General features: G+C 36.8%; 3 protein-coding genes, 1 long non-coding RNA gene and 2 pseudogenes across 8 annotated transcripts; 1 reads left to right on the top strand and 5 right to left on the bottom strand.

The window, feature by feature from the left end:
* Positions 1–20,784: 20,784 nt before the first annotated feature.
* Positions 20,785–24,890, bottom strand: LOC142541001 (uncharacterized). 5 transcript variants are annotated; one of them, XM_075647524.1, is made up of 10 exons: positions 24,685–24,890; positions 24,385–24,483; positions 24,113–24,303; positions 22,935–23,116; positions 22,561–22,845; positions 22,429–22,487; positions 22,297–22,333; positions 22,138–22,209; positions 21,691–22,024; positions 20,785–21,363 (listed from the first exon to the last, which is right to left on the bottom strand). In XM_075647524.1, the coding sequence occupies exons 2-10, from the start codon at positions 24,479–24,481 to the stop codon at positions 20,986–20,988; spliced, it is 1,635 nt and encodes a 544-aa protein (XP_075503639.1). In that variant the 5' UTR covers positions 24,482–24,483; positions 24,685–24,890; the 3' UTR covers positions 20,785–20,985. The 5 variants fall into 5 exon arrangements, with proteins under 5 accessions (XP_075503639.1, XP_075503640.1, XP_075503642.1 ...); XM_075647525.1 differs by having other exon boundaries at positions 24,113–24,297; XM_075647527.1 differs by having other exon boundaries at positions 24,113–24,297; positions 24,563–24,688.
* Positions 24,891–60,096: 35,206 nt separating this feature from the next.
* On the top strand, positions 60,097–60,792 carry LOC142538587 (uncharacterized). Its single transcript, XM_075643895.1, has one exon. The coding sequence runs from the start codon at positions 60,097–60,099 to the stop codon at positions 60,790–60,792; it is 696 nt and encodes a 231-aa protein (XP_075500010.1).
* A 10,565-nt stretch (positions 60,793–71,357) lies between these two features.
* LOC142540999 (3-isopropylmalate dehydrogenase 2, chloroplastic-like) lies at positions 71,358–93,390 on the bottom strand (annotated as a pseudogene).
* LOC142541000 (uncharacterized) lies at positions 83,747–87,486 on the bottom strand. Its single transcript, XR_012819200.1, has 2 exons — positions 84,513–87,486; positions 83,747–84,431 (listed from the first exon to the last, which is right to left on the bottom strand). It is a non-coding gene; the product is annotated as an uncharacterized LOC142541000 (long non-coding RNA).
* A 13,629-nt stretch (positions 93,391–107,019) lies between the features above and the next one.
* On the bottom strand, positions 107,020–122,798 carry LOC142538586 (uncharacterized; annotated as a pseudogene).
* Positions 122,799–142,230: 19,432 nt separating this feature from the next.
* LOC142538585 (uncharacterized) lies at positions 142,231–142,635 on the bottom strand. Its single transcript, XM_075643893.1, has one exon. It carries the CDS (start codon positions 142,633–142,635, stop codon positions 142,231–142,233), a length of 405 nt encoding a protein of 134 aa, XP_075500008.1.
* Between the last annotated feature and the right edge of the window lie 1,544 nt (positions 142,636–144,179).

Below are 144,179 nucleotides of genomic sequence, written 5' to 3'. Positions count from 1 at the left end.
CCACATGTGTCTTGGACATTGATCAGGATCATATTCCTCACTTTGACCAAGACACAATACAGGAAGACAATATTAGAGATCCTCCCATTCCAGACGAACAAACTCAAGCACCTCCAGAACCTATGTCATTAAGGAGATCCACTAGAGAGCGGAGAAATGCATTGCCAGATGATTACATTGTATTTCTTCAAGAACATGAGGCAGACATTGGATTGATGGAGGATGATCCTATTAACTTCCGTCAAGCCATGGAAAGTTCTAACTCTCAAAAGTGGAATGATGCCATGAATGAGGAGATAAAGTCCATGAAGGACAATGACGTATGAGATCTTGTCTCATTGCCTAAAGGTACGAAGCCCATTGGTTGCAAATGGATATTTAAAACCAAGAAGATATAAGTCTCGTCTTGTCGCTAAAGGCTTTACACAGAAAGAAGGCATTGATTATAAAGAGACTTTCTCTCCGGTTTCTTCGAAAGACTCTTTAAGGAAATAATGGATTTGGTGGCGCATTTCGATCTTGAGTTTCATCAGATGGATGTAAAGACTGCATTTCTAAATGGTGACATTGATGAAACGATTTATATGGTGCAGCTAGAAAATTTTGTGTCCAAAGACACAAATAATATGGTTTGCAAATTAAAGAAATCCATCTATGGGCTCAAGCAAGCATCTCGACAATGGTATTTCAAATTTCATCAAGTGATCATCTCGTTTGATTTTGAGATGAATTTGGTCAATGATTGTGTGTACCATAAGTTCAGTGGGAGTAAGCATATTTTTCTGGTTTTATATGTTGATGACATACTGCTCGCTAGCAACGATATAGAGTTGTTGCATGAAACCAAGAGATTTCTAGCTAAGAATTTTGAGATGAAAGATCTTGGTGATGCATCTTTTGTACTGGGTATTCAGATACATCGGGATCGTTCTCGGGGTATTCTTGGATTATCTCAGAAAGGCTATATCGAGAAAGTTCTCAAGAGATACGGGATGCAAGATTGTAAACCAACAAATACCCCTGTGGCTAAGGGAGACAAATTTAGTCTCAAACAATGCCCAAAGAATGATTTTGAGGAAAAATAAATGCAGAAGGTTTCCTATGCATCTGCAATGGGGAGTCTGATGTATGCTCAGGTTTGTACACGTCCAGATATTGCATACTTGACAGGAATGTTGGGATGATATTTAAGTAATCCAGGAGTGGAACATTGAAAAACAGTCAAAAGGGTTTTACGGTACCTACAGAGAACAAAAGATTACATGCTCATATATCGGAGGTTGGATCAGCTTGAGATCATTGGGTATACTGACTCCGATTTTGCTGGATGCCAAGATAGTATGAAATCTACGTCAGGCTACATCTATCTCCTTGCTGGAGGTGCCATTTCCTGGAAGGGTGCTTAACAGTCTCTTATAGCTTCTTCCACCATGGCAGCTGAGTTTGTAGCGTGTTATGAGGCATCCAATCATGGAATATGGCTGCAAAATTTTGTCACAGGACTGCGCATTGTTGATGGCATTGAAAGGCCATTAAGATTACATTGTGATAATAAATCAGCAGTTATGTATTCCAATAATAACAGGAGCTCGACGAAGTCAAAACACATTCACATCAAGTTTCTGGTTGTTAAAGAAAGAATTCAGAGTGGAAAGTTGTCTATTGAGCATATTGGTACAAACTCCATGGTTGCGGATCCGCTTACTAAGGGACTACCACCCAAACAGTTTCATGAGCACACTGCTAGTATGGATGTTATGTCAATTGAGGAAATCCAGTTTTAGTGGGAGTTTGCTATTTTAAATGTTTTTCAGTTGTAGACATTTTCAGTTACAGTTATGTAAATTTATTTTCTGCAGAAATAAATTTCAAGTTAAGTCACACTCTGATTATGATTTAAAGTTTGATCTCAATAAGGTTAAAGAGAGGACCAGTTGGAAATAGGCATGTTATGATCACATTGCATGAAATTTCCATGCTACACATCCACTTCATGATCCATGTCATTCAGTTGTGTTGGCATATATAACCATTGATGGGTCTAGATACCTTGAGTGTAGCGAAGACTGCTTTGATCCTATGTTGATGTGATTGATTGACCGGATTGGTTATAGATACATTTCGGAATGACAACAATTTTGAGCTCATAGGGTTATTTTCACAAACATAATTATAAAGTTGCACATATAGCCAAAGTGGAAGATTGTTAGATCAATTTATTTATATGGACTTATATGTGAATAATTATGTGTTGTGGGTTGTCTATTAAGTTAAGCCCAAAATAAAGTGATCAATTAATGTTTCGGGTTATTGGGCTTTAATGTATCTAATGGGCTGTGGGCCTTTAATGTGTAGAGACATAAGTGTAATTTCTGTTTTTATGATGAGCTAAAACAGAAATATCAGAAGATATTGATAAACATCATCTATAAATATCGGTCATGGTCCCCAGATCTCGCGTTATCACTTTCACTATTCTCTCCCCCATTAAGAAAATAGTTCTGTAGAGAAACTAAAGGATTCTCTCAAAGAAAGAGCGCGTAGATCTGGAAGATCAATATACGTTCTAAAGAATTCAAAATTATGACTTCAGGTACGCTTCCGCTTAAGTTTTCAGTCAAATTCTTGATGATTTAACTTGATGGATTCTACGGTTTATGGGTTTTCCCCAACACTAAGTGCCTCCCGAATGCTCCAAACTTTGGTCATGATCGAATTCAAAGTACCTGGGATACTACCATAGATAGCAGCCACAACAAGCCCTAGAGAATCACGAACTAAACAACCAAAGCCTATACGAGGACAGATTGGAAGATCAATGCTGCAGATTTGTGTTTTGCGTTCCAAACAACATCGTTCTTGACTCACGGGCGGAGCCAAAGTCGTGGTATAGCCCGGGTGTCTCAAATTTTTTTAAAAAAATTTGTATGTAAATTTTTGTATAATTTTGGATTAATTTGATATTAGCCAGGGTATATCAATTTAAAATATTAAATGATTCTAGATTTTAAAATTCTAGTGCGGGCAGAGCCGTAATGCTGGCTTGGTTCTTGTTAAGCCAAATTCACCACAAAAAATGACTGCTGCAAACTCAATATCCACAACAGAACGAGTACTAATCAAACTAATCCACCAATCTCTAAAAGAACTTGTTGTACCAATAAAACTCTCTATGACAAAAAGCAGCAATGAAATTCAACTAGATTTTAATTTTGAGGGAAAAAAAAAAATCGAGCAACAATATATTCATATTTTAAGAAAATATGATGTTCAGTGATTTTTCTTTTATGCTAAAAATAGTTCCCAAAAAGTAAAAACTTAGTATTTTCTTAACCTCTGCTCATTTTTTTTAATAACTGCATGTTTGACTTTACAAAACAATTAATATTAAATAATAAATAATAAATCTGTCTCAATTATATAAGTTTTTCATTTTTTTAGCTTGTCCTAAATATTATTTACTTTTTTATATTTATTTGTATTTTTCTTTGTTTTACAAATATACATATATTTACTACGTATTGGGAAATGTAGAACTATTTTTTGAATGACTTAAATATGAAAAAAAAAAATTTGAAAAATTTGTTTTTCCAATAATTTTGTGGAAAAACAAATAAGAATATATATTTTAGAGGGAAGATGGAGTGAGTTGTCATCCGTTAAAATCTCGACTCTTGGATTTAATTAAATAATAATTAACCGAGTGTACACAATATTCTACCTATTTATGGACATAATCGAGAGTGGAATAGAATAATCAATAATTGAACGTTGAAAAATTAGATTTAATGATTATGAAATATTTTGAGAATTTCGAATTGTTCAATTCCAATGCCAACAATTCATTTGCACGTCCCTTTATTTCATATTTATATTATTATGATATAACAAATGAGAATATAAGATAAATAAATAAATTTAAGTAATTTACCAGTATAGACTCTTATCATATTTTTTTATCGATTAAATATAAATATAAATAAATGAATTGGTGGTGTTTTTGAGCTTATACTTGTAAATACAAATTTTTGTTAGTTTTTTAAAAACATTCAATTTTTGTTAAAAAAATATAGTGTTTGATTACAAAAATAGTTTTTTTACAAAATTTATAGTCGAATGTTGAATCTTTCTACGTTCTTCCATAGGCGGACGACACACACTGACAAAACTTTGCTCGGGTTAATTTTTACTCGAACAAAAGCGTACGATATATTAGAGTTGGTAAAATAATATTGGTCAAATTTCTTTTTAAAACTAAATACTTACTGATTTTTGTTTTTTGTTCTTCTGTTATATTTACAGTTGCCAGTTTTTCATATTTCTGCTTAATATTTGGATGAAGCTTAGTTCTTGAGCTTGTTGTGTAAGATGATTTAATCGGAGAAATAAATCGAGACATGGGGTATTTTATTTTTTAATCTTGGTCAACTATTCAATTATGAAAATAATCTCTTCATGTGTATTTAAAATATATATGAAGAGATCATTTTTTTAACACAAAAACTTATGTGAGACGGTCTCACAGATCAATTTTGTGAGACGGATAGTATATTTGGGTCACCCATGAAAAATATATTATTTTTTATTTTAAAAATGGATAGGGTTGACTCGTCTCACGAATAAAGATTCGTGAAACCGTCTCACAAGAGAGACCTACTCTTTTCTTAATTAAATAATTTTTCAAGATTATTTTATAAAGTTTCCCTCCAAACATCCACCAACTAACTACTAGCCAATTAATAGTAGGTCGTCCGTCACTTTGATTTTTGGTAAGGATTAGTTGCAATTTGCACCTCCAAAGTATATTTAATTGTGAGATTTCTCCAGTTACATATTATATTGACAATGCGTGTCCAAAATTTCTATATATGATTATATGTGATTCCGTGTAACTTTGATGGTTTGGTTTTGTAAGTAATTTTTGTATATATCTTCAATTTCTCCATACTTTATATAAAAGTTCAAATGTTTTTTTTCCTCGCTTATAGTTTATTTTTTAAAATATTTATTTTCCAAATAATTAAATTGTGTGAGTAGTGAAAGTCATGTGCGAGAGTTGATAGTTATAGTACCAAATGGTTATCATTTTATCAAAAACTATAGCTGATGATAACGACACAACTCAAATCTTTTAAACAGTACAACAGTTCAAGTAACACGGTTCGATCATTCTCCTAGCATGGAAAATTATGAATTCAACAATCTTTCTCTTAATAATTATACTCCTTACAATCAATGAGAATCGGACACGTGACATATCACATAATTGCAACACAAAATTTCTCCAACCACCACCATATAATTCATATGGTATAGCTCCCACACCTCAAAAAATTCTATCAGTACATAAATATTTCATCAAAATTGACATATTATAATGTCATTATAATTAGCTGAAAACACACATTTTGTTTTTTTTTCACAAATAATGAAAAGTATAACATAATTGAATTATAAGATAATAATTTGGTTTAATCAAGCAAAAATTTAAAGACCTTAATCGTAATGACCTCGTAAAACATAATATCTACATTTACATTGCTCAAGATATAATCATATTCAATACACAAGTAATTATCTCCCACAAAGTTCGAAATATTAATTAATTCATACGATTTAAATCCAATATATATCGAGATCTCAACTCAACATTCACATTTTGTTCATCATTTTTCGTATAAATATATTTGTATATATAGTTCACAATTTAAAATTTCATAAATTAAAAGTCTCAATAAATAATATTAAAAGTAATTAATTTTTCTATATTTCAAACTAAGATTATTAACTTTTCAACACTGATTCAATCGTCATTTGACTTGAAAAATTCTATAATAATATAAATGTAAAATTTCCCAAAAATAAAAAATGTGTTTTCAAGCATACTTGGTCCTCGCTAATAAAGTAAAATAAAATAAGAATAGACCTGTTGATTCAAGAAAATACACTGACCAAAAGTACATAGATGTGAGCTTCAAACCAATTTGATTTATCAAGATTTACCGTGTACGTAGAAATAAAGGGGGAGATGTAGAATCGAATTAATAATAGTAAATGATAAGAGATTTAATCCGACCATCTCCTTTTGTATACTAGAAACATCGAATTCGAATGAATCAGCTCGTGTGAACCAATAATTCCGACATAAATACTCTTTAGATTGTTGGAAATTTCGGTCAAAAAATAATTTTAGAAAGAAAATATGTAGATCGAGGCATTGGACTAAATAATATTTTTACTTCCTCGTAGGTAATACCTTGATACAACAAGATTATGACTAAATACTCTCCAGAATACAATATTCTCGTCTTGCTCGCGAAGTTGTACGGTTCGGAGTAAGGCTTTTTCACGAGCAACTCTCGTATTATTATGTAACAATAGCAGGGAAATTATTTTTGTGTTGGATGAAAATGTGATCCTCAGTGTTGGATGAAAAATGTGATCTCTTTTTCTCTTCAAGAATACGTATAGTATAGTATACACTGTATAAACTAGCAAATATTTAAGGGCCACCATTAATAATAATAGTTGAGAACATAGATGGAAAAAATGTTACAAAATTCAATGGCAATGAGTAGATATTAATGTGAAAAATTAATATCATTAATATAAATATTAACATCAATAATTTCTTTCTTTGAAATTTAAAAACAAAAACCATTAGGTGTTTTAGCTTATGATGATGGAAATTAATTGAGAGTGGATCTCATGTGAGACCGTCTCACTGATCCTAATATGTGAGACGGGTCAACCCTACTCATATTCACAATAAAAAGTAATACTCTTAGCATAAAAAATAATATTTTTTCATAGATGACCCAAATAAGAGATCCGTCTCATAAATACGACCCGTGAGACCGTCTCACACAAGTTTTTGCCATTAATTGAATGGATTTTATTTCTTGGATTTTTTTAAAAAAATTTGAAGTTTTTCACAATAGAACTCTAGATAAGTTTTTCCCAAGATAATAATATTGACTTTAATAATTGAACATAATTAATTTCAAATACACACTAGATATTTTATTTTCCATTATTTCCTTGATTCGAACGAGTATTATCTACATATGTGTTGTATATTCTACTAAATACAAAATTCTAGAAGTATATTATATATCATATTAATATTTAATTTATAAAATTTACGTAATGAAACTTTAAAATATTAACAAGAACGAAAAATCTTGTTTCAGTCATTAAGATACGATTATATGTATATGCATGAAATATCTTTGTTTATAATTTTTGAAGGGAAATAATATTTTCGAATTTAATTGATAAAATATCTTGATTTAAATTATTTCCTTAACAATATCTTTTCCTTGTTAATTTGATTTCATATAATATCTTGTGAGATTTTGCCTTTATAAGATAATGATATAATTAAGCAAATATATTTTAGATATGCTATTTATGATAATGATTTTAAAGAGATATGGTATTAAGAGTTTATTTCTAATTAACTCTTGCTTGCCTTATGCAATAGGTTTCATTGAAAAATAAAAGTCTACATCTATAAATAAGAGATCAAGAAAATCATTGAAGCTCTCTCTCTCTTCGCTAGGTCTTTTCTCACTCGATCATACATACATATACGCACTTGTGCACGCCGTGAATATCAGAGAAATAAGTCATCAAGGTTCGTGCTGTTCCGAAGAGCGGTGATCGCGTGTTGCATTGAATGTTGGGGACATCTGCAGACAACATCCGTAACGAAGTTGGTTGAAGATCGTTTTCGTGACTCCTCTTTTGACATCACGTTTTTGCTTTCTTAGTTGATGTTTTATTATTGTTGGTCGTTTTAAAAAGCTTTTATTTTCTCAATGTGTTGAGGAAATTAAATTTAGTTTCAATCACTAGTGATAAATTTTTGTTATCGGTTTGATTTTCTAGTGATTAATTTCTGCCATAAGGCACCGCACAAGTATTTATACTTGTGCAAATTTAAGCTTCTCCATCTATTTATTTAAAGTGAATTTGTGTTACAAAATATAATATTCCGCTGCATGTTGTCTTAAATGTTGTAACATTTGACACAACACTTAAATCTGATAAAACACAAATTTACAACTTTACACTACTCTTGATATATTTAATCACATCTGTCGAACAAGATTTCTTACAAGTGGTATCAGAGCCTACTCTTGATATACTAAGTGCTGATTCTGGTTTTTGTTTTGTTTGACAGAAATATTTAAATGGATCCATCACTCGCAAACACAGCACTTCAGCCACCAGTCTTAGATGGAACCAACTACAGTCTATGGAAGGTCAAAATTCGGTTTCATATAAAATCCATAGATGAGAGAGCATGGCAACGAGTTCTAAGCGGTTGGACTCCACCAAGGAGACTGGACGAAGATGGTGATAGTCTAATCAAACCAGAAAGTGACTGGACTATTGATGAAGTGCAGATTTCTAACTACAACTCAAAGGCATTGAATGCAATTTTTTCTTCAGTTGATACGAATATGTTCAGGCTTATTACTAATTGTGTCTCGGCCAAGGATGCATGAGACATTCTCCAAAGACACTGTGAAGGTTCTGAGAGTGTCCGATGAACAAGACCGAGGATGGTTAATTCCAAGTTCGAGATGATGAGGATGGAAGAATCTGAGAACATACTGGAATATGATCGTCGCCTACGGGAAATTGTTAATGAGGCATTCAGTCTTGGAGACCCTTATCTCCAATGAACGATTAGTTAGTAAGCTTCTCCGTTATTTGTCCGAAAGATTCAAAATAAAAATTTGTGCGATAGATGAGGCTAAGGACACAACGCAAATGGCTTTGGAAGACCTTATCAGTTCACTTCGGACTTTTGAGATGAACATAGACATGCAGAAGAAGGATAAAGGGAAAACAATTGCATTCCAAGCTTCAAATGACTCATTCAATGATCTTCTTCAAATATCCCAAGAATTCAATGAATCAGACCTTTGTAGAGACTCTATCTCCTTTATCACAAATAAATTCGGGGATTACCTGAAGAGAATCAGAGATAAGAAGAAGGATGCACAACTCTTGAAATTTCCAAGTCTTCCTGCCCCTGAAAGACCACAAAGGTTTCCTTCCAAGCAACAATTTCAACCAAGGAATGAAGATAAAGGAAAATTTAACTCAAAGAAGTATGATTCAGTGCAGTGTAGAGAGTGCAATGGGTTCGAACACTATACAAATGAATGTGCCAACAGATTGCGAAAGAACAAAGGCTACAATGCATCTCTAAGCGATGAAGAATCTAATGAGGAGAAGAAATCCACTGATGAAGATAATCACACCTCCTTGACTGCATTATTGACAGAAAATCGCAGGCTGCAGGTGAATCCTTTAGGTGTTGCCATAGGTGTTGCCACACCTGGCTGCAACATCTGCAAAAAAATCAGTATGTTTAAAATCCACAACTTCTGAAAATTCGAGTATAGATGATGAATCGGAAGCTGATGATGAAGAGATGACTCTTGAGAGTGTTCAAAAGCTTTATGAAAAATTGTTTGAGGATTGGACCAAAAGAAACAAGCTTAACTCCACTCTTGTAAAGGAAAACACTGATCTAAAAGCCGTGGTTGCCAAACTTGAAGTAATTCTGAGCAAAAAGGACTTAGAACTGGTAAAGACCAAAGAAGAACTTCAAAAGACAACTGAAACCTTGTCCAAGTTTAATTCGAGCACATCTAAGCTTGAATCCATACTTTCGATGGGAAAAGATGACGAGAAGGGTTTAGGGTTCAAAGACAGTGTACATGAAACTGGTGAATCTTCAAAATCCATTGTTTTTGTGAAAGAAAAAACTGAAACATTCACACATCCACAACCTACACCTTCAATCAAAAGCTCTCCACATAAAAGACAATCCACTGCACCTGTTCCTAAGAAACGAAAACGCATGTATGTATGTCATTACTGCTTTAAGCCTGGACATATCCGGCCATATCGTTTCAAACTCAGGAATGACCGCATGAACCAAAAGTCAAGCCGGATGTTGCCTCAAATGTTGCACAACACTTCCCGCAACACCTCCAAGAATCGACCTACAGTAAGACATGTATGGGTACCAAAAGAAAAAATTCACTGTAATGTTGTTTATACTTCATTAAAAACTAACACTGCAGGTTGCTGGTACTTTGATAGTGGAAGCTCGCGCCTTATGACAGGGTCCCGAGAATACCTCATCGATTATGTTGAACAAAAATGTGGCAGAGTAACTTATGGAGGGGGAGCTAAAGGAAAGATTGTTGGAAAAGGAACTTTTAATGTCGAAGGACTACCAAAGCTCCACAATGTGCTCCATGTTGAAGGATTAAACTCAAATTTGATAAGCATAAGTCAATTATGCGATGATAATTTGCATGCCAAGTTTAATAAACATGCGTGTGAAGTTTTTGATGAATCTAACATATGCATCATGACATGTATAAGGTCTTCGGATAATTGCTACCAAATTCGTGAAGAACTTTCATTCAAACATGCACAAATCACTGAACTTGACCTTTGGCATCAGAAACTCGGCCATGTAAATTTCAAAACCTTGAAGAATTTGAGTAAATACGAGGCAGTGCGAGGTACACCTAATCTTTCATCTGGGATACCTTATGTGTGTGGTAAGTGTCAAAAAGGAAAACAGACTCGTGTGTCACACCCGGTGTTGCAAACATCGGGACAACACGCTGTCTGGAGTTACTTCACATGGATCTTATGGGTCCTATGGAAGTACAAAGTTTTGGAGATAAGAAATTATTCATTTGTATGTGTTGATGATTTCTCACGGTTTTCATAGGTTAGTTTTATTAAAGAGAAGTCAGACACCTTCAGTGTGTTTAAACAATTGGTTACAAGAATCACAATCTTCCATAATCTGAAGGTGAGAAGAATCAGGACTGACCATGGTATGGAATTTGAGAATTCTTCATTCACATCATTTTGTGACAGGAAAGGTATTTCACACGAGTTTTCAGCACCAAAAACTCCACAACAGAATGGGATTGCCAAACGCAAGAATAGAACACTTCAAGAAATGGCAAGGGTGATGCTGACCTCAAAGAATATCTCAAAGCGTTTTTGGGCAGAGGCCCTGAATACGGCTTGTCATATCTCAAACAGAGTATATTTGAGAAGTGGCTCAACCATGACATCTTATGAAATAATCATGGGAAAGAAGCCTAATCTCAAATATTTTCATATTTTTGGATGCGTTTGTTACACTTTAAATAACAGGGATCATCTTGCTAAATTCGATTCAAAGAGTGACAAGTCTCTGTTTTTAGGATCTGCCACTAATAGTCGAGCCTATCGTGTGTTTAATCTAAAGAACTAGGACTATTATGGAATCGATTAATGTTGTGTTTGATGATTGTACAGATCTCGAGAAGAAAATTGCTGAAGATGACGTTGAAGATCTTCTGGAAAACCCAATTGAACTGGAAAATGCAGGTGTTGCCCCAGATGTTGCACATCTAGCACAACACGTGACACTGAAGTCACTGAATTTGAGGACGAAGCAAATAGTGATGATGACACAGCAGATGATGGACAGAATATACCTTCTAAGATCCAGAAAAATCATCCATCATCTCAAATAATTGGAAATGTGCAAGGTGAAGTCCAAACTCGAAAGAAAGAGAAAGTCGATTACCGAAAGATGCTGGACTTATATGCATGAGCTCGGCTTACTCACAGGTCAGATTTTCATGCTTTGTATCTCAATGTGAACCTAAAAATGTTGACGAAGCCTTAAAAGATGAGTTTTGGATCAATGTTATGCATGATGAGCTTGATGAATTCATTCGAAATGATGTTTGGGATCTAGTTCCACCTCCTGACCACGTCAATATAATTGGAACAAAGTGGATTTTTAAAAATAAAACTGATGAGTCAGAGAACATCATTCGAAACAAAGCAAGGTTGGTTTCTCAAGGGTACACACAGGTTGAGGGGGTTGATTTTGATGAGACCTTCGCTCCTGTTGCCCGCATTGAGTCATGTGACTATTGCTAGCTATTGCATGCTACATGAAAATCATATTGTTTCAAATGGACGTTAAAATTGCATTCTTGAATGGTACCTTGTGTGAGGAAGCATATGTCAGACAGCCTAAAGGATTTGAATATCCACATAACTTGAATCATGTGTACAAGTTGAAAAAGACTCTCTATGGTTTGGAGCAAGCACCACATGCATGATATGACAGACTAATAGAATATCTTCTTGAAATTGGCTTCAAACGAGGTGAGGTAGACAATACCCTTTTTATTCAGAAATCCAAAGGTGAAATCCTTATTTGTCAAGTTTATGTTAATGATATAAACTTTGGTTCCTCATCTCAAAAGCATGCTGATAATTTTGTTGAGTGCATGTCATGCACATTCGAAATGAGCATGGTTGGTGAGCTAAGTTTCTTTCTTGGTTTGCAAATCAAACATATGCATGATGACATCTTTTTGTGTCAAAGTAACTATGCAAAAAACTTGATAAAGAAATTTGCCAATAAGAACACCAAGCACATGAAGACACCTATGGGCTCAAATGAAAAATTATCCAAAGATGATGCTGCCGAAAATGTTGACAACACCTTATACCGCAGCATCATAGGAAGTCTCCTGTACTTAACTGCTAGCCGCCCTAACTTAATGTTTAGTGTATTCTTGTGTGCTAGATAACAATCTAATCCTAAGATTTCTCATTTAAAAGCCGTAAAATGTATCCTACGATATATAGCCGGAACCATTGACTTAGGATTATGGTATACTCAGGACACCAACTCGAATTTAATAGGGTTTTCAGATGCTGATTGGGCAGGGGATTTGGATGATAGAAAGAGTACCTCTGGAGGCTGCTGTTACCTTGGAAATAACTTGATATCATGGCATAGTAGAAAACAGAACTGTGTTTCACTTTCAACTGCTGAATCCGAATATGTGGCTGCAGGAAGTGGTTGAACTCAACTTTTGTGGATGAATCAAATGATAGAAGACTATGAACTTAAGAGTGAACCCTTAGTTGTGTACTGTGACAATTCTATTGCAATAAACATTTCAAAAAATCCAGTACAACACTGTCGTACTAAACACATTGACATTCGACACCACTTTATTCGAGATCTAGTAGAGAAATGATTGATTCAGATGGAATTTGTTGATACAAATAACCAATTGTCTTACATATTCACAAAAACATTAGACTTTGAGAGATTCTCCAACCTTAGGAAATCTCTCAGCATGTGTTCTTTGCCTGATCATTCATAGATGTTGTCTCAGATGTTACAACATCTCGGACAACACCTATCATGCATGTGCATTTTTAAGCATTATACATTCTGCATTTTCATGCATACTGTGATATGACATGTTGGAATGATGTTGCTTAATCTTCTGTTACACTTACAATTCCCTATTCGATCTTGTTTAACATACTTGGACATGAAAAATACTCTAATTGAGTCACTAAGTAGCGAAGGATAATCATGTATACCATGAGTTTGTCACATATGAAAGGTGATTTGAGTAGACTGAAAATATTTATAAAACATGCTCTGTATCAGAAGAAAAGATTGGAAAAAACTACCTAAAAGAGTCCAAAGAAGACTGTACTTTTAGTGTGGAAGCTACCTCTTTTGAATTTAATATAGAAATCAAAATAGGAGAAAATGAAAAAAGCTACTTAGAGGAGTCCAAAAGAAGACTGTTCTTCTAGTGTGGGAGCTACCACTTTTATGATCAATAGTTGCTAAAGTCACCAAGTGTGGAGAAAAATCAAATTTTTTTTTGAGAATTGTGCGTGTTGTTGGAAGATGTTGTCAACATTTGTGACAACACTTCATCTGTAAACATATCTCATATTTATTTCATGTTTCTATTTCTGTTACATTCTGTAATTAGGCATAACTAGATCATGCATAAACATATAATTGTGAATATTGTCGAAGTCATAAGGACATGAGTATTTCAACAAAAGGAGAATTCGATGAAAATTCAGACTTGGCTAAAATTCGAATTTCAGTGATCTTTCATGTCTAGTGGAGTGTAAATTTGATGTGGGTTTGTCTCTGGAATCTTTGAAATAATATTGTGCGAAAATCATCTCAGAAATTGCTTGTAATGTTTAACGGCTATATTTTTACGGTTCCTTTTTTACCGTTAGACTAAATCAGTTACCAAATGTTTTGTTACCGTTGCACTGTTCTTTCATTCTTATCTTCATGATTTACACCGCCAATTCATCATTTTCCTCTTAATTGTCTCTCGGATTTTCGTATTTTCCTCTCGAAATCTACCTCCGTGTTTATTTTTCTGCACTTTTCGTCTTTCCCACTTTCAGCTTCACACTAAACCACAAATTTAAATGGCAGGGAAAGGCTATGATCGCCATGATATACTAAGTGAAATGGGTCACACGGATGATGTTGCCCCCACAGAGCCAACATCTTTAGCAACACCTCCGGAAGCTTCTCCTATGGAAATCGTCCCTGTTGCTGAACAACCCACGCCATTGGAATTCATTCTCACAGGCGAGCCTGGAAATGCGATTGATCTTGATAATCCGCCAATAATCCAGGTTTTTAATCCTCCACGTTCCCCTGTTCTCCGATCAAAGAGACAGGCTGGGTACAACCCTGATCTTACTCCAGGGAAGAGATTTCGCCACAAGGGCCAGCCCTCCACTCGCCTATCGCTAATTGATCCTGTTGGAACGTCAGGAGATGACTCAAATGATGGTGACTACGAATTTGTGGCTCGCAAGAGGACTGATCCCCCACCTAAGGACAGCAATACATCGTCCAGTGAAGGCACTAAATCTGATGAGAACGCACCCCCTGTTCCTCCACCATATCCCTCACCATATACAGAAGAGGAAATCACGTTGGCCCAATTTATGGCCAACTTGAGAAATCAAAAAGCCGAAACTTCTGCTGTTCCTGTTGATCCTCAAGACTCTGGAAGTTCCACTGACTCTAGCAGTTCTACTGACAAGCCTGTTGAGGAAGATATCGTCTCTCAAGAACATGAGTCCGTTGAACAAGATGTTGTTGAGGATGATGCCAACACTGAAGACAGCACGGACCTCAGTGACTATGACTTGGGCACTACTTTTTCTACCAAATTCTACATTGAGCACGCAGTTGCTCAGTGGCATTTTTATGCAAATCGCGACTTCATTGAGGAAAAGAACGTCGATACTGATGCCTTTGCGAGGCAAAATCTGATTGCTTTCCTGAAAAACTGCTCCTTGCTCTCCACAGTCTCAGCTGTCACATCGTTTAGTCGATGGCCGGTGCTGGAGTTTTACTCAAACCTCTCACCTGGTATAGGTGATGAACGTTCTGCGAAATATGGGAGAGTTTATGTTCGCAACAAAGTCTTTGAGTTTAGTTCTGCAGTCATTAACTCTCATTATCAGACTCCTGCAGAGGATGAGGATGGTCTTGCCCCAGACATTCATCTTATCACTTCCACAATCACTGGGGGCCTTGTTACTCACTTTCCAACTCATCCACAAAAGTTATCAGCCGCGAATTTAACTTCATTTTACTCAGTGCTTCACAAGCTGTCTGTTCGAATCTGGACACCCTCCACCAACACCATTGTTGTCACACGACACCAGGCATTAGTGCTTTACTCCATTGGAACAAATGGGGTCTTCAACTTCGGGAAGCTCGTGTTCAACACAGTGCTTCAATATGCTGATGGTATGAAAGCGTCGAAACTACCTTTTCCCAGTCTGATCTATGGGCTTCTTATCTCACAAGGTTTTGTTCGAGATGTCAGTGAGCAATTATCTGACCTTGGTGAACCATTCAAGATTGCTCCTGCATTCTTTAAGGGAAATAGGAAGGTTGATCTTCCTTGGACTGTGCCCTGTAATGCTTCTGCAGCACCTACTGGACCGCCAAGCCCTTATTCTCCTCCACCGACCACTGATTACATCATGATCTCTGTGCCAGAAGTACACGCCCACATTGATCATGCTATGGCAAAGGTTGAGCAAGCCAAGGCTACTATTGATCATGCTATGAAAATGGTTGAGCAAGCCAAGGCTGATATTGCCTACTATGAAGCTGTGGCTGCAAACTTTCGGCTATTTTTGGAGGTAGCAGTCTTTCCCGGACAAAAAGGGGGAGATGGTAATGATCAAACAGAAGCTGGTCCATCAAAGACCAAGGATAATGAGGATATTGAAGATTCTGATGAAGAGGAAGAGGGGAATTAAGTGTTTTAGCTAACGGTTGATCTGTCCTTTATCTTGTGCCGCTTTAGTGTTTTGCTGATGTTTCTGTTTATATTTTCTCTCTCTCTACGCCTGATGTATTTACTTGTATTTACTTAGTAAACTGTTAATGAAATGGTGCATGTGTTGTCTTCAGTGTTGCCAACAATTCTAACAACACCCATGATAACCTTATTTTATTCAGGGGGAGATGATTTGAGCTAAACAAGGATAAATGAGTTTGATCTCATTTTGTCCAAGAAAAGCAAAAAGGGGAGATTGAATGGAAATAATAGTTTCAAATTTAATTGATAAAATATCTTGATTTAAATTATTTCCCTAACAATATCTTTTCCTTGTTAATTTGAATTCATATAATATCTTGTGAGATTTTGCTTTTATAAGATAATGAGATAATTAAGCAAATATATTTTAGATATGATATTTATGATAATGATTTTAAAGAGATATGGTATTAAGAGTTTATTTCTAATTAAACTCTTACGTTCCTTGTGCAATAGGTTTCCTTGAAGAATAAAGGTCTACATCTATAAATAAGATATCAAGGACATCATGAAGCTCTCTCTCTCTTCGCTAGGTCTTTTCTCACTCGATCATACATACATATACGCACTTGTGCATGCCGTGAATATCAGAGAAATAAGTCATCAAGGTTCGTGCTGTTCTGAAGAGCGGTGATTGCGTGTTGCCTTGAATGTTGAGGACATCTGCAGACAACATCCGTAACGAAGTTGGCTGAAGATCGTTTTCGTGACTCCTCTTTTGGCATTACGTTTTTGCTTTCTTAATTGATGTTTTATTATTGTTGGTTGTTTTAGAAAGCTTTTATTTTCTCAATGTGTTGAGGAAATTAAATTTAATTTCAATCACTAGTGATAAATTTTTGTTATCGGTTTGATTTTCTAGTGATTAATTTTTGTCATAAAGTACCGTACTTATGCAAATTTAAGCTTGTCCATATATTTATGTAAAGTTAATTTGTGTTACAAAATATAATATTCCGCTGCATGTTGTCTTAAATGTTGTAATATTTGACACAACACTTAAATCTGATAAAACACAAATTTACAACTTTACACTACTCTTGATATATTTAATCTAATATGTCGAACAAGATTTCTTACAATTCTAAAAGATATATGCCTAGTCAAATTTTTAGTTTATACTAAACAGAACACAAATATACATATTTATATATATATAATTGGAAAATTTGTTTTTTTATTTGTATTTGATTTTTTTAGATTATGGTCAACAATGTTTCTAAAATCGAGTTTTAGTCTAATATAATTATTTTTTTGACAATTTTGATAGTTTATTTCGTAATTTTAACATGTTGTCCATGATAGTACTTATATTTTATACCCTCAGTATCATGTAAAAGAAAGACTAAAATTATAAAAGAAAAGAAAATAATTGATTAAAACTGAAATCATAATATAAATCGTAAATTGATAAATATGAATGATGAAATTTATAAATTTTCTAAAAGATATGATATTAGCTGCGTTAAAATAAATGCTCAAATTGCATGAAATATTTTACATTCATTCAGTTAAATCTAGCAGCATGGATCGTCATGAAGTAGAAGAAATCGCAACAAAAACGAGAAGAAGAAAATAAAGTTCATAAGTTAATTAAAAGGAAGTGGTGGTGGCAGCGGCTGCTCCTCCTGCACCGCCGGCGAAGTTATGGTTAAGCCATCTGGGTAATTACCAATCAGTGGAGGCGGATACACGATGGCTGGTGCCTGTGGGATTGGAAATGTTGGAGTCTGGACCAACGGAGGATTTGATGTAGGTGGTGGAAAAAATGTGAACGGTAATTCAGGAGCTAGTGGCGGCTCTTCTGGTGGGCTAAAGAACTGGAAAAGGGGTGGTGCGCCAAAAAACGACGGTGGCGGAGGAAACACGAGTTGCGGCTCCGGTGGTGGGAAGAAGATATCCGGCCCTGACGGCGGGGGAGAAAATACTAGAGGTGGATTCTCTGGGCCGGTGAAGGCAGGAGGTGATAGCCATGGAATGAGTGGTTCTTGAACTGACGGCGGCGGTGAGGGGACCAATGGCGGAGGGTAAATTATAGGGATTACTTCAGGTGGTGGAGGGGATGTTGGCTCAGGTGGTGGAGGGGACGGGATTAAAGGAGGTGGTGGTGGTGGAGGTGGTGATGGAGGTGGAGGTGGAGGTGGTGATGGCGGCGGGGACACAGGCGCCGTAGGGGGTGATACAGGAGGAGATGCTGGAGGTGGTGAAGTAACAGTTGGTGGCGGAGATGACGGGACAATTGGTGGCGGAAGAGACACTACTTGAGGGGGAGAAGGTATCAGAGGAGGCGGTAGGGGAATCAGAGGAGCAGAAGGGGTAACTGGAGATATGGGAACCAACGGCGGTGATGGCACGAGTGGTGGCAGCGGCGGAGCACGACGAGGTGACGGTGAGGGTCTTCGTCGGAAGGGATTGGTAGGTGAATCACGGGGGAATGGCCATTGACCGCAATTTCCAAATAGATATAAATACAAAGGGTCACAATTTGATGATCCCCCCGACCCTCTCCCACCTCCGCCGCCTCCTCTTCTACTTCTTCCACCTCCGCCGCCGCCTCTTCTACTTCTTCCATTCCTGCTTCTACTTACTCTCGAGGAGCTTCTTCTTTTCTCTTCATCTTCTTTATTAATATTTCCTTCCGAAAATACTGAAGCAACCAAAAGAAACGCAAAGAGAAGAACCAAAAATGTTGTAAACTTCATTCCCACTTCATCGATGCATCGAAATATCTCACTTTCTTTTATTTACGCCATTCTTCGTGTGAACTAACGTCGCCATTAATGCAAGCAGATTCTTGATAAGCTTCCATGTCGAATTGAAGACAGCTAAGTGGTGCGAATTCCTATACAGAGTGAGTAGATTTTCGATGAAGTTCATTCATTCATGGTGGCGGTCATTCATTACTGTGCAGCAGTTGGCAATGGTGGCGGAGGATGGGTTGACATTGAATCGGCCGCCTTGTTCTGTGTGCCATTTGCAAATCAAGTTTCATTTTCTGTAAATTTACGAAGTCATTTTTTGAATTGGAGTTTTATTTATATCCTGATATTCTCTCAACATAAACAACTTTTTTTTATTTTATATAGTTGCAAAATATCAAAATTTAAATGATATGCAAAAGAAAATGGCAAAAACTTGTGTGAGACGGTCTCACGAATCGTATTTTGTGAGACGGATATCTTATTTGGGTCATCCATGAAAAAGTATTAGTTTTTATGCTAATAGTATTACTTTTTATTGTGAATATCTGTAGGATTGACCCGTCTTACAGATAAAGATTTGTGAAACCGTCTCACAGGAGACCTACTCAAAGAAAATTTAGTGTCGGTACTTAATTTTTCTAATTCTGTTGTGCAAAAATCTAATGATATGTAATGAAATAGCATATATTTTCAAATTAATAATCAAAATAATGACACAAGCAAAATCAAATTATGAATATAGTTTTACTTAAATGTTTTGTTTAAGCGAAGTTTATATGTTACCTACAAAATTCGATATAAAATATAAAATCACATTACAAATTCATAATTAAATATTCTACTATTTATTGTTTAAAATATTTATAGATTTTAAATGAGTAGGTATCTTGTGAGACGGTCTCACGAATTTTTATCTGTGAGACGGGTCAACCCTACCGATATTCACAATAAAAAATAATACTCTTAGCATAAAAAGTAATATTTTTTCATGGATGACCCAAATAAGATATCTGTCTCACAAAATACGACCCTTAAAACCGTTTCACATAAGTTTTTGTCATTTTTTAAATATAATATGTAAGGGTAATGTAAAAGTATAAATTTCGGGGGGTCAATCATATTTGGCGGTTCTTTTCTAATAATAATAGGATAAAAATATAAGTTTAATTATGATTATAAATTTTCGAGTGTAAATACTTATCTTTTTTTTTTCGAATATATATTATTTTTTGCTATTTTAGAGACAGGTGAATGGATTGAAGGAGAGCTAAAATAAAATAGTCAAAAGGGAAAAATCGAAAGAGATTAAAAAACACATTACATAAGAGGAACAATAATACCAGAAAAATGATTTTTTTAGGGAAAAAATTGATTTGAGAGGAACCTATAAAATTTGGAGTATTCTCACATTTTGGAATTTTACATATTTGAAAAATTATATATTACTAGTTTCTTTTGCATGTATTAAGTATTTATATAATTGAAACTAATACTTTCTATTGCATGTGTTGCGTGTTTTATATATTTGAAATATTTTCAAATTAATGATTTTTTTTATTAATAGTAATATATTCATCTAAAAATTAAAAAAAAAATGTAGATAGATATAAGATTGAATTTTAAAATATGCTTAAAAATTTTAAGTTACAGACTACTTTATCGAAATAAAAAAGTTTAACTACTAAATTATATAATGAATGTATTTTAAATAAAACTTTCAACAAATCAATTAAAAGTCAATTATTATAAAGACCTCAATATAAATATATAGTAATACATATATATATATATATATACATATATATAATACATTAACCTGCACAGATATAATGAGCAGTGTTAAATATATCCAAAAAAAATATCAACTGTATACATATAATATTTGGGTTTGGTCAATTTTGTACAAAGGAAAAAACCAACAGAGGCAAACAGAAAGACACTTTCTAGGTTCCAACTCATTTACTCACATAGCATGATGTCAAGTATTGTCTCAAGGTCACATTATACTCTCAAATTTATTACGGCCCTTTGCTTTCCAAGGAATTTGGATCTGATGTAGCATCCACGAGCTTTGTATACTTCCGGTGACGCCTTTCTCTCGCATAAAGCACCCAAAGAATCAATGATAGCATCACTGCTGCCGATACCATTGCTAATCCAATATAAACGAACCGGCTATAACGTTCTAAATCAGGACAATGATCATCATGTATAACACTGAATGTGTCTCGAACAAAAGTGCAGTCGACTAAGTTGGTGAGAAACGGGCCGTAGTGGTACAAACCATAACTCACATTGACTGCGCTGCTCATTTGATTATACAAGGTTGGTGTTAAACGGCCCACGGTGGTGCAAATGTTGTTCTTGGAAACTTGGCACACATAATTCCTCCAAATCTGAAAGCACAGAATTGTGACAAGATGAACTACATTCTAATGCTTAATACCAAAGAAAAGAAATGGCGGGGAAACATGTGAGAACTGCACTTGTTCGGCCAAAGACTAAACTTAAGAAATGACACTTCAGATATGGATTTCAGATGACAAAGATCTCAAGTGAATTCAAAATCCATTATAATAATCGACACAACAGTTTAAATCGAGAAGAGATATATTAGAGATTCACAAAGTCAAATTCATCCAAACATGTTGACTGAATTCAAAACCATGTTTTCCATATCCTTAAATCCAAATATTGCTTAAAGAGTAGTTCAAATGTATCACCTGAGTAACGTTACTCAAATCAGCTTCTCCTGCTGCACATGTTCGATTTGTTTTGTCGATATTGTATGGATTGCAAAGGAGAGGCACAAAAGGGCCAGATTGATTGTAAGATATCAAGGGTGCAACACTAGGAGGTGGTAGATTTTGAGCATTTGTGACGTTAGTGATTATCCCATTTACCAGCCGAACAACTTGGAAGGTCACATCTTTGCTTTGAGACAATGTTTCTTGAGCTGTATCGACATCCACACATGGGATAACTTTATCCAATGCTGTATGAGCTGTTGGGTTCATAACCCAGTCATTCATGGCTACGCATGTATCACTCATCATACTTGGGGACAAAAGAAAAAGATAAATTATTATTTCAAAGAGAGTAGATCAACAAACAAGTACAAATCATCAATGAATTGAATTGTATCTAGATTGGGGATTTTGGAGACGTACTTGTGGAGAACAAGGAAAACACCACATAAGATGAATGTGATAGCCACGAGTATCCAACCAATAAAAACCAATCTGCAAGCATTATCTTTAAGAGTTCAGGAATCATGTAAATGAAACAGAAGATGCTTGCACAAACATATGGCTAGAACATCCACTCACATGTACACGAGAAATTGCAAGCCTGAGATTGATAACACTGCATCCAAATATTACGACTGAGATTACTCAAATTTAAACAATTTGTTTCTCTATAAATTTGAAAAATTAGCGAGAAAGAACCAGTAGCCTTACAGAAACCAAGTAAAGCCAGGGCAAGCATCACGGCCGCTACGACAATGAGAATTAGACCTCTGCATAAATATCCAAAACATAAGATACTAATTATAATTTGGAGAATAACAGGACCGAGATTGAATTACTTACACTACATCCAAATAGTGGGAAATATTATCTTTATTATTGTCTGTTGCCTCTTCGAGTTGGGTGGCAGAAGAGGTAATCAAGTTGTTGACTTTGTCAATATTGTTTTGCACGTCCTGAGGAAGGAAAACTTGATCCACTCCAATTTTCTTAGCGGACGTAAGAAAATTTGACACATCTTTGAGATTGTTAACCGTGGAATCAGCTTGTCCCACGACATAGTCTAGTGTACTTCTTGTACTATCATGAAATTTCCCTTGCCCAGTATAGAGAACAACGGAGCCAACACTGACGTATAAGAAGTAAGAGACATGAGAACCCGATCTTGAATAAATAGAAAACAGTGCAGGTGTGCCAAATATTGAGAAGAGGCTTACATTGCGGAGATTGTAAATAACGACAAAAGGATAAGCGATAGACAATAGGCAAATCCAGAATAGCCATAACGATGCCGCCTGCAGCAGCAAACATACATAGAAACCAGTAACAAGAAGAGTCCGAATCCAACAAACCAGATTGCAGCAACAAGGAAAAGTGTAGACCCAGTATAAAGAACAGACTGCATCAAGACCAATATGTTAAAGAAAGATAAAGAGAGAAACATCAGAAAATAAACAAACGAATAGATAAATAATATCAGTAACAGCAAAAACTCGGGTTATATTCATTACAAACTCCTACAAACGGATGAGTAATAATGATAAACAAATAATAAGGAGAAAAAAGTATATGCCCTCCAAGTTCATAATAAGTCCTCCAATTTTCCAGTGAACATATCTTCATGCTAACCATCAATTTCCCCAGCCGTTTATATATTCTAGATTACGCTTCAGCAAACATTGAGAATTTCCTCCATTATCTACGGCACATATCAAGACGATTCTCACAAGTCCCCACTGTGATTACACATTCAACTTATGCTTCTAGCGAGTTAAAATAAAGGGCCAATGATTCCAGAAACTAAAAGCATGATCTTCACCCAAAAATTTCACAGAGAATCCTGAATTAATGTGACGGAGAGTGAATCATACAATTTTGACTCCAAGACATTACAAATTCAGAGCAAATTGCCCCCCCGGTGGGAAGCACATAGTAAACACAAGTCAACCCAAATCATGATACAACACGTGACAACAGCAAATTACACAAAGAACAAAAACATATCAATCAATCACAAAAATATCTTAACATTACGGCTGCCAATCCACAAAAATGCGAAAAATCCCACAAAATCAGACGCGAGCCTATGTTACATCTATTATCCAACAATTTCATATGTCTCGCATAAAATTCATATGGGACCCAAGTTATATGATCCAACGGTTCAACCAACATGGTACTTGACATAGAATAGATTTAGCCCAAAATCAGATCAAATCCCAAACCTTCTCCAATTTCTGTCATTAGCACCCATGAAATTATAACCTAACAGAGGCACTATTTCGACTATGAGCAAAAAAAATGACAGAGATTAAAACCCATCAACTCAAAAACTTTTCAACTCACTGAAAAAATCAAAATAAAAAACGAAGCAAAAGAACCAAGAAACTCCTACAGCTATGTAATGGTCGTTGCTGATATTCCATCCCCCTGTGTAATAATTGAGATCATCTAGTGGATCCTTCCTCAGCGTTCTCTCTTTAGCCAACACCAAACTGGTAGAATTTAAATTTTCGGCATTATTTCCTTCCAGAAGAGACCTCCGAAAAACCCACGACACGGCATCTTTTCCCTCCGCATCTGCCGCTGGGAACAATAAAGATCCGCTTAAATCGAAGAATGTAGAACGAAAACAGAAACCCACTTCAAAATAACAACGAAACATACCAGCTGACGAGATGAACAACAAAAGAAAAGAAATAAACGTTATCAGCACCAGAGCAGAACACAGCTTATTCTCGGAAAAACCCATTTTTCCTCCCATACCTTCACCAAAAAACGCGAAAAATAAAAATCGTTAGATGGCAAGATTGTTGCATGTGTATATATAAATGTATTCTCTCACTGGTTGGTGAGACTGGTGGCAGACTAAGAGACGAACAGGTGTGGATAGAAACAAAAATAAGTATACAAATGATTGGATTGTAGCTCAAAGATGGAAGAAAGAGTGGGGCTAAGCGGTGATACCGTGTTTTGGATGAGTTGTCGGGAATCTTTCCCAGTCAAACACTATTTTATTCAGCTTGTGGGTGACGAATGGGTTCCTTGCATAAGTGGAACTCTTTGCAGGATTTGACGCTTGGAACTACAGTAAACGGCTAGGCGTGGAGAATTTCAGAGATCCTCTACTGTAACGTTACCAATTGCCAAATGGATTCATTTCCTTCAGCCGTTTTATGTGTAACATAATACGATATTACTTGGGTTAAAAATAATTAATTATAGAAGCTCAATTTAATTATAAGCCCAATTAAATTATGGGTCTGTCAAATGTAGCGGACTAATTCCTATCAAGTCCAACCAACCACAGAGCGCTGAAGATGGAAAAGATCGTGAGAAGACATGAACATATCATGAGAAAGTAGTGAGAAAGATCATGGGCTCATGGGAGAGTGGAAGAATCGCACAGTTGTCAGAAAGAAAAAGAGGACATCGGCAAACAGACAACACACACAACTCAACTCAGCAAAAATCTGCAAATACTCGCTGCTAAATTTTCAATCTTCAAGCACTAGTTTTCAGGCATTCCAGTATAATTTCTAGCATTATCACGTTTTAGATTTCAACAAATTTATATGTTATATTTTTATGTCTTGTAATACGGTTTATTGAAAATATAAACAATGTCAGAAGTTTATTCCTCAAATTCCAATATTTTTCTTCATTTTGGCGTTATAGTTGTTTTAGGAGATTAGAACCGACGGTCAAATTTAGGATTCATGAAAGGATCGGTTAAAAGGTGATAAGTGTTTAGAAGGGGGGTTGAAGTTCAGTTTAGTGACAAACTGACACTCAGTATCTCGTCAGTCGATAACAATCAGTTTAACTGAGAAAATAGTTGCGGAAGTAAACTGACTGAGAGATAGAATAACTGACTGAAAATAATAACTGAAATAAAAAGGCACACTGTTTGTTTCTGGATGTTCGGAGAATAGAATAACTCCTACGTCACCCCTTCTATCACGAAGATAGGATATCCACTAGAAGACTTTGACCAAATACAAAAGTTGTACTGACCCACTTCAGTTTGGACTTAACACTGCCAAAACTGAAACTCTTAGTTCAAAAAAACTTTTACAGTATGTGATTGAATTTAACACAACTGAATGAATCTATCAAGGATTCCAAAGTGTTGATAAGCTCGTAAATGGTGCCTTGATTGCTACTGATATATCTGATAAGAGTGAGCTTTGATATTTGAATACGAGCAGTGATTTTAGCAGCATAACAGCAAGCTTGAATAGAATAGTTGTTCGTTCTTTTTTGTTCGACTGCTCTTCTCGTCTATTTATAGGCTTCTCTTCCAACGGTAACAATAAATATAAATTGAATTTTATATCCGTTGATTGCCACGTCAATATTATCTGACGTTCGTACACTGTAGATTCTGAAACGCGGTGTTCCACTCCGAGTTGCAGTCTGCTTTGTACTATTGTCGGTTGAATGTCCTTTTCAACTGATGACGTGTTCAGCTGAAGAATCAGCTGCTGAGCAGTAGCTGGTAAGGTTTTCGACTGAATATATCGACTGATTGGTTTACGACTGATCAGTCAGTTGACCTGAAAATTCAGTTACGCTGGTATCAGTTGCCTTTAATATTATACACATTAATCTTCAGTTAGGAAACTGATAGTTGATTTGCGAAGCCTGGTTACTTGATCAGTTAATCCAATAAATACGATGCTTAGTTTGTCAAATCACTGAAATTTAGTTTCCAACAATTTCTCCCTTTTTGGTGATTGACAAAACTTGGAACTTAATAAACTGATCAGCAGAAGTAGAGAGAATACTTTGAAACCTTGTAGATAAAATAATTTTTCTAGTGTACATATTCGTACTAAGAAAACAAATATCCTTCAAATAATAACTGACAACAGTTGTCTCTTCAGTTTGAATCTTCAGTTCTGATCCTCTCTTATTCCTTCATCAATCTTGCTGCTTCCCCCTTTTTGTCAAGCACATCGATTTTTCGAGATAAAATTCGAACATCAGCTGCAATATCTTTGACAGCAGACAATACAGTGGTTTGCAGCAAGTCGATTCTATTTGAAACAGATATCTCCATAGATTCAACTCGTTTGATGATTGAGTCTTGAGTTAGGGAGAGACTCTCAGTTAAGCCTCTGTTCTTTTTAAGTTCATCGATCGTAAAGGAGATAGAGGTTACAGCAGCTTGAATTGACTTCAGTTTCTCTGAATTGAATTCACTTGAGGAGTTTAGCTTCAAAGAGTGAGCAAGTTGAGTGTGTTGAATTGCCTTAATTTCTTTCATTATCTGTGACATGTTGTTCTGAATGTCCTGAATCTCTTCAAGGACTAAGTCCATTTCTGAGGTTGAATGAGGAGATGCAGATCCAGATGGTCTTGGTTCTTGTTCGTTGGTAGTTTGATCAAAGACTACCAAAGTTGTCACGCCCCGGGACGGGGGTTGGTTGACACCGGCGTTGCTCTCAAATTTACATTCGAAAACAACAAGCCTCAGAAGTACAAAATTCAGAAACCAGTCTTTTCATTCATAATACGAAATAATTCATTGTCTAATACAAACTCGAATCACTAATATTTTACAGCGGAAATGTAAAACAGACATAACATTGCTTCTACAGATGCAGCGGAAAAACATAATTTAAAACTGAGAATAATAGTCTTCTTCACCATCCCCAAAACTGATTCTGCTCCTTTTTATCTAACCTTTCTTCATCGTTCTTATCTGAGATGTTTTGATGGGTGAGTGATATGGTTGTCACTCAGTAAGCGGGGGCGGGAATAACTCTCAGTTTTCAAAACCATTTTTAAAAGAAACAGTAATACGAATAATATACAGAAATTCTTATTTTCAGAACAGAAATCGGTATTCAATATTCAGTATTCAATAATCAGTATTCAGAAATCAGAAGTTTAACAAGTAAGCACTGAGCACGTTTGTGAATTTCATGGCTAAACTGATATCAGTTCCCTATATGTTCTCTCCTCTAAGGGGTGAGGCCAGTAATCAGTAATCAGTAATGTTCAGAATATATATTCCTACCTTTAGTTCACTAGGTTTCAGTGCTTCAAAATTCAGATATCAAAAATTGATCATACAGAAACTTTGCTTTAAAACATAAATCATCAAACTGGATTCAAGATGTTATACATAAGCCCACTTACAGTAATTTGCTAGAGTTTCAGTTGAAGTCTACTGGAATCTGGTTGCTCTTGCTACTGGATTTTTCTGCTCGAACAAATGTGCTCTCTTAACTCGAATTTTCAAGTGATAACTCAAGATTTTGGTAACAACAATTTCAGAGCTTGAGGGTGCTATTTATAAGCAACAATTCTGACTGTTAGCCTCCCAATTAATGGCTATAATCTGCCATTAACAACCTTTATTCCATGTTAAATGCTTCAGTTACAAGTCATATGCTGAACCAGTAACCGTCTGCTGGATTTTAATCTTCTGCTGCTGGATTTTTATCTGTTGTCTGCTGCTGGATTCTAATCTGCTGGAAAAGTACCAACTTCTGAAATATTATCTTCTGCTGGAAATTTTGCATTTCTACTGAAATGCTGGAAATGCTGGAAATTCGGGTTCTCACATCCCTCCCTCCTTATGAGAAGTTTGGTCCTCGAAACTTGGCTATACATGATCTTCAATGAGATAAGGGTATTGTGCTCGCATCTTTTCTTCCAACTCTCAAGTAGCTTCTCTTTCGGTATGGTTGGACCATTGTACTTTGACAAATGGAATAGTTCGTCGCCTCAGTACTTGGTCTTTGAAATGCACAATTCGAATCGGAATTTCTTCATACTTCAGCTCTTCATTTAGATTGCTCTCAACCAGAAGTGGTCCAGCTTCCAGAATGTGACTTGGATCAGAAATATATCTCCTCAGCTGCGAGACGTGGAATACATTGTGAATTCTTGACATGTCGGGGGGAAGTGCTAATCTATAAGCAAGTGTTCCCACTTTCTCAAGAATTTCAAATGGTCCGACGTATCTGGGATTCAGTTTCCCAGCCTTATTGAATCGGATAACATCCTTCATGGGTGACACTTTTACATATGTCTTTTTGCCAACTACAAATTCCACGGGTCTTTTTTTCAAGTCAGCTCAGCTTTTCTGTCGATCTTGTGCAGTTTTCAATCTCTTCTTAATCACCACAACTTTATCTACTGTTTCTTGGATTAGTTCGGGTCCAACAATGGCTTTTTCCCCTACTTCATCCCAATACAGTGGTGATCGACATTTTCGTCCATACAGAGTTTTGTATGGTGCCATTCCAATACTACTGTGGTAACTATTATTGTAAGCGAACTCGATTAAGGGCAGATGTTCGCTCCAATTACCACTGAAGTCTAGAGCACATGCTCTCATCATATCTTCTAGAGTTTGAATTGTCCTCTCTGTTTGGCCATCGGTCTGAGGGTGATATGCTGTACTAAGAGTAATCTTAGTCCCCATAGCTTGTTGAAAGCTCTTCCAAAATCGAGATGTAAATCTAGGATCTCTATCTGATAGTATGCTAGCTGGAACTCCATGCAATCGTATTATCTCATTCATGTACAATGTGGCTAGCTTGTCCAAATTATAGTTCATGCGGATAGGTAAGAAATGCGCAGATTTCGTGAGTCTATCTACGATTACCCAGATGCCGTCATAACTTTGTCTAGACTTTGGTAACCCGACAGCAAAGTCCATGGAGATATGTTCCCATTTCCATTCTGGAATTTCTAGAGGTTGCAGAAGTCTTCCAGGTCTTTGGTGCTCTGCCTTGACTTGCTGGCACACGTGACACTTGGAAACAAACATTGCCACGTATTTCTTCATTCCACTCCACCAAAAATTTTTCTTCAAATCTCTGTACATCTTGGTACTGCCAGGATGGACTGAAAATTTCGACTTATGTGCCTCATACATTACTTCTTGTCGAAGGTTATCGATGTCTGGTACGCACAATCATCCTTTCATCCACAAGATTCCTTTGTTATCCGTCTCAAAATCTGGTGATTTTCCTTCTTTAACTTGCTCTTTTAGTTTCACCAACGCAGAATCTCTATCCTGACTTATCTTGATTGTCTCTCGAAGACATGGTTGTGCTGAAAGTGATGTCAGGATCACCTTACTCATATTCTTTCGACTTAAAGCATCTGCTACCTTGTTGGATTTGCCTGGATGGTAGCTTATCGTCAAGTTGTAATCCTTCAGGAGTTCAATCCACCGTCTTTGTCTCATATTTAGTTCCTTTTGAGTGAAAAAATATTTGAGACTTTGATGATCGGTGAAAATCTCGCACTTGGCTCCATAAAGATAATATCTCCAAATTTTTAGTGCGAATACCACTGCAGCTAGCTCGAGGTCGTGCGTTGGGTAATTCTGTTCATACTGGCTTCAATTGTCTCGACGCGTATGCTATCACCCTTCCCTCTTGCATGAGTACACATCCTAAACCTTCTTTAGCTGCATCACTGTAGACGGTGTAGTCCTTACCTTCCATAGGTAATACCAGCACTGGTGTGGATGTAAGCTTCTTCTTCAAGGTCTCGAAACTTTGCTCACATTTTTCACTCCATTGAAACTTAGAATTCTTCTGTGTGAGCTTGGTGAGGGGTATGGCTATTGAAGAGAATCCTTCAACAAATTTTTGATAATAGCCTGGTAATCCCAAGAAGCTTCGAATTTCTGTCACATTCTTTGGTCTAGGCCAATATGAGATTGCCTCTATTTTCTTAGGGTCCACAGATACTCCTGCTGCTGATATTATGTGTCCCAAGAATGCGACGCTCTCTAGCCAGAATTCGCATTTCTTGAACTTGGCGTAAAGTTCTTTTTCTCTCAGCGTCTGGAGGATGAGACGAAGATGTTCCTTGTGGTCTTCTTCACTTGACAAATACACTAGAATGTCGTCGATGAATACCACAACAAACTTGTCAAGAAACGGTTTAAACACTCTATTCATGAGATCCATGAATACTGCCGGAGCATTTGTTAATCCGAACGGCATCACCATGAACTCATAATGTCCATACCTTGTTCGGAAGGCTGTCTTCGGAATATCTTCCGTCTTGACCTTGAGTTGGTGGTAGCCTGACCTTAAGTCGAGCTTGGAAAAGACCGTAGCTCCCTTGAGTTGGTCAAACAAGTCATTTATTCTTGGAAGCGGATACTTGTTTTTGATTGTGATCTTATTCAGCTCTCTGTAATCAATACACATCCTCATGCTTCCGTCCTTCTTCTTTACAAATAGGACAGGAGCTCCCCACGGGGATGCGCTTGGTCGGATTTGCTTCTTATCCAACAATTCTTGTAGTTGCTCTTTGAGTTCTTTCAACTCTGTCGGAGCCATTCGGTATGGTGCTTTTGAGATGGGTGTAGCATTGGGCACTAAATTAATATGAAATTCCACTTCGCGGTCGGGAAGTTCGCCAGGGAGTTCTTCAGGAAATACATCCGGAAACTCTTGTACTACCAGAATCTCTTCTAGCGTAAGTGTGGTTTCTTTTTTTACCTCGCTTAACATAGCTAGGTAAACTTCTTCTCCACTTTTCATGGCTTTCCAAGTTTGAGAAGCAGAAAGAAGAGTCTTTCGTTCTTTTGTCTTGCCATGAAATAAAAGTTTCTCTTGGCGTGGAGCTTGGATAGTTACCGTCTTTCCATGACAGTCTACTAAAGCATGATTCTTGGCTAACCAATCCATTCCAAGAATTACGTCGAATTACCCCATGTTTAGTTGAATCAGGTTTTCCTTGAAATTCTGATTATTTATGAGAACATCAATATCCCGATATAGAGTGCTAGTTTCTAAAATTCGATTTGCAGGAGTTGCTACTCTATATGGTTCTTCTAAGTTATTAGGCTTAGCTTCTAAATTCTTGGCAAATCTCTTAGACATGAATGAATGCGTAGCACCACAATCAAATAACACCTAATCAGGTATATTATTGATTAGAATGGTATCAGCTACGACATCATTCGAGTTGTCAGCCTCTTCTTGAGTGATAGCATAGACTCGAGCATTTGGCTTGTTCTCCTTAGGCTTGTTTGGAGTTGTTCCGCCTGTTGGACCATCTCTTGGATCTGGAAAAGGACATTGAGCAATGCGGTGGCCCATCTTTCCACAACGGAAACAAGCTCCAGAATTCTTACGACATTCACCAGTGTGAACGAATCCACAATTTTGACACTTGACTCCTTCTTTGCTTGATGGAGAAGAAGTGGTTCCTTTGACTGGATAACTGGTGAATTGGTTGCTTGAAAACCCAGGCCTCTTGAATTGTTGGCCCTGTTGGTACTAATTTGACTGAGGACGTTTGAGTTTGTTCTCGCCTTCACGCCTCTTAATGTCGTTTTCAGCCCTGATGGCGGCTCCCATCAATTCATCAAAGCTGTTGGGCTCTATAACAGCAAGGGCAGATTGAATGCGGCTGTTCAATCCTTTCTTGAAGCGATGTATATTCAAGGCCTCGTCTCCCATGATGGTTGGGGAGTAAGTTCCCAATGAATGGAACTTGGATGAATACTCCACCACTGTCATGTTTGGTTCTTGAACCAAGCTTTCAAATTCTGACAGCTTCTGCACTCGAACTGCTGTCGGAAAGTACTGCCTCAGGAATGCCTCTCGGAACCTTTGCCAGGTGATAGATCCCGTTCCTCGCATAGCTGGTGAGACTCATTCCCACCATTTGGCTGCTCTATCCACAAGAAAAGGTGTAATCACATCTACCTTGATCGCTTGTGGAACCTCAAGTAGTCGAAGATGATTCTCCACCTCCTTCATCCAATTCTGTCCGACCTCAGGATCGTAGCTTCCATCGAAGTTTGGAACTCTTGCTCTTCGGAGAGACTCGTAGTGCTGCTTGGTCCCATTCTGAGCTGGAGGTGGTGGTGGTGGCTGGTTAGCATTAGGGTTCACTAACCCTTGTAGCGTGGTAGCCACAATCGTGGCTATAGCCATCAAGTCCACTTGACTGAGGCCAACTGCTGGTGGTTACTGTGGGGGTTGTTGTGCATCTTCGTCATTACGGTTGTTGTAACGAGGGTTGCGGTTGTTTCTCACTGATCTTCCATCCATTTCCTACAATTATGAATGTTCTAAGGTTGATGACAGAATAAAGACTAAACAAAGGAAGCAAAATGATTGAGTAATTGCACCAAAAATTAAATATGAAACCAATGGGTAGAAATAAATTTTTATTGATTTCTCAAGATAGTGCAATTACAACGAAACATCGAAATTGAAAACAGAATGCAATTGGAACAAGTGATATTACAAAGAACTACTACTGCTATTCTAATATATCACTTCTCCTAATCCCAAATCCATAGGGTCCTCTTCGATTTCTTCTTCTTCTAGATCCTCTTCGGGTTCAACTTCATGGTTGGCTATCACTGCTTGCAGGTGTTCGATATGACCATGCAGAACTGCATTCTGGTCGCTAAGAACTTCAACAGTGTCCTGCAGCTCTTGAATCTGAGCATTAGTCTGTTCACTATACTGATTATGCTGGTGCACGAGTTAGTGATTTTGATCCTTGAGTATTTGGATCTTCTCAACTAGTGTCTCACGTAACTCGATGAATTCTGCCACAGTCTCTTGGGAGGTTTCAAACTCTTCTTGAGCCTTCCTACTCCTCTCTTCTGCTTCATGCAGATAGTGAGCATAACGTTGAACAGCACCTCTCAAGTGTTCTGTTCGACGCTCTAATTCATCTTTGTCCAGCTCTAGACAGTAGTTATGTTCTTTTAGTTTCTCTAGCTTCCTCTCTAAGCTCTTAATGTAATTAGTCTGGTCAGTCATATCCTACATCCAAAACACGAGAGTGAAGTTTCAGAAATGATATCAAGAATACAAGTCGAACTATAGACAATTACTGGAATGAACAGGATCAGTAAGCCTATAACATTTAGTAGAAAAAAATAGCTCAAAAATTTTTTGATCTCAGAATGGCGTAAAAAATTTACTAAAAATCCTTCACATCAAAAACATGAAGTGTACCAAGTTTGGTGCAAAAATGTTAAGCCGTTTGGAAATGAAAATTCCTCAAAGTTTCGAAAAAATGAAAAATTTTACGGAAATGACGATATCACTATCTTAAAGAAGGATTTTGGGGTTCGTCGGCAATGCTAGAACGATTCAATTGTTCTAAATTAGGTTCTCCTCGTCGAGAGCTTTCCAACGCAAACTTTTAATAGTAAAAATTCCTCCTGGATCAAAAGTTATGGCCGTTTGAAGTTTGCGCGAAAAACACCTCAACTTCCATGCCATTTTACAAGGTCTACTGCATGCGCCTACTGGAATTCGCGGTCTACTGCAATTCTGATGCTACTGCAATCAGTCTGCTGCTTTTCCAGCATTGTCTGCTGCTTTCGAGCACTGTTAGAACCAGTCTGCTGCATTCTGAGTCTACTGACCCAGTCTTTTGCATTCAGACCTATTGGTTTCCATCTACTGGTTCTGGTTTCGGACTACTCGTCTGATACTACTGTTTTCGGTCTACTGGTTTTGGTCTACTGTTTTTTTTTTCTACTCATTTCGAACATGCTGCTTATTTCAGACATGCTGCTGAAACACTCAGAGCTCTACTGTATTCTGATTTGTTTCCCTTATTGATTTTTCCCAACTGTACGCAGTTAGTCTATATTTTCAGTAGTCTATTACAGTAGTTAATTTTCAGAAGTCTATTACAGTAACTTTTAGGACTTATTTTCAGAAGTCTATCACAACTTATTATTTCTAGTTCCTCCTCCCCAGATTATGAAACCTGGTTTGCTCTGATACCACTTCAATGTCACGCCCCGGGACGGGGGTTGGTTGACACCGGCGTTGCTCTCAAATTTACATTCGAAAACAACAAGCCTCAGAAGTACAAAATTCAGAAACCAGTCTTTTCATTCATAATACGAAATAATTCATTGTCTGATACAAACTCGAATCACTAATATTTTACAGCGGAAATGTAAAACAGACATAACATTGCTTCTACAGATGCAGCGGAAAAACATAATTTAAAACTGAGAATAACAGTCTTCTTCTTCACCATCCCCAAAACTGATTCTGCTCCTTTTCTTCTAACCTTTCTTCATCGTTCTTATCTGAGATGTTTTGATGGGTGAGTTATATGGTTGTCACTCAGTAAGCAGGGGCGGGAATAACTCCCAGTTTTCAAAACCATTTTTAAAAGAAACAGTAATACGAATAATATACAGAAATTCTTATTTTCAGAACAGAAATCGGTATTCAATATTCAGTATTCAGTAATCAGTATTCAGAAATCAGAAGTTTAACAAGTAAGCACTGAGCACGTTCGTGAATTTCATGGCTAAACTGATATCAGTCCCCTATATGTTCTCTCCTCTAAGGGGTGAGGCCAGTAATCAGTAATCAGTAATGTTCAGAATATATATTCCTACCATTAGTTCACTAGGTTTCAGTGCTTCAAAATTCAGATATCAAAAATTGATCATACAGAAACTTTGCTTTAAAACATAAATCATCAAACTGGATTCAAGATATTATACATAAGCCCACTTACAGTAATTTGCTAGAGTCTCAGTTGAAGTCTACTGGAATCTGGTTGCTCTTGCTACTGGATTTTTCTGCTCGAACAAAGGTGCTCTCTTAACTCGAATTTTCAAGTGATAACTCAAGATTTTGGTAACAACAATTTCAGAGCTTGGGGGTGCTATTTATAAGCAAAAATTCTGACTGTTAGCCTCCCAATTAATGGCTATAATCTGCTATTAACAACCTTTATTCCATGTTAAATGCTTCAGTTACAAGTCATATGCTGAACCAGTAACCGTCTGCTGGATTTTAATCTTCTGCTGCTGGATTTTTATCTGTTGTCTGCTGCTGGATTCTAATCTGCTGGAAAAGTACCAACTTCTGAAATATTATCTTCTGCTGGAAATTTTGCATTGCTACTGTAATGCTGGAAATGCTGGAAATTCGGGTTCTCACAAAAGTCCTGTCAGAAACTTGCGTTTCAGCATGTATCAGCTCTTGTAGATTCTGGGGAGGAGAAGAGATAGTAGGAGGATCCAATGCAGAAGATGGTTCTTCAGTTGGTTGAACTATTGGTACATCAGTTTGCATATTTTCAGTTGAAACTGAGTTCAGTGGAGCCGCTTCTGTAGAACTAAGAACTGCCTGTTCAGTTACAACCACCGACTGGACTGGTTCAAAAAGTACTTCAGAATTAGCCATTTCGGCTTGTTCTTCAGTGGCTTCAGTTTGAACATCTGCTAGTTTTTCAGTTGATGCAACATCTTCAGCTGTTCTGACTGGTTTAAGCTGAATGTCATTCGTAACTGACTCGATGACCTCATCTAGATTTTCCAATGTCAATTCAGCTTCAGAGTAAAGTTGTGGATTATCAGTAGGAGGTGCAGAAATTGGTGATGTTGGAGCAACTGAAGTTGGAGGAACAGTTGCTTGTTGAGAAGAAGTAGCAACGTCCTGAGGAGACTCTCGAACTGAATCTTCAGTTGAGAAGTCTTGAGTGGCTGCTGGTATGATTAACTCTTGATCCATTTCCCAATGTTTGATTTCCATTTGTAGACGGATAAGATCCATTTCTAGTTGAGCATACACTGCTTTATCATTGAATGCGATTGGACTGGTCGGATCAAAGTTTTTCCGCAGCTTATCAACTATCTTTTGTAGTTTCTGTAATCTCGTAAGATCGAAGAAATACTTCTTCCTTTCAAGAACTTGAGTAATGGTCGATGCCTTTACTGTCTTCATCACCACTTTTTCAAGATCAATAAATCTCCACAGTTTGGATTTCTTTTGAAGTTCTTTGGCAAAGACATGAGTCCTGAATCTGACCCATTCATCAAAAATTTTGAGCTTCTTTGCTGAAAATTCATTAATCTCTTGCCAAACGAGATCAATGTGTCTCTTTATAGCATTTGTAGGTCTGGGCTCTTCTTCCATCTTTTCTTTGCCCTTTGGATCAGTCAGGATATGTGGAATGCTTAATCCTGAAGTAGCTGAATCGATACCTTCTCTGATCACTACACCTTTTGGTCTGACAAAAGGTAAAGAACTATATCCGGAGATTTTTATCAGTGGAGCCGTAACTCCAACAAGCTTCTTCTTGTCACTAGATTCAGTGACTTTCTTCTGTATCAGAATCTTGGATAGAGGTAACTGATCTTCAATTGAGGGTTTAGTTGGGATTGCTTTCAAAAGGACAGCCTGGATGGGCTGTTGAGTTTCTGATACAGTCACCCTATCAGTTGGGATAGTGCCAACTATGGCAGCAGACTTGGTCTTCAAAGTCCTGGTTTTTTGATGATATTTGGAGATGGGGTCTTTTCAGATTCAGATTCAGTTACAATCAACTTGCGTTTGATTGTTTTTTTTGAACAACTTTCTTCTTTTGGATTGATTTGGGAGCTTGTTCAGTCCCAATCTCCTTCTTGATCTTCAAGAATTTTTCAGGAGACATCCCCAACTTTGATTTTGGTGGCTGAACGTTTTTGGCGTTGAAGATTTTCAGTTTTGATGATCTCTCTGAATCATCAGCCACCAGTCCTTTGACTTTCATCAAATAACTCAGCTGCACTGCGAATCCTTTGGACTGCTTGGTTGATTGAAACATATTCCTCAAGATATTGAAGATAAGATGCTTTCAGTTCAGTCTTCCACCAGCCATAATAACAGTAATGGCCTGAAAATTCTCCAAGGTTAGTGCAGCAAATGATCCTGCCTTCGCTAATAGCCCCTTGGCTACAATATCAGCCAGCAACTGAACTTCTGGCTTCAGTTTCTTCTTTGGATCGGAAACTTTGATTTTCCGTCCATCACCAGAAATTAGAGTTTGCATCTCTTCGATATCAGATGCCTTTACGTCAGCAAGGTTTGCTAGCCCATCATAAGGCAGCTGGAATGAGTCGCAGAAGAACTGTTCCTCGATAGTCAGCAACTGCCCATTCACAGTGGTGGTGATATGTCCGTTCTGATCGACAAAGCCATTAGCATAGAAATCTTGAATCTCTTTGGTATAAATTTCTTGGTAAGATAAACCCAGAAATTTCTTCAGTCCGGCCTCTTCTAGTTTAATGAAGATGTTCTTCACTGCGTCATCAGGAACAGTCATAACTGAATCGAAGTCAATAGCCATTGCGTTCATGATGTGACATATTAGAACTGAATGATTTTATGCGAAAAAGAAAGCTTGAATTCGCTTTTGCTCTGAGAATCTTAGGTAAGCGTAAGAAAGAAAAAAAAACTGAAATGGATCGAGCAAAGTACTTATGTACGTGACTGTTCATATTATTGGACACGTGTTAGTCCAGGAAATTTTGAAAAAAAGACGTGTGTACGTGTGGTAAAAGCGTGTGTTGAGAAGACATGGATTATATGGGTCCACGTTTCAACCTACTATTTGTTGAAAGACAGCATTTAATACCTTGATAATCACTCACGTCACGTAATATAGAATATTTTTCGATTTATCAGTTAACGTATCAGAGAAGATCAGTTAAATTAGCTCCTGACTGACCAGTTGAGAACTTAGTCAGTTCAGTTGAAAACCACTGACTATTGTCTTCTCAGTTAACTTTTTAAATCGTCATTCCCCCTCAATAAAAGCATATATAAATTACGAGAAATTAAGCAAGGCGAATTAAAGTAAATCTTATGCTTAATCGTCTGCCGTAATGATTTCATCCTTTCAGCTTCCTTGACCCTGGGCTATAAATAAGAATAACTCGGTTAGTTTCAATCATATTAGCAAATAATTATCCAAAACTTATAATGGCAGGTGCAAGTAGCTCGAAGACTCCTGATATGGCCAAAGCTTTTATGGAATCACCTCTGGAGAAAAGAAAGACTGCTATGGAGGATGAGGTCTTCCACTAGATTCTCCGGTACTGGGAAAAGCTTCAAGAACTCCAGTTCCTCCAGGAGTGTGGAATGGCTACCACCCCCAAACTGGTGGCAAAAATGAAGAAGTATCGGCAGCGCTTGCACGTTGCTGAAGACGTGGACATCTTCGCAGATGACGGTGTCTACCTACTAATGTTCCAGAAAGAAAGGAAGATTCTAGAACAAATTGCTGAGTCAGATAGCTTCCTTAAGAATTCCACCGGAGGTTTAACCGGTTGGTTGGCCAAGTTGAGGTCTGCTGTTGAGGAAGAATATTTCACTGTACTCCGCGCTTATTACTTTTAAATGAATAAAATATTTATCTAGTTTATCTTTGTCTTTTATCTTCCTGCAAGAGTTAATTTCATCAGTTGATAAATAAATCACGAACTGAACATAATAGTTGACAAATAACAAACTGACAAGCTGACATCAGTTAAAAATTAAGAACTGATAGATGACACAAATTAATTGACAACTGATATACTAGCAATAAAAATGATTAAGATAAATCAATTAAACCAAGTATATTGCGAAAGTGAGAAAACTTAGTCTCGGGCAATGGCTTGGTGAAGATGTCAGCTGCTTGTTGTTCAGTTGAGACATATTCCAGTCTTATGTCCTTCTTCAAAGCATGATCTCTGATAAAGTGATGCCTGACATCTATGTGCTTGGTCCTTGAGTGAAGAACCGGGTTGTAGGTAATAGCAATCGTGCTTGTATTGTCACAAAATATGGGCGATTCTTTGGCAATAACTCCATAGTCTTTCAGTTGTTGCTGAATCCAGAGCAGTTGAGCACAGCAACTACCAGCAGCAAGATATTCTGCTTCAGTTGTGGAAGTAGCAATGGATGTCTGCTTCTTGCTGAACCAAGAGATCAGTCTGTCTTCTAGAAACTGATATGATCCACTTGTATTTTTGCGATCAAGCTTACATCCTGCATAATCTGCATCTGAATATCCAACTAGATTGACAGAGGAGTCTTTAGAATACCATAACCCAACATTTTGAGTGCCTTTTAAATATTTTAAAATACGTTTGACAGCTGAAAAATGTGATTGCTTAGGGTTTGCTTGAAATCTGGCACACATACATACATCAAATACAATATCAGGACGACTAGCAGTTAAGTACAATAATGAACCTATTAAACCTCTGTAAAGTGTCGCCTCAACTGATATTCCCCCTTGATCAGTGTCTAGTTTAACTGATGAACTCATGGGAGTACTTGCAGCTGAACATGGTTCCATGCCAAATTTCTTCAGCAACTCATTTGTTATTTAGTCTGACTGATAAAAATGCATGTCTCCAGTTGCTTCACTTGTAGTCCAAGGAAAAATGTCAGTTCACCCATCATGCTCATTTCAAATTTATCCTGCATCAACTTAGCAAATTTCTCGCATAATTTGGGGTTAGTTGACCCAAACATAATGTCATCAACATAAATTTGAATGAGTAAAATGTGATCATTCTTTGAAAATTTGAACAATATCTTATCAACTGATCCAACAGAAAAATCGTGATCAGTTAGAAATTTTGAAAGAGTTTCATACCAAGCTCTTGGAGCTTGTTTAAGACCATATAAGGCTTTGTTCAAATGGTAGACATGATCAGGAAAGAGATGACTGATGAAACCTGGAGGTTGTTCAACGTAGACTTCTTCTTGCAACTGTCCATTTAGGAATGTGCTCTTTACATCCATCTGGTAGACTTTGAAATTCTTGAATGATACATAGGCAAGGAATATTCTGATAGCTTCCAGTCTTGCAACTGGTGCATATGTTTCATCATAATCGATTCCTTCTTATTGCATGTATCCTTGTGCTATCAGTCTCGCCTTATTGCGCACAACTGAATCATCTTCGTTCAGTTTATTCCTGTACACCCATTTTGTACCTATAACAGTTTTTGAAATTGGTCTTGGAACTAGGTTCCAGACATTATTATGGGTAAACTGATTCAGCTTCTCTTGCATTGCATTTGTCCAGTTTGGATCAGCAAGAGCTTCATCAGTTTTCTTCGGTTCCAATTGCGATACGAAGGCTGAATGAATAAATAAATTGAGCATTTGGTTTCTAGTTCTCACCGGATCAGATATGTTACCTATTACCAATTCTGAAGGATGTGATTTCTTCCATCTATATTCAGCATTTTTTGTATCCAAGTCAGCAACTGCTTCAGTTTGCAACTAGGGTATTTTCTTCAGTTTCAGTTGCTGCTGCATCATTTGGTAATTGAATATCCTCAATAGGCTCTGCCAACTGATTATCAGGAACAGCTTCCTGTTCAACTGGTTGATCTAACACTTCTGGTTCAGGTGTTTGGAATTTTCTTGATTGATGTGATTTTCTTCTTCATCATCATCTTCCAAATTGATATCTGTAAATCTATCCACTAGCTCAACTAGATCAGTTGGCTTATCAGTTACTATAGTTTCATCAAAAACAACATGTATAGACTCTTCAACATTTAGTGAGCTCTTGTTAAAAACTCTATAAGCTTTGCTGATTAATGAATATCCCAGAAATATTCCCTCTGCAGATTTAGCATCAAAGGCTTTTAAATAATTTTTGTCATTGTCAAGAATAAAACATCTGCAGCCGAATATTTTGAAGTAAGAAACCACACTTTTTCGTCCATGCAAGATCTCATAAGGTGTTTTCAAATGATTTTTATTAATCATCGATCTGTTCTGAGTATAACATGCAGTGTTTACTGCCTCTGCCCAAAATCTTTGAGAAATGCCAGAATCAGCAAGCATTGTTCTGGCAGCTTCTTTAAGGGTTCTATTTCTCCTTTCAGCTACACTATTTTGCTGAGGAGTTCTAGCTGCTGAGAGCTCATGCTTAATTCCAGCATTTTCTAAAAAATTTGAAAGAATTTGATTGATGAATTCAGTTCCTCGATCGGATCTGATTCTATCAATTCCAACTGATTTCTCATTTAATAGTCTTTTGAAAAACTTGATCAGTTGTGCAGCAGTTTGGTCTTTGGATTTGAGAAAAATAACCCAAGTAAATCTTGAAAAATCATACACAACCACCAAGGTGTATTTCATTCCCCCTAAGCTCATGACTGATATTGGACCAAATAGATCCATATGTAACAGCTCTAAGCATCGGGAAGAAGATTTACAGCCCTTGTTTTTAAAAGAAGATTTTACTTGTTTACCAAACTGACATGCTGAACAAATTTTATCTTTGGTAAAATCCATTTTGGGCAAACCAGTGACAAGATCGTGATTACACAGATATGCAATAGATTTAAAGTTCAGGTGGTTTAATCTCTTATGCCACAACCAGTTTTTAGAAGATTTTGAAGCAATAAAACATACTGGTGCATAAGGTTGATCATTCCAACTGGCTTTGTAAGTGTTTCCACACCGTTTGCCAGTTAGTATGACCTCATCAGTTGAGTCTTTGACTGAACAAGAATGTTTGTCAAACTGAACTGAGAATCCATTATCGCATAACTGACTGATGCTAATCAGATTATACTTGAGATTCTCAAATAATAAGACATCATTGATGATAAAGTTACCATGGATAAGCTTACCCTTACCCACAAGTTTACCTTTGGAATTATCTCCGAAACTGATATTTGGTCCACTGTACTTGATCAGTTGAGATAACAAGTTTGCATTTCTCGTCATGTGTCGTGAGCATCCACTATCCAAGTACCAGATTGATTCCTTGCTTGTACCTGTTACCTGCAATCACACACAAGATATAATTTTGGTACCCTTATTTATTTGGGTCCCACACTGAGTAGTCATTTAGGAATCCAGACATGGATCAGTCTAACTGACTGTCCAATTGCTGTATTCCAGATGGTCTTTCTCGATTTGTGTGTGCTTGGTGTGTAGTGTGCAGATGAGACAACATGTGATTTAGCTTTGTTCAGTCGAGCCTTGACTGTCCTTCTTGGGTTTGGGACAGGCAAGCATATGAGACAACATGTGATTTAGCTTTGTTCAACTGATTGTTCAGCCGATATCTTTTCTGAACTGGCTTGTTGTTATAGTAATTGGAGTAGCCATTTGACTAATTCCTGTTGAATCTTTTTGACGACTAACTGCGTGAGTCAGTTAAAACTTTTGGGCTGTAACCAATACCATATTTCTAGCCTTGTTCGTACTTTTAGTAGGCTGTTCAACCAGTTTACTTAGCTCAGTTTGTTCTTGTACCACAACTGATTTGACAAAGTGAATGTATTTCCCTTTATCCATATTCAGTTTTGGTCGAGTATCATTGGAAGACATTTCATCTTGGTTACTGAACCCTAAACCAGTTTTATCAGTAACTGATTTCTGTGAGTTCTGTATTTCAGTTAATGCATCAGATGATTTGTTCCAAGCCTGAATAAGCTCAGTTTGCTTTGAATTTTCAAGCATCAACTTTTGAATCATTGATTGATTCCTGCTTCTTTCAGCATTGAACTCAGAAATCTCCCTTTTTAAACTCAACACATCAACTGATTCATCAGTTTTAGTTTTATTGTCTATGGGATCAGTTTGCTTTGCTCTGGCCTTTTCAAAAGATTAGGCAAGCTTGTGGTACTCATTAACCATGTCATGAAGAGTTGAAATAAGTTCTTCTCTTGTGAAATCAGTTGAGCTGAAGTCAAATACCTGTTGACTGCTTGATTCTAATTCTGTATCATCAGCCATTAGACACTTCACTTCCTTTTCACTATCATTGGAGCTGCATGAGGTTTCTGGCTCTGACTCCTTGCTGTCAGTTTCTGCCCATTTGAACTTACTTTCTTCAGCTAGGAGCACCTCATGCTTCTTCCTGGAAGATTTCTTATCATCCTTGGGTCTCCTTTTGTGCTCATATGACTTCTTCCTTCTTTCAGTCGAGCCTTGACTGTCCTTCTTGGGTTTGGGACAGTCAGCAATGAAGTGACCGGGTTTGCCATAGTTGTAGCAAGCATTTGATTCCTCTTTAGAATTGTTTCTCTGATAGTGCTTCTGGAAGTTCCCTTGATTTTTCCTCATAAACCTTCCAAACTTTTTGATGAACAATGACATAGCATCATTGCTCAGTTGATCAGCAGACTTCTCGATTGAACCAGTTGGTTCTGTTCTGACAGCAGCTAAGGCAGTTTTGGCTGCTGGAGTAGGAGTAGAGGGTTCTCCTTCTCGAGTTTGCAGCTCAAACTCATAGGCCTTCAGATCAGCGAATAGGTCATGAAGTTCAACCTTGTTTAGATCCTTGGATTCCCTCATTGCCATGGTCTTAACGTCCCACTCCTTGGGAAGACCTCTGATCACTTTTAATACAACTTCTTTGTTGGTATACACTTTTCCAAGTGCATTTAGATAATTGATGATACAATTGACTCTTTCATCATACTCATGCATCGATTCTCCAGCTCTCATCTTAATGTTGTCAAACTTCTGAACAGCAACAGAGTTTATCCTCTTTTGTTTGTACATTTCCTTCACAAAGCTGGATCAATTTTTCCCAAATCTCTTTAGCTATCTTACACATCTTGATTTTTCTGAAAGTTACTTTATCCAGCGTTTTCTACAGTATATCCTTTGCCACATTGTCCAAATTTTCTTTTTTTTTTTATTCTCGGAAGTCCATTCATCTCTGGGCTTTTCAATTCTATGATGTGCCCCATCAGTGATTGCAACTGCTATGTTAGCTTTCAATATTTTCATCGGACCTTCAGTGATGACATACCATATGTCATCATCTTTTGCAGCTAAGTGAGCCTGCATCCTGATTTTCCAATCATCGAAGTCTTCTTTGGAGAACATAGGGATTTTATTGAAAGATGCCACGATAATCAGTTTGGGTAGAAATATTCTGAGACGAGATACAACTGCTCTGATACCACTTGAAAGGATCGGTTAGAAGGTGATAAGTGTTTAAAAGGGGTGGTTGAATAAACACTCACGGATTATGTATTGTTTTCGAATATTGAGTTCAGTTTAGTGACAAACGGACACTCGGTATCTCGTCAGTCGATAACAATCAGTTTAACTGAGAAAATAGTTGTGGAAGTAAACTGACTGAGAGATAGAATAACTGACTGAAAATAATAACTGAAATAAAAAGGCACACGGTTTGTTTCTGGATGTTCGGAGAATAGAATAACTCCTACGTCACCCCTTCTATCACGAAGATAGGATATCCACTAAAAGACTTTGACCGAATACAAAAGTTGTACTGACCCACTTCAGTTTGAACTTAACACTGCCAAAACTGAAACTCTTAGTTCAAAAAAATTTTTACAGTATGTGACTGAATTTAACACAACTAAATGAATCTATCAAGGATTCCAAAGTGTTGATAAACTCGTAAATTGTGCCTTGATTGCTACTGATATATCTGATAAGAGTGAGCTTTGATATTTGAATACGAGCAGTGATTTTAGCAGCATAACAGCAAGCTTGAATAGAATAGTTGTTCGTTCTTTTTTGTTCGACTGCTCTTCTCGTCTATTTATAGGCTTCTCTTCCAACGGTAACAATAAATATAACTTGAATTTTATATCCGTTGATTTCCACGTCAATATTATCTGACGTTCGTACACTGTAGATTCGGAAACGCGGCGTTCCACTCCGAGTTGCAGTCTGCTTTGTACTATTGTCGGTTGAATGTCCTTTCAACTGATGACGTGTTCAGCTGAAGAATCAGCTGCTGAGCAGTAGCTGGTAAGGTTTTCGACTGAATATATCGATTGATTGGTTTACGACTAATCAGTCAGTTGACCTGAAAATTCAGTTACGCATGTATCAGTTGCCTTTAATATTATACACATTAATCTTCAGTTAGGCAACTGATAGTTGATTTGCGAAGCCTGGTTACTTGATCAGTTAGTCCAATAAATACGATGCTTAGTTTTTCAAATCACTGAAATTTAGTTTCTTACAATTCACTTTCGATTGTTTTTTAGAAGTTAGATTTTTATCATTTTCACACAAATCGTTGCATTTTCGCACCGGACACGCCCGCAAAAATCAAATATTGTACGAAAAATTTTTTCCACGCCCGGTGGGATACCACTATGCCGCCAAGGAGAAAAGACAATGTCAATCAGGAGGGTGGGGAGTCTCTGGCTAATCAAGAGGGAACTCGGGTTCCACAGCCAGAGCAACCTATGGTTGAACCACAGGCTGAAGAAGTAGATCTGCAGATTCCTACTACATACGATCAAATTTCTAACAGGGTGATGGAAGAATTGACTGCTATAAAGATTGAAGAAATCTCACTGGCATTATCTAAAGCAATGTCTGACTGTTTGAAGACTCTACTGAGTAAACCGAATCAGTCTACCCGAGGGGAGCAAAATACCACTGTCAAAGAGACTGGTTAGGGAAGCAACAAAGTCCATGAATTCGACCAGGGAGTTGGAAACTCAAGGGCTGGCGATCCTCGCCGCCCGGAATACACTCTCCCGAATCATCCAGAAAGAAGGTATACACCACCTCACAAGAGAGAAGAAACCTTAGGAGGAAGAGCTCAGCCATATTCACGTGCTCATGGAGTGGGGAGCTCCAAACAACCGATTGCTCAAGTCTACAGCGTGACAAATCCTCTGTATCAACCAGGAGCCTATGAGGATATGTCACACATAGATTATCAGGGAATTGATGGAAGTTTCCAAGGATGGAATGCTGGTTACGGTACAGTGGCTCAGACTCGGGGGGCAAACCATTTTCAACATCAGCTCCCCAACAGAAATTAGCAATGATAGACCCTGATGTGGTGAGGGAAACTGTTCAAGAGCTGTATGGGCCGGCTTTGAGACAGATAGGCCGCCCGGAGTTCCACAAACCATATCCAGACTATATAGACGTGAATAACCCATATCCAAGGGGTTATAGAGTTCATGATTTCAGCCTATTCTCTGGAGAGGACGGTCAGTCGAGCATGGAACATATAGCCAGATTCACCATCCAGTGCGGGGAACTAGTCAACTTGGAGAACTTCAACAATTTTAAGTTGCGGCTATTCCCGAATTCTCTCACTGGAACTGCATTTGCTTGGTATGCGTCACTTCCCAGAAATTCAGTGATGAGTTGGCAAGAGATGGAAAGACAATTTCACAATCAATTCTATATAACAGAACCAGAAGTGTGTATTGCCGATTTATCCAGAGTCACCAAAAAGAAAGGAGAATCTGTAGAGTCTTTTATCGACAGGTTCAAAAAGATGAAGAATAGGTGCAAGGTATTCCTACCTGAGACCGAATTCATGAAGATGGCACAAAAGGCGCTGGATTTTGAATTAAGGAAGAAATTCCAAGGTATGGAGTTCTGGGACTTCTTCGAGCTTGCTGCCAAAGTTGCTGAATACGATGAACTGTTGCGGGAAGAGTCATACAAAAAGAGAACTACTATGGGATCTTATTATCAGGAGGTGGAAGATGTGGCTTTGGCATAAATTCGATCAGCTGGCTCTTGCACAGTTCCCCTGCTAAAAAAGAATCCGGCAAAACTTGAATAGAAGAATAGCTCCCAACTCCCCAAAGATATGCAGTATACATTTGATGTGTCAAAGACCGAAGAAGTTTTCGATTTCTTAGTAAAAAAAAATGCATCACCTTTCCACCTGATCAAAGGATGCTACCCACAGAAGAGCTAAAGGGTCGAGAGTATTGCAAGTACCACAACTCTTACAATCACGCTACTAAATCTTGTTGGGTGTTCAAGAACATTTTGCAGGACAGAATTAACAAGGAAGTCGTGAAGTTCTGTAACAAACAAGTGTCTATGGCGGTGGATGATGATCTTTTTCCCACAGTAGCTTTGGTTAATGTGAATGTGACAGATTTGAGGGAACTTCTCAATGACAAAAGAAGCCGATCCTTTGCAGTGAAAGACAGAATAATCAAGAAATGCTGGATCCCAAAGGGTCAATTGTTTGAAGCTCATGGAAGGTATAATGCTGATCAAGTAAGAACAGTGCAGCAGAATTTCCCCAAAAATGTTGGTGAATCCGCGGCCTATCGGCTGAGGAACCAACATTACCTTGAGAGACCAGTGTGTGAGAATCAAGGGTTCATAGGGGAATCATCTCGGGAGCAGTACCAGAGATACTAGGATAGGAGAAACATATGTAGAGCTGAGTCATGAAGGGTGGAAACCAGGAAAGTATCAGCTGATCAAGGCAGAGAGCGGCGTGCATATGAAATCTCAAAAGGAAAAATGATTGAGAGTAGGAGAGAAAATCCCAGGTACGTCCTTCCAGCTAGAGGTGAGTTCAGTGAGTCTTGGAGAGTGGCCCAACACAAAAAGTTCCCCAGGCCATCGACTAGGACTCAGAAGAGACGACTGTTGAGAGAAAGAGCTATTGCAAGGAGGGAAGAGTCAGCTAAGCTGAGAAATGAACCCACAATTGATATTCCATTCACAAAGGATCAAGCGGGGAGTAGGTCTAAGTTTGGAAGATCGGCTACTGAAGATAAGTCAGTGGACGATGATGATGATTTGTTAAGTGAGGAGGACGATCAAGGAAGAAAAACAATCAATTTTTGCGTTGGAGAATTCCACATCACAGTAGCTTGTGTCACATGGGTGGTAATACTACCAGAGAGGTTTAAAATGATAGAAGAAGAGAATGGGGAGTTGATGCCCAGAGAATCAGTAGAAAAGGAAGATCACGCAGATAAACTCCTTGAAGGGAGTTCAAGAGTGATTATCAAGGAGGACCACCCAAATAAGCCTAAACAGGTGATACTTGAGAAGCCTACACCGGCCATGACCAAGCACATAAGGCAATTGTACATCAAGGCCCATGTCAATGGAAAACCAGTGTCTAGGGTCTTGATTGACAATGGCTCATCTGTGAATGTTCTTCCAGTAAGAATGTTAAGAAATCTGGGGAAAACTGAAGAAGATTTGATTCCTACTAAGATTTCTGTTGCTGCGTTTACCGGGGAAACCACCAAGACCATTGGAGTATTCCCCGCTGATGTTACTGTGAGGAGCATGTCGTCTTTGTGTGCATTTTTCGTGGTAAACTCCTCCGCCAACTTCCAAGCGTTTTTAAGCAGGGATTGGATCCATGCAAACCAATGCATACCATCCTCAATGCACCAGCTGTTGTTATTTTAGAAAGGGGACGATGTGGAGGTTGTAGAAGCGGATGGACAGCCCTTTCAAACAAGTGCAAGTGCAGTGGAGGCCAAGTATTACAAGCAATAGCAAGAAAGAAATTCATTGTACATGCAGACACCAACTCCAAGCTCTGTGTCGGAAAGAATCCTCAAGCCTACTTTTATTGTGCCGCCTAGGCCGATAATTCAGCCGCTGACTGAGGAGGTTGTTGATTGATTTGAACCGAAAAGAAAAGGAGGTAGCTGCAACCTCAATATGGAAGGCGCATGTGCAGGAAATACTGAACAAATTAGAGGAAGAGGAAGCATGGGAAACCTATGGAACTGAGGTTGTCCAAGAATAAGAGTACGAAGAGGATGAACTCCAAGTTGATGAATTATTGATGGCGCCATTGTTAGAGTAGGTGCACGTCGAGCCAAGTGTTGGCCGAGTGTTCACAATGAAACTTTATGTATAAACAGTCTTTATTTTAATAATATTTGAAATTATTTTTAGGCACTTCTTTATCTGTATACCCATGCTAGTTGCATAGATAAAGCCCTTAAATATACATATAGTAGAAAGAATATGAGATGCTCATATGATGAGTATCATGAATCTCATATTTGGAATACTGTATATTCTAAACAGTTCCTAGTCGATTCAGCCGCCGCTAAGAAGGATATAGGCCGCTCGAGTTCGAGACTAGTATCTGGGATGTAAGTACCATGTTTCATTGGTAGGGGACATTGTGATGTCCGAGCATGCAGATGGGTGCTCCTTGTAGAGTGCACTGAACAACCCTCCATAAAGGACTTTCCAAGTGGTTCTCACTTATCGAGTGGAAACGTCCTAGTTTATGGTTGTATACCATTAGTCCTTATGACCCAGGACAACATTGAGACTCTATGTGCTAGAATTACACTTTGACTTGTTTACCGACTCTCATGAGGTCATCAGGTGGAAAGGTTGGGTGTTCTGTCGAAACATATAGGAGTCGATGCATTGTAGTCGGGGATTCACCGCTTACCTTCGGGTATGGATATCCTATGTGTTCTCATGTATGTGTAGTATGAAATCTCTGATCAGAGTATGGTGGTAATTATGAAAAGGGTTTCATAGATTACACCATCGATGCAACTACAACATGACACATAGTATCGATTCATTGACAACTCTCGATATACCAATGGTTGTCGAATCGATCGGGATATATGAGTTGAATGGACCGTACTGTACGCTAACCATAATTGAATGGTTCTTGCAGGCAGTATCATTTGATACCTAGGGAATCATGTAAGCGATGCTGCTAGGCGTTTAACATGATTGTTTGGGTACTATCAGACTTGAGTTCTGACATTCTTGTTATCAAGGAGTTGATAAGTAAGAATGGAGCAATTGGGGTATGCTCGTATAAGGACAGGTTTAGTCCGAATCACATGAAGATGTGAACCCACGGCTAGTTGTATCAATGAACCATTGAGGGCCACACAAGTACTAGCTTTCTAGATCCCGTTGAGTAGTTAAAATAGTTCAATGTGTTGAACGGCTTATAAATGAGTTTATAAGCGTAAGGAAAAATAGAAGTATGACTTCTATGAGGGAAATGTAACTTTTAATTTATGGAAGTGTTCTTAAATTAAAAGTTGGCCAAATAAATAATGTATTTGAAAATTGTGATTTTCATAAACATTCTTATGGACTAAATGAAATTAACTCAAGTGTTGAATTAACTTAATACTAGTGGGCCTAGTAGAGTCCAAATAATTAAATTAATTCAAGTGTTGAATTAATTAAATAACATTGGGCCTTGTAGAGCCCAATTGAAAATAATTAATTAACTAGTGGGCTTGAGTAAAATCAAATAAAGTTTAATTGGGCTCAAATATGTTTGAGACAATTAAATTAAAGTCAATGGGCTTTGTAATTGTTACAAGCCCACTCAAATTGCATGCTTGGGAGGTGAAAGGTTGTGGATTACTTTTGATTAAAAAATTGCATGGCATGCTAAAGTTAGTCTCTACTTTTTCAAACACCAAGAAAAGCAATCCCCCCTTCACTCCTTCACACTTTGGCCGAAATATTGGAGTGTTTTCTCCTTCATTTTTCTCTCCATATTTTTCTTCAATTATTGAGGAATTCATATACTTCTCAAAGAAAAATCCTCCTATTTTTCTAGTGCAAAGTATGAGGGGATCTACCTAGTTGATGGTGGGATTGATTTTGAAAGAAGGACAAGGAGAGCTTGTAGATTTGTCTTGCCTTGAAGAGCCAAGTTGTTTACAACTTGGTTGGAGCCATTACATCAATCTTTGAGATTGATAGGTAATTATCTTAACACCCTATGTATGACATAGTTGTGTTTTTGTATATGTTACACACTAGTATATTGAGGTGCTCGAAATTTATGCTAGAAAATATGATTTTGAAAATTTTGTTGCTTCCGTTGCGCAACCGGCACCTTAATCGATCCCCTTTCAAGTGGTATCAGAGCTAAGGGTACTAGTTTTTGTAGCATATATATAATATTATATTGAGGTCGATTTCTAACCGCATGAGATGAAATTTTTGCAACAAAATCAAGGTTTTTTTGGGAAAAATTTCGGGCAGCTCGGGCAGCCCGAGGGGCTTCCCAAAATGGGCAGCAAGGGCAGCCCGAGGGGCTTCACGAACGTCCCACTCAAAAATAAAAAAAAAAATTTGTTGGCCGGAATCCGGCGACGGAGCTCCGGCGACGGCGATGACGACTAGGGTTTTCAAAAGATGTTTTGAATTATCAAAGTGTCATGGGCCTTGAGTTGTTGGGCCATTAGATGGCTAACATATTTGTGAATTTAAATGGGCCAAAATATTTTGATGAAAAATGAATTTTTGGGCCCTTAAGTTTAAATTTACAAAAGTTGCAAATATTTTCTCATAAAATAAATAATTGAAGTTGGACTTTAATTATTTATAGTAAATTGTGATATACAAGAAATTCGGTTATAAATAAATTAATTGGAAAGTAGACAAAGATGTTTGTATACTTTGTTAATTTAGTTTATAATCGTGGCGGTTAGTGATTGGTTTAAGATATATAATATTGGATCAATTAATTATTGTGATAATTAATTGATGGTGTATGATATGTGATATTATGCATGAAGGATGATAAAAAGCCCAAGCCCAATTTGCTAAGTGTATGCTAGGATATTTTCTGTTGAATGATTGTAATAATTATCAATTTATAAAGTGGGCTTGGTTTATGGCCCGTTCCCACCCCATGAGATGTATCCCTATTTGCCATGGATATTTATTTGTAAATATTAGTATAGTGGATGATCAAGATTGGAAGATGGTGGCCATGATGATTATGAAGATTGAAGACATGTAAATATTGGAAGCTAATGTAATAGTTGCATTTGCATCCCATGAATTTCCCTAGGATTGGACCTAGGCCCGTGTTTAGCTCACACGTGCCATTAGTTTTGAGGCAATTGATCATCCTTGTTTTGTTTACTGTTTATAATATATGCATGATATGTTATAAATAATGAGTATGTGCGTTATTATTATGATAATAACAAAGTTGCATGAATCCGGCAAACATACGATCAAACATGGCGAGATTTTTAAATAAAATTAATGATGAGACCTTTCAAAATTAAAAACCCTCATTTTGAATAAGATTCAAAATTAATATCAAGCCCGAAAAAGGGGAATTATAAATTTGTTTATAATTTCCATGTCTTCCATCGACAATGGGTGCATGATGAATGCTACCCGTGCTCGGAGATTGGCTCATATTATTGGGGGAGTCCTGGGTGCCGGAAAGCTGTGACATCTATTGACATGGTGATGTGACCTACGTAGAACTCCCATGATTTCGGCTCATATTATTGAGGGAACTCATGGCGACCGTCCATTAAGGTTCAACATCGATGGGTAAGGCTTGACACGTAAAGATGAACGACGTCATATTATTGGGTCCTAATCAAACGTGAGACAAAAGTTTACGTAGAGGGTTGCATGGTGATGCAATTGGAAACTACCTTTTAGGAATTGTGATTGGCTGATGTTATTCGGGATCATAATTCGCTAATTGGACCTTGCGTACCTACTGAGGAAAGGAGTTTCCCGTTTTCATTAGAGGGTAGTGAAAGATGTCAAAACAGTGGGAGTAAACATTTATAAAGTAAAAGTCCATACTTTATATCTTACTAAATATTTGAAAATAGTCATTAACATTTATCTTTTTACTTTTCAATACTTTTTGACAATGTCTTCGATTCACAATCCGCTATCTGTAATACTCGACAAACACGTATTAACCAGACCTAATTACCTCAATTGGCTAAGAAATCTGAAAATTGTCTTGAATTCGGAAAGGATAGTGTATACACTTACTGAGTCGCCCCCTGTTCAGGCTCCAACTGACTGCACTCCTGAGGAATTGCAGACTTACAAGGAATGGTGTGACCATGACTTGAAAGCCAAGTGTTATATGCAGGCTTCTATGAATGATGAGAATTTGGTTCTTTATGTGGGTTCTTCATCTGGTACGAAGATTGATCCACGTGGGAAGGGAAAGAAGCGTTCTTTCCAACGTCCCAAGAAGAACGTGCCCTTGAAGAGGCTAGCTCCGAGTCCCGTTGTGGCAGCCACACCAGTCAAGGCTGACAAGACTGTTGATATTTGTCCTCACTGCAAGAAGCCTGGACATTGGAGGCGTAACTGCAGAGAATATCTTGCCCAGAAAGGTTCTGGAAATGGTATGTTCTAAATTGGAGTAAACATTTTAATTAACTCTACTTCTTGGGTTTTTGATACCGGCTGTGACTCACATCTCTGTAATGAGTTATAGGTGATGGGAAGAAGTAGAAGTCTTAGGGAAGGTGAGACCTTCTTGAGGATGGGCAATGGAGCAAGAGTTGCTGCCAAGGCCAAAGGAGATGTTTACTTGCTGTTGAACAATGATTTTAAGTTAATTTTAAGAGATGTTCTGTTTGTACCAAATTTGGTGAAAAAACATTGTTTCCATTTCTATGATTGATAAAAATGGATATTCTTGTTTATTTAGCAAAGGTGTTTGCAACATTTACAAGAATGAATGTTTAATTGGTACTGGAGAACTTGAAAACGATCTCTATAACTTAAAATTGAAAGATATTCCACTAAACAATGTCCAAGCAATAACAACAACAAACAAGCGAAAGCAAGATACTCTAAATTCGGCGCAATTATGGCATGCTCGATTAGAACATATTTCCCTAAGAAGGATGAACAAGTTAGTGGGAGTGGGCATGTTTGATATGTCTGATATTAATGCTCTCACGACTTGTGAATCCTGTCTGAAAGGAAAGATGACCAAAATTACTTTTAAGGGCCATGTGGAGCGAGCCAAAGAGTTATTGGATTTGATCCATACCGATGTGTGCGATCCGCTTAGCATCACCACTAAGCATGGACATGCCTACTTCATCACCTTTATCGATGACTTTTCGAGGTATGGGTATGTGTATTTGATGAAATACAAGTCTGAAGCCTTTGAAAGGTTCAAAGAATTCAGAAATGAAGTATAGAAACAGTTGGGACGAAGCATCAAGACACTTCGATCAGATCGAGGTGGTGAGTACTTGAGTGCCGAGTTCCAAGAGTATCTTAGGGAGAATGGGATTCTCTCGCAGTGGACTCCGCCTGCTACACCACAGTTGAATGGTGTTTCGGATCGTCATAACTGGACTTTGATGGACATGGTTCGGTCTATGATGGGGTTCACGGAGTTGCCGCCATCCTTTTGGGGATATGTGCTTGAGACAGCGGCACTGTTGTTGAACAATGTCCATTCAAAAGCAGTTGATAAGACACCATATGAGATATGGATGGGTAAGCCTCCCAAGCATTCTTATCTTAGAATATGGGGGTGCCCTACTTATGTAAAGCATGTAGTGGGTGATAAATTAAATAGTCGATCCATTTTATGTTACTTTGTGGGATATCCAAGGAATTCTGTTAGATATTATTTCTATTATCCCCAAGAAACAAAGGTGTTTTTTTCTAGGAATGCAACCTTTTTGGAAAAAGGGATTTCTATTGGATAGAAAAGGGGAGATGATAGAACTCTAAGAGGTTCGAGAGACACACACAATTATAGAACCCACACCCGAAGAGCCAAGAGAGGAGATACAAGCTCCTAGAAGATCCGAGAGAGTCTCGAGACCACCTATGAGGTATGGTCTGCTTCTTGAAGAGGGCCATGATGAGCCAAACCATGGATGTGATCCAATGACCTTCAAGGAAGCGTTATCTGATGCCGATTCATCCAAGTGGCTTGAAGCAATGGAATCTGAGATGAATTCCATGAATTCGAACCAAGTGTGAAATCTCGTGGATCCACCTGAGGGAATTGTTCCCATAGGGTATAAATGGATTTACAAGAGAAAACTTGGGGCAGATGGGAAGGTATTGACCTTCAAGGCGCGATTGGTGGCAAAGGAATATACTCAAAGACAAGGAGTTGACTTTCAGAAAACCTTTTCTCCAGTTGCAATGTTCAAGTCCATAAGGATATTGCTAGCCATAGCTGCATGGTATGACTATGAGATATGGCAGATGGATGTCAAGACAGCCTTTATTAATGGGGATATTAAGGAAGAGATTTACATGTCTCAACCCGAAGAGTTTACATCTGTCGGAAGTGAGCATATGTTATGAAAACTTCAGAGATCTATTTATGGTCTAAAGCAGGCATCTAGGAGTTGGAACCTTAGATTCGATAGTACAATCAAAGAGTATGGTTTTACTAAGAATCCTGAGGAACCCTGCGTGTATAAGAAGGTCAGTGGGAGAGCTGTGACATTCCTGGTGCTTTATGTTGATGACATTCTACTCATTGGGAATGATGTAGGAATGTTGCAATAAACTAAGATATGGTTAGCGAGTAAGTTCTCGATGCAGGACTTGGGTGAAGCATCTTTTGTATTGGGAATATAGATCTATAGAGATAGATCAAGAAGATTGTTTGGTCTCACCCAGTCCACATACATTGATACCATCATGAAGAGGTTCTCGATGGATGAGTCCAAGAGAGGACATCTACCAATGTGTCATGGCGTGTCCCTATCCAAGTCTATGTCTCCCAAGACTGATGCAGAGATAGAGGCGATGACACGCATTCCATATGCATCTGCGATTGGTAGCATCATGTATGGGATGATATCTACACGTCCTAACATGACTTTCGCACTAAGTGTAGTGAGTAGATACCAATCGAACCCCGGTCTTCCACATTTGAGAAGGACCAATGAATTGTTCTTGGTCTATGGGGGTGGGGAACTGAAATTGGAAGGCTATACCGACTCTAGCTTCCAAAGCGATATCGATGACTCGAAGTCAACCTCTGGGTTCGTATTCATGTTCAATGGTGTTGCTGTCTCTTGGAAGAGTTTCAAGCAAGATGGTACTACGGATTCTACCACTGAGGCCGAATATATTGCTGCATCAGATGCAGCAAAGGAGGCTGTTTGGATAAAGAATTTCGTCCAAGAGTTGGACGTCATTCCTAATAGAGTTGCTTCTGTCCCGGTGTTGAGTGACAATACGGGAGCTATAGCTCAAGCAAAGGAGCCAAGGTCTCATCAGAAGTCCAAACATGTATTGAGAAAGTACCACATCCTCCGAAAGATTGTGGAAAGAGGAGATGTCTCGATTGACAAAGTCGGCTCCGCAGATAATGTTGCTGATCCGCTAACTAAGCCTTTACCTGGACCATTATTCGAGAAGCATCGCGAATCGATGGGTTTGAAGCATATGGGTAGTTGGCTCTAGTGCAAGTGGGAGATTGTTAGAGTAGGTGCACGTCGAGCCAAGTGTTGGCCGAGTGTTCACAATGAAACTCTATGTATAAACAGTCTTTATTTTAATAATATTTGAAATTATTTTTAGGCAATTCTTTATCTGTATACCCATACTAGTGGCATAGATAAAGCCCTTGAATATACAAATAGTAGAAAGAATATGAGATGCTCATATGATGGGTATCATGAAACTCATATTTGGAATACTGTATATTCTAAACAATTCCTAGTCGATTCAGTCGCCGCTAAGAAGGATATAGGCCGCTCGAGTTCGAGACTAGTATCTGCGATGTGAGTACCATGTTTCATTGGTAGGGGACATTGTGATGTCCGAGCATGCAGATAGGTGCTCCTTGTAAAGTGCACTGCACAACCCTCCATAAAGGACTTTCCAAGTGGTTCTCACTTATCGAGTGGAAACGTCCTAGTTTATGGTTGTACACCATTAGTCTTTATGACCCGGGACAACAATGAGACTCTCTGTGCTAGAATTACACTTTGACTTGTTTACCGACTCTCATGGGGTCATCAGGTGGCAAGGTTGGGTGTTCTGTCGAAACATATAGGAGTCGATGCATTGTAGTCGGGGATTCACCGCTTACCTTCGGGTATGGATATCCTATGTGTTCTCATGTATGTGTAGTATGAAATCTCTGATCAGAGTATGGTGGTAATTATGAAAAGGGTTTCATAGATTACACCATCGATGCAACTACAACATGACACATAGTATCGATTCATTGACAACTCTCGATATACCAATGGTTGTCGAATCGGTCGGGATATATGAGTTGAAGGGACCGTACTGTACGCTAACCATAATTGAATGGTTCTTGCAGGCACTATCATTTGATACCTAGAGAATCATGTAAGCGATGCTGCTAGGCGTTTAACATGATTGTTTGGGTACTATCAGACTTGAGTTCTGACATTCTTGTTATCAAGGAGTTGATCAGTAAGAATGGAGCAATTGGGGTATGCTCGTATAAGGACAGGTTTAGTCCGAATCACATGAAGATGTGAACCCACGGCTAGTTGTATCAATGAACCATTGAGGGCCACACAAGTACTAGCTTTCTAGATCCCGTTGAGTAGTTAAAATAGTTCAATGTGTTGAACGGCTTATAAATGAGTTTATAAGCGTAAGGAAAAATAGAAGTATGACTTCTATGAGGGAAATGTAACTTTTAATTTATGGAAGTGTTCTTAAATTAAAAGTTGGCCAAATAAATAATGTATTTGAAAATTGTGATTTTCATAAACATTATTATGGACTAAATGAAATTAATTCAAATGTTGAATTAATTTAACACTAGTGGGCCTAGTAGAGTCCACATAATTAAATTAATTCAAGTGTTGAATTAATTAAATAACATTGGGCCTTGTAGAGCCCAATTGAAAATAATTATTTAACTAGTGGGCTTGAGTAAAATCAAATAAAGTTTAATTGGGCTCAAATATGTTTGAGACAATTAAATTAAAGTCCATGGGCCTTGTAATTGTTACAAGCCCACTCAAATTGCATGCTTGGGAGGTGTAAGGTTGTGGATTACTTTTGATTAAAAGATTGCATGGCATGCTAAAGTTGGTCTCTACTTTTTCAAACACCAATAAAAGCAATCCCCCCTTCACTCCTTCACACTTTGGCCGAAATATTGGGGTGTTTTCTCCTTCATTTTTCTCTCCATATTTTTCTTCAATTGTTGAGGAATTCATATACTTCTCAAAGAAAAATTCTCCTATTTTTCTAGTGCAAAATATAAGGGGATCTACCTAGTTGGTGGTGGGCTTGATTTTGAAGGAAGGGCAAGGAGAGCTTGTAGATTTGTCTTGCCTTGAAGAGCCAAGTTGTTTACAACTTGGTTGGAGCCATTACATCAATCTTTGAGATTGATAGGTAATTATTTTAACACCCTATGTATGACATAGTTGTGTTTTTGTATATGTTACACACTAGTTTATTGAGTTGCTCGAAATTTTATGCTAGAAAATATGATTTTCGAAAATTTTGTTGCTTCCGTTACGCAACCGGCACCTTAATCGATCCCCTTTCAGCCATCTCAAATGGAAGATGGCCAACACGAGGTACAAGACCCATTAGAAGAGATTAACTTGGGGGAGCTTGAGGATCCAAAAGTGGTGTATATGACTAAGCTACTAGAAGATCAATTGAAGCAAAATTTGATCAGTATGTTGAAGGAGTACAAAGATTGTTTTGCATGGAGTTATGATGACATGCCAGGATTGGACAAGAAATTGGTCGAACACCGACTTCCACTCAAAGATGGTTTCAAACCATTTCAACAGCCTTCTCGTCGCATGTCAAACGAAGTCGAGTTGAAAGTAAAAGAGGAAGTCGTGAAACTGTTGAGGGCCAAGTTTATAAATCCAATCAGATATACCGAATGGCTTTCGAACATTGTGCCAGTCATGAAAAAGAATGGCTAGATCAGAATATGCATTGACTTCCGAGACTTGAACTGTTCAACTCCCAAAGATGTGTAGGTAATGCCGATATATGATATGTTGATTGATTCAGTGGCTAGGCATGAATTGTTATCTTTTATGGATGGATGCTCATGTTACAATCAGATCAAAATAGCAGAAACAGATACTCACAAAACAGCATCCAGATGCCCAGGAGCTTTTGGTACGTTTGAGTGTCTTGTCATGACATTTGGGCAAAAAAACGCGGGAGCCACGTATCAAAGAGCTATGAACTCGATCTTTCATGATATGATAGGACATCATATTGAAGTATATATAGATGATATCATTGTGAAGTCTAAACAAGCTGTTGATCACATTGAACACTTGAGGAAGAGCTTCCAAAGAATGAGACAACATGAGTTAAAATTAAATCCATTGAAATGTGCCTTTGGTGTGAAAACGGGAAACTTTTTGGGATTTCTGGTACATCAGAGAGGAGTTGAAGTAGATAAAAATAAAGCCAAAGCTATTATGTAAGCAAATCCACCCAAAAACAAGAAAGAGTTACGACGTTTTCTTGGGCAAGTAAATTACTTGAGGCATTTTATCTCTAACCTTGCAGGGAAGACGAAAAAGTTTTCACAACTGTTGAAGCTCAAAGACAGCAGGGAGTTCAAATGAGAAGATTCGCATCAGAAAGATTTCGATGTGATCAAGAGATATTTATCCAATCCGACTGTTCTTATGCCTCCCAGTTATGGAATGCCCCTTAAACTATATATATCTGCTGCTCATGAGTCGATTGGATGTTTACTAGATCAAAATAATCACGAACGAAATGAGCAAGCTATCTATTATTTGAGTAGATTCCTTACTCCAGTAGAGGTAGAATACTCTGTAATTGAGAAGCTATGCTTAACATTGTATTATGCATGTACTAAGTTAAGACATTATCTGATTCAATCAAGATTATTTGTGGGGGCTAAAACCGATTTGATTAAATATATGCATAGTAGACCTATTCTCTCTGGGCGGATTGGTAAATGGTATTTGGCATTAGCTGAGTTTACATTGGTCTACTATCCCCAAAAGTTAGTAAAAAGCCAAGCTATCGCCGATTTTTTAGCTGATCACCCTTCACCTAATGAGTTCATTGAAGAGCAGGTTGGGTTTCCAGTTTGTGGAGTGGATGTCCGACCATGGGAGTTGAAGTTCGATGGATCAAGTACATAAACAACAGCCGGACATGGTATTGTGGTCCCTCCCCAAGAGGTGTGAAAATCGCTCTATCTTTTAATTTGGATTTTCCATGTACCAACAATCAGGCGGAATACGTAGCACTGGTCATTAGATTGGAAATTCTAAAAGATTTAGGGGCGAAAGAGTTGTTAATATCAGGAGATTCTCAGCTGGTCCTCAAACAACTATCAGGGGAGTTCAAATGCACAAGTTTATCATTGGCTCCATACTTTACCGCGGCATCCCAACTTCTAGATGATTTTGAAGAAGTGTCATTAGTACACGTCCCAAGGCAAGAAAATTGGGAGGCAGATGAGCTGGCACAGATTGCTTCGGGATTGAAGATGTCTCCTGAACTTACACACATGCTAGTGTTGATTCAGAAGAAAAACCACCCTTCAATTCAGAAAAGAGGGATTCAAGTAGACACGCCCAATTTGGATATAAACTTAGCTGGTGACTGGATGGATGATATAAAACAGGGGCTAGAATCAACCGGGAGAGATATTCCACGCGGTTTAAAAATGAGAGCTCTTAATTACGTCTTAGTGGAGGGAGATTTGTATAGGAAATGGTTAGATTGTCTACTCCTCAGATGCATAGGTTTCCCAGAGGCTTTGGAGATCATGAAACAAGTTCATGAGGGAGTGTGTTGAGCACATCAATCTGGAATAAAGATGAGATAGTTGATAAGGAGGTATGACTACTATTGGCCATCCATCCTGAAAGATTGCATCAAATATGCTGAGGGATGCCAGCCATGTCAGAAACACGGGAACATCCAAAGAATTCCGGCGGATGAGCTCCACAGCATTGTTAAACCATGGCCGTTCAAGGGCTGGGCCATGGACTTAGTAGGGAAAATCTACCCAGCATCATCTAAAGGCCACTCGTTCATCCTTGTGGCCACAAATTTTTTCACCAAATAGGTAGAAGCAGTGCATTTGAAGAAAGCAGAACAAGGGGATGTCATTAACTTTGTGAAAGAGAATATTATTCATAGATTTGGAATTCTAGAGTCACTAACCACAGATCATGGAACTATGTTCACAGGCTCAGATATGAGAGAATTTGCAGCAGATTATGGAATCAAATTGATAAACTCGTCCCCTCATTACCCACAATCCAACGGACAAGCCGAAGCATCGAACAAAGTTTTGATAAAGATTCTACAGAAAATGATGGAAGAGAATCCCAGAGATCGGCCACGACTATTATCAGAAATTTTGTGAGCATACGGAACATCCAAGAGGACTGCTACTGGAGTGAGCCCTTTTTCCCTTACCTTTGGCCACGATGCAGTGCTCCCATTGGAGATTATGGTGCCATCAATGCGAGTGGCAAGGAAAAATGAACTTTCCCTTGAACATTATAATGAAGCAATGATCATGGAGTTAGAATAACTGGATGAACTGAGAATCCAAGCGTACAATGCTCTGCTGTTACAGAAACAAAAAGTTGTGAGAATCTACAACAAAAGAGTTAACAAGAACAGCTTCCATGAAGGAAAAATAGTGTGGAAGGCTATACTGCCTTTGGGAACAAAGGATAGGGAGCTGGACAAATGGTCTCCCAATTGGGAGGGACCATTCAAAGTACACAAGGTATTAGACGGAAATTCATATTGGCTATCAAGTTTAGATGGCCATCCACACAAAAGATGCATAAATGGCAAGTATCTCAAGCCGTATTTTCCAAGTATGAGGGAAGAAGTAGAAAAAGCGAGCGGGTGATGCAAACAAAAAGGCTGATATCCAGCGAGGAGTTGACCTTCAGGGCTACTTTTGTATAGATTTAGTTCTTTATTTCAAGATATCATGTGATGTAGGCCTTAGGGCCACTGAGGTAAATATCTGTTGTTTATGATTCAACAATAAGATTAATCAAAGAAAGTGGGATAATAAGCCACTTTCATTATTTTGAAGGTGCTTTGCTTCAGTAGGGCCACTTATTATATATGCATTCGGTCAATATTTCTAATGTTCTTATGGTATGAAAAACCATGGTGAAGTAGACCGTACCGCCAGTATATAAATTGTTTGGATGCATGTGCAGTGACAGACCCATGAAGTAAAAGGCCATTTAGAATATGGCAAGAAAGAAACACATCGAGCGGGGAGTTGAGCTCACCAAGCGGAACAACGAATAATAAAGGGAGAACAGAAGAGAACAAGGGCACTATGCGTAACCCCAAGAGGACCCAGAAGTTGACTTTGGAAGAAAAATAGGCTAACCAGCCATTTTTGTATGTTTTAGCTTCATGTTGTAAGAGTTTATTTGAAGTAGGCCTTAGGGCCACTAATGTAAATATTTGTTGGTTATGAGTCAAAAACGAAAAAAGATCAATTAAAGTTGGCCAGAAGGCCACTTTTATCATATTGGATTCATTTTGTTTCGAAAAGGATTCAGGGGAGTAAGACATTGCGAGCGGAGAGTTTTAAGCCAACATATTGGATTATTCAAATGAGTGAGATTATTTGGAGTGGAGTACAAGAATCAACATAAAGCTTCTCCCCCGACCAACCTCCAACATTAAATTCAACTCATTTTCATACCACATCCTTTTCATCCAACAATCACAACATCAAACCCACAATCAACAAATATGAAGCGGAGCCACCACATGCAAGAACATTAAGTAAACGTGTATACGGGAAAGGGGTCCGACTGAAGTGCAAATGCATATACGTGTATGCAGGGGCCCGACTGAATTGCAATGCATAAGTGCTAGGGATGGGGGAATCGTTTTGAGTGGATGCAGTACATAAGAGTTGAAAAGTACATGTGGTTCAGGAAGATCCAAAAGACATCAAGGTGTTTATATCGAATGCACCAAAGAACCAAAGCCAACTCATGGCTAATCTTCAACCCACGATCACCTGCTAGAACAAACATGTCAATGTATACTACAGGGCCAAACAATGGCCACTCTACCGCACCTACAAAGCAAAGGCTAATGAATGGCCGAATAATATCAAATCCTTAATTCCCCACAAAAACCCGGCGACAAAAGAGTTATCCCAACTACACAGATAAACCAATAGCCCATCCTTTGGTTTCTCGGATACAAAGTCATTCAAAGCGAAAAAAGAAATTTCAATTCAATCAAGGCGAATCAACAACTTTCGGGGAGCCAAGAAACACTGAGTAACAATTCAAGAAAATGGAAGAGAAAAATACCCATGGCCGTGGAGAGTGAAATCGGTCGCCCCGAGAAATCAACGGAAGCCGGCGCAGAAACTGGGGAAGTCGGCATGGGCATGAGTTGCGTGGGACGAGCAGAGGCGCCTACAGGAGTGTCTAAAGTTGATATAGCGGCCGCCAGGTGATGACCCCAGCCGAGAGGGGCGTTCGCCTTTGCCGAAGGAAACTGACCAGCGCCCATCGACGACCCAGAGACAACAAGGAACGGATTGGGGCCGATAGCGGAGCCCGAGAACGCGACGAGCAGCGAAGCGGAGACGGCGGTTGAGACAGGCGAGGCGCCCACAGTGTTCGATTCAGATGGGCGCGTCGGAGATGGTTCATGAGCCATCGTGAAATTCTCGGTAACCACAACTTAGGGGAAACGATTGTGAAGGATAGGCGAGCACGCTCCAAGAATCGGCGATCGTCCAAGGGCAGCTGAGGATGGTGAACGAGAACGGCGAAAGGGAGGAAGAATGGGAGCTAGAAAGTCTGAGTTTGAATCCTACACATAGAAGAGGGAATTCCAAGGGGCTGAAGCGTAAAGTCTAGCAGTGAATTGGGCTTGAGCGTTTAACCCAATACTACGGGCTAACTTCAGGGGATAAATGTTTGCGGGCCGCTCCAAATAAACAAGTTGGAACTGGTTTACATACAAGCATTTTGGCCCAATGGACAATGCTTGGGGGGGGGGGGGGGGGGAGCAATTATTTGGGCTAAAAATAATTAATTATGGAAGCCCAATTTAATTACGAGCCCAATTAAATTATGGGCCCGTCAAATGTAGCGGACTAATTCCTATCAAGTCCAACCAACCACATAGCGCTGAAGATGGAAAAGATCGTGGGAATACAGGAACAAATAATGAGAAAGTAGTGAGAAAGATCATGGGCTCATGGGAGAGTGAAGAATCGCACAGTTGCCAGAAAGAAAAAGAGGACATCAGTAAACAGACAACACACACAACTCAACTCAGCAAAAATCTGCAAATACTCTCTGCTAAATTTTCAATCTTCAAGCACTAGTTTTCAGGCATTCCAGTATAATTTCTAGCATTCTCTCGTTTTAGATTTCAACAACTTTATATGTTATATTTTTATGTCTTGTAAATTCTTACTGTTTATTGAAAATATAAATAATGTCAGGGGTTTATTCCTCAAATTTCAATAGTTTTCTTCATTTTGGCGTTATAGTTGTTTTAGGAGATTAGAACCGACAGTCAAATTTAAGATTCGCTTTCGCTTGTTTTTTAGAATTTAGATTTTTATCATTTTCACACAAATCGGTGTATTTTCGTACCTGGCACGCCTGCGAAAATCAAATATTGTGCAAACAATTATATATATCCATTCTAATATATTGTTCACGTATCGTGTTTATTTTTGTATTCATCGATGAAGTTTCACTTGATGGATAATATAGATTTGCTACACCATATCTATTAGAAGAGTGACTGTTTATCGATAGATAGAGAATATATATACGTGTGTATATTTTATTTTGAAAGTTTTGATTTATTTATGATATTTTATAAAATTATCTTACTAAACTCATTTAATATTTAATTTTATAATTATAAAATACGAAAATTTAAGCATATTCTAGAACATTTAAATATGTATTAGAGTTAAATGCGTGAAAAACAGTTTTGAAATTTAGAAAAATGTTTTATCAAATATGGTTAGCATTCAACCTTCTTGCTCACTATTTATTTATTTAACTAGAACATTTTATAATACACAAAACTCTCATGAGATTGGATTACGAGCCAACTTTATGCCATAATTTCTAACCCGACCTTTGAAACATTGTATTTTTTTATGTCCAAAGTATTATTTTTATTATAAAATATCATTTTTTGATACTTATGTTATGAAGAAATATTGTGTAATATATGTTGGTTTGAGTGACAAGTATTTGACATATCGAATAATAATATATGTTGATTTGAGTAAAAAATATTACTTTTTATATCAAAAATTTTAATTTTCATTGCAAGTATGCTCCGATTGACCTTTTTCACACATATATATTCATGAGACTGTCACACATTAAACATACACTTTATGATAATATTAGCGAATAGTGAAATACGTAATGCAGTGGTCTGTTAAAAAAAATATAGAAAATATTAAAAAAAATTAAAAAGAAAGTCATCCAATTTTGAAACTGAAGAAAATAACATGAAAACAGAAATTTGGAAAAAGAATTTAAAAAGTTTTTGTAATATTTTTTTTATTATTGGAGATATGATAATATAAAAATTCAAAAATATAGATAAAAATAAATGAATATTTTATGAGGTATAGGATTTTATGATATTTTTTATTAAATGAGTATGAAATATTTTTTAATTACGTAGTGATATTTATGGTTTATCAAAAATTACACTATGAAACTAGTTATTTTAGGCTCATCATTTATTATAATATATATATATATATATATATATATATATATATATATATATATAAATTATAGATATATTTGTGTTGCATTTCATGGAGCCATCAAATTTGCGAGCCCAACTCCTTTCTTAATCAATATCCATATGTAGTATATACTGTGCGAGATTTATTTTATTTATTTAATTTATGATTATTGAAAAAAATTTGAAATATCACGAATTGAGCTTAATATCATGGACTAATTTTCTCTATTTAATTATGGCGGATAGACTTTTATTTAATTTCTGTTTCCATCATCATTAAAATTCATTAAATATGGGTTCTTGGTTGATCATTAATCCCAACTTTCGGTTTATATTTCTATGTATATTGAGTCACAATTAATAACTAGTGAATATTCACACGCGATATCATATAAAAAAATTTAAAAATAAAATGACAATGAGATATTTTCATATTAATATGACTTTTTATTTTAAAAAGATTGATTTTTTCGAGAATATATCAGTGCAGATATTTTATCTCGTTTGAACAAGTCCAAAAGAGGTATCAACCCAACATTGAGGTACATAGCAAACTAAATCAACCCAAAATCTCCAAATATGTCAAACAATTTACCAATTTACTAATTAAAGAGAATGAGATTCTTTTATCGTGGATCCTACATGTCACACTCTAGATGAATGACGTGTGAGAACATCGTAATCGGATATTGATGGACATGGTTTTATCTATGATGAGGTTAGTGAATTGTCGCCATCCTTTTGAGGATTTGCACTTGAAACTATGACAATGTTGTTGAACCAAGTTCATATAAAGTCAGTAGATAAAATTTCATATGAGATATGGATAGAAAGCCTCCAAATATTCTTTCTTAAGAATATGAAGATGTCCTGCTTATGTGGAGTGGACAGTGGATGATAAATTGGATATTATATCCAATTTGTCCTGCTTGATAGGATATTCGAAGAAATAGCATCCAGCATAGAAATAGTAATGAAGTTTCTATTTGATAGAAAAGTCAATATGTCATTCTTTCTTAGAGAATGAGTTCTTATTTTATAGAAAACGAGGAATGATAGAACTCGAAAAGATTCGTGAACCACCCACTTATGAAATAGTAGAATCAACACCCCAACAGCAAGTTGAGAAAACACGGACACCTAGAATATCTGAAAGGGTCTCAAGGCCACCTAAAAAGATGAGCCTACTTTTTAAGAGGGCTAAGATGAGCCAATTTCTGGATGTGATCAAAGAAACTTCAAAGAAGCGTTATCAGGTGTTGATTCATCCAAATGACTTGAAGCCATGTAGTCTAAGATGGACTCCATGTATTCTAACAAAGTATGGTCCTTAGTAGATCAACCCGAGGGAATTGTTCTCATATGATGTAAATGGATTTATAAAAGGAAGCTTGTGGAGGATGGGAAGGAAGTCGCTTTCAAAGTAAGATTGGTAGCAAAAAGATATACTCAGAGGCGATGTATTGACTATAAGGAAATATTTTCTCCAGTCGCAATGTTCAAGTCCATTAGGACATTGCTAGTCATAGCAGCATGGTATGACTATGAAATATGACAAATGAATATGAAGACAACGTTCCTTAAAGCTGACATCAAGGAAGAGATTTGTATGTCTCAACATAAAGGATTCACATTAGTAGGAAGTGAACATAAAGTATGCAAATTTCAAATATCTATTTATGGACTTAAACATGTATCGAGGAGTTGGAACCTCAGATTTGACAACACTATCAAAAAGTTTGATTTTGTCAAGAATCTTTAGGAACCTTGTGTATACAAGAAGGTTAGTGGGAGTACATCGACATTTCTGATGCTTTATGTTGATGACACACTACTAATTGAGAATGATGTAGGGATGTTGCAATCAACTAAAATATGGTTAACTAGTAAATTCTTCGGATATGGGTGAAATATCCTACGTATTAAGAATACAGATCTATAGGAATAAATCAAAGAGAATGATAGGGTTCACCCAATCCACTTATATAGATACCATAATGAGAAGATTCTCTACGGGTCTAAGAGATGATATCTTCTAATGTGTCATAGTGTGACTCTATCTAAGTCTATGTGCCCTAAAATCGACGATGAGATAGAAACCACGAGCCTCATCCCATATACGTTTGTTATAAGCAGTATAATGTATGATATGTTATCTACTTGACCTAATATTGTCTTTGCATTGAGTGTTACAAGCAGATATCAGTTGAATATCGGCTCATTACATTGAAAAGTCGTGAAGGATATTCTTTAGTACTTAAAAAGAACTAAGAATTTGTTAATTATTTACGGAAGTGGAGAATTAAAATTGGAAGGCTATACTGATTTTAGCTTCTAATTAGATGTGGAATATTCAAAATCAACATCTGGTTTTGTATTCAAACTCAATGGTGGTGTTGTCTCTTGGAAGAGTTCCACGTAAGACACCACAGCGAATTCAACCACTGAGGCCGAATACAAAGTTGCATCAGCTGCGGCAAAGAAGAATATTTGGATGATGAACTTCGTTCGAGTTGATCCAATTCCGGTCTACTGTTACAAAACCAGTGTAGTTGCGCAAGCAAAGGAACAGAGCTCTCAACAGCGATCCAAACATATATTGAGAAAGTTCTACATAATCCGGAATATTGTGGGAAGAGGAGTCATATCAGTAGAAAAGTCGTCTCTGGTTCAAATCCGATAAGGGGCTTTGGGGTTTTTCATAAAAGTCCATAATATTCAGAAAATAGAGATATTTTTTTATTTGGAATAAAAAAGTGCAGATAATGTCAATGATCCACTGACGAAGCCCATTCCAGGACCATTTCTTGAGAAATGAAATCGTAGAATTAACACCCCAACAACCAGTTGAGGAAACACAAGCTTCTAGAAGATCTGAAAGGGTCTTAAGGACACCTAAAAGGATGAGCCAACTTCTTGAAGCGGGACAAAATCAGCTCATTCCTGGATGTGATATAAGAAACTTCAAAAAAGTATATCAGATGTCGATTCATCCAAATGGCTTGAAGCATGCAATCCGAGATGGATTCTATATATTCGAACCAAGTATGGTCCCTAGTAGATCAACCCGAGAAATTGTTCTCATATGATACAAATGGATTTATAAAAGGAAGCTTGGGTGAATGGGAAGGTAGTGACATTCAAAGCAAGATTGGTAGCAAAAGGATAATAAAGGCAATGTATTGACTATAAGGAAAAATTTTCTCCAGTCGTAATGTTCAAGTCCATTAGGATATTGCTAGCCGTAGCAGCATAATATGACTATGAAATATGAAAAATAAATGTGAAGACTGTGTTCCTTAATTGTGACATTAAAAAAGATATTTCATCTCTCAACATGAAGGATTCACATTAGGAAGTGAGCATAAAGTAAACAAACTTTAGAGATCCATTTATGGACTTAAACAACATCGAGGAGTTGGAACATCAAATTTGACAATACTATCAAAGAGTTTGATTTTATCAAGAATCTTGAGGAACCTTGTGTATACTAGAAGATTAGTGGGATTACAATGACATTCCTGGTGGTTTATGTTGATGACATATGTCTAATTGAGAATGATGTAGAGATGTTGCAGTCAATTAAACTAAGCTTAGCTAGTAAATTTTACATGAAAGATATGATTGAAACATCCTATGTATTAGGAATATAGATCTATAGGGATAGATCAAAGAGAATGCTAGGGATCACCTGATCCATTTATATTGATATCATATTGAGAAGATTCTCTATGGAGGAGAAGAGATGATACCAATGTGTCGTGGTGTGACTCTATCTAGGTCTGTGTGCCATAAGACTGAAGATGAGATAGAAACCATGAGCCGCATATCATTTGCGTCTGCGATAGGCGGTATAATGTATTGTATGATATCTACTCGACCTGATATTGTCTTTGCACTGAATGTTACAAGCAAATATCAGTCGAATCCTGGTCCATTGCATTGGAAAGTTGTGAAGGATATTCTTGATTACTTAAGAAGAACTAAGAATTTGTTAATGAGTTACGTGAGTAGAGAATTATAATTGGAAGGGTATACTGATTCTAAAGTCCAATCAGATGGGGATGACTCAAAATCAACCTCTGGTTTTGTATTCAAGATCAATGATGGTGCTCTCTTGGAAAAGTTCCAAACAAGAAACAATAGCGAATTCAACCATTAAGGGCGAATATATAGATGCATCAGCTGCAGCAAATGAGCCTATTTGGACGAGGAATTTCATTCAAGAGTGGGGTGTCATTCCTCAAAGAGTTGATCCAGTCCCAGTCAATTGCGACGAAACTGATGTCGTTGTGCAAGCAAAGGAAATGAGGTCTCATCAACGATCCAAACATATAATGAGGAAGTTCCACATAATCGGAGAGATTGTGGGAAGGTGATACATATCAGTAGAGCAAGCCACTTCTGCAGATAATGTTATTGATCTACTGGCGAAGCCCCTGCCAGGACCATTGTTTGGGAAGCAATGAGTTTGAGATTTATGGGTAGTTGACTATAGGGCAAGTTTAAAATTGTTAGAGTAGGTGTCCAGCGAGCCAACTTATGACTTGAGCTTTATTGACTCTTAAATAAAAACAATATTTAGTTTAATAATATTTTATGTTTTATCCAATTACGACATTTACTTTATCTGTATGCTCATACAAGTTACTTAAATAAAGTAAATGTCATAATTGAATAAAATCGTAAAATATTATTAAAATAAAGATTGTTTACTTAAGAGTCAATAAAGTTCAAGCCACAAGTTGACTCGCTCGATACCTACTCTAAAAAAGTTACAAAATCCAATGTATAAAATTAATTAGACCACTGGAAATGAAAATGAAATAACTGACGGTTGCATAGGAGTCTCTCCGCAGTTCCTGCCTGCCTGTGCTGTTTCCACAACCTCTCTCCTGCTTCCCAAGGTGGAAGGTTTACTAAGCTCTTGACCGGTTCGGCTCCCTCCTCAATGAGATGATGCTTGTTGCTTGATATGAAATATCTGTTTATGTTTTCATTGTTCGTTGCATGCACCATTTATGCATGGCATCTCGATATATTATTGTATCACCAGACACGAAACTCGACCCCTTTTGAAATACTAGTCTCCATTGATTGAGCATTTAATGAACATGGTTGTCTAAATGAGGCAGTGCTATTATGACTTTGTTTGAGGTAACTCCTAGATTTTGATATGCTCAGTGAATATACTGGAGTGAAACACCGTACATGTATTATCACATTCTGGGTTAGATTATTTGGCGTAGTAGGCAACATAATTGGAATAACTTGAGGATTAATTTAACTTCCGAAGCGAATTTCTATTTATAAAAAAACCCAGAAAGCGAAAATATTTTTTGAAAATAAATTTCTATGATTTATTTGTTGAAAACAGTAAAAACAAATCGAGACAAATATGAAGTTAAAATCTAAGCATAAAGGAACAAATAAAAATATCAGCAAACAAAATATGCCGCAAAAAAATTAATAATAAAGAACCCGCGGTTTAATGTTCCAACAGGAGTCAAATTTCCAATTCAAAAAGGTAAGAACATGTTTCAACATTAACTGCAATAATAATCAATGAGAATTTACCACCAAATAGCACTAATTTTTTTTAAAAAAATCTAATTAATAATAGCGAGCCCATCATTCCAGGATTTTCGAGCTTGATAATTATTTTTCAGAGCGAAGCCGGGACTTTATTGTCTATAGACTTCAACACTTCCTCGCCCATCTCCCTGCAACCTACCAATTTCTGAAGAACGTGGCAAGTCAAATGCTAGCAGCAATTAGTACACGGTTAAATTCATTTTTACAGAGCTTAATTTGGAAAAGAAAACATTGCTTATTTCATTTAAGAGACGATGGAACAAAATAAAGAAAAATATTGTCATGAATGCAGTGAAATGCAATCCAGGTGCATTGTCATTTTTGCAGCAAAGCGCAGTCCTTCAGTGAAACACACATCTGACACTTCCTATGGTCATAAACTGGCCAATGTGCACGTGAAAATAAATTCATGAAAGTCAATAAGACCCAATCCTGGTGCATTTTCATCTCTACAATTAAGTGCAGCCCTTCAGTGAAACAAGAATCTTGACACTTCCCATCCTGTGGTTACTTAAGCTAAGCAATGTGCGTGTGAAAATAAATACATTTAACTTAGTGAGATGCAATCCAGGTGCATTGTCTTGTCTATAATAAAGCACAGTCCTTCAGTGAAACACACATATTGACACTTCCTACGGTTGTTTAAATTAGCTGACGTGTGCGTGAAATAGTGGTCCTGGCACAACTCTGTCAGGAAAATTTAACAAATCAATACTTTGTAAATTTGCATTGAATTATACCAATAACATGTTAATGAGAGAAGATCCACCTGTAAATAAATTAAAAAAGGAGTGAATGAATAACTTATGTGGAGGGTGTGTAATTTTCTTTCTCTCTTTTTTTTTAATATAGAGGGTTTGTGATTTTGTCAATGTTTTTTGGTGAAACGCCAAGAGCTCAAAAAATTAACCTTACGGGATTGATGCATTATAAATAGTAATAGAAATAATCGTGCACTAACAAAAAATTGTTTTATTGTTGGTTCATAGTTTGTAAAATAGATTATGCAAATTACATGCATTACTTTCTTCAGAGATATAGAATCTAGTGTATTATCCCTTACGACGCATCATTTGGAAAAGGTGTGTGCCTAATCGTATCACTTCAATAAGGCGTGCCTGCACCTGCTCCTAGGATTTACAACATCTATACGCTTCACTGCACCTAATAAATATGAAAATAACTACCTAGCTAAAAAAATTGAAATTCGATCAAAGATAACTTATTTAGGAATATATTACCAATCCAGATGAGTATATGTCACCAGTTCGAAACCCTCGATTTAGAGTATCCAAGACTGCAGAGTCAAGTCTCTCTGCAGCCTTTTCTTCTCCCAAGCCATATTTCAATAGCATGGCTGCAATAAGAACTGTCGCAAACGGATTTGCTTTATCCTGTAAATTTTTATTTAAACAAAATTTGGACGGTAAAAATACCACTAATAAGTATTTAAAGACAACAAGTATTGACTCGAGAGCAGAACCGTGTATAGGTTCAAACAACCCAGGTCCCTATCCAGCGGATTAAAAACCATCCAATCAGGCTTTAAAAAGGAAAAAAATTCAACGTTGAGTTTTTAAACAATCAAACAGAAACTAATTGCTCATACCGATTCACCCAGAGATGCAGATGGAAGCTTCCCAATACTTCCAGTAATCATTGAAGCTTCATCAGACAGAATATCACCAAATATGTTGTTTGTCACGATCATAGTTGTAAATCGCCCATAGCGCCCCGTTGCGCAAAGGTTGCCCGTGTCTATAGCGCATAGCGAATAGCGTAGCGAGAGTTATTTGAAAGTAAAGCGCCATAAGTATATAAATTTATAATATATAGCATATAGTAACATCAATTCAAAAATCTTAATTTTCAGCATAATATTCCATCAACTTTAATTGTAAAATGCTAAAACCTGAACGTATTTTAAGTTTTTTCATTGAAATATAATAGAAGACACAAAAATAAAACAAAAAATGCAGAAAAATATAATTTTCAGCAAAAACCTAAGTACATGCCAAAAAAGCCAAAATTAGAAAAAAAAAGGACAAAAAAATAAGCATGTAGCTTCGTTTTGCAATAGCGTCGCTATTTTAGCTATCGCGATTGTCGCTATAGTGCCAATAGCGAGGATAGCGAGCGGTATTGCAAAGTCCATGGCGCGTAGCGATGTGGTGTCGCTTCGCTACGCTATTCGCTATAGCGAGGGCTACGGGCGCTATTGAAAACTATGGTCACGATGGTATCAAACTGCAGTGCAAGAAAGTATAATGGCTTTTCTTTGAGAGAATATTTGTTTTGAGAAGGTCTACACTATGAACCAGAGAGTCCACATGTTTTGGGTTGCGAACAAGCTGCATGGCGGCATTATCAACATACATGTGTGAGAGTTCAACATCTGGGTATTCCGATGCTATCTTCTCAACTATTCTTCTCGACAGCATGGAGGCCTGATTATTGTTCAAGAATTAGTTCCATGGTTTACTGACGTCAATCCCTAATTTTTACTCCTTTAAAGGAGCGATGCCATATAGCGGTTGCATCCCCAACGCGTAAGGGTCATATCATATGTTTGGGATTCCCTCCCATATCCGGTGGAATCCTCACAGTGCCATAACATAGTTCACATTATCGTCACATCAAGAAGGGAAAAACGAAATAACAATGATCGACCGAAATTTCAAAGAAATGAAGGAGCGCATAACAATTTCATGATCAACTAATTTCTCTAGCTCATGTCCTAATTTATTAGAGATATGAAAGAGTGTGTAGCATCACAGTCAAACAATACGTAAGCAGGCACTTTCTGAATTGCGATGGTACTTGATACGACATCATTGGCGTCGTCTGCCTCTTCCTGGGTTATTGCAAACACCCTTGCGTTAGGTTTGTTCTTCATCGGCTTGTTGGGTTTGCTCCTGCATTAGGTCTAGTTCCCTTGTTGGGTCCAGTTGCCCTATTGACTGCATCGGGGCAAATGGCTATACGGTGCCCTGGCTTCTCAAAACCAAAACAGGCGTCAATGGATTTACGACATTCTCCGGTGTGTCGGAAATGGCAGGTTGGACATGGCTTGATCTCCTGGTAGCCCGAAGCGGTCGGAGGCTTCTTGGATGGTCCATTCTAGGAAGACTGGCCAGAGAATGGTCGCTTGTCGTTGGATTCTCATTCTCTACGTCGGATATCCGTCTCTGTTCGATCCGTCTCTGCTCGGATGGCTGCCCCATCAAGTCTGCGAAGTCAGCTGTTTGATAAACCGCTGACACCGACTGAATCAGCTGTTAAATCCTTTCTTAAATTGGTGCATCTACAGAACTCTTTCTGCCATAATCGTCGTGGCATACGTTCCTAGCGCATTGAAGTAAGAGGTGTATTCTATCACCGACATCTCCGGAGTCTGGACAAAATTCTCAAATTCGATGAGTTTTTGCAGTCTAACTTCTGCTCGGTAGTATTACTTAAGGAAGCGTCCTTAAACTGTTATTGCTCCTGCAGCAATCATGGCAGGTGAAACTTCCCACCACTTACTCGCCTTGTCATCTAGAAAAGGCACGACCACGTCCACTTTGAGTCTCTCAGGAATTTCGAGTGGTCGTAGTTGCATCTCCACATTCTTAATCCAACTATCGGCTGCTTTAGGATCTGAATCACCCACAAATACTGGGCATCTATTCTTTCGTAGGAATTCGTAGTGGAATTTGATCTCATTTTGATGAGGTGGAGGGGGGGTTGGTTAGGATTCTGATTTCCTAATCCCTGGAGGGTAGTTGCTACGATCGTGGCAATAGTCATTAGGTCCGCGTGGCTTATAGATTGAATTCGGGTGGAGGTGGAGGTGGATTCTCATTCCCAGTCCCGCTATTACTGTTGGTGTTTTGGTTGTGGTTATTGCAATTGTTTCGATCCATTGCCTATAAAAACACAACAGTTTTAAGATTGTTGCAACAACAAAGATAGTGCGATAACTCAATTATGAGATGACCAAAGTAATAAATCAAATAACTTTGTACTGATTTCAGTTAAAGGAAAATACAGATCAAAGTTTTCGAAATACAAAAGAAAGCAAGATAAGCAATTGCATTATAAATTCTTATTACAACTAGGGACTCTAACACTCAATCGTCTACAATCTCGCCATCTCCCACTGCCTCATCCTCCATCGAGTCTTCCATTTTTTTTTTAATGAACTATATCATTAAAAAAACTAGGGTAAAAAAGTTTGGTTGTAAATCGTAGAAGCAAGGGCCGTAATCCTCATCCTCGATAGCATCGAATTACCTACGAACTAAGTCATCCGTTTGCTGTGTGTCATCCGTTTGCTGTGTGTCATCATCGAACATCTTCTTGTTTCGTGCATTCCATATGTAGTAAACCGTAGAAGCAAGGGCCGTAATCCTCATCCTCGATAGCATCGAATTACCTCTGTAGCAGGTTTGGAAAGCTCTCAGAATTGCCGCAGGTGATCCCATAATTTTGCGCATACCCAACCATTCTCTCACTTCTATCCAAATTGCCGCCGAGAAACAACATTCAAAGAACAAGTGATTATTGGACTCGAGATGGGAATTGCAAAGAACACATGACTTATCTGTAGCGAATGGCAGTCGATCTCTAGTTAGGAGCTTTGAATGTGCCATAAGCCAGAGAGTAACTTTGTGTTTCGGTAGAATGAATGGGCGATTAATCAGTGGTTCCCAAGGCCATCTTCCAACAGAATTTGCAAACCAGATGTAAGCGCGATTTAGCCCTTTCCTATCATGAAACCAAGAATGCAAGATGCCAGTAGCATCTTCAACCGAGCCCATTCTCTGTATCAAAACATCCCTTATAGATAAGATTTGCTTGATCAGCGGTGAATCATCTTTATGCTATCTCCACTTCCAAATATCTCCGAAAGACCTATAGAAATGATTAACCCATTTGATCCATAAACTGTCCTTCCTCAAATGTATCTTCCAAAGAGTTTTAGCAATCAATGCCAGATTCCAAGCTCTCAAGTTTTTCAATCCCAATCCACCATCTGATAGAGGTTTACATAGTGTCTCCCACGCTATAGGGGGGCGCTTCGATGGCCAAACAAATTTGCGGCACAATGAGTGAATTGAGTCAATGACACAGTTTGGAACCGGAAGGATCGATAGCCAAAAACATTCAATACCTTGTATGACAGATCTGATCAACTCAAGCTTACCAGCGTAAGAAAGAGAATGTCTAGGCCATGAGTTAATCTTAGCAGCAATAGCATCAACAATCTTGCAAGAATCTGATGATTTCAATTGTTTCGCAGCTAGGGGTATACCAAGGTAGCGAAAAGGTAACGTACCTTGTGTGAATCCAGAAATACGTACAATATCATGTTTTGTGTTTTCATCAATCCCTGCCATGTAAATATTAGACTTCAACAAATTAACTCGCAATCCAGCTGTGTCCCCAAAATTGTTCAAGCAATTAACCATCCTCGTGACACTAGTAATATCACCACGTGAAAGTAGCAACAAGTCATCGGCGTAAGCCAAATGTGTTATGCGAAGATCTATGCATTTCGGGTGGAAGCCGTAGCTCGAGGATCTGGACATTCGTTTGATCGAGCGAGAAAGCACTTCAATACAAAGAGTAAATAAGAAAGGGGATAAAGGATCACCTTGTCTTAATCCCCGTTTACCCTTGAAATGACCGTGGTAATTACCATTGATTGCAACCGAATAAGAGGTTGTTGAGACACACTCCATGATCCAACGCACAAATATTGGCGGAAAATTGAAACCCACTAAAGCCTCTTCCAAGAACGACCAATCCACCGTGTCATGTGCTTTTTGGACATCTACTTTGAGGATGCATCTAGGTGAAATTCGTTTGCGTGCATATTTTCTCAATAGCTCTTGTGCCAAATGAATGTTGTCAACAATAGAACGACCTCGAATGAATGCAGCCTGAGCACCATCAACTAAGTCCCTCACAACAGCAGCTAGTCTATTGGATAGTATTTTTGCGATCATTTTCTAGAACACAATGCAACAAGAGATCGGCCGATAGTCATTCACCGAAGATGCTTCATTAGACTTAGGTATCAATGCGATTATAGCGTGATTCCACTGTTTAAGTAATCTGCCCGCGCTAAAAAATTCAGAAGTAGCGCCAATAACATCTTCCTTAATGATATCCCAAGATTTCTTGAAGAAAAAAGAACCAAAACCATCAGAACCCGGGGATTTTTCATTGTCTATGTCGAACACAGCAGCTTTGATCTCTTCACAAGACACTTTCATAGTCATCGAGTCCCATTTATCAGGAGAAATGCGAGGGCCATCAAGCAACGTTTCCTTGTCTATATGATGTCTATGAACTTTCTGCCCGAGTAAGCTTTTGTAATGCGCAACAAATAACTCCGCAATTTCCATTGGATCGGCCGTGACAACACCTGCATTCTTGATAGCAACAATAGCATTCTTTTTGTTATTCCTTTTAATTAGATCGTGAAAGAATTTTGTGCATCTGTCACCTTGTTGTAGATAAGTGAGCTTTGCTTTTTGTGCAATGAATGATCTTTCCGCCTCAAGTAATAATTCTGCTTGTCTCTTGCATTCTTTATAGCCTTGTGGAATATTGTCTGTTCGTAGCATATCATCTTGTAATATATCAAGCTTCTGTTTCGCATTTGCAGCCCGAGAAGAAATATGGCTAAAGTGTCTTTTGTTTAACTTTTTAAGAGGATGCTTCAAATTCTTGAGCTTCTCTTTAAGTCTAAACTGAGCTGTACCATGGCCGGAGAATCTCCAATTTTCCCTCACAATTTCCAAGAACCAATCGCTAGTTGCCCACATATTGAGAAATTTAAACGGTTTCTGTCTCGTATCTCTGGAATTTAATAAAGACACAACAGAAATAGTATGATCCGATATACAACCCGGAGCAACAAATTCAGCAATACCATTAAAATTCGAAGATAACCAACTCTGATTAATAAGGACACGATCGAGTTTACTACAAACTATGGGACTGCTCCACGTAAACAAACACCCAACTTGTTGCATATCCACCAAATCAATAGAAGTAACACAATCAACGAAATCTTTCGTGTCATAATTTCTCACTGCCAATCCACACAATTTATCATCCGGAGATAACACTGTATTAAAATCACCCAAAGTAATCCAAGGCAGTAAGCAAGAGTTACTAAACAATTTCAAATCATCCCAAAGTGGTCTCCTTTGCACAATCGAATTCAAGCCATAAACAAAAGACATATTCAGATTGATATTAGATTTCACGCAAGCAATATGAACATGTATCAATTGATCAGTCATACTAAGAGTGGTTAAAACCACTGATAACGGATTCCAAATCACAAAAATCCGACCTTTATTGCTTAATTGGAAATTATGTACAGCTTGCATACCTGGAAAGCGAATTCTCATCATATAATGGAGAGCATTTCCGTCAAACTTCGATTCTAGAATACCCATTACATCCAACCTACGAGAGTGTATTAAGTTTTGAACACTCTTTTGTTTTAGAGGCTTATGCAAGCCTCTAATATTCCAACAAGCGAAAATCATTGAGAACCGGAGGCAATTACGGGTTGCCGCCCCTTCTCCATAGTCCCAAAATATCTGCTGTTCTTATTTTTGTTTTTCAAATTAACCAATTCAGTGTCCCAAGAACTATCCCCTTCCAAGTCCTCGGAAAATTCTGTCATTTCTTTATTATTTCCTTGGTTCTTCGCTACTGTACCTTTCCCTTTCTTCTTTTTCTTATTTTTATTCTTATTAGCCACTGTTTGAAATCCATCCGAGTCCTCCTCAATGACTTCAGTCGAGCCCTTGTCTTGATTATCGTTATTATCCATGATTTTTTTTCCATTATCTCTTACCTGTGTCACATCAATTTCTTCAATAATAACTTCATTAGAAACATTTTCTTGGGGAGTTACCTTGATAATTGATGTTTCTGCCACATACGTATCTTTCGTATGCTCTTCAATGACAGTAGCAGCAGACTTGTTCCGGGCTGGTGCATGAGAGTAACGTTTCCCATATCTCGATCTTCCCCTAGAATTTCTGTTGTTCCAAGCAACACTTCGAGATCTTTGTCTGGTATGAGTATTGTTTGGATACACTTCCGCTTGAGCATCATCAATGTTAATAGCGCTCTTACAATCATCTGTCGCATGCCCTGCCATCTTGCATTTAGCACAGAATTTGACTTCATGTTCATAGAAAAACTTCACTGCCACTTTACCTATAGGCAAATCAACATTAACTCAGTGACTTTAGGCTTTGATGCACTTCAACTAGTACTCTCGCATACTTGACTCTTTTACGATCGTGAGTAAGCATGTCCATATGAATCGGGTGTCCAACCCTAGATGTTAGCTTACTAAGAATATTAAAATTCCAGCAATCCGGGGGAAGGCCATGAATTTGAACCCAAGACGGTATGTAGTTCATATCCTCTTCTCGAAACCTAAAGCATCTTGGCATTTCTTTAAGAAACAAGTGAAAACCAAACTCCAAATATGGTCCTCCGTTCAGAATACGATCTCTCATTTCAGTGTTTGGAAAAGTGAACACAATCCATCCACTATCATGAGTTTGAAAGCGAATATCCGATCCCCATCGACGAACCAAATCAAATAAAGCGGCTGTAGGAGGTTTACCACTGATGATATATCCCAACAAACAAATGCCGTAAGTCTTTTCAATAGAATCAATATCCTCCATTTCGAATTTCAGATCACCAGTACCTGTTTCCATAAATTCCAGCTTATAGCTAGCATTAGCCATACGATTTTTCTTGAATAAGCTTGCATATGGCACACGATTATCTTTGTTGTGCACTCCATGGGTCATTAAATCAGTAGATTTGATATTGTTCGTTGGATCAATTGGAGTAGCCGATGTATTATTGTGCTGACCAGAATTATTTTCAAGCACTGCCGATTTTCGCTCTTTTTGGCACTTGATTCTCGCTGCTGTTAGGATCGCGTGGGGATTTAGGTTCTTGTTCTTTCTCGATTTGTGATTCAGTTCTGCTGCTTCTCTATTTGGGCGTTCTTTGTTTCAGTTTTTGAGCTTTGGTGGTAGTTGGTATCTCCTTCTTCTTATTATTTTCGCTACTGAGTGTTGTAGTGCAGACCAAGTGTTTGATTAATTGCCACAATGACTAAACGTGGTAATGATGCAAGCTCTTGTGGCTAGAAGCTTATTCAAATCTCCTACCAACTCCGCATTGTTTTCTCTCTCTTGGTTTAAGAATTCCCGAAGTTTCTCGATAATCTCATCCTTGTCTCAGATAGGGGTGATGACACTTTTGCGAGCTGAGATCCAGGTATGAGCCATTTCCTGAAATCAAGAAAAGGAAATGCTCAGAATACAATAAAATATATGGATAATCAACATGTAAGGTACTGAACAGTAGGTTTGTGCAATAATGGGACCGTCGAAATAATGGAAAAATTTTCCAAAAATAGAAAATTTTGAGATTAACATATGGATTGAAAGCATATGTCACATGAAGTTCAGAACAAGTGGTGGTATCGAATTTGGAATTTCCTTCGAAAGGTAGGCTCGGCCAAAAATTGGATTACTACTTCGAAAAATATTTCCCCATCGGGATTATGAACTCGGTGGCTCTGATACCACTTAAATGTCTTAGTCGATACCGGCGTTGTTCAACAATCACATAATCGCCAAACAACAAGCCTCGTAGTACAGTATATACCAAAACTAGTTCATTTCTCATAATAAAAAGTCTTAACAGTGCGGAAGCTATAAACAAAAACTAATCTTTAAAACTTCGGGAATATCTCGCAAGAGTGTCATCATCCGTGTCTTAGACAAGGATGAGATTATCGAGAACCTTCAGGAATCCTTAACTCAAGAGAGAGAAGACAATGCAGAGTTGGTAGGAGATTTGAATAAGCTTCTAGCCACAAGACACGACTTCGAGGAGCAGAGAGAGCACCTCCAAGCAGACATTCAGAGGTTCGCTCACTACCATGATAAGGCGGAACATGAGCTTGCTGCGACCAAAGAACTCCTAGCAGCTGCTCAGGCCGAGATAGCGGAGCTTAAGGCCCAAAGAGAACAGATCTGCTTCACGGCGGTACAACGTCATAATCAAGATGCAGCGACTATCTGGGAACTGCAAATGTCCGTGCAGAACTTAACCCTGCACAACGAACAACTTTTCAATGAAGTCCATCATCCAGGAGAAGTCTTTCTCAATATGCAACTCGAAAGAGAACCAATGGAAGACCCAATGGAGGATGAGGCAGTGGGAGACGGCGAGATTGTAGATGATTGAGTGTTAGAGTCCCTAGTTGTAATAAGGATTTGTAATGCAATTGCTTCTCTTGCTTTCTTTTGCATTTCGAAAATTTTGATCTATATTTTTCTTCAACTGAAATCATTACAAAGTTATTTGATTTATTCCTTGGGTCATCTCGTAATTGAGTTATCGCACTATCCTTGTTGTTGCAACAATCTTAAAACTATTGTGCTTTTATAGGCAACAGATTGAAACAATCGCAATAACCGCAACTGCAACCAAAACACCACCACTAATAGCGGGACTGAGAATGACAATCCACCTCCACCCGAATTCAATCTAAGTCACGCGGACCTAATGGCTATTGCGACAACCGTAGCAACTACCCTCTAGGGATTAAGAAATCAGAATCCCAACCAACCACCTCCTCCACCTCATCAGAATGAGATCAAATTCCACTACGAATCCCCACGAAAGAATAGATGCCCAGTATATGTGGGTGATTCAGATCCTGAAGCAGCCCAGAGTTGGATCAAGAATGTGGAAACGCAACTACGAATACTCGAAATTCCTTAGATTCTCAAAGTGGACGTGGTCGTACCTTTTCTGGATGACAAGGCGAGTAAGTGGTGGGAAGCAGTTTCACCCGCTATGACTGCTGCAGGAACAATAACGTGGCAACAGTTTAAGTACGCCTTCCTTAAGCAATACTACCAAGTAGAAGATAGACTGTAGAAGCTCAGTGAATTTGAGAATTTTGTCCAGACTCCGGAGATGCCGGTGATAGAATACACCTCTTACTTCAATGCGCTAGGAACGTATGCCCCAACGATTATGGCAGATGAAGTATTGAAGATGCAATGATTTAAGAAAGGGTTGAACAACATGATTCAGTCGGCGTTAGCAGTTTATCAAGCAGCCGACTTTGCAGAAATGATGGGGGGCAGCCATCCGAGCAGAGACGAATAGCTGACATAGAGAAGGAGAATCCAACAACAAGCGACCCTTCAATGGCCAGTCTTCCCAACATGGACCATCCAAGAAGCCTCCGACCGCTTCCGGCTACCAAGAGATCAAGCAATGTCCAACCTGTCATTTCCGACACACCGGAGAGTGTCGTAAATCCATTGGCGCCTGTTTGGTTGTGGGAAGCCAGGGCACTGTATAGCCAACTGCCCCGATACAGCCAATAGGCCAACTTGACCCAACAAGGGAACAAGACCAAATGCAGGAGCAAACCCCAACAAGCTGATGGAGAACAAACCTAACGCAAGGGTAGTTGCCATAACCCAGGAAGAGGCAGACGACGCCAATGATGTGTGTCAGGTACCATCCAAATTCAGAAAGTGCCTGCTTACGTATTGTTTGACTGTGGTGCTACACACTCTTTCATATCTAAGAAATTGTTAATAAATTAATGAGACAGAGAAATTAGTTGAGCCTTTTAGAATAATAACTTCTACAAGCAAGACTATTTGAGATTCATAGAGATTGTAGAACTATGACGACGTTTCATCTCCTACGTCAAGGTACAACAATATAATCATGTAGAAAAGGAAGCCACGTGGGAGCTGAGAGTAAGAAGTCGAGAAAAATACTCTTATCTATTCAAAGATGAAGTCAACTCAAGTTTCTAGGACGAAACTTCCAACAAGGAGGGAAGGATATGAGAACCCAAATTTTGGGCATGTAATTAATTAAATATAAACATGTATAAGAATTTATTTTTGAGTTATAATAAATTCGAAAATTATTAAATAATACATGGTATTTGAGATTCCAAACCAATAAGTACATGAAATTCGAAATCCAATGCAAGAGATACACCTTATTCGAATTTAAGGATAGATATCAACATAATTGGAAAGAAATATTGCATACAAGACATTTTTCTCAACAATGAAGCTAGAAAATTTGCAATACAGTCCAGATACAACATGAATCCTATGTTGCACGGATACGAGTACGAGTATCGTATCGAATACGATACGGATACGGCGACAAGTCAAATTTTGAAAATATAAGACACGATACGGCAAGGATACGACAATCATTAAAATATATATAAATATTATATATATTTATATTTATATAAATTTAGTATTGAAAAGTAAAAATTATAGAGATAGATGTAATATTTCATTAATCATGATATCTTAGGTACAAAATATTAAACGCAAAATCCATCTTAAGCAAGTAAAAAAAAATTAAACATCCATATCGGTTTCATCACCAACATTGCCTTCATCAGTAAATAAGACTGACTCCAATTCAGGTTCGTCAAGAGACAAATTCGCAATTTCAAGGATAGCAGCACCCTCCATGTCCATGGAATCGAATGCATCCGCTCCAACATCCCACATCTTACTTTCTCCTTCATTATAATGTGGACTCCTCCTTGATAAAAGACGAAGATTGTAGTGAACATACACCAAATCTTCCGCTCTCTGTGGTGTTATTTTGTTTCTCTTCAATGAGTGTATGAAATTGTAGGTGCTCCAATTTCTCTCACAACAAGAAGAAGAAGAAGGCTGCCCAAGTAGCTTTAAAGCTAAACTTTGAAGAGTTGGTGTGGAAGCACCATGTATAACCCACCACTTAGTTGGAGACATCAAACCTCGATCACGCATTGCATCATTATCAGAAAAGTCATCAATGGCGGCTGAAAAAGAGGCAAACTATTCGTTGACACTTCTTCGTTCTGATGAACAAGAATAATATCTTTCAATGCACTTTTTTCTTTCTCTTGAAACTTCGATATCCCTATGAGGAGGAAGACGATTGGGAGATTCTTGGAGCCACTCATTGCTGTAATATCTATATAAAAAGATTGATAATTAAATATGAACTGATATGTATAATTTTGATAAAACTTAGTTAAATTTTTTAGAGTTTTACCTCGGATTCAAAGAATGCGCCAAGCAATGTAGAGGTGTATTGCTTTTATTCCATCGCTGCACCAGAATATCATGAACAATCTCACAAAACTTTGAATCTCCACTGTGAGGCCCTTTCGAAATAGCAACTCTAATCTTCTATATCATTTCATCCCACCACTCATATACTAAATGAAGACAAGGATGATCAGTGTCTGCTTTCCTTAGCATTTCATAAATTGGACTTGTGAAAGAAGTATATAATCAATGTTTTCCCAGAATTGATCATCTAATATCTTGTACTTCACTGCTCTAGCCTTCAGCATCATCCTCCTTGTACAGATCCCATCTTTCACTAATCACCATGTTTTCAAGACATTTCTTGATTTGCCTGAACCTTTTAAGCATAATGATTGTGGAAGCAAATCGAGTCTCTGCAAGTGAGAGCATCTTCAAGTTCGAGTTATCGTCGAACATCGATAATCTCATATTGTGATTCATTATAAAATTCTTGATCATCAAAGCATTATCTGATACTTCTGCTATCCACTTGCACTCTTCAAAGACTTCTTTGTTTTGTACGGAGTCAATCGGTGCACAAATATTCTTCAAAGCAAGATTCAAAGTGTGCACAACACAAGGTGTCCAAAATATGTGTGGGTACTTTGCCTCAACAAGTAACCCAGCGGCCTTACATACAGTAGCATTATCTGTGACCACTTGGACAACATTCTGATGTCTCACTTCATTTATGGTATCAATGAGCAACTTAGAGATGAAAATTTTATCCTTGTACTCACCTTCACAATTTATTGCTTTTAGAAACATAGGACCACTTTCACACACTGCCATGATATTAATAAGTGATCTTCTTTGTACATCTGACCACCCATCACTACAAATACTAACACCTTTTTGTTTCCAAGCAGCTTTTGTTGGCTCCAACAACTTTTCAATATGAGCTTTTTCTCTTTGAAGAAGTGTAGTTCTCAATAAATTGTATCCCGGTGGAAGATAACCTGGAATCGTTCGTTGAGTAGCCATACTGAAAGCACGAATATAATGAGGATTTCTAGCAATATTGAAAGATAATCCCCGTGTAAAACAACCTCGCAATTTCAGAATGTAACTCATCACTCGCATTCAAATTAAAAGCTTTTTCAAGAGGGCCAAGTGTTCCTTTCCTCTTCTTTGTTGGATCGTCACTTTGCAAAGAGGAAGGACTACTGCATGAGGATTTTGAAGCCATGTTTGATGCAGATGATGAAGGCAATTGTACTTCTTTCGGTTAGCATTTTTCCTTCTCGATTCTGCGTCATCCAGAAGTTGTTGCATATGTTTTATTTGATCTATTGAAACAGCCACACAACCCGCAATTCCAAGTCCTTTGAGTTTTAATAGGTGTGCTTTCACCCTCGAGTACGATCCCTTGCACACTTTAGTACATATGTTACACGACCAAGTAACATTTCCTCCACCAGCTCCCTTTTCAATCTTCGTTACAAATTTCCACAAAGGAGAAAAATCATCTACGTCCTCTTGTATACTCTCCTTTTGAAAAATTTCCATTGCAAATTGGCTGTTTGAAGTTATGAAAAGCAAGAAACATAAAGTCAGTCATGGCCCATGAAATACGCCGTCATCCAAATTGACCAAATTTTAATTTACAACAAATAGTTCACTGTATAGCCAATAGTTCACTCGAAGCCTCTTTCTTACAAATAATGTTATAACATTAAACTCTTTTGTGATGCCTGAAAATTATTTTCCTATAGTAAAACAAGATAGAAAACTCACTGTATAACCAAGAGATTTTCAAAAAAAAAAAAATTAAAGTTAATTTATTTATGATAAGAGAGATGCAAAAAAGATTACTATCCGCTTGGTTGCAGGCGGCGGCGGCGGCGGCGACTGTAGCGACGGCAACGGCGGCGGCGTCGGTGGCAGCAGTAGCAACGGCAGAAATAGAGAAGAAGGGCGACGCGCAATTGTTGAGAACGGCTTCAGCAGAAATAGAAAGAAAGATACGACAAATGTATATTGGAATTTAAAAGCCCAGCCCAATATATGTTAAAGTATTTTCCTCTTAGTCCCTAGAAATTTTAATTTTTTTTAATTGACCCCTAAAACTTTTAAATATTTGCAATTTTGCCCAAACGTATCCGAAAAACGTATCCACGCCGTATCCATGGCGTGTCCTCGCCGTGTCCAAAACGTATCCGGCTGGTCAACCCTAAAAAAGTCAATGACACGGATTTTGGAGTATCCGACACGAGTATCCGCGTATCGTATCCGTATCCGTGTCGTATCCGATACTTCCAAAAAAAAAATCAAGGTATCCGTGCTACATAGCATGAATCTGTACGAGAAAGCAGTTCACATTCAACCAGGAGTGAATTTCGAAATTTATACATGAGAGACACGAAATCTTATTAATTATGGCTCTATTTTAAGTATGGAAGGGATAACTCGAATTATGGAATGATTATCTCGAAATTTTGGCTTCCGTCACCAAACAGTGCGTTCTCTCTCTCATCAATCTGACTCAATTCTGAACACAATCAAGACCCTTTAATGGAGCTAGAAAATATCTTAGATAAAAATATGGTATCAAATCTTCCTGATTATATCACCATCTTTATGTTGTTTTCTCTTTTCACTCTCTTCTAAGTATTTAAAAATTCAATATGGCGTTAGAGCAGGAAACCTATAAAGTAAGGTACTCTATTTTGTGTACTGCTAAAAAAGGAAAGGGAAATCATCCAGGTTACTGTCAACCACTCTTCAGGTTATCTACCGTCTGCCTAGTTATCATAGTCACATGGTAGATTACATGTGATCACACTCTGTTGTCTGATATATGTTTATCTTCCCACTTATGAGCACAATTATGATGACGGTTTCTTGATGTTCAACAGAAAATTATCAAATCTTTGACTATCAGCCAATTATTGCTTTGAGATTAATACAACACAGTGCAAGAGTTTTTTCAGGACACTTCTGTTTTAAGTTAGAATAATTCAATTTTTTTAATTTGTCATTTCAACTTGAGGGGAATATCAGAAATTAAAAAAAATGATATGTTATCAAAATTATCGTATATCTGCTTCCCAAAAAAATCATATATCACATAACTTTCATATTCAGTAGTACGCCTTAAAGACCCATGATGCAGTATAAGTGTGCCTTAAAGGAAAGAATTGTCTAATTCAAGTGAAATCAATCATAATATAATTATTTGTATTTCCTTGTACTCACGAAAGATTTATTTTATGTTGTTCAAAGACTTGTAAACTTCATATTATTCTACGTGATATAATTATTTCACAATCTAAATTCATAGTACTATTATTAATTTTGCTTTACTTTGATAAAACACGCGTTTTGACCTGCATCGTGCTTAGACTCTGGCACTTGTAAATCTTAGTATGCTTTGCTTTTTTAATAATCATAGGTCCATTTAAAGCTTTTATTGTATTCTCTCTCCTAACTTATTCATTCAATTTAAAAATTCAACACAAACAAAATTCTAATCACCAGTGGCATAAGCATTTCTAGATCAATATGCATACATATCCATAACAAGCCTCGTGCAATCAAACTTAGGATCCCAATACTCTTTAACAAAAATCACATTTGGATCGATTTTTCGGGCCACATAAGGTGGTATACCGTTGGTTTCACAGTAGAACTTGCCAATCATCATTCTTTGTTAGATAATTCATTGACTTGTTGGATGGTGAACCCATCGGCGCTCACTGATAAATCTGCCAAGCTAGGTAATCTCAAGTAAAAGCATCCAGAGCCAACATATAAAAGTTTGCCAAGTTTGAGTACGTGAAGACAAGTTCCAATAGATGCCTTATTCTGGTAATGACTAAAACATTAGCATTCATAATCTTGCATGGTATTCCCGTGAATCATCAAATATTATGGCTTATCATATCTATAAGATGTGATTCATAATTTTCTATTAATTTACTATTTTATTAGCATCTTCACACTCCAGATTCCATATATGTAAGTTACATAGAACTGTTTTGCACATTGAAGGCAGAGACAACTAAACGGTATGCATCTCACAAATATTATCTACCTAAAATGCGAAGGATGACTGGGAGGAAACTTATATACCTCCAACACATTTGCCTTGTCAACAGAACAGAGCTTCCCACGACATTTACGAGCAGTTTCAAATGCAACCCGAGCAATACGATCAATCTGAGAAGGGAATAATAGCATGTCAAGATTCAGGAATCATAGATATCAAGCTGATTGCTAAAAGCAGAAAACTTTAATGAAGTGGGCATTGACAAGCGTATTCTTTTTTTAATAATGATAAAATCAAGATTCAAGGCCTAGAAAAAGTTACAAAAGTACATATTTCCGGGCATAGTTGTCAAAAGATAAAAAGCACGTGCTTCAAGTGCTAGGTGCAGCAAAGCCACTTCAAAGTGCGTCGCTTTGGAAAAAACAGACTTTTTTATAAAAATAAATCTGATAGATGTGAAATTGCCTTTTAAAGTGAGATTTGTCCTTTTTTACCATAAAAAAGAGCATAGAAAACCCCAACATCACGTTGCCTTCCCCCCCATCGCATTTGCCCTTGTGTCACCTCATCTTTTGCATTTTTAACTATTGATTTTAAAATATGAAGATTATGATGATCTCGATATTTGATATATGTTTCATATTTTTTTAAAAGTTGAATTTATTTTTATTTTTTTAGAACATTTTATTTATTGCGCTCTACGGAAGTAAAGTGTGAGCTTTGCGCTTAAGCCCGAGAATACTTCAGGCCTTTAATGTGTCTTGCACTTTTCACAACTATGTTTCCGGGCAAATTAAGAATGACTCAAGCAGCCAACGTATGGGAGTCAGTAGAGAAATGAATAAACAAACAAATATTACTTAGAAGACTACCTCATGAGCTGCATACACCTCAGTGTTAAACCCACATTCCTCCCGATTCTCATTCGTGCTTATACCCCTTGGTTTGCCAAAATAAATACCTAAATTGAAGAGATAAGAACAATTCTAAGATAGCAGAACATTATGGAAGGAAAAAATAACACATACAATGGACAAAAATAAATGATTTCTCGGATGGTGCATTCTAACCTCCTGTAAGTTCCCTTACAACCATCAGATCCACAGCCTCAGAGACTTCTTTCAATAAGGTTGAGGCATCCACTAACTAATACAAGTAAAAATATAGTATTTATTCAAATGTGGATTAATATAGCATTAACTGAACAAGAAAAAAAGAATATTGAAGACTATTTGTTTATCCTTTCTCAATAAATTAGTGCCTCGTTACATATTTGTCACCAAACTTAAATTGCCAACTACCAAGTAGAAGTTAAAAATAAGAACTTAATTTTCAATAGTAATAAATGGTAAAGAATTATCACAAATACATAGGTCATTAGTGGCTGCATGCATTGAGAAGAACATGAAATTGAGATACTATATTCTCCACGTTTTTTATACAGTTCTCAACATACAGGCAAAAGAGAAAAATAAATGAATGTGTACCAGAAACTTGGATGAGAAGAGCTCATCCAGTAAACAAATTTTGCTGTCACGGAGAAAATGACCAAACATCTTAATTAAATTGCAATTATAAGACTACACCACAGTACTTATATTACTCGAGAACAGGTCATTTAGTAAGGCTGTAAGACAGAATTTGCACAGAGGAAATAACAAATTAATATCTTGATTAACTTGAACTTTATAAGAAAATTTAGTTTACTTGATCATTACTTTCCATGAAAAGCAAAGGTTTATGCATATTGTTTATATTATCAAAGAAGTGTCTGATATGCTGAGGCAGCCATTCAGCCCAGAACTTAGTGATTTTCTTGCTCTCCATGAAAAAACCATTGTTAAACAGTTAACTTGAACTGGTTTGATTTTCGTCCTCAAATATTCTCAGAAATTCATAGAGAGAACATAACACATTTACGACCCCATAGTTTACATTTGGATGGAAGGACTTGAGCTGATTTCACAATTCCATTATATCCATTTGGCTCAAGATTAGAATGAAGAGTTTGAAATCCCTTATGTTATTCAAATATATTTTTTTGTTTCAATTTCAAATATACTATCTCCGACCTAGTCATGCGTTTTGATTTAAAATCCTCCCACAAATTCAAATCCTTCAATACAAACACAGCCATAGGTTCTACATAATTGGAAACTAATGTGATTTCTCTTTGAGAAGAGAATAAAACAACTCTAAATCAATCTCATAAATCAAAATTGTGCAGTGTAACAGGATGTTGATTTCTTCAACAATGTATCTTAAAACTGAGCGTTAATGTGGCAAGCAGCACTAGCTCTTAGGCTTAGCATGTTTGAGTTCTATACATCTATAAACAACGCGACTTCTATTTATGAAAATAGAATAAATGCAGCCTAATTACCTAAATTAATTTCGATATTAAACTTGCTAACTGTCACAGAAGATAGACTCTTCACAACATGACCTTTACATGGTCACAGCACTATTCAAATTCCCAATAACAAGTTATGAATGCAGCTATGAGAAGGTGAGTCACAATGGCACACCTACAGTCAAGGCATGGCGATGCATAGACCTTCAACCCGAAGGCAGGTCAAAGCAAACGATTTCAGTAAAGGACATGCTTTGATCACGAAACAATTCCTTTCTGCACCTATAGGTTGAGACATGCGTAAAGCTCACCTTAGATGAATGGATTGTGAATCCAAGGTCAAATGTGGTGACTAGTAATTTATACATCTTTTCTTTTTCTCTGATTGGAATTTATTTTATTAATGTTCAATGGTTAGCTAAAAACCAGAAGTTGAAGGATAAACAGGAAACTAGAAACAATATAGATGACTGGTAACACCAAAATAGTTCATGTTATTCAATTTCATGACCTGCTGTGGTAAATATCAAAACCAAATGGAGAAAATATGCCAACAAAAAAATCATAAACTTACAGTATACAAAGAAAAGTCCATCGTAGCATTCCAAACCCACATAAATTCACAGGTATCAGATAGCAGGCAAGGCTCTCGCCAAACCAATTGGAGATTCTGGAAAATTTATTCAAACTTGAATTTTTAATTCTCTTGCTTGATTTTAAAGTCTCCACTAAATATATCATCATCAACATCATAACGCATTCTCTCTAGTTGCGAGGTCAACTACATGGATATTAGTTCTCCAAACTAAACGATTTTCCTATGTGTAATCTCTTAAATCTTAAATCAAGATGTAAGATATTTTCCTTAACCACCTTTATCCAAGTTTTCAATGGTCTACCCCACCTTCTACTCCTTCTATTAACATGTCAATCTAAGATATGTCGGATTGGAGACGTGTTAGGTCTCATCTTCACATGACAAACCATGCAAAACGTCTCTCTCTAATTTTATCATCAATGAGGACTATAACTAAATAGCTCATAATTATTTCATTCTTAATTTTATTCTTGTACGTTTTGCCACATATCCATCTTAACATATGCATCTCTGCTACCGTCATCTTATACATATGTAGTCCCGTAGTGGCCCAACACTCCGAGCCATAAAGCATAGCTGGTCGAACAATATTATTATAACATTTTCCTTTCAATCTCGCAGGCATTTTTCTATTACATAAGACTCCTGATGTCATCATCCATTTCATCCACCATGCTTTAATTTATGGTTTACATCCTCTCTAATGTCTCAAATCTTTTGGATAATAGATCCTAAATAGCGAAAATCTTCACAGTTTAGAAAAATTTTCGACCTTCAATCTCAATCGGGCTATCTATTCGTCTAGATTCAGGATCAAGTTATAAGCTAAATATTCCGTTTATTGGCGACTAATTTCCACTAAAAATATACTCTAAATAATTCAAATAGCACACTCAACTTTAAATCAGTAGAAAATTTAGAAACAGAAACGAGAATCAGATCATCTTGAGCACACATCTTTTCACCTGGGGTAAAACAGTAACGGGCCTCAAGTTTGCAAACACTTTTAAGACCCTCCCGAAGCTGAAGGCAGCCCTGTCTCAGGCTTTAGGTGTTTCTCATTATTATCCCATTTATACCTTCACATCAAATTCAAAAGTTGAGAAAAAAGTCAACACATAAATGCAAAACAGAAGTATAATCCAATTGACCTTTATATAGCCATACTAACCCTCCAACGGCTCCAAGAAGAACAGCATCAGACTCCTTTGCAGCAGATAGGGTCTCCTCCGGTAAGGGAACTCCAGTCAAATCCAAGGCTGCTCCACCCATTGGCATTTCCTTGAACTTCAACTCAAACCCTGCAATAGTCATCATTTTTTACCTGGTTCAGCTTCAATCTCTATGGTACCAATACCCAGAAAGCCATCAGTCTTTTTTATAAATGTTATAATGAGATCGCAAGTCAAATTGGTACTAGCCAATCAATTCTTCAACCAAGGATTCATGCCATCAAGGCACAAGCGGAAGATCAAGCCAAGCCAGTGAAAAGAATAATAGAATTTCTACTGCAATCGAACATACATTAACTAGAAAGGGGGCGGAAAAATCAAATAGATGAAATTTTAATTTACTATTTTTATTTCATTTATGTGTGGTTGGCAAGTACAAAGTGTATCCGATTTCCTGAGTGACAAAAAAAGGTTCACACTTTATCCTCATACTTCACTTCTTTGTACCTTCGAGGGACGAGACGCACAGGAGGGCATTCTTAGCAATGGAGACGACTTCGGGACCAATACCATCGCCGGGGAGGAGAGATTGTGTAACTTTTGAAAGGTGAGGCGATGGCTAGGCAGCGGATTCCAGAGAATTTAGGGCCGCGTGTGGAGGAGGGTTTGGAGTGAGGTCATTGAAATTTTGTGGGGTTTGCAGTTGAGATTTAGCGCGGCCGCCATTCAGTTTTTACGCAACCGGTAACACTGGTGATATCATAGCAATGTTATTAGTTTTTACTAGTTACTCTGCACACGCGCGTGTACAATTTTTTTTATCATTATCGATGGATTAAATTGAAATTTGACAAATTATGGCGGGACTAAATTGATATTTGGATGGTTGAAATAAAAAAAATAAAAGTGTGTGTTGAAATTTAAAACAAAAAACAAAAGTGTAATATTAGTATCATGTAAGGGTAAAATTGGAAAAAAAAGTTAGTGTCCTCTCTAGGTAGTTATTATCATGTCCTTACACTTAATAATATAGTATAATATAGTATAGATTTATGATTTAGCATTTTTTATTTTAATGAATATATTTGAAATGAAAAACTGTTCATAACCGTTTAAACGAAAAATATGATTTATCATATATTTTATATTTATTAAATAAATAGATTATTCTTAAAATAGAACCTAAAATATACTATAAATTAGGAATCTTTGAAAAGATCAGTTTTAAACAAATTGTTAAGATTACAGAATTATCTGTACCTCTTCATAATAAAGAAATGATTTTAAGATTATTAAATAATAAAGATATTTTACCTTATAGGAAAATTCATAAATTCTTATATATTTGATTAATTTAAATTGCTTTTAGACCTTTAATTTTAAAAAACTGACCAAAAAACTTTATAGCAGTTTTAAGAGATGGCAGAAATTTGAATTGAAAACAATCTTTAATGGAATAATTCAATCTAGTGTGGCTCATGGTCCAATATATTTTGATGTTTATCCCAATTTATCTTTATCGTTGACTGATATAAATATATTAGATTCTTTAACATTAAATGTTAAAACACATTGTTATAATTATATTCCTGAAACAAAACTTATATATGTTATCGTATCTATTATAAACTATTATTTACTTTAAATCATATGTGTAAAAAATTGATAAACAGTTAAATGAAACTATTATTATATAGACCAATTTTAATAGATCTAATATTAAAACTAGTAGATCTATTAAATGGGAAGAAATTGAATTTTCAGATAACTGATTAATTGAACAAGTTGTTCACATAAATCTTATTATAAATAGAAATTTACATCGAGTTATACAAACTAGTGAAGGATCTGTTCAAATACAATTTAATAATGAACAAAGAAGATTATCACAATCATCTTTATATACTAGAACAAGATCTAGTCATTCTTAAATTTCACCAATAGATTATATGGTGGATACTCCACAAACTTCTAGAGCTTCTATTTCTCAAATAAGAGAAGAAATAGAATCTTTTATAAAAAGCTTGAAGGATCGTGTGTGTCACGCCCCGAGACTCGGGATTGACATCGGCGTTGTTTAACAATCACACAATCGAAACAACAAGTCTTTGTAGCACAGTGTAAACCGAAACCAGTTTATATATCATAATTCAAATGAAATAACGATTGTCTTTGCAATACCGAAATCTCAAAAAACGACAGAGTTTAATGCGGAAACGTAAAACTGAAAAACAATATTAACTTTAAACTTAATCTAATTCTCGAATCATCACCATCCCCAGAATTGTTCGGACTCTTCTTCCTCGAGTTCTTCTTCGGGCTTATCTGGGAAGGGTTGTAAGGGGGTGAGTATTTTGGGAAATACTCAGCAAATGAGGGCGTTTTGAACACAACATAAAAATTTCCATCATTTTCGAAAATAACATATAAATACATCATACTTTTTACAATCGTAATATCATATCATAACAACACTGCGATTTTTCACCTTCAACGGTTTACTGACGTCAGTAAACAAGAGAAGGTGGAAAAATCGCAGTGCTATTATGTTATGAGTATGATGTTACGATACGAAAAACATGATGTATGTATGTGTTGTTTTCGAAACTTGTTGAAATATTTTGTGTTGTGCTCGATATGCTCCCAATTGCTGAGTATTTCTCAAAATACTCACCCCACTTACAACCTTTCCCAGAGAAATCCGGGGAGGAACTGGAGGAGGAGGAATCAGAACACTTTTGGGGCTTGTGATGTGCAAGACCAATAATAGATTTTATTTCGAATTTTATGATTTAATGAATTGTAAGACGCTTCCGCATTAATTACTAATTCGTTTGGATTTCGGTATTGTAAAGACATTTGTTATTTCGTTAAATTATGATTTATAAACTAGTTTCGGTTTACACAGTACTACAAAGGCTTGTTGTTTCGATTGTGTGATTGTTAAACAACGTCGGTGTCAATCCCGAGTCTCGGGGCATAACTGTCACGCCCCGAGACGGGGGTTGGTTGACACCGGGGTTGCTCTCAAATTTACATTCGAAAACAACAAGCCTCAGAAGTACAAAATTCAGAAACCAATCATTTATTCATAATACTGAATAACTCAATGTCTGATACAAACTCAAATGTTTTACAGCAGAAATGTAAAACCGAACATAATACTTTCTTAACAGATGCAGCGGAATCTAATTACATAAAACAGAACTGAGAAAAATAACAGTCTTCTTCACCAGCCCCAGAACTGATGCTGTTCTTCTTCTTCTAACAATTCTTCCTCGCTCTTATCTGAGATGGATTTGGTGGGTGAGTGATATGGTTGTCACTCACTAAGCGGGGGCGGGAATAACTCCCAGTATTCGAAATCATTTTCATACAGAAACAGTAATATGAATAATATACAGAAATTCTTATTTTCATAACAGAAATCATTATTCAGTATTTCGAAATCAGTAATCAGTATTCAGTAATCAGTAATCAGAAATTTAACAAGTAAGCACTGAGCACGTTCGTGAATTTCATGGCTAAACTGATATCAGTCCCCTATATGTTCTCTCCTCTGATGGGTGAGGCCAGTAATCAGTAATCAGTAATGTTCAGAATATATATTCCTATCATTAGTTCACTAAGTTTCAATGCTTCAAAAATCAGATATCAGAAATCGAACATACAGAAACTTTGCTTTAAAACATAAATCATCAAATTGGATTCAAGATATTTATACATATGCTCACTTACTGTAATTTGCTAGGAATTTCGGTGGAAGTCTGAAATCTGGTTGCTCTTGCTACTGAATTTTTCGTCTTGAACAAAGGTGCTCTCTTAACTCAAATTTTCAAGTGATACTCAAGATTTGTGTAACACCAATTCAGAGATTTGAGGGTGTTATTTATAGGTAAATTTCTGACTGTTAGCCTCCCAAATAAATGGCCATAATCTGCCATTATGTGTCATTACAGCCTTTAATACATGATAAATGCTTCAGTTACAAGTCATAAGCAGAATCAGTAGTTATCTGTTGGAATCTCGCTACTGAACTCTTCTGCTGCTGTATTCTGTATGCTGAAAAAATACATGTCTGCTGGAAAAATACCAGCTTCTAAAATATTAGCATCTGTTGGAAATTCAAGTTCTCACATCCTTCCCTCCTTATGAAAAGTTTCGTCCTCGAAACTTGGTTATACATTGTAGAGGCCCGAAATTCGCATTTGAAAATTTACGGAATAATTTAAAATTTCCTCTTTAAATAAATAAAATGCCTCATTCATAAAATATACTGATAAAAGGTTCAATTTTTAAAGTAGCAGCGGAATAAAAGTTTTAAATGTCGAGATAGGAGTGGAAGTAAATATTTGTTTCAAAACAACAACTTAAAATAATTCATCGCGATAGAAATGAGTTTGCATAAAATAATAAATAAACTGGTAAATGAGGTCCTCGGGTTCCTACGACTGCCGACCCAAGATGGCTCACTGGTCCCCGCCCTCGGTCCCGACCTCATCAGTACCTACAACAATCAAGTCTAGTGAGTCTAAAGACTCAGCATGCATATATCGTAGATAACAAGTAAATATATCATAAAAATTTCATGCCGTGTAAAGATATCATGTCGTAAAGCATAACGTGAAAATATCTTGTCATGAGTAATTATAAATCGGTGCATAACTGAACTGAAAATCGTAAGTGAAATGTTTGCTCGATAGAGCCCTGTCATGAAATAGCATATAATAATTTTCTGTTGAGAATATGTTCTACGCAAGTGGCCCATAACGTGAAATGAATCGTCTGATCAGAATAAACCACAGTATACTGGGCGATAGAGATCATCACAGCCCTTGGACTGGATATCTGTACCCATACATGAACATGAACTGAACCGGTCAGTGACCACCAGATGAAGTAATAATCCTATGATAAGCTGCAATCCCATGAACGTGAGGTGGCCACAAGCAATATCGCATATATCTCAAAAATGAACATTTTATATTTTTATGCACGTAATATAATTAAATGTCCTGTATTATTTTACCGAATGGGTTGGATCGTTCCCAGGCTCGCTGCAACCTAATTCTAACATGAGAAAAATGCAAATAATCTTAACTTGAGAATGACTTCGTAATTGAACCCAAAAACGGGGCCAACTAGACCAACAACTTAAATTCTAACCATGACTCCGTACCAACCCGAACCAACATCGAACCATCATTTAGTCATGATAAAAATACACATAAAATGATGAAATAATGCTCCTAAAATTGTACAAGTCAAAATTTGGTGAATGGAGGCCAAAAACAAGAAACGCTCTTTCAAGAGTCATTTTAGCACATTGCACCGTAAATTCTCGTACGACCTCTAAACTTAACCGAATCACAAACGGCCAAAAACATGACCTTCCTAACTTGATGAAGTACTGTCCAGTCCAAGGCTATAGGCTAAAAGCCAACCAAGAACTCAAACGAGCCTCTGAACCGAAGCACCAAGTTGCTGTCAAAAATTACAGCAGCAGCTGTTGCGTTTCCTTGCTTTGTTTGCGGGGATATTGGCCATTGGGGCTTGAACCACCAACCAGAGCCTCTTACCAACATCCTAAGGTGTGGCTTGAACCATGGCTAAGGGCCCTAGGCCAGCCACAATCCAACCACACCAAGAACGACTCGAAATTCCCACCCGAGAAGTCACGCTGCGCTTGTGGGGAGGATTACTTCGCTTGCTGTCGTGGACCATTTCAGTGGCCATTTGATTGACCATGACATGATCTAGACATCATAAGGTATTGTGTGAACCTTGGTTATGGGCTAGAAGCCAACCAAGATCCACACAACACTCTAGAATTTGAAACCCAACTCACACACAAACCAGAAACTTGAAAACCGAAGGGACACTTGTATTGTTTTATTTTGAAAACCGAGGAAGCCATGGACCAAGCCTTGAAAGGCCGACTTGGTCACGTCTTAGACATAACAAGGAGATGTTCTAACCATGGCTATAGCCCCTAGGGCAGCCAAGATCAGAATCATCCCTCTTGACAGCAAAAGAGAAAATTTCGAGGTTCAAAATGGTATTATGGAAGGTTGCTGTCATTTCCCTTTCTTGCGTGCATGGGGCTTGAACTAATGGACCAACATGATCCTAACACACCCTAGTACGTGTCTAGGTGCAGCCCTGGGAGCCTAGGGTCGAGCCAACCACCTGTACTCACAAAACAAGCAAACCGTAAAGGCACAAAGAAGTGTCAAAAAATTTCTGTACAAGTTTCGAACACATGCTGTCAAATATTTCGGTCCTTGCTAATTAAAATCATGAGTATGATGTTTTAAAATACTTATATGGCTTGATTGAAGAGAAAGGGGACGTATATACATGCCTGGACTTGTTTTGAAAGAAAAACAAATGAAACGACGACGCGGCGCGGAGGAGAGGAAGTGCTTCACTTTCTTGTTTCTACTTTTTCTCTCTTATTTTCCTCTAGCTAAATCTCGATTTCTCTACTGAATGGCTACTGAATTTCGGTGATATGGTGAGGGAGGGAAGTCTAGGAAAATAAATGGGAGGTTGCAAGATAAAAGGAAGAGAATAATCTTGCTATCCTATTTATTAGTTAGATAGAAAATGATATGTGATATCAAAAGATTTGAGGGATAATTAAGAGTGCACATGGTCGATTTTTAGTCTAGGAACAAAGAAGAAAATTGCTTAATTATTTAATTGTTGGTGATTTAAAAGGTGGGAGAATTATCTCCCAATAAAAGAATAAGGAATGATATCAAATGTGAGTTGTTAAACAATCATCAAATCTTTTACCATGGGAGCCGAAATTTATTAGATAATTGGGGTGAGGATATTGCTTAATTGATAATTATTGATGATTAAAAAGATTAGGGATTATCTATCAAAAATGGTCAAGGAAAGAATCAAGGGAAATGAGTTGCCAAATATTTTTATCAAATCTTCCAAGGAGGTGACCGATTTTTACTAGATAAATGGGGATGAAATATTGCTAAATTATTAATTATTGGGGAATTAAAATTGTGGAAATTATTCTACCACGAAGGGATTAGGAAAGATATCAAAGACGGAGTTGCTAAAATTAAATCACATTCTCAATAAGGTGGCCGAAAATTGCATGGTAAATGGAGGGAAAATATTTCTTAATTATTGAATTTTAAATCTTTAGCGTTTTATCTACCCAATAAATTAATTATTGAACCTAAATGAACTTATTTATTACTTACCTCAAATTACTTAAATAATTCCTTAAACATTATTTTACATTAAATTAACTTATTATTTATCTTAAATAAATTCTAGGAATTTTTTCTTAATATTAGATTTTATCTCAATATTTCAACTCCAGTCCGGCCTCACTTATTTAACTGAAAATATAACAATCAAACTACTGCATAAAATAATTAACTTTAAAGAAAAGAATTTAAATCCTCATGCATAAAAATCATTTTAATTTAAATAATAGTAATTATGCATGGCTTCTACGTAGTCTGGTCTACGGGTTCTACAACTCTTCCCCCCTTAAAAGAAATTTCGTCCTCGAAATTAAAACTCACCGAATAACTCGGGATAACGACTCCTCATCTCTGGCTCAGACTCCCACGTAGCTTCCTCCTCTGAATGATTAAGCCATTTGACTTTCACTCGCTTAACCAGCTTGTTCCGAAGCTTCTTCTCCTGTCTGTCTAAGATCTGCACTGGTCTCTCCTCATAAGACAGGTTCGGAGTGAGCTGCAACGGCTCGAAGTTCAAGACATGCGAAGGATTCGCCATATACTTCCTCAGCATAGAGACGTGGAACACATTGTGTACTCCGGCCAGATTCGGCGGAAGAGCAACATGATAAGCTAACGTCCCAACCCTGTCGAGGATCTCAAAGGGTCCGATGAATCTCAAACTGAGCTTTCCTTTCTTCCCGAACCGCATGACACCTTTCATAGGTGCTACCTTTACAAAAACATGGTCGCCAACGGCAAACTCTAGATTTCTCCTCATCTGATCCGCATAGCTCTTCTGCCGATTCTGAGCAGTCCTCATCATATCACGGATCTTGACTACTACATCGGCAGCCTGCTGAATAATCTCTGGACCCAACTCTGATCTCTCCCCTACTTCATCCCAATGAACAGGTGATCTGCACTTACGACCATACAGTGCTTCAAACGGAGCCATACCTATAGACGACTGAAAGCTGTTGTTATAGGTGAACTCTACCAATGGCAAATTCGACTCCCAACTCCCTGAAAAGTCGATGACACAAGCACGGAGAAGATCCTCCAAAATCTGGATAACTCTCTCTGACTGCCCATCTGTCTGAGGTGGAAAGCTGTGCTAAACAACAACTTCGTACCCACTGCTGAATGCAGACTCTTCCAAAATGCGGAAGTGAATCTAGGATCTCTGTCAGACACTATAGAAACGGGAATACCATGAAGTCTGACTATCTCTCGGATATACAACTCTGCATACTGAATCATGGTGAAAGTCGTCTTAATAGGCAAGAAGTGCGCTGATTTGGTAAGACGATCAACAATCACCTAGATAGCATTCGATCCTCTGACTGACTTCGGCAACCCGGTCACGAAGTCCATGGTGACATTCTCCCACTTCCACTCGGGAATAGGAAGAGGCTTGAGCAAGCCTGCTGGTCTCTGATGCTCTGCTTTCACTAGCTGGCACGTCAGACACTCGGATACAAAACGTCTGATATCATTATTCATTCCTAGCCACCAATACAACAACTGCAGGTCTTTGTACATCTTCGTACTCCCAGGATGAATAGAGTACGACGACATATGGGCCTCTGATAAAATATCTGCTCGAATAGAATCGCTGATAGGAACCCACATTCTGTCTCGATATATCACAATACCGTCGCTAACTGTATACAAGACAATGCCCTTGGCCTCATCTCTCTGCTTCCACTTTGCCAACTGCTCATCTGCTGACTGACCACTGCGAATACGGTCTAGAAGAAAAGACTGAATTGTCAAGGTAGATAGATGGAGAACTCTACCTCGAGGATAAGTCTATAGATCAAACCTCTGCATCTCAGACTGAAGAGGTCTCGAAATCGCCAAATGAGCCATCACTGCGACTTTCCTGCTCAAAGCGTCTGCAACTACATTAGCTTTACCCGGGTGGTAGCTAATGTCACAGTCATAGTCCTTCACTAGCTCCAACCAACGCCTCTGACGCATATTCAGCTCTTTCTGCGTAAAGAAGTACTTGAGGCTCTTATGATCGGTAAATATCTGGAACTTCTCTCCGTACAAATAATGCCTCCAAATCTTCAAGGCAAAAACTACGGCGGCCAGCTCTAGATCATGGGTAGGGTAATTCTTCTCATGGATCTTCAACTGTCGAGAAGCATACGCTATCACCTTCCCATGCTGCATCAACACTGCGCCTAAACCAAGCTTCGAAGCATCGGTATACAAAACAAAGTCTCCGGGCCCTGACGGCATGGCCAATACTGGCGCTGAGATAAGAGCTTGCTTCAAAGTATCAAAGCTCTTCCGACACTCATCGCTCCACACGAATTTAAAATTCTTCTTTGTCAATGATGTGAGTGGAACTGCGATAGAGGAGAATCCCTGAATAAACTTCCGATAATATCCTGCTAGGCCAAGGAAACTACGGATCTCTGATGCATTCTGCGGCACAACCCAATCTCCGACTGCTGCAACTTTCGCTGGGTCTACCTCGATACCGCTGCTAGAAACGATGTGGCCTAAGAACGCCACATTTTCTAACCAAAATTCGCATTTACTGAAATTCGCGAATAACTTATGTTTCTGCAAGGTCTGCAAAACTGTGGTCAGATGTCTGCTGTGATCCTCTTGATTCTTTGAGTAGACGAGAATGTCGTCTATGAATACTATCACAAACTGATCAAGATACGGCTGAAATACGTGATTCATGAGATCCATGAAGATCGCTGGCGGATTCGTCAGACCGAATGGCATCACAAGGTACTCGAAGTGGCCATAACGAGTCCGGAAAGCTGTCTTGAGAACATCGGCGTCATTCACCCTCAACTGGTGATAACCGAAACGCAGATCAATCTTTGAGAATACCGAAGCTCCCTGCAACTGATCAAATAAATCTTCAATCCTCGGAAGTGGGTATTTGTTCTTCACTGTAACCCTGTTCAACTCCCGGTAGTCAATGCAAAGCCTCATCGTACCATCCTTCTTGTTCACAAACAAGACTGGCGCGCCCCATGGTGAAAAACTCGGGCGAATGAACTCCTTGTCAAGAAGTTCCTGAATCTGCTTCTTAAGTTCTGTCATCTCTGTCGGTGCTAATCGGTACGGTGCTTTGGATATCGGAGCCGTACCTGGCATAAGCTCAATAGAAAACTCCACCTCTCGCTCGGGTGGCATACCAGAGACGTCCTCAGGAAAAACATCTAGGAAATCCCTAACAATCGGAACATCTGAGGCTGACTAACTGGGTGCCTCGGGGATAGATATAAAAGTTGCCAAAAACGCTCGATACTCTCTATGCATGAGCTTCCTAGCCTGGACACAAGGTATAATGCACGGTAATGGAAAGTACCTGTCTGGATCGAATAAGAACTGCTCCATCCCAGGCGGTAGGACTAGAACAGATCTCCACTGGAAGTCGATCAAAACTATGTTCCTTAATAGCCAGTCCATCCCCAGGATAATGTCAAACTCTGGCATCGGCAAAACGATAAGATCCGTATAAACAAGATTTCCATGAAGCTCGAGGTCTATGTCTCGGATCACGTTGGTAGCTGCCATCTCCTCACCAGAAGGCAATACTACTGAATAGGCTATATCTAACCCAATGGTCTTGACCTTGAGAAAATTAGCAAAGGTCTCCGAAATGAATGAATGAGTAGCCCCTGAATCTATCAAGGCTTTCGTAGCTGAACCCGCTATAAAAATTCTCCCTGAAAGAGTGGAACGTCAAGCTGAACCCAATAATCACAAGAACTACCCTATGGACATGCAAAGGTCAAAGTTCTTCTAACCTAAATTTCCGAAATAACACTGATTAGAGCATGCAATCCTATCGCAATTTCTAAGTTCAAAATCTCAACCCAAAACATTGAATTTCGAATATTAACTTAAAGCTTTAAGATACCTGTCATAAGCATGGTGTCTGGGTTCGTCTCCGCTGCATGGAGAGCAAAGACTCCCCTGTGGTCATTGCTGCAGCAAGTGGTCTGGACTACCACACTTGTAACACTTCCCGGAACCATACATACACGCTCCAGCATGGCGGCGTGTGCACCTAGGGCAGACTGGGTGCTCAAAAGTCCTCGGGGCTGCGCGTCCCCGCTGCTGCTGCTGTCCTCTGTTCCTGGGTGGGCCGTGGAAAGGCCTCTTATTCTGGGGCTGCTGCTGATGAGGAGGAGGGCGGTGTGGCACGGGAACTGGTCGCTTGCCCTGGCGATCCCTCTCAATGTCAATCTGATCTTGCTCTGCAGCAAGAGCTCTGGAAACAGCGAATTCAAAGGTAGTAGGGCCAGCCACCCTAACATCGCGGCGCAAGATCGGCCGTAAACCATCCAGAAAGTGCCTCAGCTTGGCACCAGCATCGTTCGCAATCAGGGGCACAAAATGTCAACCCCTCTCAAACTTACGGATGAACTCCGTAACAGTCGAGTCTCCCTGCCTCAGGGTCATGAACTCCCTGATCAACCTGGAACGCACCTCGTCAGTAAAATATTTGGAGTAAAATACCTCCGTGAAGTGCGTCCAGCTCAGAGTAGCCAAGTTCAAGGCTACGGATGCTCCTTCCCACCATAGGCGTGCATCTCCTCCAAATAGATATGTCGCACAACGAACTCTGTCCGCATCCCCAAGCTCCATAAACTCAAAGATAACCTCGAGGGACATGATCCAGCCCTCGGAAATCATAGGATCGGAAGTCCCTGAGAACTCCTTCGGCCTCATCTTCCTGAAGCGCTCATAAGTAGCCTCGGGCCTTGCCGGCCTGGCTGTCACAGCGTTGTTCCCCGCAAACTGTGCGAAGAACTGAGTCATCCCAGCTAACATCTGGGCATTCATGTCCGGTGGAGGTGGAGGTGGTAAATCTCTCTCCTGCCTCTGATTCTCACCGTCCCCCTGGCGAGGCTCATCATCTCTCGTGCGCTCAAGAACGCGTCTAGGGGGCATACTGTTCCATACATAACCCATACGTAACTAACATGCATAATCTCTATTATTTTTTTAAATTTAAATAAATACTGCATGATCATAATCTGAACATAAAATATTTCATGAAAACATGCTGTTAAAATATTTCATGCTTTAAACAAAATGCGTAAATGTAAAACTTACAGCCCGAAGACGTGACTTCGTGAGCTTCTCGAGGTCAGTAGTAGTACAACCCTTTACAAGAACTTAGGCTCTGATACCAACTGTAGAGGTCCGAAATTCGCATTTGAAAATTTACGGAGTAATTTAAAATTTTCTCTTTAAATAAATAAAATGCTTCATTCATAAAATATACTGATAAAAGGTTCAATTTTTAAAGTAGCAGCGGAATAAAAGTTTTAAATGTCGAGATAGCAACGGAAGTAAATATTTGTTTCAAAGCAACAACTTAAAATAATTCATCGCGATAAAAATGAGTTTGCATAAAATAATAAATAAACTGGTAAATGAGGTCCTCGGGTTCCTACTACTGCCGACCCAAGATGGCTCACTAGTTCCCGCCCACGGTCCCGACCTCATCAGTACCTACAACAATCAAGTCTAGTGAGTCTAAAGACTCAGCATGCATATATCGTAGATAACAAGTAAATATATCATAAAAATTTCATGACGTTTAAAGATATCATGTCGTAAAGCATAACGTGAAAATATCTTGTCATGAGTAATTATTAATATGTGCATAACTGAACTGAAAATCGTAAGTGAAATGTTTGCTCGATAGAGCCCTGTCATGAAATAGCATATAATAATTTTCTATTGAGAATATGTTCTACGCAAGTGGCCCATAACGTGAAATGAATCGTCTGATCAGACTAAACCACAGTATACTGGGCGGTAGAGATCATCACAGCCCTTGGACTGGATATCTGTACCCATACATGAACATGAACTGAACCGGTCAGTGACCACCGAATGAAGTAATAATCCCATGATAAGCTGCAATCCCATGAACGTGAGGTGGCCACAAGCAATATCGCATATATATCAAAAATTAATATTTTATATTTTTATGCACGTAATATAATTAAATGTCCTGTATTATTTTACCGAATGGGTTGGATCGTTCTCAGGCTCGCTGCGACCTAATTCTAACATGAGAAAAATGCAAATAATCTTAACTTGAGAATGACTTTGTAATTGAACCCAAAAACGGGGCCAATTAGACCAACAACTTAAATTCTAACCATGACTCCGTATCAACCCGAACCAACATCGAACCATCATTTAGTCATGATTAAAATACACCTAAAATGATGAAATAATGCTCCTAAAATTGTACAAGTCGAAATTTGGTGAATGGAGGCCAAAAACAAGAAACGCTCTTTCAAGAGTCATTTTGGCACATTGCACCGTAAATTCTCGTACGACCTCTAAACTTAACCGAATCACAAACGGCCAAAAACATGACCTTCCTAACTTGATGAAGTACTGTCCAGTCCAAGGCTATAGGCTAAAAGCCAACCAAGAACTCAAACGAGCCTCTGAACCGAAGCACCAAGTTGCTGTCAAAAATTACAGCAGCAGCTGTTGCGTTTCCTTGCTTTGTTTGCGGGGCTTGAACCACCAACCAGAGCCTCTTACCAACATCCTAAGGTGTGGCTTGAACCATGGCTAAGGGCCCTAGGCCAGCCACAATCCAACCACACCAAGAACGACTCGAAATTCCCACCCGAGAAGTCACGCTGCGCGTGTGGGGAGGATTACTTCGCTTGCTGTCGTGGACCATTTCAGTGGCCATTTGATTGACCATGACATGATCTAGACATCATAAGGTATTTTGTGAACCTTGGCTAAGGGCTAGAAGCCAACCAAGATCCACACAACACTCTAGAATTTGAAACCCAACTCACACACAAACCAGAAACTTGAAAACCGAAGGGACACTTGTATTGTTTTATTTTGAAAACCGAGGAAGCCATGGACCAAGCCTTGAAAGGCCGACTTGGTCACGTCTTAGACATAACAAGGAGATGTTCTAACCATGGCTATAGCCCATAGGGCAGCCAAGATCAGAATCATCCCTCTTGATAGCAAAACAGAAAATTTCGAGGTTCAAAATGGTATTATGGAAGGTTGCTGTCATTTCCCTTTCTTGCGTGCATGGGCCTTGAACTAATGGACCAACATGATCCTAACACACCCTAGTACGTGTCTAGGTGCAGCCCTGGTAGCATAGGGTCGAGCCAACCACCTGTACTCACAAAAACAAGCAAACAATGAAGGCACAAAGAAGTGTCAAAAAATTTCTGTACAAGTTTCGAACACATGCTGTCATATATTTCGGTCCTTGCTAATTAAAATCATGAGTATGATGTTTTAAAATACTTATATGGCTTGATTGAAGAGAAAGGGGACGCATATAGATGCCTGGACTTGTTTTGAAAGAAAAACAAATGAAACGACGACGCGGCGCGGAGGAGACGGAGTGCTTCACTTTCTTGTTTCTACTTTTTCTCTCTTATTTTTCTCTAGCTAAATCTCGATTTCTCTACTGAATGGCTACTGAATTTCGGTGATATGATGTGGGGACCCAGACGCTAATCATCTTCTTAATCATCTTTGGGATTTAATTATCAATTAAGATAAACAGGGTTTAAAAATTTTTCTTTTTAAAATATAAGTGCGGAACGTAATGGAATTTAACTAATATCCATCTCACTATAAAAGTACAATAATGTACAACAATTATTCAAACTAGTTTAAGGTTCAACTACTAATTTCCAGTATTAAACCAAGTCTACATCCAAGTCCGGAATCACCACTCTAATCTCGATCTCTCATCATCCTCTTGACCCTGATCCTGCCCCACCTGTTGTCATGCACACATACAAACAAGACAACAGCCGGATACTCCGGTGAGAATAAATCCCAGTATAAATAATGTATACATGCAGTTAACTGAATTAACATAAAAGCATGACTTATATCTTATCACATGTAGCATAATCAAACAACATGTATCAATACCAATCTGTAAATAATATCTGAATCGTAATCTACGAAACATAAATCAATACAAATCTGTAAATCAAGTTCTAGTCTCGATATCTAAGACTCGACTCATCTCTCATTCTAATCTAGGGATCCCGGTGAATAAGAACGTAACAAGTCTCCCACCTACTACTACCGGTCGCGGTGGCGGCACGTTCTTATTTCTGGACTTTGGTCTAGCTGTATCGAATAATCTACAATAAGAACAATGTCTGTATCTTAAGCATATCGATACCCCAAACGTCCAGTGTCTTGACGTATCTACCAAGACTAAGCCTAGTCTGACAATGTGCAATGGGTCAGTGACTATACTGTCAAAATCTAACCCCTCTGTCAGTGACTCTCACTCAATAGCTCTCTACTTTCTATTTCTAATTCAATAGAATAACATAATCATTAAAACACAAAGGTATAAAAACAATACCATACAAGTATGTGGTTTAGGGAAACTCGAGTTAAATCTAACTCAAGTAGATCTCCCAATTAACATCAATTTATACCTTTCTCTTCTCGGTCTGATGAAGACCAAGTCTTGTATTCCAATCTATCCATACCGAATCTGACAATGACGATCGCATAAATACAATATCAGTATATAACTCAGTTCAAAACCTGTTCTGATCAATACGCAAATCAAAAACAATCTGATTAATGTCAATGACATAACAATACAATCTCAATCAATACTGAATCTGATCAATATCAATCAACTGATGTTTCGACGGCATAATACTACAGTCTTGATAACCCCGTCAATCTCAACATCACTGATATAATATCAGAATTCATAATCAGTATCAGTACAATTCATAATCTGAATAATAACACAACTCTGATATAGAATCTCAACTAAATCAACTCTGAAATTCATAATAATTGTATAACCAGTCTATTCTTTAATCTGACTTCAATTATACAATGTCTACTGTAGCAGAAACATCATATCTGATTCGTATTCAATTCTGACAATATCATAATTTCAAATCATGTCTAAACGTAACAAAACTTACGTCCAGTTGTAGCCTGCGTCGATAGGAACTCAGTACCGAAGTCGGATTCAAAATCAGACGGCCGGATTTTGCACAATCGCGATCCTAATCTTCACGGACTCATTACCCCAAAGTTTCCTTCGTTTTTTCCTTTTTCATTGCTTATGAAATGCTTGCATATATATATATATATATATACACGTTACATGCATGAAGGCAAGTGGAGCACTCCTTCACATAACACGTCTCGCGCATATGCGCGACACAATCCGCGCATATGCGCGAGACCTACGGGTCTCGGCTTTTAACCACTCGCGCATATGCGCCAAAGTTTCTGGACGGGTCGCGCATATGCGCGCCTTATCTCGCGCATGTGCGCCGATGCTTCCGTAATCTTCGCGCATGTGCGCCGATACCTGTCGCGCCTGTGCGCGGGGACTCTTCTTGTACTTCATGTCAAATCTTCTTTCGGTTCTCCCGGTCTGATCCGTTCCGTTTATAATCATCTTAATTAATAAATAAATCATTTCAAATTAATCTCAGATTACAGTAATAAAATCTCAGGCCTTACATATGGTGAGGGAGGGAAGTCTAGGAAAATAAATGGGAGGTTGCAAGATAAAAGGAAGAGAATAATCTTGCTATCCTATTTATTAGTTAGATAGAAAATGATATGTGATATCAAAATATTTGAGGGATAATTAGGAGTGCACATGGTCGATTTTTAGTCTAGGAACAAAGAAGAAAATTGCTTAATTATTTAATTGTTGGTGATTTAAAAGGTGGGGGAATTATCTCACAAGAAAAGAATAAGGAATGATATCAAATGTGAGTTGTTAAACAATCATCAAATCTTTTACCATGAGAGCCGAAATTTATTAGATAATTGGGGTGAGAATATTGCTTAATTGATAATTATTGATGATTAAAAAAGTTAGGGATTATCTATCAAAAATGGTTAAGGAAAGAATCAAGGGAAATGAGTTGCCAAATATTTTTATCAAATCTTCCAAGGAGGTGGCCGATTTTTACTAGATAAATGGGGATGAAATATTGCTAAATTATTAATTATTGGGGAATTAAAATTGTGGAAATTATTCTACCATGAAGGGATTAGGAAAGATATCAAAGATGGAGTTGCTAAAATTAAATCACATTCTCAATAAGGTGGCCTAAAATTGCATGGTAAATGGAGGGAAAATATTTCTTAATTATTGAATTTTAAATCTTTAGTGTTTTATCTACCCATTAAATATTTTAGTGAATTAATAAATTAATTATTGAACCTAAATGAACTTATTTATTACTTACATCAAATTACTTAAATAATTCCTTAAACATTATTTTACATTAAATTAACTTATAATTTATCTTAAATAAATTCTAGGAATGTTTTCTTAATATTAGATTTTATCTCAATACTCTAACCCCAATCCGGCCTCACTTATTTAACTGAAAAGATAACAATTAAACTACTGCATAAAATAATTAACTTTAAAGAAAAGAATTTAAATCCTCATGCATAAAAATCATTTTAATTTAAATAATAGTAATTATGCATGGCTTCTACGTAGTCTGGTCTAAGGGTTCTACATACATGGTCATCAAAGAGATAAGGGTATTGTTCTCGCATCCTTTCTTCCAACTCCCAAGTAGCTTCTCTTTCTGTGTGGTTGGACCATTGTACTTTGACATATGGGATAGTTCGTCACCTCAGTACTTGGTCTTTGTTATACACAATTCGAATCGGAATTTCTTCATACTTCAGTTCTTCATTTAGATTTCCCTCGACCAGAAGTGGTCCAGCTTCCAGAATGTGATTTGGATCAGAAATATATCTCCTCAGCTGCGAGACGTGGAATACATTGTGAATTCTTGACATGTCGGGTGGAAGTGCTAATCTATAAGCAAGTATTCCTACTTTCTCAAGAATTTCAAATGGTCCGACGTATCTGGGATTCAGTTTCCCAGCCTTATTGAATCGGATTACACCCTTCATGGGTGACACTTTCACATATGCCTTTTCTCCAACTTCAATTTCCACGGGTCTTCTTTTCAAGTCAGCCCAGATTTTTTGTCGATCTTGTGCAGTTTTCAATCTCTCCTTAATCACAGCAACTTTATCCACTGTTTCTTGGATTAGTTCGGGTCCAACGATGGCTTTTTCCCCTACTTCATCCCAATACAGTGGTGATTGACACTTTCGTCCATACAGAGCTTCGTATGGTGCCATTCCAATACTGCTGTGGTAACTATTATTGTAAGCGAACTCGATTAAAGGCAGATGTTCGCTCCAATTACCACTGAAGTCTAGTGCACATGCTCTCAGCATATCTTCTAGAGTCTGAATTGTCCTCTCTGTTTGGCCATCGGTATGAGGGTGATATGCCGTACTAAGGGTAACTTTTGTCCCCATAGCTTGTTGAAAGCTCTTCCAAAATCGAGATGTAAATCTAGGATCTCGGTCGGATAGTATGCTAGCTGGAACTCCATATAATTGTACGATCTCATTCATGTACAATGTGGCTAGCTTGTCCAAATTATAGTTCATGGGGACAGGTAGGAAATGTGCAGACTTTGTGAGTCTATCTACGATTACCCATATTCCATCATGACCTTGTCTCGACTTGGGTAAACCAACTACCAAATCCATGGAAATATGTTCCCATTTCCATTCCGGGATGTCTAATGGTTGAAGAAGTCCACCAGGTCTCTGGTGCTCTGCTTTGACTTGTTGGCATACGTGACATTTAGAAACAAACATTGCCACGTCCTTCTTCATTCCACTCCACCAGAAATTTTTCTTCAAATCTCTGTACATCTTGGTACTGCCAGGATGAACTGAAAATTTCGACTTATGTGCCTCAGACATTACTTCTTGTCGAAGGTTATCGATGTTTGGTACGCACAATCGTCCTTTCATCCACAAGATTTCTTTGTTATCCGTCTCGAAATATGGTGATTTCCCTTCTGTAGCTTGCTCTTTTAGTTTCACCAAAGTGGAATCTCTATCTTGACTTATCTTGATTGTCTCTCGAAGACATGGTTGTGCTGAAAGTGATGTCAGGATCACCTTACTCATATTCTTTCGACTTAAAGCATCTGCTACCTTGTTGGCTTTTCCTGGATGGTAACTTATCGTCAAGTCGTAATCCTTCATGAGTTCAATTCACCGTCTTTGTCTCATATTTAGTTCTTTTTTAGTGAACAAATATTTGAGACTTTGGTGATCAGTGAAAGTCTCACATTTGGCTCCATAAAGATAATGTCTCCAAATTTTTAGTGCGAACACCACTATGGCTAGTTCGAGATCATGCGTTGGGTAATTCTGTTCATACGGCTTCAATTGTCTTGACGCGTATGCTATCACCCTTCCCTCTTGCATGAGTACACATCCTAAACCTTCTTTAGATGCATCACTATAGATGGTGAAGTCTTTGCCTTCAGTTGGCAATACCAACACTGGCGTGGAGGTAAGCTTTTTCTTCAAAGTCTCGAAGCTCTTCTCACAATCTTCACTCCATTGAAATTTGGAGTTCTTCTGTGTGAGTTTGGTGAGAGGTATTGATATTAAAGAGAATCCTTCAACAAATTTTCGGTAATAGCCTGCTAATCCTAAGAAACTTCGAATTTCTATCACAGTCTTTGGTCTAGGCCAATCTGAGATTGCTTCAATTTTCTTAGGGTCCACAGATACTCCTGCTGCTGATATTATGTGTCCCAAGAATGCGACGCTCTCTAGCCAGAATTCGCATTTCTTGAACTTGGCATACAGTTCCTTTTCTCTCAGCTTCTGGAGGGTGAGACGAAGATGTTCTTTGTGGTCTTCCTCACTTGACGAGTATACCAGAATATCGTCGATGAATACCACAACAAACTTGTCAAGAAATGGTTTGAACACCCTGTTCATGAGATCCATGAATACTGCCGGAGCGTTTGTTAACCCAAATGGCATCACCATGAACTCATAGTGTCCATATCTTTTTCTGAAGGCTGTCTTCGGAATATCGTCTGTCTTGACCTTCAGTTGGTGGTAGCCTGACCTTAAGTTGAGCTTGGAAAAGATTGAAGCTCCTTTGAGTTGGTCAAACAGGTCATCTATCCTTGGAAGCGGATACTTGTTTTTGAGTGTGATCTTATTCAGCTCTCTGTAATCAATACACATTCTCATGCTTCCGTCCTTCTTCTTTACAAATAGGACAGGAGCTCCCCACGGGGATGCGCTTGGTCGGATTTGCTTCTTATCCAACAGTTCTTGAAGTTGCTCTTTTAGTTTTTTCAACTTTGCCGGAGCCATTCGGTATGGTGCTTTTGAGATTGGTGTAGAATTTGGTACAAAATTAATCTCAAATTCCACTTCACGGTCGGGAAGTTCGCCAGGGAGTTCTTCAGAAAAGACATCTGGAAATTCTTGTACTATCGGAATCTCTTCTAGCGTAAGTGTGGTTTCTTTCTTTACCTCGTTTAACATAGCTAGGTAAACTTCTTCTCCACTTTTCATGGCTTTCCAAGTTTGAGAAGCAGAAAGAAGAGTCTTTCGTTCTTTTGTCTTACCATGAAATAAAAGTTTCTCTTGGAGTGGAGCTTGGATGGTTACCGTCTTTCCATGACATTCTACTAAAGCATGATTCTTGGCTAACCAATCCATTCCAAGAATTACATCGAATTCCACAATGTTTAGTTGAATCAGGTTTGCCTTGAAATTCTGATATTCTATGAGAACACTAATATCCCGATATAGAGTGCGAGTTTCTAAAATTCGATTTGCAGGGGTTACTACTCTATATGGTTCTTCTAAGTTATCCGGCTTAGCTCCTAACTTCTTGGCAAATGTCTTAGACATGAATGAATGCGTAGCACCACAATCAAATAACACATAAGCAGGTATATTATTGATTAGAATGGTACCAGCTACGATATCATTTGAGTTGTCGGCCTCTTCTTGAGTGATAGCATAAACTCGAGCATTTGGCTTGTTCTCCTTAGGCTTGTTTGGAGTTGTTCCGCCTGCTGGACCATCCCTTGGATCTGGAAAAGGACATTGAGCAATGCGGTGGCCCATCTTTCCACAACGGAAACAAGCTCCAGAATTCTTACGGCATTCACCAGTGTGAGTGAACCCACAATTTTAGCACTTGACTCCTTCTTTGCTTGACGGAGAAGAAGTGGTTCCTTTAGCTGGAGCACTGTTGCGACTTTGATTGTTGCACTCCCAAGAGCAGGTTGTCCACAAGTAGTATAATTCGATGAGTTCGAATATCGTATCCACGAGGAAGCTAAGTTAATTACAAGTCCACGACAATGTTTTTTCTTTATTTTTTCTTTTAGTTGTTTGAATCTTTAATTGGTAATTTTTAATTGTTGAAATTTTAATTTAAGTAGTTGAGATTAAAGGATCCACTCTTGGTATTTTAATAAAGTTAACATTAACGAACAATATTGAAATCCACTTAATAAAATGGTTCCAACATATTAAATAATCATATTTATATTATGTTATATATTATTATCTTATAAGTATATAATATATATCAAAACTTATAAATGTGGTCAAGTATTTATTGTGCTATATATATTTGTAAATACGAAATCAAGGTTCCCACTTTAAATTGTTGGTAAAACCAAACAAACATTTAAATAGTACTAATAAATTAATACTATGATATATTCATATATAATAAATCAAGGAATCCAATTTAAATGGTTGGTAAAACCAAACAAACATTTAAATGGTTCCAAGAATTTAATATTATAATATATTTATATATAATAAATCAAGGCATCCGCTTTAAATGGTTGGTAATACCAAACTAACATTTAAATGGCTCCAAGAATTTAGTGTAACATATAGCAACAATAAATCAAAACTCCCACTTATAAGTAGGGTATAAAAATGCTTAAAGAAATAAATATAACATAAAAAATAAATAATGATTAAATAATATAAAACATAGATTCTTACCTTTTAATAACCTTATTATCATGCCAAGAGTTTCACCTTATCATCTCAACTTTAGGAAGTTAGCTATTCATTATTCAAAGTGTAAAACTTTGAATATGAAATTAACATGCTAATTGTATTTAAATGAAGAAATAAAGAAAAAATATAGAGAGAAATATTATGAACTCAAAGGTTTGTTCATAGAATGAGGGATATCTCAATACATTACAATGCAGCCCTATTTATAGCCAAATTTGGGGAGACAACCACAAATAAAATATTATTTTTTACACATAAGTCTTCATTGGTGTTCCAAGATATTATATTATATTACACATAACTTTTGAAAATCTTCTTTTCCGAATTTGCTTCTTCACATAAAAAGAAACATGTGGATAATTGAGTTGTCTAGTTGTGGTATTTTTTTCAAACCATTTGACCAAGTAATTTGAGAGATGTGGTCAAAATACTAGAGCATGGTAAAACTGCCACTCCTTTGGTAACTTTATTTGTTGCTTAATTTAATCCCAATTGTGAGAAGATTTTTATCCCATGCTTGCCATCAATATTGTAGATATTAACATCAATTTTCTACAGGTCCAAGAATCATCTTAATCCCATTTGCAACGCCAAGTTTATTCTTGTTTTATCGAACCTGTAAAAAATAGTAAAAACTTGTAATTACACAACAACTTATATTTTATACAATTTATTATAAAACACATAATATTTAAACATTTAATAAAACAAAACTATATATTTATATTATAAAACATTTAATTAATGTACAATTTTTATGTTTATCACACCTCTCAACCAGCTTATTGCTAGTCCCTAGCAATTTAAGCGTTAATGGCAATACAAAACATATTGATTAATTTAAATAGAAATGTAATCAGAACTATCTAATTGTTTAAATTAAATTTGAAAACTGTCAAAGTTATATCAAGATTATCATAATTATAATTAATGAAATAATTTGAGATGATCAATTCAAAGCTTATTTCAGGTAGTTAAATGTACACGACCTTCAGAAATTCCTAGTAAGAGTCTCAACTCCATATCCTCACAAGTTAATAAATGTTTCAATTTATGGCAACGATTTCTCTCATGGAGTTAGAATACAGATAGATGCTCAGAAAAATGGTTTACAGAATGCAGACAGACAAACGAGCCAAACTAATCAAAAGATAGAAAATCCATTGATTCAAAATCTAGTTGTTCTTATTATATATTTTTTCCTGATAGATATATATATATATTTTCATAACATCATGGAATAAGACTAAGTTTATGCTTCTTGACCACATATTTATTTAATTTGTACAATAAATTTCTCTCTTTTTTTTTATGAGAGATATATGGGTCGTAGCATATAACTTAAAAATTACATAGATTTTCAATATCTTTCTTTTTGTATTTTTCTCCTTTTTTTTCAGGAAATATCTTTTTTTTTTCAAAATAAGAACTCAAGATCTAAACAATAGATAGTCTCTCTCATGATCAATAAAGGCTCGAAGGCTGTTTTCTCAGTCCTCTCCACTCACTCACAAAATATGTGTGAGTTTAAAATTTTAGGCACTCTTATAAGGTATATCTTGGGCCATATACTTTAATACCTGATTTTATCACAATGGTTAATCACTCAAAAAGGTTTCATAAATCATATTTTTACATTGATCAGAATATTAAAATTGTCTTTTTTTTTCAAATAAAAATTTAAACATTCTTAAATAGATTAATGCATGTTCTAATTTAAATCTTTCAAACATGTAATGTATGACATTTTTGCAAAAATTACTAAGATACAAACAATAAACATGATTTTATTTTAAAATAATATATATTTTTTTTATTTTTTTTTTAAATTTTTTTTATAAGTTTGTTCTACCCCCAATCAGAATATGACATTGTCCCTAATGTCAAAATAACTATTAATAAAGAGTACATAATGAAAGAGATATCACCTGGAATTTTATTGAAGATAACAAACTGAAACAAACGCAAACCAATCCACGACTTTTGAATCAATGATCCAACTTCCTTTTCTTACTGCTTGATTGCGACCAATTGATCTTTGTTATCATCGGATCAGGCTTATGAACAAAAGCTTCCAAATCATCAATTAATTGGTCGGCAGTCGAAGCACAGATGAGCATCCGTCGTGAATTTTCTGAAATGAAATTCTGTTCCACAGCTTTATCAAGAAATGTCAACAAACTGTCATAATTATTATTGATATTCAACAAGCCCACAGGTTTATTATGGATATTAAGTTGTGCCCAAGAAACAGTGTGAAAAATTTCTTCTAATGTACCAAAACCACCTGGTAGTGCGATAAAAGCATCAAAATTTTCAATAATTTGAGTGATTCTTTCATACATAGAAAAAACTTTTAATTCCTCCCCAATCGTAACACCTGTAATATTTCCTTCAGCTAAAGCTGTAGGAATAATACCCAAAACCTGACTACCTCCAAGATGAGCAGATGTTTAAACAGATCTCATTAACCCAATATTACCTCCCCCATATACCAAGTGAATTTTTCTCTCAGCCAATATCTTTCCAAAATTATTCGCTGCTTCTACAAACACTTCATTTTTTCCAGGACTCGACCCACAAAATACACAAATATTTTTCAATGTTTGTGCAAAGGATCCAGCCATGTTTTTACTTTCTTTTTTTGTCTGCGAAAATAGAGAGAAAGATGAGAGATTTTATAGGGGTAATATGTTATCATGACAAAACTATGGGTCACAGCTGTAAATAGAATAAATAGTAAAAACAATAATGACACACATTCATATAAACAGTAGTGTGATTGTGGCTCACAATTTTCCTCTGGTTTTACGTCCAGAAACGGCTTCAACACCTTCTATGAGTCGAGGATATGCTTCCCATCCAATTTTCTTATAAATTGGCAAACATGGTCTTTTTTAGTCGGATTCCCAAGACTATGACGCTCATGTTGGAATTGTTTCCATAAACGGAGAAGTTCAATATGCACATGTCCACTAGAATGCGTCTCAAGAGTCAATAAGATGTTATCTAAAGACTCCTTACTCAGCCCATTCTTAATGAAACCAATTTTATCTTCTCTGTTATTGGAAACACATCCCAAAGATCTGCATCGTTTGTCACAAGTCCATCTTGCACACTTATGACAAACCCCTAAACTTTTGGCCCTTCATTTTTTCGCATAAGTGCTTTTTCCTAATCCAGGCAAATACCGAATGAGCAATGATTGTGGAACTTCTCCTCCTAATCGGACCTTAGCTTCTATTACAAGACGAATATCTTCTGGAATTCCTTTTTGCATTAGCAATCTCAATCTTTCACACCTTCCTGCATAAATTTTTCTTAGAACATTTTCAGAAACAGAGGGAAAATATTTACAAATTTTTGAGAGAATTTCATCCATTTTGAAAAGAAAAGAAATGATTTTTTTTTATTTTTTTATTTTTGTATCAGCAATTGTGGGAAACTGATTTAACCGACTATGAGAGTCACGGAGTACCGTTATCCGCCATTTAACCGGGAAAATAAAAAGATTAAGGAAACCTGAAATAAAAACAAACACAAGATTAAATTCAACATAAAAATTTAAGGATCAGAAAGGAAAATAAACTCTTCTTGAAAGATTTCATTTTCTAAAAATGGTTTAAGCCTTTGTCCATTTACTTTAAAAATATCACCATTTTTAGGATTTTCAATATCCACAGCTCCATAAGTATACACATGCTTTACAACATATGGGCCTGTCCATCTTGATCGTAATTTTCCTGGGAATATGTGAAGTCGAGAATTATAAAGCAAAACTTTTTTACCAATCTCAAAAGATTTTCTTAGAATTGTTTTATCATGAAATGATTTGATTTTTGCTTTATAAATCCTTGAATTCTCATACGCGTCATTTCTGAGTTCATCAAGTTCATTAAGTTGCAATTTACGCAATTTGTTGGCATCATCCATGCTTGAATTTAAAGTTTTGATCGCCCAATAAGCTTTATGTTCCAATTCCACAAGCAAATGACAATGTTTTCCATAAACCAATCTATAGGGAGACATATTCAATGATGTTTTAAAAGCTGTTCGATATGCCCAAAGTGCATCATTAAGTCGCAGAGACCAATCTTTTCTATTTGAGTTAACAGTTTTTTCCAAAATTTGCTTTATCTCCCGATTAGCTAATTCAACTTGTCCATTTGTTTGAGGATGATAAAGAGTAGTTACTTTGTGAGTAATACCATATTTTTTCATTAATGAAGCAAATGGTTTATTAACAAAGTGAGTTCCCCCATCAGTTATCATGGCTCGAGGAATTCCAAATCTACTAAAAATATTTTCTTTCAAAAATTTGATGACGATTTTATGATCATTTGTTCGACATGGAATTGCCTCTATCTATTTGGAAACATAATCAACTGCAACTAAAATATACAAGTATCCAAACGACGGTGGAAAAGGTCCCATAAAATCAATTCCCCAACAGTCAAAGATTTCAATTTCAAAGATAGGATTCAAAGGCATCATGTTTCTTTTTGAAATCGCACCCAATTTTTGACAATTTTCACAGATCTTGCAGATTTCGTGGGTGTCTTTAAACAAAGTGGGCCAATAAAATCCACACTGCAAGATTTTTGCAGCCGTTTTCTTTGAAGAAAAATGTCCTCCGCATGCTTCTGAATGACAAAATTTAATGACACTACTTACCTCATTGTCGGGTATGCAACGTCGAAAAATTTGATCCGGACAATACTTGAACAGATACGGATCATCCCAATAAAAGTTTTTTACCTCATTCAAAAATTTTCTTTTATCTTGAGAACTCCATTGCGGTGGCATTTTTCCTGTCACAAGAAAATTTAATATGTTAGCAAACCAAGGTGTAGTAGTAACTGAAAATAGATATTCATCAGGAAAATTATCGTTAATTGGTGTCATTTCACAAGATGATCCTGTTACTAGTCTCGATAAATGATCGGCTACGACATTCTCGGTTCCTTTTTTATCTTTGATCACAATGTCAAATTCTTGGAGCAACAAAATCCATCGTATCAGTCGTGGCTTTGCATCCTGTTTGGTCAACAAATATCTAATAGTAGAATGATCAGTAAACACAATAGTCGTTGATCTAATCAAATAAGAACGAAATTTATCTAATGCAAACATTACAGCAAGTAGTTCTTTTTCAGTTGTGGAGTAATTCATTTGAGCATTATTTAAAGTTCTACTTGCATAATATATCACATAAGGCTTACCGTTTCTTCTTTGACCCAATACTGCACCGACTGCATAATCACTCGCATCGCACATGATTTCAAATTGTAAAGACCAATCAGGAGGTTGCATGATAGGAGTTGGTGTTAAATGTCGAATGATTTTATCAAAAGCATTTTGACATTCTTGAGTCCACTCAAATGCAGTGTCTTTTGTTAAGAGGTTACAAATGGGTTTAGAGATTAAACTAAAGTCCTTTATAAATCTCCTATAAAATCCAGCATGTCCCAAAAATGAGCGATTTTCTTTAATGGTTTTTGGAGAGGGTAAATTGGCAATGACATCAACTTTTTCTTTATCAACTTCAATTCCATGAGATGACACGACATGCCCCAAAACAATTCTAGAAGTAATCATTTAATGACACTTTTCCCAATTTAAAATAAGACCTTTTTCCTCGCATCTTTTTAAAACTTTTTTTCAAATTTTCAAGACAATTATCAAATGTATTCCCAAAGACAGTTAAATCATCCATGAAAATTTCCAAACAATTTTCAACCATGTCGCAAAAAATGCTTAGCATACATCTTTGAAATGTTGCTGGGGCATTGCATAATCCAAATGGCATCCTTCTAAATGCAAATGTTCCAAAAGGACATGTGAATGTAATTTTATCTTGATCTTCGAGTGCAATGGGAATTTGAAAATAACCTGAATATCCATCAAGAAAACAGTAGTATGGATGACCTGCTGCTACTCTTTCTAAAATTTGATCCAAAAATAGTAATGAAAAATGATCTTTTCTAGTGGCGTCATTTAATTTTCTATAATCAATACACATCCGCCAACTAGATGGGACTCGACTTGTTAACAATTCACCTTTTTCATTTTTTATCACTGTGGTGCCAGATTGTTTTGGAACTACTTGTGTTGGGTTTACCCACTTACTATCAGAAATAGGGTAGATAATCCCAACATCAAGTAGTTTGAGAACTTCAGTTTTCACAACATCTTTCATGTGTGGATTTAATCTCCTTTGTGGTTGTTGAGATGTTTTTGCATTTTCTTCTAAGTGAATTTTGTGAGTGCAAATTAGTGGATTAATGCCCTTGAGATCTTTTAGTGTCCAACCAATTGCATTTTTATGTCTTTTAAGCATATCAACTAATTTACCTTCTTGATCACTTTCTAGTTTGGAAGAAATTACCACCGGATATGTTTAATCTTCTCCAAGAAATGCATACTTCAATTCTTCTGGCAAGGGTTTTAACTCCAATATGGGTGATTCGTCTTTGTTTTCATATTTTTCATCAAATTCTTTCTCTGATCCTGGTAACGAGTGATACCTGATAAAATCATCAAGATCAATTTCAATATTTTCTTTAACAGTTTCAATTGAACAAATATCTAATTGATCATGAGTACTCCCTTCTTGAATGTTTTCTTCCACAAGAGTTTCAATAAGATTTTCAACTTCACTTTCATCTCCTTTGTCATGTGGTTGCTTACAAAGATTAAAAGCATTGAGCTCCAAGGTCATGTTACCAAATGACAACTTCATTATTCCATTCCTGCAATTTATAAGAGCATTAGAAGTTGCTAAAAATGGACGACCCAGAATTACAGGAATTGCATTACAAGCTTCGATATGTTGTGTATCTAAAACTATGAAATCGACAGGATATACAAATTTATCAACTTGGACCAATACGTCTTCTACCATACCTCTTGGCACCTTAACAGATCTATCGACAAGTAAAAGTGTTACCGAAGTTGGTTTTAACTCGCCTAGATTGAGTTCTTGATAAACTGAATATGGAAGTAAATTCACACTAGCTCCAAGATCAAGCAAGGCTTTTTTAATCTTTCGTTCTCAAATAATACATGAAATAGTAGGACAACCAGGGTCTTTGTATTTCAAAGTATTATTATTTTGAATGATTGCACTTACTTTTTCGGCTAAAAATGCTTTCTTTTTCACATTCAATTTTCTTTTCACAGTGCACAAGTCTTTCAAAAATTTGGCATATGATGGTACCTGTTTTATTGCATCTAATAAAAGAATATTAACTTTTACTTGTTTAAAAATATCATATATATCAGAATTCAAATTTGATTTTTTTGTATTTTTCAATGCATGAGGGAATGGTGGTGACACTGTCTGTTGAATCTCCTTTTCGCAAGTTATGGGTTTTACTTCCTTACCCTTTGGAGTTGATTTATCATCATCTTCACAAGGTTCAAGAATGGATTTTTTCACAACCTTACCACTTCGAAGGATAATAACAGATTTTACTTGATCCATCGGTTGAGTTCCCGAAGTTCCAGTTTGTGAATGATGATCCTTGGGATTAGGCAGAGGTTGTGAAGGAAATTTACCTTTTTCATGAACATTAAGTGCAGATACAAATTTAGCAAGAGTATCTTTCAAATCTGTCATGGTTTGAGCAGTTTGAGTATTGATAGACTCTTGCTTTGCAATGAAAGAATTCAATGTATCTTCCAAATTTCTTTTAGGTGGAGGAACATAAGGTGCATAATTTTGAAAATTTTGTTGATTTTGGAAATGTGGTTGTGAAAATTGTGCAGCATTATCATTCCTCCAACTAAAATTTGGATGATTTCGCCAACCTGGATTGTAATTTTGAGAAAATGGTTCAAAATTTGGCCTTTTGAAATTGTTCAAAACATTGGCTTGTTCATGGAGACATTCTTTAAAAGAGGGCAAAGTGGGACAATCTTTTGTAAAATGATCACTTGTATCACAGATGTGACACGCAATTTCTTGAACAGATTTTAATTGACCATTCTTTTTCAATTCAAGTGCCTCAACTTTTCTTGCCAAAGAGGTAAATCTAGCTTGAAGATCATGTTCATCTTTGAGAGTGTACATACCTCCACCAGATGTAGGAGATTGAATCTTGTTTGATGGTTTGATTGTACCTATAGTGTCCCAATTTTGAGCATTTACAGCTAATGAATCGAGATACTCAATTGCCTCGTTTGGATCTTTATCTTCAAATGTTCCATTACACATAAATTCAACCATTTGCCTATCTTTAGGTGTTAAGCCTTCATAAAATTGAGAAACAACTCTCCAAATTTCAAAACCATGATGTGGACAAAGATTAAGCAATTCTTTGTATCTATCCCAACACTGATAAAAAGTTTCTCCTTGTTTTTGAGTGAAAGTGATGATTTGCCTTTTGAAAGAATTTGTTCTATGAGATGGAAAAAACTTTTTCAAAAATTGTTGTTGCAATTCATCCCAAGTTCGAATGGATCCCGATCTAAGATTTTGTAGCCAAGTTTTAGCTTTATCTTTTAAAGAAAAAGGAAAAAGCTTAAGTCGAATGGTGTTCATGCTACAATTTAGATCATTATATGTGTTGCACACTTCTTCAAACTCTCGTAAATTCATGTATAGATTTTCAGAATCTAAGCCATGAAAATTGGGTAAAAGTTGGATAATACCAGGCTTAAAATTGAAATGATATGCTTAGGGGGAAAAACTAGACATGAAGGTGCACTAGTACATGTAGGATTTATGTGATATCTAAGTGTTCTTCGTCTATCATGATCATGTTGAGATTGAATTTCATCTTCATTTTCTTGGATGGGTTCTTCCGCCATGTTTTGTAAAAATAAAGGGTTATTTCGAATGAGTCGACCACTAAGTGTACGTGACCAAATGCTCATGCAAATGCAAATGCAAAAGAATAAAAACACACAAAAGCAATAAAAATTCAAATAAAGAAAAATAAAATATAAACAAAATTAAAGAGACTTGAAATTAAATTATACTTCCCCGGCAACAGCGCCAAAAACTTGTTGCGACTTTGATTGTTGCACTCCCAAGAGCAGGTTGTCCACAAGTAGTATAATTCGATGAGTTCGAATATCGTATCCACGAGGAAGCTAAGGTAATTACAAGTCCACGACAATGTCTTTTTATTTATTTTTTCTTTTAGTTGTTTGATTCTTTAATTGGTAATTTTTAATTGTTGAAATTTTAATTTAAGTAGTTGAGATTAAAGGATCCACTCTTGGTATTTTAATAAAGTTAACATTAACAAACAATATTGAAATCCACTTAATAAAATGGTTCCAACATATTAAATAATCATATTTATATTATGTTATATATTATTATCTTATAAGTATATAATATATACCAAAACTTATAAATGTGGTCAAGTATTTATTGTGCTATATATATTTGTAAACACTAAATCAAGGTTCCCACTTTAAATGGTTGGTAAAACCAAACAAACATTTAAATGGTACTAATAAATTAATACTATGATATATTCATATATAATAAATAAAGGAATCCAATTTAAATGGTTGGTAAAACCAAACAAACATTTAAATGGTTCCAAGAATTTAATATTATAATATATTTATATATAATAAATCAAGGCATCCACTTTAAATGGTTGGTAATACCAAACTAACATTTAAATGGTTCCAAGAATTTAGTGTAACATATAGCAACAATAAATCAAAACTCCCACTTATAAGTAGGGTATAAAAATGCTTAAAGAAATAAATATAACATAAACAATAAATAATGATTAAATAATATAAAATATAGATTCTTACTTTTTAATAACCTTATTATCATGCCAAGAGTTTCACCTTATCATCTCAACTTTAGGAAGTTAGCTATTCATTATTCAAAGTGTAAAACTTTGAATACGAAATTAACATGCTAATTGTATTTAAATGAAGAAATAAAGAAAAAATATAGAGAGAAATATTATGAACTCAAAAGTTTGTTCATAGAATGAGGGATATCTCAATACATTACAATGCACCCCTATTTATAGCCAAATTTGGGGAGGCAACCACAAATAAAATATTAATTTTTTACACATAAGTCTTCATTGGTGTTTCAAGATATTATATTATATTACACATCACTTTTGAAAATTTTTTTCTCCGAATTTGCTTCTTCACATAAAAAGAAACATGTGGATAATTGAGTTGTCTAGTTGTGATATTTTTTTCAAACCATTTGTCCAAGTAATTTGAGGGATATGGTCAAAATACTAGAGCATGGTAAAACTGCCACTCCTTTGGTAACTTTATTTGTTGCTTAATTTAATCCCAATTGTTAGAGGATTTTTATCTCATGCTTGCCACCAATATTGTAGATATTAACATCAATTTTCTACAGGTCCAAGAATCATCTTAATCCCATTTGCAACGCCAAATTTATTCTTGTTTTATCGAACCTGTAAAAAATAGTAAAAACTTGTAATTACACAACAACTTATATTTTATACAATTTATTATAAAACATATAATATTTAAACATTTAATAAAACAAAAACTATATATTTTTATTATAAAACATTTAATTAATGTACAATTTTTATGTTTATCACACCTCCCAACCAGCTTATTGCTAGTCCCTAGCAATTTAAGCGTTAATGGCAATACAAAACATATTGATTAATTTAAATAGAAATGTAATCAGAACTATCTAAGTGTTTAAATTAAATTTGAAAACTGTCAAAGTTATATCAAGATCATCATAATTATAATTTATGAAATAATTTGAGATGATCAATTCAAAGCTTACTTGCTGGAATTCACTGTCTACTGCACTTCTGATGCTTTTGCAATCAGTCTACTGCTGTTCCATTATTGTCTTTTGCTTTCCAGCACTGTTAGAACCAGTCTGCTGCATTCCGAGTATACTGACCCAGTCTTCTGCATTCAGATCTACTGGTTTCCATCTACTGGTTCTGGTTTCGGGCTACTGGTTTTGGGTCTAATGAATTTTTTTTCCTACTCATTTCAGACATGTTGCTTATTTCAGACATGCTGCTGAAACACTCAGAGCTCTACTGTATTCTGATTTGTTTCCCTTACTGATTTTTCCCAACTGTTCGTAGTTGGTCTATATTTTCAGTAGTCTATTACAGTAGTTAATTTTCAGAAGTCTATTATAGTAGTTTATTTTCAGTAGTCTATTACAGTAGTTAATATCAGTAACTTTCAGGACTTATTTTCAGAAGTCTATCAGAACTTATTATTTCTAGTTCGTCCTCCCCAGTTTATGAAACCTGGTTTGCTCTGATACCACTTCAATGTCACGCCCCGGGACAGGGGTTGGTTGACACCGACGTTGCTCTCAAATTTACATTCGAAAACAACAAACCTCAGAAGTACAAAATTCAGAAACCAGTCTTTTATTCATAATACTGAATAACTCAATGTCTGATACAAACTCAAATGTTTTACAGCGGAAATGTAAAACCGAACATAATACTGTCTTAACAGATGCAGCGGAATCTAATTACATAAATCAGAACTGAGAAAAATAACAGTCTTCTTCACCAGCCCCAGAACTGATGTTGTTCTTCTTCTTCTAACAATTCTTCCTCGCTCTTATCTGAGATGGATTTGGTGGGTGATTGATATGGTTGTCACTCAGTAAGCGGGGGCGGGAATAACTCCCAGTTTTCGAAATCATTTTCATACAGAAACAGTAATATGAATAATATACAGAAATTTTTATTTTCATAACAGAAATCATTATTCAGTATTCCGAAATCAGTAATCAGTATTCAGTAATCAGTAATCAGAAATTTAACGAGTAAGCACTGAGCACGTTCTTGAATTTCATGGCTAAACTGATATCAGTCCTCTATATGTTCTCTTCTCTAAAGGGTGAGGCCAGTAATCAGTAATCAGTAATGTTCAGAATATATATTCCTACCATTAGTTCACTAAGTTTCAGTGCTTTAAAAATCAGATATCTGAAATCGAACATACAAAAACTTTTCTTTAAAACATAAATCATCAAACTGGATTCAAGATATTTATACATAAGCCCACTTACTGTAATTTGCTAGGAATTTCAGTGGAAGTCTGAAATCTGGTTGCTCTTGCTACTGGATTTTTCTGCTTGAACAAAGGTGCTCTCTTAACTCGAATTTTCAAGTGATACTCAATATTTGTGTAACACCAATTCAGAGATTTGAGCGTGTTATTTATAGGTAAATTTCTTACTGTTAGCCTCCCAAATAAATGGCCATAATCTGCCATTATGTGTCATTACAGCCTTTAATACATGATAAATACTTCAGTTACAAGTCATAAGCAGAATCAGTAGCTATCTGCTGGAATCTCGCTACTGAACTTTTCTACTGCTGGATTCTGTATGCTGAAAAAATACCTGTCTGCAGTAAAAATACCAGCTTCTGGAATATTAGCATCTGCTAGAAATTCAGGTTCTCACAGTGACAGTGTGTGCTAGCACCTTCGAAGATGCTTCAAACACAACATTCTCCAATGAGCTGCAATAGCTCACGTTCTAAGAATGTTAACATCGATGAATTAAATCGAGTTTGGTTTAAAACCAAGCGGAAGAAACTCGAATTAATTATTCGTGAAGAAGACTGTTATATTAGAAAACATTTTAACTTATGTAAACTGAATAACTGAAAAGCAGGGGATTAGTTGTCGCATATCAGTTCAATTATGACAAGAACTGAACTGACGGATGCTCTAACTGATCAAGTCAGTTTGAAAACTGCAGTTAATCAGTAAAATACACAAGATATGTTTATGGATGTTCGGAGACTTCAACTGCTCTTACGTCACCCTTCTACCACCTCGGGTAGGATCCACTAGAAGACTTTGATTTATACAACTACTTGTACAAACCCACCCAGCTTAGGACTTACTCACTGCCTAACTGAACTCCTAGTCTAGACTGAAGACATCACCTTCCAGCCAACACTTCTTTAACGTCTATGTGAGAAAGACTGCATACACAAGTTTAACGTCTTTGTGCAAAATTGTATTTGAATGGTGGTGTGTGTACGTGTGTGAGAACTGAACAAGGATATTCTCATACACTGAGAGAAGTGAGCTTCTAAACTAAGCTGATAACATGTTGAAGTGTCCCTCTGGGCTGATTAGCTTCTTGAAAGCTGATAAGCATTTAGCGTGCCCTTCTTATTTTACCACACTCTCTCCGGTTCTATATATATGTATTCGTCTTCACTGATCTCCTCTTTATATAGGCGGACAACTAATCGTACAATGAGACTCAATTATTGTATCTGTTGCATCTTGAATTCGTTTCTTGGACTTTGTGTCTCGACTTTTCGACTTCCATTCTGAAACTCTTTGTCTTTAATGCTCTGATGCAACGTCCATTATTGTCCTTTGACTGGACAATTACTTTGTACCTTTGTGTATAGCTAGAATCCACTGAATGAGTTTGTCTTCATCTACAACTAAAAGATTCTTAATTGACGCTTCGAACTAGTCAGCTGAACTGATCTTCAGTTGAGCTGGTTAAATCAGTTGACTCGTCAGTTGAACTGATTTCACTCTCGTTCAGTTGAACTAATCAGCTAGGCTTATCCATCAGTTGAACACTCTTTCGGCTGGTTAGGCTTTTGAGGTTCTCCTGCTGAACCACCTATCAACTGGATTATCAGCTGAGATGCTCGTTTGACATATCAGTTCGCCTGATTCAGTTTGTGCGAACTGTTGGGTATTCAGTTGCAATTAGATTCCTCAAAACCGAACCTAGCTTCTGCACGCTTAAAGTAAATCATTAGTAACACTAAATAACAAGTATTGTTAACATCAAAACTAAGATTGCGAATTTGAAAAGTCCAACAAAGATACAATAGAGGATTTAATCATTCATCAAAATAATATAGTTCATCAAAGTAATTTTCAAAAAATTAGGGAAAATGATATAGTTTCAGAAATGAATTTTACTATTTACTGGATAATAAATCAAAAATTGATTTTACAAAAGGATATCGTGCAAGACCGATGATCAATCATGAATTTTATAATTCTAAATGGGAACCTTTCAGATATTGGTACTTTAAAAGTTTCTCTAAAAAAGAATTAGATTATATTATTACAGAATTTTATAATTTATGTGAAAATCAAAATAAATTAATATATTTTGTTCCTTGGTTTTTTAAAACATTTATTATATATTATATTTTTGTTCTTGAAAGAAATTATAAACTTTCTTTTAGATAGATTCAAAAATCTGTTTATCTTTCTCAGCAATCTTTCATAATAGAAAAAAATAATAAAACTTTAAATTTTAATGCTTTTTCAAAATTGTTTGATAACGATATGTTACAGATAACTATTAAACATATAAATCAGATACTTGAAAAACAAAATTATACAAATCTTTATTTTACGATAATAGGAGAAGAAATTATTTCTTTAAAAGATCGTATAGATAAAATTATTTTGGCCATTAATCAGATCAAACATGATGTTCATATACAAGCTAAGGAAGAGAATAATTTTATTTTTGTTGCATCTTCCTCTATTCAATCTCCTCAGAAATAAAAGATTTTAAATTTATATCTTCTTTCCTGATTTAGAAAAAAATTTAGAAGAAAAAATTAAATATATTAATTTAAATACTCTTAATAATGAGTTTGAAAATATTAAAAATTCTTCTGATGAAGAAATTAATAAAATAAAATAGACAGATAAACCTACTTAAACTAAATACTATTATGATTTGTCTACCCCTATTGATGTTCTTTTCGAAGAACATTAATACTTTTTTTCTAATAGTTATAATGAGAAAATTATTTATGAATGAAATATTGATGGTTTTAATGATAAGAAAATTTATAATACCGCTCTTCGCATGCTTATGTATAGTACTGTATATAAAAATTCAGGCAATAATGATAAGAATATTTCTAAAATGATTACAACAGGTTTTACTTGTCAACTTAAAGGATGATGAGATAATTATTTAATCAATCTCATAAATATGATATTCTAAATTCTATTAAAATTGAGAGTAATATACAAATAGAAAATGCAGTTTATTATCTCATAATGACAATGATTGAACATTTTATTGGTAGATTCACTGATAATGATGAACAAATTCGTACTTTATTAAGTAATTTGAAATGTAAAACTCTTACTGATTTCATATAGTATAAAGATACTTTTTTATCTCGTATTTATGAAATATCAAACTGTAATAATAGTCTTTGGAAAGTTAAATTTATAGATGGATTACCATTTTTTTTTTGCTGAAAGAATTAGAAAAATATTAAGAAAAGATGATATATATTCCTTATGATAATTATACTTATGACAAGTTAAGTAGTTGTATATAAGAAGGTTTAGCTCTTTGTAATGAATTAAAACTAAATAATAAAATTAAAAGACATAATTTAATTGAAGAAAAGAACTTTGTAAATTTTGTTATCAATTTGGTGTTAAATTACCTTATAAAGGTAAAAAGATTATTAAAGATAAAGAAGATAAATCTTATAGAAATAAAAGATATTTGTCTGAAAGACAAAACGATAGAAAAAATAAAAGAAAAGAAACCGTGAAAACTGGAAATCAGAAAATTATAAAAATAGAAAAATTATAATTCTATTATTTGTAGAAAATGTAAAAAGCTTGGACATTATGATAATTAATGTTGGGCTAAAACAAAAATTAATAAATTAGATATAGATGACAAACTCGAAGAAACATTATTTAAAATAATAATAGATTCAAATAAGAATTCTGATTATAGTAGTTTATCTGATAATTCTTCAAAATCATATGATTCAGACAAATTTACAAATAATGAGTCAATTATCTCAGAACGAGAAGATTGTGATTGATATCTCAATTTCAGGATCTTAATATTAATGTTTTAAATAATAATAATATTCTAGAATTTCTTAAAATGATTAAGAATTCAATTTTAAAATCTAAAATTATAGATCAAATGGATAATAATGCTTCAACCAGTAGCAATAATATTCTTAATAAACATGAACAAGCTTATTCTATTAAAAATGTTAAAAATCTTTTACAGAAAAAATATAGTAACCAATTAAAGTCCAGTAAATATATAAGGTTTGGTTAAAGCAATTAATAACCTCAAAAAACAAATAATATTTTTTTAAAAAAACAATAATAATTTAAATTATCATTTCTGTTATTGAAAATAACAAAGAAGATTTGATATTTAATTTTGAAGGTTTTGATAATTTTCATGAAATATAATTTCCTGATCCAAATCAAAAATATTTATGTTTTTTAAGTATTATTATATCTCAAAAATGATATACTAATATTATTTTATTAATTGATAATTATTATAAAAAAATTTATTACTATGATTGATAGTGGTGCATATTTAAATGCTATACAAAAAAGATTACTTCCTACAAAATATTTTCATAAAACCACTATTTCTCTTTCTCATGCTGGAGGAGAAACTTTTGAAATAAATTATAAATTACCAAAAGCATATATTTGTAAAGATAAAAACTGTATTTAAACAATTTTTTTTAGCAAAAGATATTTTTAGCCAACTTATACGTGGACTTCATTTTATTTATTAGATATATCCTTTAACCTATGTTACTGAAATATGTATTATAGTAACCTTTCAAGGTAACTCTAATTCTTTTCAGTTTATAACTAAACATGTTCATAGAATTTTAAATGAATTACAAGAACAGATTGAAAGAAAAACTTTTCAGTTTAATTCTTTAAAAGAAGAAATAAAACTTTTAACTATTGATGACATAAGATCTAGAAATTCAAATGACGTAACCAGACTGAATGCAAATCTAGAGTGTTATTAAAATGTTTTATTTAATTATTTTTAAATGCATTTAATACATGGTTATGACATGATTTCATGATTTTATGGCATGATTTACTATAGTACATTTAATTGGGGTTTTAGCAGTATTTCATGCTCGAACGAGAAACAAACACCGGGGACAGTTAAGGAAAATGTTTTATTAAATAATTATTTTTAATTATTTAACATATAGTGTATTTATTATGTAATTTTCGAAATGGTCATTTTTAAGATTTTTTTTACACGATGGACTATGTTTTAAACCGAAAGGCGATTTTTAGCTAAGCGAAGGACTTTTTGAGGGTTAGGGTAATATTTTCCAAAACTTACCTAAACGAAATATTTTACGTGCGTGTCATTGGGCCTAATGGGCTTGTTTTTATTGGGTTTTTTGGCCTAGACCTCTACGCCTAAATATTTTAAACTCAGGCTCATTATCCTATGTTGGGATCGAGAAAGAGTTTAGAGGGAGGGTGAATGAACTCTTTCGAATCTAAACTCTTTCGAATTTTTGCTTTTAAAACTTTTTTTCAACTGTTTTGAGGCAGTTGAAAATTCTTCTCAAACTGGTTTGAAATATGAACCGTTGTAAAGTGCGAAAAACGGTTCAAGATTTCTAATGATAGCTTAAAACTGGTTGGCAAACTTATCAACAAAATGTAGTGTGGAAAGTTAGTGCTTGCAGGAAGTAAAGACACAAGGTTTTTATGGATGTTCGGAGATGAAAACTCCTATGTCACCCCTTCTTCCTCTTCAGGAAGGATTCCACTAAAAGACTTTGGCTTTACATAAACTCTTTGCAAATGCCCACTCTTTCCATATGATTTCCGTCGCTATTGTTTTACGTAAAAAAAATTACTTTTATAATTTAATAAATCTAACCAAAAAACTTACAATTTTATTAAACTAATAATATTTATAATCTTAACACTTAGAATTGAAACGAAATTAAAATTGTGAAAGAGAGAAGAATTGAAAGGACATTAAAACCATGAAAGAAAGAAAAATTTAGTGTGGGAAAAAATGACCGATGACGCAGATATTTATGGACAAATTGCGACGGTTTTTGATAAAACCGTCGCTAATAGCGACAGTTTTGGCTCTAACAGTCGCTAATTAGCGACAGATCTTATTAAACCGTCGCTATTAGCGACAGTTAAGCTAAAGCCGTGACGATTGTTTGATAAAAAACTATCGCTAATTTAAAAATTGCGACAGTTTTATTAAATCCGTCGCTAAATATAGCGACAATTTTTGAAACCATAGCTAATATAAAAATTAATAACCGTCGTAATTTAAAATTACGATGGTTTGATTAAAACCGTCGCTAATAACCGATTTTTTTTAAAAAATAAAACGACGACAACAGTTCGTCAAACAAATAAAACACTAAAAAACGACAACGTTTTAAAAAACTGTTGTCGTAGTTCTAAAAAACCAGTTGTAAGACAACGGTTTGTGTAAACTGTTTTCTTTGATGTGTCAAAAAAACCGTTGTCGTAACCCAAAAAAACACGCCTATAGACAACGGTTTTTAAAAATCATTGTTGTAGCCTAAAAAAAACACTGATAGACAACGGTTGTAACAACCGTTGTTACAACCGTTGTTGTAGCCCAAAAAAACGCTCATATAAGCGGGTTTTTTAGGCTACAACAACGGTTTTAATAAAAACCGTTGTTAAAAAGAAAAAAAACACAACGATTTTAATAAAAATCGTTGTCGTAGGAGTGTTATTGATGATATATTTTCTTGTAGTGTGTGAGTTTGATAAAGTGTCTCGTTGTTCTTGCATACTTCTTTCTCTGTTAATATAGACGATCGTTCTAACGATCGGAAAGATTGAGTAACGTTAACTTGTAATAGAGAGAAGATTGTGTCATTATCAGCTGTAACCACATTTAATGTTCTTCAGATATGCATTAAATGTTCTCTTTATTGGCATTGCCTTGGGTCCCGTTCTTTGAAGAGTTGCTACAAAGTTATCGTTTATGGCAACTGCTTTTATCCTCAGACCTTTGTAAGATAAATGATCTTTCCTTTCTGGGATAATGATATAAATGCAGATCATTCTCGGGACTGATGTAGGAACAAGTTAATTTTGAAACGGTGCAACCTATTTAACGTCATGAACCGTTCAGAGAATGTCTTTCATTAAGTAGGCAATAAATAACTCTCTTTAATGATGTCTTCGAATCAGTCGGTTGAGAAGTTCATCTTCTTTTATTTTAAGTGGTTGACTTATCAGCGATCTGAAAGTCAAGTGGTCAGGCTTCTTTAGTATATCCTTTGTTTAAGCGGTTAAACTCTTTTTGCTTTAGCCGGTTGAGAAGCAGTCCGGTTGAGAAGCAAGGCAGTTGAACTGATACCTGTTACACAGAAGATATGCAGCTGTTTCCTGAAATAGTGAAGTGTTGTCAAGCGGTCAGGCTTCTTTAGTATATCCTTTGTTTAAGCGGTTAAAATCTTTTTGACTTAGCTGGTTGAGAAGCAGTTCGGTTGGTAAGCAAGGCGATTTAACTGATACCTGTTACACAGAAGATATGCAGCTGTTTCCTGAAATCGTGAAGTGCTATCTTTATTTTGTCGATCACCAAAACTTTTGGGTAATAATAATTTCTTAACAATTTTCTCCTTTTTAGTGATGACAAAACCCAGCTGCAAGGCTATACAATATTTTACATATAATTATAGCAGGCTTGAAATAAGGCACATGACAGAAAAAATATTGTATTTAATTGAGTAAATGAAACTACAATCTTTAAAACAAAACAGCTAAACAATTACAAAATATTAACATTATTTTTGACCCGCACGTTCATCTTTGGCCCTTTTTTCCAGTTCTTTCATAACTGATATCTCTGCTTGATGAATGTAAATGAAATTACAATCTTTAAAACAAAACAACTAAACATTTACAAAATATTCACATTACTTTTGACCTGCACGTTCAGTTTTGGCCCTTTCTTCCAGTTCTTTCATAACTGATATCTTTGATTGCTGAATGACTCTTTGTCGCTCTCTTTCCCCCTTTTTGACATCATTATGAACAAGAAATTCTATAATTTCTGCAAGTTGTGCTCTTTGGGCATTCATGTGTTGGTCAACATGTGCTTGAAGACGATTTATTTGTCCTGAGAGCTCAAAGCACATGTTAAAATGTGAAGAATTATGCTTGTCTTGCCAGAGGGAGATGCTTGCATTCATGGTAGAAAAGTCTTTGCAGAGATAATACTTCATCGAATGGAAAGCCTCTTTTAGATCAAAATGATTGCGGTTAAGAGCAAGAATTGAGTGATCCATGTTGACAAGTCTAGCCAGAATCTCTTTTTGGCAATCTTCTTCCATGAGTTCTTCTTCTTCATATGCAGCTTGATTAGAAAGCAATCTGGCCTTGCAAGAGACCAGTTGAGAAGACGATGATTTTCCAGCAGATTTTTATGACTGAGGCTCATGTAGTTCAGCAGTTATATCCTCAATAATTTTGTCAATATCAGCATTTGAGGCAGATGGTATATTGCTGGTGCCTTCCTTTGCATCCAGAGCAACAGATGTAGGAGAATTTGTAGGTAATCATGTAATGGTTACCTCGTCTTTCTGTAGATCTTTTGGAGATGATATCAATGGTTCTTGGAGAGCATCTTGATGAGGATCAGCAACAAAAAGAGATTGTGGAGAAGGGGATTTCTCTTTGTAAGTGTAGTTTTATCAAAGTCAGATAAAAATTGCAGGGCCTCATCAAACAAAAGATGTTGGATTTCAGAGAAGCCGACATGAGTAAGTTGATTAGGTGTATCAATCTCAGAGATCGTGTGAGAAGCAGGCAGAGAGTCTGAAATATCTGGGGGCAGAGTTTTTCAGTAGTGGGATAATCCTCTGGCATGAGTATCTCAGTTGGTCGGAGGGTGTTGTCCTCGTGACTCATTAAAGCAATTTCACTCGGTGCTTCTGACAATGCAGATTTATTAAGCTCACCAGATGATGAAGATTGGTGATTCTGAGCTGTGGATTGGTCTTCGAGAGTCTCAGAGCTCAATTCTTCATGTAATTTCTATTTAGATTCAAGCTTATTCTGTTTTTCAACCACTGGAAGGTGAAGATCCTTCCTTATCTGAGCAACAATCATAGAAAGCGGGAGAGCATCCATTTCAATTTGTGAGATAACCGCTGAGTCATCTTTTGCAGTAGGGCAGGTGGGAACAAAATTTTTCCGTCTTAATTGGATCAGTGCTCGGAGAGCACTTTTTTTCATCTGAATTTCCAAGAAGTCTCGACGACGCAAAGCAGTTGGAATATCTGATGTTTCTATCAATTCCAAGATGGACCGTTCAAGCTTGGCAGCAGCTTTGATCTTACCAGTTTGAATCAATGAGAAAGGTTATGACGGTTCGAAATTGAACCCATAGATCAAACATCTCTAATTTCTTTTGAACGGTCTCGTTGACTCGTTCGCTGGTAAAAACAATGGCGGTATGAATTGAGTTGGTTTTTTGTGGTTCTTCGATCATGATTTGCTTTCTCTTGTCTGTGGAAAGAATGATAGGTACTCCTGAGTAAGAAGATTCAATTTCTGGTTTAGCAATTTGAATACCTTTGAGATTTGTTGCAGGGATTGCAGGGATCGGGAGATGGACCAGTGGCACAGAAAGATGCTTAATCAACTTGATCTTCGTTGTTTTGGGCTTTTCGGACTGTTTTTTCTTGAAAACTTGAGAGACATGGACATCGTCCCTAGATTCATCAGAGCTTGATTTTAGGACCAACTTTCTCTTTGTTACTTTGGGAGTTGACTCAGTCTTCTTTTGCTTCACAAATTCAACCCCAGTCTCTGTTTTGATAGAGACTATTTCCTCATCAGTTGGTCGATTTTTCTTGATAAAGTTTTCAACTGTTGGTCAGTTGAACAGCTTGGTCTTTCCAACTTCAATCATTTCCTCCTGTTGAACTCCAGCGTCAATTAGCAGATGACAGATTTGAACCGCAAATCCTTGAGACTGGTTTTTCTTCTTTATCATAGCCATCAATGTTTTGAACAGAATATCGGACCAGTTGACTTTCAGATTTGATGAAATGGTGGCCATGACAAGAATTTTTTCCAAAATTATCTTGTCATATGCACTAGCCTTGGCAAGGACTCCTTTTACCACGATATCAGCCAGCAATCTAAATTTGATCTTCAGATCGTGTTTTTGACAGGTTGGAGAAGAAATCGGAGATTCACTGATGGAGAAATTAATTCTCCAAAGCTCAATATTGCCCTCTGAAAATAAAAAAGAAGTCGGTGATTCCAGTTGCTGGTAGTTAAACAAATCAGCAAACATCTTCTGGGTGAAAGTAAGATTTTTCCCTTGAACAACACATATAATTTCTCCGTTTTCCATGTATGCTGAATCGAAGAATTCCTTCACTAGATTCTCAGAGTACTTCTCACTACACCCAGAAATGAACGAAGCCCGGAAGATTCAAGCAGACAAAACATGGCTTTCATTGTCTTGTTGGTCATGGCAAGTACTGATGCGAAGTTGATGGCAATTGTGTTTTGAGTAATTGATGCAGCCATTTGATGCGGAAAGGTCGAAATACACACCTGGAAGATAATCTCAGACAACATTTCAGAGGAGTTGCGTATGATTGCAGCAAATTAAAGATAAGAATGATGCTGAATTTATGTATGAATGTCCGGTTCGAAGAATCACAAGTCAGTCTACGTGGAGGACTGTCCATGGAAGATTTTTAAAATTTTGAAAATTTTTAGACGAAGGTAAAATGATTAATTTCGAATTTTGAGAAAGTAACTGTCACATCAAAATAGGACAGACGCAGAGTTGCTTAATTTTTACGAAATGACGTGGAAAACAAAACGTGCCCAATATGATGAAATGAACCATTTAGTAAGATTAGAGTGGAGGCGGTTGAGTCATATTAATTTATTGAGTAAACCGATATTCCCCCTAAGCAAATGCATTAAGTAAACTTATCCTCGGGTAATGGAACTGCGGTAGTTTGGCAGAGAACTCTTCATATCCTCTTGTCGGTAATTATGATGGTGATTCTTCGTATGGTTCTTGTCTATAAATACAACCGGAAGGGTTAGTCACAAAATAATTTTTAAGTGCAGAGCAAGATAAGAGAAGATGAATACTGGAGGCAGTTCAAGCGAGCCCGATCCCGCTGAGGAGTTCATGCAAGAGATAATCGCGGCATGGAAGGCTGCCCTGGAGGACAACGTCTTGAAAAAGATGTTTTTCAAGACGTTGTCAACCTGGATGAAAGTTCAGGATCTTCAGTCCTCTCTCGGGGGAGGGCTTGTTGCTATCCCCAAAGGGGTGGCAACAATGAAGAAGTATCAGTGTCGCCTCCGCGTCGCTGATACAAAAGACACCTTTTATGATGAAGGTGTCTACCTCCTCATGCTCCTAAAGGAGCAGAGGACTCTGAGAAGGATTGCCTTCTCAGAGGACTTTATACGCACCTCTATCGGAGGCTGACCACTTGGTTGGCCTTCTGGAGGGGTGCGGTGAAAAAAAGAAATTGTTGTTGTAAGGGTTCACCTTAATTAATGAAATTTTATTATGTTTTTACCGCTTGTCGTCTGTCTATTTCTTTTATTTCATGCATTACAAACTTCGTAATAATTCAATCAACTAAGGATGTTAAACAAATGACTAAGAAAAATCGATTAAACCAAGCTTATTTCGGACATAAGAGAACTTAACCTCTGGTAAAGGTTTTGTGAAAATATCAGCCGCTTGTTGATCCGTATGCACATATTCAAGCCGAATCTCTTTCTTCATGACATGTTCTCGGATAAAATGGTGTCTGATGTCAATATGCTTTGTCCGAGAGTGCATAATCGGATTGTATGTGATTGTGATTGCACTTGTGTTGTCACAGAAGATGGGAGATTCAGTGGCTTGAATTCCATAATATTTGAGCTGTTGTTGTATCCACAACATCTATGCGCAGCAGCTTCCAGCCGCAAGGTACTCCTCTTCAGCAGTTGAAGTGGCAATAGACGTTTGTTTCTTGCTAAACCACGATATTAGTCTATCGCCCAAAAACTGACATGAACCGCTAGTACTTTTCCTATAAATTTTGCAACCGGAATAGTCTGCGTCTGAATATCCTACAAGATGAAGACTTGAATCTTTGGGTTACAAAAGACCCACATTAATAGTGCCCTTAAAATATTTAAGGATTTGCTTAACGGCAGTAAAATGAGACTGCATTGGATTATATTGAAATTGTGCACATAAACAAACATCAAACATTATATTTGGACGATTGGCGGTTAGATATAACAGTGAACCGATTAATCTTCTGTACATTTTTGTGTCCACAGAGATTCCCCCTTCATCTTTGTCCAGTTTGATTGATGAGCTCATTGGGGTAGTGGCTAGTGAGCAATTCTCCATTCCAAACTTTTTCAGCATATCTTTTGTGTATTTAGCTTGGTTATTGAAGATGCCATCCTTTGACTGCTTGACTTGCAACCCTAGAAAGAAGTTCAGCTCTCCCATCATGTTCATTTCAAACTGCTCCTGCATTATCTTAGAGAATCTCTCGCATAATTTAGGATTAGTTGATCCAAATATAATATCATCCACATATATTTATAAAAATAACGAGTTACCATCTTTTGAAATTTAAACAAAGTTTTGTTAAATGTTCCAATTGAGAAGCCACGCTCAATCAAGAATTTAGTTAACGTGTCATACCATGCTCTTGGGGCTTGTTTTAGTCCATACAACGCTTTATCTAGTTTGTTAACATAATCAGGATGGATGTGATTAACAAAGCCATGAGGTTGCTCTACATAAACTTCTTCATTTAGCAAGACATTTAAAAATGCAGATTTAACATTCATCTGATATACCTCAAAGTCCTTAAATACTGCAAAGACCAGAAATATTCTAATTGCTTCTAGTCTAGCGACAGGGGCAAATGATTCATCAAAGTCTATTCATTTCTCCTGCCTATAGCCTTGAGCCACTAGTCTAGCCTTATTTCTGATTATCAAACTGTTCTCATCCATTTTGTTTCTAAACACCCATCTAGTACCAATAACATGTATATTATCAGGACGAGGAACTAGATGCCAAACTTTACTTCTTTCAAATTGATTGAGTTCCTTCTGCATAGTCTATATCCAGTTGATATCATGCAGTGCATCATCAATCTTCTTAGGTTCTAATTGGGAGACAAAGGAAGCATGCATAAATTCATTAATCATTTGATTTCTAGTTCTAAGAGGAGCAGTAGGGTTACCGATGACCATCTCGAGTGGATGGTCTTTTTTCCACTGGAGACATGGTCCATATGGATTTGGCTCGGTTGCTTGTGTGATGTCATTTTCTTGTTCCAGCGGCTCTTCTTCTATTTGAACAATCTCAGGTTGATGATTGTTATCCGGTTCATTTCTCTTATGGGTCTGTTCTTGAGCGGTTGGACTTTGCTCCAAGATGTGTTCACCTGTTTCTCTCAAATTTATTTCGTCGTCACTGCTTGGTTCAAAGTTAGTAGCATCAATTTTATTGATTAGATCATGAATGATGCTATTGCTATTGTCGTGACATATGGATGATTCATCGAATACAATATGCATGGATTCTTCAACAGTGAGAGTTCTTTGATTATAAAATCTATACGCTTTGCTCACTGCTAAGTATCCCAAGAAGACACCATTAACGGATTTTACATCAAATGCATTTAGGTATGTCTTGACATTATTATGAATGAAACACTTACAACCGAAAATACAGAAGTATCCAACTTCTGGCTGCTTTCCGGTCCAGATCTCATATGAAGTCTTTTCATGATTTTTATTGATCATGGACCGGTTCTGAGTATAACAGGCTGTATTGATAGCTTCTGCCCAAAACCGCTGTGAGATACCGGATTCTGCCAGCATGGTCTCAGCTGCTTCCTTCAGTGTGCGGTTTCTTCTTTCAGATACTCCATTCTGTTGAGGTGATCGTGCAGATTACAGCTCATGGTTTATGCCATGATCATCAAGATAAGATGATAGGAATTGGTTCAAAAATTCAGTTCCTCTATCATTTTTGATTCTGTCTACTGCTGTAGTTTTCTCATTTTGTAGTCTTTTGAGGAGCTTTATTAGTTGAACCGCGGTTTGATCTTTAGAGCTTAAAAATATTACCCATGTGAATCTGGAGAAGCCATCAATTACCACAAGGGTATATTTCTTTCCCCCTAAGCTCATTACCGGTATAGGTCCAAATAAGTCCATGTGGAGAAGTTCCAGACATCTAGCTGATGAGTTTCTTCCTTTGTTCTTGAAGGTTGAGCGAACTTGTTTACCTATCTGTAATATCTGGTTGATCTTGGGTTTCTGCGTGACCAATCTGATTCGCTGTGAATGGTTGGATTTGGCCTGCGTCTTAGTCATGATCGGTTGGATTTAGTACTCTCAACTTTGACATATCCTAAACCACGTCGCCTTCCATTGTTCTCAAGATTTACATTTTGAATGTCTTGGACTTCAGGCTTGTCATGTTCATATACCATACTAGATATGACAAATTTAATTGATTTTAAACTGTCTTTTTCTAGAAACGGTTGAGTTGATGCTTCTAAAGTACTGCATTTATTGATGCTATAACCTAACCCGGTTCTGTCTCTGGCTGATTTTTGCATCTCGTGCATCTTATTAAGAGAGACAGAGGACTTGTTCCACGTGTGACTACATTCATCAACCGCTTGTTCTCTTTTAGTGTGACATGGAATAATCTTTGTAGATCATCGTTCTCAGCCGCTAGTAGACTTAAGTTCACTTTTAAACTGTCAACCTCATTTTGCTGTAAGCAGCTAGAGAGAGTCAACTTGTTTTTCATGTCCTGTTTTTCTGCTTTGGCTTCATCGAATTGCTACGATAGTCCTTTGAACTCATTTACCATATCGTGCAGTGTCGTGACCAGGTCTTCTCGCGTGAATTCAATAGAGTCAAAATAAAATACCATTTCATTTGTGGATTCTGACTCTTCATTAGCCATGAGACATTTTACCTCTCATCTTCACTTTCACTTGTAGATTCTTCAGAGATGGATTTTTCTGAATCTGAGTCAGTCCATTTGCTTTTTTCCTCTTCTGCTACTAGAACTCGTTGACTCTTCTTTTTGGTGAACTTTTTATCGTCTTTAGACCGTCTCCTGTCAACCGGTCTCTTTTCATCTTTGTCGGCCTGTTTCATTCTGCAATAAAATGTCCCTTTTTCCCACATTAAAGCAAGATTGACCATCGTCAGTGTGATCCTTTTTGAAGTAGGGTTTATTCGTTAGAGATTTACACATAAATTTACCGAATTTTTTAACAAATAGGGACTTGGCTTCATTGCTTAGTTGCTCAGCCGATTTCTTACTTGTGTATTCTTCGATCGGAAGTGTCCCCGTGGTATTGATAGCTACCAAGGATTTTATTTGTTGGGAGGTTGATGGTTCCTCTTCAGTTCGTATCCCAAGTTCAAACTCATATGCTTTAAGATCAGCAAAAAGATAATGGAGTTCCAGTTTGTTCAGATCCTTCGACTCTCGCATCGCTATAGTTTTTACGTCCCATTCTCTGGGAAGAACTCACTTAACCTTCAGGGCAATTTCTCGATTAGAATATTCTTTTCCCAAGAAAATAAGTTCGATGATAATACTGTTGAACCATTCGTCAAATTCTGCAAGAGTTTCTCCCGACTTCATCTTTGCATTATCGAACTTCTGGATGGCAACAGTCAACTTATTGTCTTTAGTCTGATCATTGCCCTCACACAGTTGTGTGAGTTTTTCCCAGATTTTCTTTACTGTGGTGCAAGTCTTGATTTTGGAAAACATATTTTTGTCCAAGGTCGTATAAAGAATATCTTTTGCTACGTTATCAAGATTAGCCTTTTTCTCGTACTCAGCCGTCCATTCAGAATGGTGCTTTTCCACCATTTGGGGAGCACATTCAGTGCTAATAGCAGCTGTATTCACTTTTAAGATCCTCATTGGTCCGTCAGTGATGACGTACCACATATCGTCATCTTGGGCTGCTAGATAAGCCTGCATACGAATTTTTCAATCATCATAATCTTCCTTTGAAGACATAGAAATTTGTTGAAAGATGCCATGATTAATTTTTGGGTATCGATGTTTGAGAAGACCCGCTCTGATACCACTTGTGGGGATCAGGAAAGAGTTTAGAGGAGGGGGTTGAATGAACTCTTTCAAATTTTTGCTTTTAAAAATGGTTTTCAACCGTTTGAGACGGTTGAAAATTCTTCTCAAACTGGTTAGAAATATGAACCACTGTAAAGTGCGGAAAACGGTTCAAGATTTCTAATGATAGCTTAAAACTGGTTGACAAACTTATCAACAAAATAAAGTGTGGAAAGTAAGTGCTTGTAAGAAGTAAAGACACAAGGTTTTCATGGATGTTCGGAGATGAAAACTCCTATGTCTCCCCTTCTTCCTCTTCAGAAAAGATTCCACTAAAAGACTTCGACTTTACAAACACTCTTTGCAACAGCCCACTCCAATCAGGACTTATCACACTGCCTGTTTTGGAACTTTTAGTGATCACTTTACAACTCTGGATTTTAAGAATACTCAGTTCACCAGACACCACAACTTAATCAAATAACCGAAAGGTTACTGATGTAAATAAACAAATTGATTTTGGTAGCACGAAGATGATCCTTGAATGATCAGGTATCTTTTTGTTCAGTGCGTGCTTATGAGCGATGAAGTATATAAGCTTTTGAGTGGCCTCTGATTCTTTGATGTATGCAAGCTTGTAATGATTTCACTGCTGTGAGTTTGATAAAGTGTCTCGTTGTTCTTGTATACTTTTTTCTCTATTAATATAAGCGATCGTTCTAACGATCGGAAGGATTGAGTAACGTTAACTTGTAACAGAGAGAAGTTTGTGTCCCTATCAGCTGCAACCACATTTAATGTTCTTTAGATATGAATTAAATGTCCTCTTTGCTGGCATTGCCTTGAGTCCCGTTCTTTGAAGAGTTGCTACAAAGTTATCGTTTCTGCTTTTATCCTCAGACTTTTGTAAGATAAATGATCTTTCCTTTCTGGGACAGTGATATAAATGCAGATCGTTCTCGGGACTGATGTAGGAACAAGTTAATTTTGAAGCAGTGCAAACTATTGAACGTCATGAACTAGTCAGAAAATGTCTTTCATTAAGTAGGCAATAAATAACCCTCTTTAATGATGTCTTCGAATCAGTTGGTTGAGAAGTTCATCTCCTTTTACTCTAAGCGATTGACTTATCAGCGATCTTAAATTCAAGCGGTCAGGCTTCTTTAGTATATCCTTTGTTTAAGCGGTTAAACTCTTTTTGCTTTAGCCGGTTGAGAAGTAGTCCGGTTGGTAAGCAAGGCGGTTGAACTGATACCTGTTACACAGAAGATATGATGTTGTTTCCTGAAATAGTGAAGTGTTCTCAAGTGGTCAGGCTTCTTTAGTATATCTTTTGTTTAAGCGATTAAACTCTTTTTGCTTTAGCCGATTGAGAAGCAGTCCAGTTGGTAAGC

This window comes from Primulina tabacum, chromosome 3 (assembly GCF_025594145.1).
Source record: "Primulina tabacum isolate GXHZ01 chromosome 3, ASM2559414v2, whole genome shotgun sequence".
NCBI classification, from domain to species: domain Eukaryota; kingdom Viridiplantae; phylum Streptophyta; class Magnoliopsida; order Lamiales; family Gesneriaceae; genus Primulina; species Primulina tabacum.
The sequence above is the reverse complement of the archived record's forward strand: the minus strand, read 5'-3'. Positions and strand labels throughout refer to the sequence as shown.

Excerpts from the sequence above, each read along its gene's own strand:
- LOC142541001 (XM_075647524.1), bottom strand. The coding sequence starts at position 24,481 with ATGGGAGGAAAAATGGGTTTTTCCGAGAATAAGCTGTGTTCTGCTCTG. Across the intron at positions 22,025-22,137 it reads GTTTTCCTTGTTCTCCACAA|TATGATGAGTGATACATGCG; the intron begins GTACGTCTCCAA and ends TTTGTCCCCAAG. Across the intron at positions 21,364-21,690 it reads ATTTGAGTAACGTTACTCAG|ATTTGGAGGAATTATGTGTG; the intron begins GTGATACATTTG and ends CTGTGCTTTCAG.
- LOC142538587 (XM_075643895.1), top strand. The coding sequence starts at position 60,097 with ATGGGAGTTGAAGTTCGATGGATCAAGTACATAAACAACAGCCGGACA.
- LOC142538585 (XM_075643893.1), bottom strand. The coding sequence starts at position 142,635 with ATGAGGATCTTAAAAGTGAATACAGCTGCTATTAGCACTGAATGTGCT.